Genomic DNA, 144,179 nt, shown 5'->3' on the forward strand with positions numbered 1-144,179 from the left:
TGTGCCTGTGCACAATACAAGAACCTTCCAAGACATGTGGGCATCAAAGAAACCTGAAGTAATCTCCCTTGGAGTAAAGGAGTCAGTCCCCTGCATTTGCAGGCACCACAATTAAGTTGACGGGTCTGCTGATTCTGAGCTCCTCTGAACTCCGAAAGCTTCTGCAACATAGGTGGTAGTTTCCACAACTCCCGAGGCCTGCCTTACCCTTTGACAAAGTTTGAGGCCAGTATCCCTTGTGGGGGCTGCAATAGCCAAACTCATGTGCACCACATGAACTTGCTGTTGCAAAGGCTTGTTGGCTTCCTTCCAAGTAGCCCCAACCTCGAGCATCTCCTGTGACCAGAATCTTCAGCCACACCACATCATGTGCATCGTGGCCTGAATCTTTTGGTGAGCTGCTTTAGGCCCTCTCGTGACTCCAGTGCCTGCGGCCTGTGGGTGCAAATGAGGGTCACCTTCACTTCTGTTGGGCTCCACTGATAGTTCAGGGCCTGCCCTGACTCCCCTTCTGGGGGTGAGTCCCCTGGACCTTTCAGCATCTTGACATTACCCCTTCTTTGACTTCTGCGTGGGTTGCAATTGCCAAGGCATGTTGGTGTTCCCACCGGACAGCGATCTCTCAGCAATCGACACCCAACATGAGGCACCTTGTGCATGGCTCCTGGTCTTCCCCAGAATCATCTGGTCCTCACAGCTGCAGAGTCAAGGTCCTCTTCAACTCTCCTGCATCTCCCGACAGGGGTGGGCATTCATCTTCCAGATCTTCTGGTCACTCCTGAGTGACATAGACTCTGTCCCCTCTGCTTGCAGGTACCTTTCAATAAGAATCCACCTTTGGATTTCAATGGACACTTTCTCCTCCTTCAGCAGCAGCACTTTCCTGAAGTCCTCCATTGGGTTTGATGGCTGTTTCTGACACCATTTTTCACCTATGCACTCAGCTTTCCTGGTGTAAGTAACATGGGTACTAGGGTATCCACGGGTAGGGTGGCTCTCCAACCTCCTGCCTTCCATGGGGTTTCTTCAGGGACCATTGGGAAGGGTTCGTAATCTTTAAAAATCCAACCTCAACTTGCATGTAGACTTATAAGGGGCAGACGGCGTGTTCCCACACTGCACACGCTCTCCCTGGGGTTCCTCGTCAGTCCCTTTGGGTGTTTCCTTGGGTCCCAGCACTCCTATGTCCTCTCAACAGTGTCTTGACCTGAGTTGTGGTTCTTATACCACTTTCTTAGTATATGGTTTGGTCCCCCACTGGGGGTCCACTTCGTATTATGTGCTATTTACTGTGTTTCTTTACAAAGTATTGTGTGCATTGTGCATATCTCCGGGTAGGAGATATTTGTATTTGTTAGAGAGTATTATATTATAAATACTTTGTGTGGTTCTTTTTCACTCAATCTATACTATAAGATGGTATTCTAGTAAAACAAGCTGCTTTACACTCCTTCTGAACTACGCCTGAAGGCTGCTCTCCACAGCTACCAATTAGTGAGCTTTCTTTTTTTTAAGTTCAAGTTTATTGAAACCAAGCATGAAAAACATACGGAAGCATTACATCGAAAATATATGAATATAAATCATAACAATATAATGCATAAGTATAATGAAGCAGAATCAATAAACACTTAGCTCTAAGGGCCAGATGTAGGTCGCCAATTACCGGTCGGTAACGGACGATTTCGGCCGTTACCGACCGGTAATTAGTTTTTGAGATGTAGGGGCCATTATTTTACAGAATCGGTAAATTTACCGAATCGGTAAATTTACCGATTCTGTAAAATACTGAATCGGTAATTTTACCGATTCTGTAAATCCCAGATGTAGGTAGCACTGTTTACAGTGCTACAGGCCTTCAGAATTCGGTATTTTATCACTCAATACAATTGGGTGGTAAAATACCGAATTCAGGTGTACATGCACATCTGTGCATGTACACCTGTGCCATGTGACACACAGACATGCCCTTCGGGCATATATGTGTGCCACATGGCACACAAGCCTGGAATTGGGGTGCTACAGGGTGTCAAAGTGACACCCCGTTCACCCTTGCAGGATTCGGTATTTACCGATTCGGTAAATACCGAATCAGTATTTCCCATTGATTCCTATGGGCTTCAAGGCCCATAGGAATCAATAGGAAATACCGATTCGGTATTTACTGAATCGGTAAATAACGAATCATACCGATTCGGTAATTCTAAAATAAGAATTACCTACATCTGCCCCCTTCCTATTTACCTACTCTTAAATACCGAATCGGTATGATTCGGTATTTAAGAGTAGGTAAATAGGAATTACCTACATCTGGCCCTAAATGAGGAAAAAAGAGAAAAAAGGGGCAGAAACGAAATCACTTGGGGCCCGATGTAGGTAGGCCGTTACCGATCGGTAACGGCCGAAAATACCGATTTTGGGCCCTTACCGATCGGTATACTGCCATCGAGATGTAGGGCAAAGAAAAACGTCCAAATCGGTACAAAAACCGAATCGGAATGACTACCGAATCGAAAATAATCCGATACGTACATACCGAAAATCGGAAATGTAACAAATCGGTTTAATCCATCACCGTTCTTTAGCCCACTCTGCCACCCCAGTTCAGACATGGCTATATGCAAATCAGTCTGACCCTGTGCCTCATGGGAACAGTCCAGCCCGAACTGCCAAGCCATGTCTTCCCTGGACCGGAAAAAAGCTTCCGAGGACCGGTTTCTGGCATTCCACAGCAAAGAAATCACCTTGTCTAGGCAAAATATGAGTTCAGAGGCGTTTCACATATTCAAATAGCCACATGCATTCAAAAACAATCAATTATTGCAAGCAATTAATTCAAATTATATAGATAATACATTAAATACTATATAAAGTCATGGTCACAAGGTCGGATGCAAAAAAAAAAAAAACTAGCTGCAAGCCCACCACGAATCTAAAATTGTCAGCACCCAGTGTTCAAATTATATGAACCATCACAAAGAATGGGAAGAACCTCTTGTCTGAAACAAACGTGATCATGAGAGGGTACATGTTTAAGGTAATATATAAACAAGTGATCTAACATGTCTGATGCATAGAAAATACATCAGAAATGTGCAGGACCGTGGTTATATATAACAACTTTCTGCAGATCCCGCACATCTCATACACATAAATGCCGTGTCTGGGTCTAGGAGCATGACATATGCTGGGTACAATAACGGTCTCGATCAAAATATATCAATCAACACGCCATTGGATCAAGTAAATAAACGATAAGAAAAGAATGCAGCCTAGCTGAGCACCACAAAACACCTCTTTGTACCATCCTTGGAGATTTACCTTCCCAGTGTATTATTTACACACAGACAAGCTATTTCTTTTTCGTTAAAATTGAGTTGTTTTCACGTTGATGTGCGTTTTTTCTTCTCTTATGTGTACATTAAGATTTTTCTGAGTTGTTTTATATTGTACATTTTGCTTGACGCTCCTAATCGTTTACAATTGTGTGCAATTTTGCTTGACGCTCCTAATCGTTTATAATTGTGTGCAATCAAGGTATTTGTTTCCTTTCGCTCGCTTCTTCTGTCCGAATGCCTCTTGTACGCTCAATACGCATTTTCCCTACATTATCATAATTAAGATTTTCCATTTAACATATTCTTTTGACATTCTTATTCCAAACCCCACTCCCCCTTCACTTCCCCCCTCAAATCGCTTTTTTTTTTTTACATCTCTATAATTTTCCTGTCTACTGTGGTGAAAGACACCCCTTTGTGCAGCTCACTGTCCCCCACGCAAAGCAACCCTTCTCCTAGTCAGTGGTGCTTTGTGCGTTCAGCACATTTTGCTGACACGCCCCCTTTGCATCGCCCCTTTAAATTGTCTGTGGGCCCGCGCAGCGCTGGCCCTTTTAAGAGGCTTTGCTTTAATCCGCAGCTGACAGCCTTGTGCTCTGACATCCCAGCTCCCGGAGCTCGGCCTTCTGATTGGCTGGCGTTGACGTCAGTGGCTCTACTTTCCTCTGGCATTAATATTATTCCTGGGGATGACCTCACTCCTCACCCTCCCTCCCTGGGGCAGTTTTATTTTTAACAATCCCGAGCCTGGCTTCCTGGATCCCCTCCGGACTCTCAGGCCTGCGTGTCGCGAGCGCGCTTGGCGTGTGCGCGTGCCCCCTCGGAACGGGCACCCCACGTCAGCCATTAATAGCAGAGGAGGGCACAGGCGCGTCACGACCGGGGCAACGGACCACCTCCGCCTTCCTGCATCACGCACCTGCCCAGGCAGCCGTCACTGGGGGGGCCCGAGTAGCAGTACCCCCTAGCGACAGGGGCACGCACCGATGCCAGGTAAGCCCAGAGGCTGCTGCTGTGACCCCGCTATCCCCCACCCCTCCCCCGAGCCCGCCAGAGGCCCACCACCTACAGCTCCTGGCCTTCAGCCCCACTAAGAGGCCACTACATCAACACCAGGGCATCCGTCCGTGGGAGGTAAATTCAGTGTCACTACTGGGACACTGTTGTGTCTTATATTACTAAATACAACAGACACCACCAGGCCGTACCCTTTGCCACCTACCGCTGCTAGCCATCATCCATAATACAGAAGCGCCAGGGCACGCCTGTGTGTTATGTAAGGCCGCTGTGGTCAGTGGAACACAACACTGCCACCCACAGCTCAGAGCTTCCAGCCACTAAGAGTGGCAGGGCAAGAGACAGATAACAATCAGTCCCCCACCACCATCCCTGCTGCCATGTGCACTCCGTGCTTGCCGCTAGGTAAGGAGCCCCTAACTAGTAGGGCATACCTGCCGCGTTTTTTCGCCAGGTGTGGCTTTGTCACCCCACCTGCTAAGAGTGACAAATAATCAATTCCCCAAAGAAGAACGCTGTTAGGTAGTGGTAAATCTATATTTTTTTAAAGGTAGGGTGAAAAGCAGGCATGATGAGACTGGAGGGTCTTTCACCGCATCGCAGTTTGTGAGTGGTTCGTAGAACCTCGTTGTGTTCCGGTCCTAAGGGGAGAGGGTCGTGACTTGTGAGAGTCACCCAGAGGCGTACACTTATACCCAATTCATGTGAGCCCGCCCAAATATAGCTGGACCCATCTAGAATCTCACACACCACTGGATATCCACGGGGTTCAGTGATGTAGTAGTACATTGAATATACAATGGAAACCCAGCCTATTGTGCCGTTGGGTGGGAGATTTGATTTGATTGATTTGATTTGCAGTTGGGTGGGAGGAGGTGCTAACGTTTTCTCCGTAAACCCCCTCCCTCTTTTTAACGTCCTCATCTCAACCTACATTTATTATCAATCAGTATATTTAATATTCATTTAGCCTTATTACTCGAATACATCGAGGAACGTTGTCCTTTAATTCACTATGTACACAAAACTCAAGTGATATCCCAGCAGTCCAAGACAATTTAGTTAAGCATAAGCCTAAACACAAAGCTTGCCCCCGTACTGGGCAGAGGTATCCCGAATGGGATCTTAGAGAGGTCGGATCAGGTCAACGGAGAGGAGCTGCGTAAGGTTTTTTTCCGGTGTGGCGACCTCGTACCCACCCCACCACAAGGACCTGGAATTAACCAGTTTAGCTATTTTCTGCCTTAGTTCTGCTCAGGCCAGAAGTTCTTAAAACTCATATATGCCCAGGGCTCTCACGGCCTTGAAAACCCCAGGGTTCAGGATTGTGGCTATTCCATCCCAATATTCTCTCACAATGTGTCACTCAATAAGATATCAAAACACCAGGCCAAAACTTAAAGAACATTGGTTTATTTAAAATAGGTCGTGAAACCAAAGAAAAGGCGTTGTGTTAGCACATACAGGGATAACGTTACAACACTGGAATTTCCAGACTATCCTGATCTGTCATCCTGCTCTCCTTCCCTCACAACTGAATGTCAGAGAAAGAGAGAAAGGACTAGGACTACCAGAATCATCATGGAGACACTTTACTTCACAGCTGGCAGATATCATAAGAGATTGATCTTATTACATCACACATGGGCAGGGTCGGATTGGGATCACAAATTGATCTGGGCCATGCCGAAAAAAGTGGCACACATTCGAGGTGAAGATGGTGTGAGTACACAACATCACCCGGCCCCCACAGCGAGACCCATTCTTCCTCGCCCACTATGCCCTCAATGAGAAGGGCTGTGGGCGAGGTGTCACATGCTAACACTGTTTCTGGGCTGCGTGGGCCCCAGGGGGGCAGAGGTGAAAATGGATCAATGGCCTGAGTAGAACCTGGCCCTCAGGGAGTCTGATTCTGGCACCCAATCACCCACTCCTCAGCCCACCATCAGCGTGATTACTTGGCAAGGCAGGGCGTCAAGGAGAGGCCACAGCTTATAATCGCTGAACTGCTATATCACATGGCCTCCCAGCGAGGCTGCTTTACTCTCCCTGTCCAGTGCCCTCTTTGGACTGGGAAGGGCAGAAAATCGGCCCACAGAGGGCACTGAGACACCGGGCCTTCGGCCAATGCCGAGTGCCCGCATTACCATTCCGTCCCTGCAAATGGGTTTTTAACTGATTGCATTACACTGTAAGGGTATGGTATGAGGGGACGTCACACACCAGTCTATTATGGTGAAACTCGTGCTGCTGCACATGCACATTATGAACAGATGCAGATGTAAAGTTACCAATTGTGGAGTTACTGTGCACTCTAGCCGCATTGGAGGCCGGTCTCCATCTGTATGGCAAGCCTCCACCCAGGCCATCATTTCAGATAACTTGGAATATGCAATTACCTTAATTGTGCTGATGCTATAGAATGTCCCAGACTACACACAATTGAGTCGCACTAACTGGCTAGCAATGTGTTTTGCACTAGGAGTCACCTACTGCATAGTTATGAAGTGTAGTACATAGTGTATATTTAGCAAATGCATGTAGTCAGGTGAAGTTCATAGTATGATATCTTGTGTTCCCATTTCCTGTATTTCTGAGCTGCTGTCTGGAATGTTGATATTGAATGATGTAATAGAAACTTGGTGTGTTGTGGAAGCTCAGAGATAGGGACGGTCCGTGCCCATGCCGTTGGCCGGTCCTATGTGCATTCTATATATTTTATGGCACAGAGTAACCAGAGGAGATGGCGCACCTCCGGCTGTCCTTGTGGTCAAGGGGTTGGATGGAGGTCTTGTGACAGTGTGCACCATGAGGTAAATTGCACATTCCTCTCTGGCGTAAGTCTGCCAGCAGTGGATGAAGAGACTGTGGCGCTTGGGGGCATTGCCTCACATCGTGCTCATGAGAGAGACTTGCCAGTGGCTTATATCCATACCTGGGTGTTGGAGTAGAGGCGCTGATTATGTAGACTTTGGCATTCTGAAGAAGGTTCAGCAAGCTGCTATTTGATCTGGACAGGTCTGGAGATATTAAAGAAAGTCTACCCATGGCCTACCAAGTTAGAAAGAGGAGTAGGACTAGGTCTGGAGGCATTAAAGCATGATTATCCACCAATATGTTTTTTTCAGAGTGCAATGTAAGCATTTTTCTTTACTCTATATGTTTTCGAATCTGCAGTCTTATCAGCTGTTTGTGGCCATCTGTGTGTTGTATAGATAGATACATGCTGATTATGCCTGTCAAAGTTTCATGGTTTAAGGGTAGAGTAGGGTCCTGTCGTGATAGAGTAGGGTGTAGTAAACTGGGGAAAGAGCAGATACCCTGTCGTTAGAGGTTGTATCGGGGAGTACCTTGTGGTATGCAAAGATAGGCACATTTGCCCTGTCACGAGTAATTTAATGGGGGAGTACTCAATGATGTGTTAAGATGGGGATGATTGGTAGGTAACTAGTCATAAGAAGTTGCATGAGAGTACCCAACTGCTGTGATGTGGGAGAAGTATCATGTTGCAAGGGAAAGCACCCCATGGATTAAAAATGTGGGGAAGTGTAGTGTAGATAGCCACAAGATTCACCTGAGTTGTAATTCTGTACAGATGGGAATATTTGACTGGTATGTTGAACATGAGACAAAGTAAGTTTGGGATTGTTTTACGGTGCGTTTTATTCAGTGTGAGTCTAATGGAGTCTGTCAGTGTTGTGCTTGAATGGTAGTGGTCAGTGTGGATCTAGTGTGTTGTAGGCGAGTAATTCATTAGCTTCTCATGTGGTGTCAATAGTGGGATTGCTGAACAGCTCCAGGTTTGATTGTTGTGTGTGTTAATTTATCAATATGCATTTACTGGAGATTGTCATTCTTGTGTTTGGAAGACGTCTCAACTTTTCCTAGTGCAGTTTTGAGTCGGGTACCTGTTATGCCGTCCTCAAGTGTAGTTTATAAAGCATGCAATAATTGGAGTAGTGCATTGTGTGTACTTCTCAAGAGTGACCCTCAGAACCTGTTCCTCATGGCAACATTCCAGCCCGAACTGTAAAGCCATGTTTTTCCTGGATTGGAATAAAGCATCCTGGGACCGGTTTCAAAATAAAGGCCAGCAACAAGAAGAAAGAGGTGAACTAGAAGTCAGCAATGAGCAGAAAGAGGCAAAATAAACATCCGCAATAGGCAGAAAGAGGCAAAATAAAGGTCAGAAGCGAGCAGAAAGAGGCAAAATAAAGGCCAGCAAAGAGCAGAAAGAGGCAAAATAAAGGTAAAAACAAGCAGAAAGATGCAAAAAAGGTCAGAAACGAGCAGAAGGGCCAAAATAAAGGCCTGCAATGAGCAGGAAGAGGCAAAATAGAGATCCGAAATGAGAAGAAGGAGGCAAAATTAAGGTCAGAAACGAGCAGAAAGAAGCAAAATAAAGGCCCGCAACAAGTAGAAAGAGGCAAAGTAAAGGCCAGCAACGAGCAGAAAGAGGCCAGATAGAGATCAGTATCTGGCAGAAAAAGGCGAAATAAAGGCCGGCAGAAAGAGGCAAAACAGAGATCAGGAAAGAGCAGAAAGAGGTACAATAGAGGTCAGAAACGAGTAGAAAGAGGCAAAATAAAGGTAAAAAATTAGCAAAAAGGGAAATATAAAGGGCAGAAATGAGGAGAAAGAGACATAATAAAGGTCCGCCACGAGCAGAAAGAGGCAAGATAAAGGTCATCAATGAGCAGAAAGAAGCAGAATAAAAGTCAGAAGTGGGCAGAAAAAGACAGAAAATAAGCAGAACCCACTCAGGCACTCATGCACCCACCCACAGAACTACTCAGACACTCTCACACCCACTCACAAACCCAGTCGGACATCCATATACCCACTTACACAATCACTCATACTCTCACCCACTCCCAAATCTACTCAGAGACTCATGTCCAACTCACACACCCACTCACAGACCCATTCAAAGACTCATGCATCCACTCACAGACCCACTCATGCACTCCCAGACTGGCTGACACATTCTATGAGGCACTCGCAAACCCACTCAGTGAGACACTCACACACCAATTTAGACACTTTGGCTTGCAGACTGACACACACACATGGAGGCATTCGCAAACCCACTCTGACACTCTCACACCCACTCACAGACCCACTCAGACACTCATGCACCAACTCAAACACCTAGTGAGACACTTATGCAGCCACTCCCAGGCCCACTCAGGCACTCACACACCCACTCATATACATTGAGGCACTCACCCATACCCACTGAAATGCTCATGCACTCAGTCACAAACTCACTCTAAAAGGTTACAGTTCTAAAATAAAATTTAAAAAACCTCAGAAATTCACTTAAAAAAACTAAGATTACAGGGACTTTATAGTTAGGAAATAGAATTAAAAAAACTTTAGATAATTCACGTTAGAAAACAAAGATTACCCGTACAAAATAATCAGTGAAAATACTCAGGCATAGTTATCTGAGCTATCTATAACTTATGCCCCACAAAGCACTGCTTATGACCTCACATATTACATCGCTCATGACATGGTCAGTGATGTCATTTGATGACATTTCAAATGACATCACTGATGACATCATCCACAGAACCCCTTACACCCCATAGAACCTTTTAAACACCCACTCCCAAACATCTCATCACATATTCATTCACAGACCCATAGCAGTACTCTCACAACCAATCACTCATTCATAAAGCCACTCACTCATACAGCCACACACACTCATGCACCAACTCACCAATATAGCACCTCACACACCCAGACATACAGACACACTCCACTCATACACCCTTACAGCCACTCACACATCCTCTCAATCACCCATACAGAAACTCACTCAGCCACTCACTTCCCCATTCAGGTAATCACACACCCACACAGCCGCTCACACCACCACTTACTCACCAATACAGCTACTCACACACCCACTCACTTACCCAAACAGCCACTGACAAAGCAACTTACTCACCTATGCAACCACTCAACCACCCACAGAACCATTTACATACCCACTCACACAAACTTTACAACCACTTACACACCCACTCACGAACCATTACATTCCCACTCACACAGACATTCACTCTCCAAAACAGCCATTCACACCCACTCATTTACCTATACACACACTCCAACAGCTACTCACCCACCCATACAGCCACCTGCACCCCATTCCTTTACCCATACATCCACTCACAGAGCCACTCAGTCACCCACACAGCCACTCACACACCTATGCAGCCACTCACATAGCCACTAACTCACCCATACAGCAACTCGCACACTAACCAATAGTCTCTAACCCATACAGCTACTTACGTATCTACTCACACACCCATACTGTCACTCAGACCCCACTCACATATTGATACAGACAGTCACACAGCCCCTCAGATGAGATATGTTAGAAATGGTGTAACTAATTACTAGTATAGAAAGAATAGTAATTTAGCTTATGATGTAGCTTAGTGTATATCTTCAAGTTTCAGATATGTTTACGAAACACACACACAGGATGATGTTATCACTGATGACATCTCAAATGACATCAGTGATGTCACTGACCATGTCATGAGTGATGTAATATGTGAGATCATAAGCAGTGCATTGCTGGGTCTAAGGTAAAGTTAGCTCATGTAACTATGCCTGCTGAATTTCTGTGGTTTTGTTTGAGTGAAATCTGAGCCTAACTATAACGTCCCTGTAACCGTTGTTTTTTCGAGTGAATATATATTATATACATACACACAAATAACAAGGTTTAGCATACCCTCATTAAATTTATTTTGAAATATATAGATATAGCAAAAAAAAAATCATAGGTTAGGGTAAAATGGGTAAGCTGTTCATTAATGTCCTTTTCAATCCTTAAGACACATATTGAAGCAGAGGACACTTTACTGCTAGATAAGCATGTTTTATCCAATTCGCATGTGATTTGTCACCTGAGACTGAATATGTGAAATTCCAGGGAGATGCAGACTTTGCGACTGTTCTTTGTGTGTGACCAGGATTGTCTGGTGCAACCCATATCAACGCACACCGGACGTTGTGCCTCATTTCCAGGGAGGTACGGAATTTACAACTCTTTGTGTGTGTGTGTGACCAGAAAGAACAGTCTGGTGCGACCCATATCATCACGTATCAGGCGCAGTGCCTCTTGTTCAGGGAGATACTGAGAGAGTGACTCTTCATTGTGAGGATCCAGAAGTGTCTGGTGCGACTCGTATAACCGGACACCAGACGTTGCGCCGGATGGCCTGGGCGTGACTCTGCTTTACGTGTACCTGACGGATGCCTCTGTCTTCCGAGAAGCTCCATTGCTTCATTCCCCATTCATCGATTGTTGCCTTTTTGGCCCTAAGTGCAGGGAACCAACTGCCCTCTCCTTACCCAGCCCTTGACGACATCATGTTGCCAGGTTGTATTGTCCGGTTTTGGCAGTGGAAGTGATTAACTGGGCTGAACAATTGCTTCTGGGAGCAATTTGAAGTGGGTCAAGAGACTGTGTGACCCGCCCCTCCCTCGTACCCCTGCTTCGCAGAACTGGCTTGATGTAGACAGGCCCTTGTGGAACCTTTCTTTGAGCAACCTCTGGTGGGGGGGGGGGACTTCTGCTCTACATCTAGCCCCCGCCTTTCCTGGTTTTGTGCTTTCTCGAGTTTATGTTGTACCTATAAGGAACAGGCTAGTTCTTCCAACCAAGCATTGGCAAAGCCAATTGGTCTCGCCCGCAAGACCTATCGGCTTTGCCAATGTTTTGTACCAATATTGGACAGCAGCTCGTCTGCTGTGCAACATAGCTAAGAGCTATTTCAAAAAAGCGCTGTGCCACGACCACTGCTGGCTGTGACATAGCACTTTATTTCATTGCACCTGCAAGGCAACACTGAGGGAGAGAGGGTGAGAGACACAGAGGCAGATGAGGGGGGGGGGGGGGGAGGAACAAAAAAGAAAGTGCTATGGCTCTTCCACTGCTGGCTACGCAATAGCCCTTTTTTTATTGCTACCAGAGGCAACACTGATGGAGGGAGTGAGGAAGGCAACACAGTGGGATGAAGGGAGAGACACAACATGAAGGGAAGGAAGCAAGGGAGCATTCTGACAACAGAAGGTGTGTAGGAGGGCTGGAGGCAAGCAGAAAGACAATGGAGGGAAGGTAGTAGGGAGGGGCTAAGGCATGCTGGTTGGCAACAAAGGGTCCCTGGGTAAGAGGGGCTGGATGAGGAACACGGAGGGGTGGAGTGGTACACTAAGGAGACAGTTGAACAACATGCATTCTTCTAGAGTGCTTAAACAAAAAAAAATGAGTACCTGAAAAATGCACAATGGAAGTACACAAGTAATCCATGATCCAGGGGAAGGACACACATGAAGAGGAAGGAAGCTATGAAAGCTGACCAATTAGAAGCAAGCAAATCAGAGTGAGAGTGAAGCCAACCAATGGAAAGCAATGGGAGGCATCTAAGCCCCTTGTAACAACAGAAGTTGGCACAAGAGACAGGGGATGTGGTGTCTTAGGTAAGATGTAAAAAGGAGGAGGATCCAGAGGATTGATCATGCCTGGAACATGTTTCTCGGTTCGGGAAAGCTCAGAACTGCTACTTCAACTGACTTCTTAGTTCATAGCATTTTTTGGAGGCATTCAGGAAATGGCAATATTTTAATGGACTCTGACATCCGTGTTGGACCTGGCCTCGTGGCGTGGTCACCCCTGAACTAGACAGCTTCCCAAGATCCTGAACCACCCGACCTTCCCGCCATGATACACATCCCCGACCCTGGGCTTCCTATCCTCGTCCCCCATTTTCCTGGCATCCGAGGCCGAGGCCCATGTCCCTGCACCTAAAATGGCCGCCCGGCCCCAGTCCGACCTCGGCCGACGGCGCCATCCCCAGCCAGGGGGTAGAGCGCTCCCTGTGAGCTAGAGAGGGAGGAGTAGCTTGGTCACACCTTCCACCTCCCCTCGAGAGATGAGTTTCGATCACCCATCCGGCCTCCCTGAGGGCTGGCTCCAGGCCTGCTGAGTGTCTGAGATCCCTCCAGACCCAACTTGAAAGGATGAAAGGAGCCGCCGAGGCGGAACCCCCAACAACCAGCCTCCAGGGGCTAAGACCTCCGCCTGCGAGGACTCCGGACATCAAAGGAATGGAGTCCTATATCAAGGGCGGAACAATCAGACAGTTGTATCCTGGACTACGAGAGCCCTGCTGACCGGGTCGCGGCTCCTTTGCAACCAACGAGACCCCCGAGCCCTGCTGATTCGTTCGCGGCTCCTCTGCAACCGAGAAGATCACCGAGCCCTGCTGACGCTGTCGCGGCTCCCCTGCTACCTTGAGACCTTGAGCCCTGCTGATTCGTTCGCGGCTCCGCTGTAACCGAGAAGATCACCGAGCCCTGCTGACGTTGTCGCGGCTCCCCTGCTACCTTGAGAACTTGAGCCCTGCTAATTCGTTCGCGGCTCCCCTGTAACCGAGAAGATCACCGAGCCCTGCTGACGCTGTCGCGGCTCCCCCGAAACCGTGAGAACTTGAGCCCTGCTGATTCGATTGCGGCTCGAGAAACTACTCTGGTCCGGCTGGACCCAAGATCACTCCGTATCCCCCAGCTCGAGGATTGAGAGCTGTGCGCCGGATACCTTGAACTTTGAGACTGTCCCGCTACCCTATCCCTACCAAGACCCTTCGAGCTCCAGCTCGCCTGTACTTGGGAATCTGCGGATCATAAAGATCCATTTTTATTTTGAAGAGATAAAGAATATGTTCTCTTAAAATCTCCAGTGTGGTGTCTCTCTGTGAAGTGGTGCTAGCGCAGCGCGTATGATTCTAGATTCGGGATCCTCAACCTGAGGGTCTCCCGCCAGTGCTCGGCTGTATTCCTAAGAGAGGTGGGTCCCAAGGTGGTCAGGTGCGAAATCTGTCCCCTCCTGAGATCGGGCCTCTAACATTGGTGGCAAGCGACGGGATCCGAGTCCATAAATCTAGACATTGTACAGTAAGCGGCTGACGCACTACCAAACAGAGATGGCAGAGATAAATACCAAGGGTGCCACGGAAACTGATGCAAGCACCACATTCATTCCGGAACGGTTAGAAGATTACACGCACAGAGAACTGAACGAATTTTGCAAGGAACGAGGAATCGCTACCACAGGCCTGAATACGAAAGAAGATATGCAGAAAGCTCTACAAACTTGGGTCGAGTCTGAAGAAAACCTTCCCCCGTCGGGAGGAGGAACAGAACAGCGAATCGACCCCGAACCCAAACCAAGAGGAGGCAGCAGCACTCCGGTACGGAGCAGCATCCCAGACGGGGGTCTCTTCCCCCGGGGAACTAGCGGACAGAGAAAGGACCCGCAAACATGAACTTGAATGGCCAAACTCAAAATTGAGTGTGAACTGAAGCTAGCAGAGAAGAGACTAGTGGTGGAACAACTACGAGTCCAAGGAGAATTGGAGGAAAAGAAGCTCCAACGAGAACATGAAGACAAGAGACTCCAGCTGGAGCACGAGCGCGACCTGAAGGAGATTGAGTTCAAGGCCCGGAGCGAAGAAAACCGAACCTTGGGGAGCCGAGAAGCGGTTCCCCCGCCAGAACCAAAGGTCCACATCCCCAAGGATGTGGTGAGAGAATACTAGAAAAACAATGATATCCAGCAATGGTTTAAAGCCTACGAAGTCTCCATGACCTCCCACCGAGCTCCGCAGAAAGATTGGGGAGCTGGGCTGTGGGGCCGATTCCTGAGCGAGCGGAGAGACACCCTGCTCGACCTACCATCTTCTATGTAGACTTCCTACAGCCACATGAAGGAGGCCCTCCTGACGAGATACGGCCTCACCCCAGAAATGTACCGCCAGCGGTTCCAGGACTGCAAAAAGATTCCTGGTACTACCTGGGTGGAGTACGTAAACTTTTTTAGCAGAGCATTCGACGGGTGGGTCAAGGGCAGCAAAGTGACCACCATGGAAGAGCTAACTGATCTCATGCTCTGGGAACATCTGTCCGTGAACTGTTTTGTGGAAATCCGTCAGCATCTCTTCGCCAGCAAGCTTGCCGACCCGAGGAAGTTGGCCGTGGAAGCTGATCGCTGGGTGAATACCCGGGTCCCCCGGGGCCCCGTAGTAGACTCCCCCAGAAACAGTCAGGGATCTCCCCGCCAGAGGGGTGGGGGGAACCAAGACAGACAGAGGGATTCCCAGTCAGGACCCCAGCGTAGTCCCCCAAGAGGCCAAACCCAGACCGCCCCAGCCATTCCCGCTCCCCCGGGCAACCATGGGCACCGGGTCACTATTTCCTGTTACCGATGCCAACAAACCGGGCATTACGCCAGTGACCCCCTGTGTCCCCTGGCCCCGCGACCCTCTGCAGCAGCTCCCCCAACCAGACAGGTAGCAAATGTAGCTCTGGGGGAGGAGATGGAGGACACCGAAGAGTGGGAACCAGCCGCCATGGCCCTAGTCTCCCTAGGAGACCGAGAGATGATCCCCGGGGCCCCCCTACCCGATAATACCAAGAAGTATCGACAACTAGTGATGGTGAACGGCCACCGGGTGGAGGCTCTTTGCGACACCGGGGCAAGTATCACAGGTATCCTCAGTCACCTAGTTAGGGAGGACCAGATCATTCCAAATGTCCTATGTCCCGTATTGTCCGCTGACAACACTGAGAGTCTATGCAAGATGGCCCTAGTACCGTTCAAATGGGGGGAGTGACAGGAGAGTTACGAGTCGCTGTCAGGGCCTCCCAACCCGTAGACTGTCTCCTGGGCAACGACCTGGAAAGTTCACCGTGGAGACAAGTAGAACGCAAGACACACCTGGGCATGATGAGCCTACCCGAGTGGGTGTGCGCCACCACCCGCTCCATGTCTGCCCGACTACCCCCCATCGGGGTGGTCGACGCCGAGCCTCTCAACCACCTCCCTGTAGAAGAAGATAGGGAAGACCGAGCTGAGCCCGTCCCCGGCAACAAGACCTTGCATCCCGAGGCCACACAGCTCCCTGAGTTAGATGACCTGCCCGAATTGGCACAGAGCCAGCACGAGGGGGGCCTCTCCCGAGAGGAGTTCTGCCGTTAGCAAGCCACTTGCCCGTCCCTGGTCGGACCCCGGCGACAGGCCGCAGCCCAAGCTGCGGGCGACCAGACTGGAACTCATTCCTTATACTGGGAGAATGGCCTCCTGTACAGTGAACAGAAGTCTGCGGAGCTAGGATCGGGCCGGGTGCTCATGGTACCCCTACGCTTCCGAAACTTCCTCCTGGGTCTGGCCCACGATGTACCCCTGGCGGGACACTTGGGCCAAGATAAGACCTACGATCGCCTAGTCACTCACTTTTATTGGCCCAAAATGCGAACAAATGTAGAGACCCGCTGCAAGTCCTGCTCCACGTGCCAGGCTAGTGGAAAAAGTGGAGGCGCGCGCAAGGTTCCCCTCCAACCCTTCTCGGTCGTCAGTACCCCCTTTGAGCGGGTCGGGATCGACATAGTAGGACCCCTGGACTCCAGAACCTCCCAAGGTCACCAATTCATCCTAGTCCTGGAGGGCCACGCCACCAGGTACCCCGAAGCCATTCCCCTCCCCACCGTGACGGCCCCGTGGTGGGCCGGGCGCTGATGGGGATTTTCTCCCGAGTAGGCTTCCCCCGCGAGGTCGTGAGTGACCGTGGCACAAACTTCATCTCAAAGTATATGATGTCCCTGTGGCAACAATGTGGAGTGTCCTACAAATTCACCACCCCGTATCATCCCCAGGGCAATGGCCTAGTGGAACGGTTTAACCGAACGTTGAAGGGGATGATCATGGGCCTAGAAGAACCCCTCCAGCGCAAATGGGATGTCCTTCTTCCCTGCCTCCTGTTCGCGTACCGAGCGGTCCCCCAGAAGTCCCTGGGGTTTAGCCCATTTGAGCTGCTGTACGGACATCCCGTTCGGGGGCCCCTTAGCCTGCTCAAGGAGGGATGGGAAACGGCCCCCCGGGAACCTCCCCCCGATGTGTTCCGCAACATTCTCACCCTCCGAAACCAGACACAGAAATTCCGAGCGCTGGCTGAAGCCAACCTCGAAGCAAGTCAAGAGGAAATGAAGCGCTGGTACGACCAGAATGCCACTCTGGTCGAGTTTCAACCGGACCAGCAGGTCTGGGTGATGTCCCCGGTGAAACCATGCACCCTCCAAGACAAATGGACAGGCCCCTTTAAGGTTATGGAGAAGAAGAGCCAAGTGACCTTCTTGGTGGACGTCCAGTCCCCTCGGAACCCCCATCGGGTCCTCCACATGAACCGCCTCAAGCCTCACTTCGTGCGGACGGAGTTGAGCTTGCTCTTGGCCACCGACGACGGAGCGGAAGAGGAAACGGAGCCTCTCCCGGACCTCCTGCGTGCCAAAGAGAAAGATGGCTCCGTAGACGGAGTGAACCTCTCTTCATCCCTCACGCCTCAGCAGCGTGAGGACTGCCGCCAGCTCTTGAGGCAGTTCTCAGATTTGTTCTCCCTAGTCCCCAGAATCACCGACTGGTGTGTCCACGACGTGGACACTGGAGACAGCCCGCCGGTGCGACACCGAGCCTATCGAGTGCCTGACCGAGTCCGGACCTGCATCCAGGCCGAAGTCTCGAAAATGCTCGCCCTAGGAGTGGTCGAGCCCTCCTACAGCCCATGGACCAGCCCAGTGGTGCTGGTCCCGAAAGCCGCGGCCCCTGGAGCTGTCCCTGAACTTCGGTTCTGCGTGGACTACCGGGGGCTCAACGCAGTCACCCGAGCCGACGCCCACCCCAATCCTCGTGCGGACGAGCTCATTGACCGACTGGGGCCTGCTCGCTACCTGAGTACCTTTGACCTGACCTGCGGCTACTGGCTAATTGCGCTCACAGAAGGAGCCAAGAAGCGGTCCGCCTTCTCCACCCCGGACGGTCACTATCGCTTCCGAGTGATGCCGTTCTGGATGAAAAACGCCCCGGCCACCTTTCAGAGGCTGGTGAATCGAGTCCTGGCCGGGCTAGAAGAGTTCAGCGCCGCATATCTGGACGATATTGCGGTGTTCAGTTCCCAATGGAGTGACCACCTCCGGCACCTCCGGAGGGTGTTGCTATCCCTGCGCCAGGCGGGCTTGACGGTGAAAGCCAGCAAGTGCCAGATTGGGCAGGGATCAGTGACTTACCTAGGCCACCAGGTCGGAAGGGGGCAGGTCGCCCCGCTTCAACCAAAGATCGACGCCATCTTGGCCTGGGAACCACCCACCACCCAAACCGAGGTCCGAGCCTTCCTGGGCCTCACCGGCTACTACCGGAGGTTCATAAAGAACTACGGCACCATAGTGGGTCCCCTCACAGAATTGACATCCAAGAGGCAGCCCAAGCGCGTGCACTGGACCCCCTCCTGCCAAAAGGCGTTCGACGCCTTGAAGACCGCAATGTGTACTGCCCCCATACTCCGAGCCCCTGACCACTCCAAAGAGTTTGTGGTCCAGATCGACGCCTCCGAACATGGCATCGGGGCCGTACTGTCCCAGCTCAATGAAGAAGGCATAGATCAGCCCGTAGTATTTATCAGCAGAAGGCTACTGCCCCGAGAACAGAGATGGAGCACCATCGAACGAGAAGCGTTTGCAGTAGTCTGGGCCCTCAAGAAACTCCGACCCTACCTATTCTGAACCCACTTCCTAGTGCAAACAGATCATCGACCCTTACGGTGGCTCATGCAGATGAGAGGAGAGAACCCCAAACTGCTGCGATGGTCGATCTCCCTCCAGGGGATGGACTTCACCGTAGAACACCGCCCTGGTGTCGACCACGCCAACGCTTACGGCCTCTCCAGGTTCTTCCGCCTCAGCGAGGAGAATCCCCAAGAGGATGGGTAGTTCTCCCCGACCTTCAGCTAGGGGGGACGCGTGTTGACCCGGCCTCGTGGCGTGGTCACCCCTGAACCAGACAGCTTCCCCAGATCCTGAACCACCCAACCTTCCCGCCATGATACACATCCCCAACCCTGGGCTTCCTATCCTCGTCCCCCATTTTCCTGGCATCCGAGGCCGAGGCCCATGTCCCTGCACCTAAAATGGCCACCCGGCCCCAGCCCGACCTCGGCCGACGGCGCCATCCCCAGCCAGGGGGTAGAGCACTCCCTGTGAGCGAGAGAGGGAGGAGTAGCTTGGTCACACTTTCCACCTCCCCTCGAGAGAAGAGTTTCGATCACCAATCTGGCCTCCCTGAGGGCTGGCTCCAGGCCTGCTGAGTGTCTGGGATCCCTCCAGAACCAACTTGAAAGGATGAAAGGAGCCGCCGAGGCGGAACCGCCAACAACCAGCCCCCAGGTGCTAAGACCTCCGCCTGCGAGGACTCCGGACATCAAAGGAATGGAGTCCTATATCAAGGGCGGCTCTGGAACGATCAGGCAGTTGTATCCTGGACTACGAGAGCCCTGCTGACCAGGTCGCGGCTCCTTTGCAACCAACGAGACCCCCGAGCCCTGCTGATTCGCTCTGCAACCGAGAAGATCACCGAGCCCTGCTGACGCTGTCGCGGCTCCCCTGCTACCTTGAGACCTTGAGCCCTGCTGATTCGTTTGCGGCTCCGCTGTAACCGAGAAGATCACCGAGTCCTGCTGACGCTGTCGCGGCTCCCCTGCTACCTTGAGAACTTGAGCCCTGCTGATTCGTTCGCGGCTCCCCTGTAACCGAGAAGATCACCGAGCCCTGCTGACGCTGTCGCGGCTCCCCCGAAACCTTGAGAGCTTGAGCCCTGCTGATTCGATCGCGGCTCGAGAAACTACTCTGGTCCGGCTGGACCCAAGATCACTCCGTATCCCCAGCTCGAGGATTGAGAGCTGTGCGCCGGATACCTCGAACTTTGAGACTGTCTCGCCACCCTATCCCTACCAAGACCCTTCGAGCTCCGGCTCGCCTGTACTTGGGAATCTGTGGATCATAAAGATCCATTTTTATTTTGAAGAGATAAAGAATATGTTCTCTTAAAATCTCCAGTGTGGTGTCTCTCTGTGAAGTGGTGCTAGCGCAGCGCGTACTATTCTAGATTCGGGATCCTCAAACTGAGGGTCTCCCGCCAGTGCTCGGCTGTATTCCTGAGAGAGGTGGGTCCAAAGGTGGTCAGGTGCGAAATCTGTCCCCTCCTGAGATCGGGCCTCTAACAATCCCTTTTAATTTTTCTGACTTTTCTCTTCTTAAATCGCACACCATACGATATGGTTTTGATCCCTGTCTTCAGTTGCCATCGTTAATGGCAAGTTTCTTTATGAAATGCTTTGAGTTTTAAAAAAAAAAAAATCATATGTTCAACCTGTTTGCTTTTAAAGTTGTAAACATGTATCGTTTTGGTCAACAGCCCTGAAGAAATTCCATGAAGAGGGAAGAAATAGGTCTTTTGGAAAAATCTAATAAAACACGTTTTTAAGAAAGTCACATTTATTTGAAAAAAATGAATAAACATCTGAAAATTTTAAGGGATAACTAAGGCTATAAACCACATAAAGAATGCCTGAGATATGTTGATTACTCTTGTTGACACTGCCTCTCCCATTATATGTTTATTTATTATTCACGAGTTTTTGTGGTGGCTGGCTTGTTGAGGTGAGCACAAGTTGATGTACATATGGTAGAAATATGAAATGTGGTAGAACAACCATAGCCATCTTTGTAAATTGTTACTATTAAACTTTAAAGTTATCATGTTTGCTGAATGGATAGACCATTGAGGACAAATGCTAGTACAGCATCTATCATGTAACCATGAGGGTTTCTTCAAAACGCGTTCCATGGCTTAATTATGATTATACAAGTATCCTGTATCCTACCTTGCTTAGGAAATTATATTTGCTGTGGAGGCACGGGTCCCTCCCCCTTCGAGCTTTCACAAGCAAGTGGAGTGAACAATCAGTCAGCTTGTGTCCAGCTTGCAGAATGTCCGATGAGTCTGAACTCCATATACTCTTTTTTTGCCCTGTCTATAGTAAGATTCGCAAGAAATGGATAGTTCCCCTATGCAGAAACCTGGGATTTGTAGAGTGTTTGGCTGCCTTCAGAGTTCTGAAATCAAATCTGTCGGACTATATTGTTTTTGCAGTGGCCAAATATTTGGGTGCCATTTGGTATCTGAGAAGAAAATGCCTCAAGGCTGGCCACTGACTCTAACGTACCAAGGACAGATACTGTTCCAAGAAACTCTGTTTTTATTGACAATGGATGATTTTATAAAGCACATATCCTTACTTTTTCAATAATTTTATGAATGTTATAAATGTCTTTTATGGTGAAAAATTTTACCGAAATAAAGATTTATGAAATGAAATGATTATACAAGAGAAGTTTCTTAAGGGAAGATTGTGGCCAAAAAGTCGCAAGTGCCCTTGGTATTAGGACATATACTTGTAATGTGCTCTCACATGTAACTGTGCTTGCTTTGGACATCCTGTTAAGCACACTAACCTTTGTCCTTACCAGCAATACTAAGGGTAGCTTGACCTTAATGATGATGATAAGACTCGATCTGCACACTTGTTTAGGGTGCTTTTGTGAGCAAAGAACTGTCTTCTCATCCTAAATGCACAATATTTTTCCTTTGACTTGCAGGGCTGACATGACAGGTTCCGGACATTAGAAGGTGGTAGTAGATTGGACTCACAGCTGTGCGTTTGTGTAGTGCTACATCAGACTCAGTGGTGTACCTTGGTGGCGCCAGATTGGACCTGCCACGGTGTCACCCGGCGGCCCTCCGGAGGGCTCTGCCATGGCCGGGGGGCTGCTGCCACCCAAGGAAATGGAGGCCCATGCCTTGGCATGTCTCCTGCGGAGCAGCCCAGCAGCAGCCCTGGTCATCGACTGCCGTACCTTCTCAGAGTACAACTCATGGCACGTTTTGGGCGCCATCAACATTGGCTGCTCAAAGCTGATGAAGAGGAGGCTGCAGCACGACAAGGTGGCAGTGGCAGATCTCCTGCAGGCTGGAATGCAGTGCAAGGTAAGGATGCCACCCTCTAGCTTTTGGTCAGTAATGTTATGCCTGTTCATGGTTGCCTCTTTGTGAAATAGTCAAGTATGATTGAATCTTATCGGTTCAGTGCCTATTCCAGGATGATACAGATTTTGTAACCAGTCAAGGGCCCCTATGTCTGTCTTTGTTTAATTGTCCTGAGATCACTGACTTTATACCTGAGCTATATTTGCATCTGATTGGTATTCGTATCCCTTATCAGTCTCTTTGCCTACATTAGGTGGCCGCTGGCCCCGCATCTGCTCTTATTTAATTACTTAAAGCCTAGGATTCGCCTGTGTTGGCCTGTTTAAGTAACAGTGCTGTGGTCATGGACTCTGTCATAGATGAATATTTACATGTATTGTGTATCTCAAGGTCTCTTTTTACTGCTTTCCTTTTCAACTCTATGTTCTAAAAGCATGTGTGTTTACTACATGCCTGCATTTGTGATTCTTCACTCTGAACACCTTTTCAGCTGATGTGTTCTGGCTACTGCATGCACAAACCGCTTTGTCTCAGCAATGGGCCGTGTGGAAGGTCCAGTGGCCTATCACTTTTCTGAGAAGAGGCAAAGTAGAGGCCCTTTTGTGCAGTAACTCTCCGTAGTCACAGACTTGTTGGTCAAATCATAAGGGTTACAAGTGTTTCCGAGAGGTTGACTGTAACTCAGTAATAAACAAACACGACAAAGCTAATAAGTGTTGAAAGCTTTTGAGCCAGTTAAGTTGCTTTGGAAAATGTTTGGGAAATGAGCGGAAAGTACCACCTTAAAGCTACAGTGCACTCTTACAAATATACATGGAAAATAAAAAAGCTTGGCAGATAAAAAAAAAGGATCCTCCGGCCAAAGCTCCTCAGCTGATGAAGTGCTCTACATTTCAAGAGGATGTGAAACAGTTGATCAGAAAACATGCCTTCACTCCCAGTGCAAACGAGACAGTGGCTGTAGAGAGCGGACCCATTGCCTCATACTATATGATGTGGTGGGTGGAAGAAAATGTGGCTAACAGGTGAACAGACCAATGGTTCAAGAAGGCTAGCCAATCACTCTTCTGTGTTTGTCTGTATGTATATTGATTACTCAAGGCTGGTGTGGCTCTAAACCAAACATCAGTAACCCTTGCAAGCACAGAATAATGCTTACCTTCCTTCTTTAGTAGAGTTAGTACAAATCCAGTAAAGCCATCACACAGCTTTACAGTTGAAGAAACAAACAATATTTCAATGCAGAGCTGCAGAAACGTTGTTGCAGAATTCCGCACTGAAGACACCCCATGTAACTAGGTTACCTTATTTTCCCCAGAGTATAGTCACAGTCCAGGGTGTTTTTTGCATCCTTACTGAGGCTGTTTACTAGCTTCCAGAATAGGTAGTAAGTGGTGTATGCGAAGAGAATAACTCTTCATTGGCTATTGCCCTCATTCTCACAAGGTTTCCCTCAAAATTGCTCCTTTCTATTTTGTCACTCCATTGTTGCCACGAGAAATACCTGTTACAGCTGAGATAGCTTAATCTAGCCTGTTCTTCACTGGGCCACAAGACACGAGTTTAAAAAAAAAAACGAGTGACATTTTTAAATATTGGGCCAAATTAACAGAAAGAAACTATATTCAAAGGTTTAAAGGCAAGAAATAGGCTGAAATCTCTCTTTTCAGCTCTGTGGGACTCTACACCCCAATTACTAATTGCTATCTTAAGACAACCACATTAGTAACACGTACCATACAGCTTTTTTTACGAGCTCCTAATTGATGTACAGACAAAATTATGTGAACCATTCTCGCTTTCGGCAGTTGGAACATCTGTGGCCAATCTCGAGGCTGCTCTCACCATTTGAGCAGTTTCGAGATTGAGCGGAGCAGGCTCGTTTTGCGCTCCATAGGGGGCTGGGAGCCTGCGCCTGCTAATCTCTCTGCCCAGCAACACAACTGGGTTGGAGAAATGTCAGTGTGGTTAATGGTTTGGCTGTCCTAAGACGGCTGGTCAAATCGTCATGCGCACTGCCAGCAGTACCTACCACTCCTCCTCCCCGTGCTTCAGTACTGTGGCCCCGCTGAACCCCAAGACTCAGCCACCGGACTCAAAAATAAATGTATCTGCATCAAGATCATTTTAGTTTTCGTTTGCCTCTGTGGCAGTGGGGCAGTAGGATGCTTTAAGTGTTTCAGGCTGTCCGTTCACCGGAGCCTGTTGTCAGCTTAACTTGAGCAAGCATTCGAGAATGGAGGAATTAGAACACCACAACTGTCTTCAGATAAAGTAGGTGCGTAGGTAGCTCCATGGGTTCATAGTTCGGGCAATGTGAACTGCTAGGGAGAGAGTAGGGGTGCGTATGGGCAGAAATAGAATTTGTTTGGCTGCTTGTAGGACTGGTGTTGCTGAACAGGTGGGTCCTAGAAGGGCAGAGTGGGTGACCCTTTTTCTTGTCAGACAGTCCCTTAACCCTTGTGGAACAGTGTTCTGTGACGTAACCAGGCTCTGGTCACACGAGGAAAGGAAACAGAGAGACTTTGTGGAACCTGGATGTCCTTCAGTCTTATTTTCAAAATGTCCACAAGAACAAAGAAATCAAACAGTTCAAGGAGTATTGTTGGTGCAAAAATAAAAAAAGGCAGCCTGCAAAACCAAGCAAGAGGCGTCCAATAGTGAAGTGGAGGTTCAAGAAAACCTATGACAAACAACATCATTTCGGTACATCAGTGACGGATCTAGGCCCTACAGTCAAGGATTTCAATACCAATTGTTATTTCCTGGCCGCAGATTGTGAAACAAAGTCATCAAATAAAGGACTAGCTAAGAAAAAAAGCATTCTGCAATAAAGTATCGCATTGGAGTATCCATGGTGGGAAGGCAGATGCCCTCTGCTTTGGGTGTTATAGATGGGCTATCACGCTGACTACATGGTTGCAAGCTGGGAAATATAGTCCAGGACGCATACTAGTTCACCTCCAACTGTGCCTTCTGAATTCTACCCCGCGCTCCATTGACCCGCATATCAAAGTGTGAAAAGAAGTGCAGGCAGCCACACACACAAATGCCTCCCACACACAAATGTAGACATTCAGAGTCCCAATTTCTATACCAGTAAGTATATAGGGAAGATTCGATTGTTTCCAAAATCACGTTTTGCCTGTTTAATTACTGTTATTGTTGGCTTCTGTGATTCTATGCGCATCTCAATATCGTCTTTGAGCAATCGGATTTAGATATACTCCTGAATCTACAACACATTGTTTGTCCCCAGCCCTCACCCTTTATTAATAAGCACCTTTTTATATAAAAAGAACTTTCTACGTTTTCTTGTTCCTCATTTTAGCCATTGGAAATCTGACACTTTTGCTTCTGTTTTTGGATAGTATTATTGTTACTGTGTACCTTTTGAAGCAGCACAGTAATTTTATAACGTTTAATGCTAGCACACCTAAGTATTCTTCCCTGGACTTGCGCTAAATTGTGATTTTGTTATTAAGTATTATAATGTTACAATCACAATATTAAAAGAAACTAAGGGCCACATGTACGACTCTCATTTTCCGTGTTCCTAATTGCGATTTTTTGCAAATCACGATTAAGAAGTCACAAAATGTGATTTACGAATGTGTCTCAGACACATTTAGCATTTTATATTGGGGGTTTAATTGACCTACCTAACCAATATTCATGAGGTAGGTCGAAATTTGCGACCCATAGGGAAATCGCAAAAAGCACAGTGATGGTGGCCTGCTGGGGACAGCAGACTACTATGTCTGTGTTTGCTTTTAAATTAGACAACTTTTTCTTTTTTTTGTGAAAGGCAGCCCAACGGTTTTCCTTAAAGTTAAATCGGGATGCGTTTGAAAAAGAAAAATGAAAAGTATGTTTTATTTTTTAAGAGTATGCAGTCCTCTTTGGGACTCCTGCTTGCTCTTAGAAACGTTTTTCGCAACCATTCACAAAAGGGGAAGGCATCCCATGGGGACCCCTTCCGATTTTAGCCTGGCTTATGACCTACTTGAATTGGGCAGTAAAATGCAAATGTTTTGCAACCCCATGCAGGTCACAAAACATTCATACATCCCCTTCCGACTCGCTATTAGGAAGGGACGCCCTTCAATCACGCGTTTGTTAAGTACTGCTACTCACCCGTGAGGGTCTCAAAGCGCTGGGTGAGGGGGGTTTCGCAGGTTCCAGTCCATCAAGGAGGGGGTCTTTCGAAGAGACAGGTTTTGAGGTTTCTTGTGAAGATGCGGAGAGATGTTGTCTGTCTGAGGTGGAGAGGGAGTGCATTCCAGACTCTGGCTACGAGAAAGGAGAATGAGCGGCCGCCTGATCTGGTCTTTCTGGTGCGGGGGACCATGGCGTAAGAGATCCTGGCTGATCGTAGGGTCCTTTGCGGTGCGTGAAATTTGAGTCGGCTGTTCAGGTATGCTAGTCCAGTGATGTGGAGGGCTTTGTGAGCGTGGGTGAGCATCTTGAAGGTGACTCTAGCTTTGATGGGGAGCAAGTGGAGTGTGCGCAGATGCTGGGAGACTTGGCAGTGTCTTGGCAGGTTGAGGACCAGTCTTGTGGCGGCGCTCTGGATGTTCTGTAGCTTGCATGTGAGGTTTTTGTTTATTCCGGCGTAGAGTGCGATGCCGTAGTCGAGTCTCTGGTGACCAGGGCGTGATTGACGGTCTTTCTGTGTTCGAGGGGGATCCATTTGAAGGTCTTGCGTGGGAGGCAGAGGGTGTGGAAGCAGGAGAATGAGACGGCGTTGATCTGGCGATCTATTTTGAGTTCGGAGTCCAGGATGATTCTGCCGGAGAGGAAGGAGCGGATTCAGTCGAGGGCCTTGTCTTGAATCTCTGCGTCATGGAGTCTCTGTATTAGGGTGCGGCGAGAGACTGTGTCGAACGCCGCTGGGAGGATGAGGGCTGCTGTTTCTCCTTTGTCCAGTAGAGTGTGGATGTCATCTGTTGTGCCGAGGATGGCGGTTTCTGTGCTGTGTTTTTTTCTAAAGCCGGATTGGGAGGATTTGAGGGTGTTGTGCTCTTCAATGAATGTTGCGAGTTGGCTGTTAATGGCTTTCTCGATGACTTTCGCTGGGAAGGGGAGCAGGGAGATGGGTCTTTGGTTTTTGAGGTCGGTGGGGTCTGCAGAGGGTTTCTTGAGGAGGGGGTTGATCTCAGTGTATTTACAATTGTCGGGGAATGATGCGGTTGCCAGGGAGCGTTTGATGGTGTGGCGGAGCATGGGTGCGATGGTGCCGGCGGCTCTGTTGAAAATGTAGTGAGGGCAGGGGTCCGTGGGGGCCCGCAGTGGATTGAGTTCATCTTCTTCACTGTGTCTTCGGTGGTGAGGGCTGTCAAGTTCTCGATCGTTGGCTTCATGGTGTCGGGGTAGTTGGTGAGGGTTCAGTGTGTTGGTTGTCTTCATCGAAGTTGCCGTAGATGCTCTTGATTTTGTGATGGAAAAATGTGCTCAGTTTGTCGCCGAGGTCTTGTGAGGGTCGGATGTCGGTGGACTCGCTGGTAGGTTGGGCGACCTCCTTGATGATGTTGAAGAGTTCTTTTCTGTTGTGTGCATGGGTGGAGATTCTGTTTCCGATCGCTTTTTTCCTCGTTTTTCTGATGAGTTGGTGGTGGACTTTGGCGGCGACTCTGAAGTTGTTGTGGGTTTCTGTGGATTTGGCGTTCCTCCAGACCTTTTCGAGGCGGCGGCAGGTGCGTCTGGACTCTCGAAGTTCGGGGGTAAACCATCTAGCTTTCTTGTCCCTAATACCGACTCGCAAACCCTATTTTGCGAGTCGGTAATAGGTTACCGACTTGCAAAATAGGGTTAATACATGTCAAAAGACTATTTAGCAGTCACAAACGGCTGACTCTCCTTATGCTCTCTCTAAAACCTTCAGTACGTGTGGCCCTAAATACAGATAAGTTTCTTAAGTTATTTAATGAGTACAATTGATCACAATATTTTGGTGAAGAAGTACAGTTATTGATCTCCAAACCTATTTCAAAATGATTTTAACTATCCTTCATTAAAAATATGATACATTATAGCTTTTCTCTAAAATAATACGCTAACGGGAAGAGAGTGATAACTAATAGAATTATATATGGAGGCAACGGTACCTTCTTTTGTCCTTCCCTATATAAACACAAGAGGTCTGGACGTCCTGGCCTGCTCTGCCGAGCATTGGTTCTTAATTGTGGTAGCAATTACGCCCAGTACCCACCACAACGCAAGGAGGACACAGCGGTTAGGAGGTATTCAAACCTCCTTCTTGGGCGACATGGATTCCTGTGCCGGCCCCCTCGATGGATTTCTGGTGGAAGGGTTGCGGCGGTCATAAGGGGGAACTGAGGAGGCACCGGATTGTTGGACTGCTCCACCTCCTACATTGCTTTTGATGCTTTGCCTGTCCTCGATTCCTACTCCTCAAGTGTCACCCCGCTTAGCATCTCCGGTCCTGAATGCACCACATTGCGGTATTCTGGGACTTGCAGTCCATCTACGAGGGATTGCACAGGAGAGCTCAATCACAACAAGGGGCGGAGCAAGGTGTTTACATCTACAGCGAGGCAGGACTGCCTACGCAGCAGCAGAGGAAGCACACTGAGAGGGGCGCTGAAGAAGGCTGACACCCCGAAATGCATTCGCCTGGGACTTTCCTGCAATAAAGTGCTTCCTTAACCTCCCCTATATATATATATATATATATATATATATATATATATATATATATCTCCTCATTTAAAACACGGCTGCTGTCTTCCCTCTAATCCAAATCCTATTCAGCATCCAGTCACACGTGATGTTGTGCTCCCTCGTCATTTTCATCCTGAAGGCCATGCCTTCCTCATTTAGTACATACCTGGTGCCATGTCCCCTCCGCCAAAACATTCCAGGAGGACAATACCACAGCGCTTCACCAAAGGAGGCCAATTAAATATCAAGCACAATCACAGTTATGTTATTTAGCCATACCCAGTAAACTTTTCACAAGGATTCCACAGTGCAAAAATGTAACATTTTAAAGGGCAAAATGTTAAGTGCAATAAAGAATAAAGTGCAGAATGTGTGAAGTCAGACAACCACAAACACACCAGTGTTATTCCTACATGAATAGACTTTGTCAAGGTCAAGTGACAACCATTGTCCAATAAAATTACCCATTTACCACATGAGACTGTCCACCAATCTTCAATTTAAATAAAATAAACACCTGCCTTATATAAGGCCCAATGACCCACTTGGTGAGTGGACTTTATTTCCTACTGCAACTACAGCAGACAATTCACAGTTTCCAATGTAGGTACAACATCACAGGGTAATTCCATACAATACATTTCACAGATGGAATAACATAATGTACGTCAAAGACGGGAGAATGACTTATCTACAGACACACATATGATGCTTCAAATAGCAGAAATCCGTAGAGTCAAACACACTGAACCACAATTATAAATACATACACACGATAATCAGGGACGTATGGTTAATTTGTGGTAAACAATAGTAGAGATTCAGTGCATTTACAACTATAAATCCACTCTCTATTTGTTTATTGAGAAAGTAAGATAATCCCTCTTCCAAGATTACAGTATTAGCTCCTATTGGTAGTGATAATGAGATTAAATCTCTTAGAATATGAGAATGCATACCATGGAGTGTCTTTTCAGCTAGCAAGTTTGAAGTTGGAGCAGTCCCTGTTGTGGTATTGTTTTATAACGTATCACTATAGAATAGTTTGGGTCTTCCCGTGTAATGGTGCTAATCTATTCCACAATACATATTCTGAGTTTAGGTAGTGTACTGCCTACGCTCAGCAGGCGACAAGGACACTAAAATGTGAAGATAATTAGGTTATACTACAATGAAAGAAATATCTAATATTGAATACGTCTCCATTATTATCAGTGATTTTACTACGTTTACTCAAAAAAACAAAAGTATTAATCACTGCTGTTTTGCTTCAATGCAGTGCATACTTTGTGTTTTGTTGTTCTCATACACAACATATCTGTGAACTACCTCTGTTCCAAAAACTACTCGCCCCGTATCCAAAACATACTAAATATCCTAATCTTAACATCATTAAAACATACGCTATGGCCAACCTATAATCCAAAACTCAGCCAGTGTCCTGCCTCATCATCCAAAGCCTTCCAAGTAAACTCCCCCTTTAACCAAAACATACCCACTGTCCTAATCAACGCCTATGAGTGAAATCAAAAACATACAAACTGACCTACCCTTCTTTCATACTCGGCGACCGGCCCCTTTATTTAAAACATATCAAGTAACTTAGCCCTGCACAGTAGACCTGTCACTCATTCAAAACTTACTCAGTGACCCACCTACTTTATCGTCTATACCCACCACCCAAGAACACACTCCCAGCCCAGCCTCTACCATCCAAAACATACATGCTGGCCAGTACCGGATCCAAAGCATATAATGTGCCACCCCCTTCATCCTTTGCATTGTCAGTGTTCCGAAACTCTCACCCAATATATTTTGCTGTGCTTCACTCTCCCACTTAATGTGACATCTGTTTTCCTCCCCCTTCCCTCGCATTCCAAACCGTCTCGAGTGTGCCTGCTATTTCAAACTAAACAGATTTATTTTTTTGTTTAAGTTTCTTATATAGCAGTAAAATACAGTAGTGTACCAGCTCCATGTTGGTGCGAGTGCAATACCGTGGGTATCTGTAATCCTGAACAAGCATTGGAAATGCAATAGGTCTCGCATTAGGAAAGTTTGAGCTATTGTTATTGTAAATGACACTTTTTTTATTTATGTGTTGGTTTTGAAAGTAGCAAAATTAATAGCTTTGTCAGTTACAATGTCAATAGTTTTAACTTTTGCAAATGTGACACCTATAGCATTTGTAATGCAATGTGTGTTGTATTTACGTGACTTAGATGTATTGATATTACAAATAACAATGGCTTTTAATTTTGTAAATAATTAATACTTAAATAAAAGTTATTGTAATTTATAATGGCAATAGCTTAAACGTTTGTAAATAACTTTTGTGAAGATTATGTTCAGTGTATTTTATTGTGACGAAAATCCAAGAACATTGCATTTGTACCTAAACACACACAGAGCCACACACATATAGATGTGGTGGTGGTGGATCTGGGGGATATGGTGGTGGTGGATGTGGTGGTGGTGGTGATGGTGGATGTGGTGGTGGTGGTGGAGGTGGTGGATGTGGTGGTGATGTGATGGATGTGGTGGTGGTGGATGTGGTGATGTGGTGGTTGTGGATGTGGTGAAAGTGGTGGTGGATGTGGTGGTGGTGGTTGTGGATGTGGTGAAAGTGGTGGTGGATGTGGTGGTGGAAGTGGTGGTGGTCGGTATGGTGGATGTGGTGGTGGTGGATGCGGTGGTGGATGAGGTGGTGGATGAGGTGGTGGATGAGGTGGTGGATGTGGTGGTGGATGTGGTGGTGGATGTGGTGATGTGGTGGTTGTGGATGTGGTGAAAGTGGTGGTGGATGTGGTGGTGGTGGTTGTGGATGTGGTGAAAGTGGTGGTGGTGGAAGTGGTGGTGGTGGGTATGGTGGATGTGGTGGTGGTGGATGCGGTGGTGGATGAGGTGGTGGATGAGGTGGTGGATGAGGTGGTGGATGTGGTGGTGGATGTGGCGGTGGATGTGGTGGTGGATGTGGTGGTGGTGGATGCGGTGGAAGTGGTGGATGTGGTGGTGGTGGATGCGGTGGAAGTGGTGGATGCAGTGGAAGTGGTGGATGTGGATGCGGTGGTGGATGTGGTGGTGGATGCAGTGGATGTGGTGGTGGTGGATGCGGTGGTGGTGGAAGTGGTGGTGGATGTGGTGGTGGTGGATGCGGTGGTGGTGGATGCGGTGGTGGTGGATGTGGTGGTGGTGGATGTGGTGGTGGTTGATGTGGTGGTGGTGGTGGATGTGGCGGTGGTGGTGGATGTGGCGGTGGTGGATGTGGTGGTGGTGGATGTGGTGGTGGATGTCATGGTGGATGTGGAGGTGATGGTGGATGTGGAGGTGGATGTGGTGGTGGTGGTGGAGCTGATGGTGGATGTGATGGTGGATGTGATGGTGGACGTGGTGGTGATGGTGGATGTGGTGGTGATGGTGGATGTGGTGGTGGATGCGGTGGATGTGGTGGTGGTGGATGTGGTGGATGCGGAGGTGGTGGTGGATGCGGTGGTGGTGGTAGTGGTGGACAGGGTGGTGGTTGTATTGGATGTGGTGGTGGAAGTAGTGGTGGTGGGTTTGGTGGTGGTGGTGGATGCGGTGGTGGTGGATGCGGTGGTGGTGGATGTGGTGGTGGTGGATGTCATGGTGGATGTGGAGGTGATGGTGGATGTGGTGGTGGAGGTGGTGGTGGTCTCTTGCATTTGTTTCAGTTCGGAGTCCTGTGGAAGTAAATTAGGCCCTAGAAAGCGTTTCCCTTTAAAATTTGATTGATAAACCGCGCCATTAATAAAGATTGAAAATATTTGATTCAGTGTACTGTTCTGCGGTACCTTAAGATGTCTGTCCCTCCAGTTTTTTTTTTCAGCAGTGTTTTACAAACTAAGAATGACAGATCCAATAGCAATAGCATGGCACTCACGTTAAAAAGGCGAGACCTGTTTGCTTTGTCAATGTTTGTTTCCCTAAGTGCATACCGGTCATTAATTTCAGCCCATCAGCAGACGTCGGTTTTGAGTCAATGACCTATAGCTGATTGTAGTACCCTTTTGTGTATTGTAAAATCTATGTTTTATTCATGTTTTCTCGACTATTGGTGTAATAAGCCAGGCAACCGCACTGAACCAAGTTTGCAAATGCTTAAAACCAAAAGTTTGCAGTTTATGGGACAGCGCAGGTATATGTAAATCATCTCCGGTAAAAAAATGATTTCTTAGCTCTGCCATAGACCCGCAGGCATATTACAGAAATCTGCACTGGAGCAGGGTAATTTTGTACCGCTCAACTGGTGCCCAAAAAAACAAGAGAAGCAACATCAAACCATTCAGAAACAACTTTCTCTGTTAAAACAAGGGTGCGGAGACTTACTGATTGTAAAGCCTGCCTCCCCCTTACACATCAATTTGTTTCATTTCGGGTTTCTCTTCTCCACTGCTTTTATTACTATGATCGTATGCAAAAACATACACTTACGATTTTTCCTCCCGATAAATTACTGCGGTTGGTATTCATTCCGTGAAAGGCATTTGAAAACCCGACTAAAAAAAATTAAAGAGCCTAGTGAAGTAAAAATAGATATAGTTGACCAAATGATGTCCTTACGGTGAATTTACAACATAAAGGATAGCATGTAATTGTACTTTTAAGTTGTAAAACAGTCTACCTAGCATTAAAGGCAAGTACTTCATAAGGGGTGGAATGGAACACCAGGTAACTACCATGAAATGAGAGGAAATCTCTGGCTGGAGCCAAAGCACCAACTATGTACTGTTAAAAGTAATAACAAAGAGTAAATACCGGACCTAAAAAAATAATAGGATTCTCACAGACGTTTTCCAGAAGTGTGTAAACATAACAAAATGTGTATAACAAAAACTCTCAGCACTTGAGCTAAAGAGATTACCGTAGTCTGAGAGAGGTCTTTGGCAATCTCTCAATTCAAGCGCGAGTCGATAGACATTACACATTAACAAGAGCAGGAGCCCAGACCGCGCAGCTACAGACTAACCGAAACCGGATGTGGTACGGAGACATCTGTTGCTGAGGGGGGTTGTTAAACACGAGGTTCCAAAGTGCAAGCCATGAAACATCAAGAGAAAGATGTTCGTATAGTATATTACACTAAATGCAAGGCGCGAAATTAGCAGTCGAAAACAACAAAAAATGCGACACGCGGGCAGGGGAGGGGGCGGAGCGGGTAAAACAATAAATAAACACGAAGGCCTAGCATTAAAGGCAAGTACTTCATAAGGGGTGGAATGGAACACCAGGTAACTAGCATGAAATGAGAGGAAATCTCTGGCTGGAGCCAAAGCACCAACTATGTACTGTTAAAAGTAATAACAAAGAGTAAATACCGGACCTAAAAAAATAATAGGATTCTCACAGACGTTTTCCAGAAGTGTGTAAACATAACAAAATGTGTATAACAAAAACTCTCAGCACTTGAGCTAAAGAGATTACCGTAGTCTGAGAGAGGTCTTTGGCAATCTCTCAATTCAAGCGCGAGTCGATAGACGTTACACATTAACAAGAGCAGGAGCCCAGACCGCGCAGCTACAGACTAACCGAAACCGGATGTGGTACGGAGACATCTGTTGCTGAGGGGGGTTGTTAAAGACGAGGTTCCAAAGTGCAAGCCATGAAACAGCAAGAGAAAGATGTTCGTATAGTATATTACACTAAATGCAAGGCGCGAAATTAGCAGTCGAAAAGAACAAAAAATGCGACACGGCGGGCAGGGGAGGGGGCGGAGCGGGTAAAACAATAAATAAACACGACGGCTGGGCGAGAGAGAAGGGGTGGGGGGAGGAGAAATGCGACACGGCGGGCAGGGGAGGAGGGGGCGGAGCTGGGGGAGGCTGTGAGATGTGCACGCGCTTTTAAGCTCAATGAGCATGCGCATTGAGCTTAAAAGTCACGGGCACGCAAGGAATCGCCACGATTCCTTGCAAGTTAGTTAAAGAGTGGTTAAGCCCCCATAGTCTCGCAAGCTCGATGCGCATGCGCATCGACAGGCGAGACCTAAAAAGCGGATTGTGCAGTGCAAAGGATGCTCGATTCACTAATGATGCATGACTACTAGCCAAGTGTACAATGTATTCAGTGCAAAATGGAAAATTATATAGCAGACCCTTTGTCTAAAGAGCCAGAACTTGGGGCCTGATGTACAAAGATTGTTTTGACTCGCAAACAATCCGATTTGCAGAATCGGACAGTTTGCAAATGAAAAAAAGCCTTTTTCAATTTACAAAGGCCCAATTTGCGATTTGGTAACCTATTACAGAATCACAAATTGGGTTTGCGATTTAGTATTTGGGGAGTTTTTATTGTGCCCCTTGCTAATACTGAATCGCAGTAGTATGTGTGAATGTTTTGCGGCCGAAATTTGGTCGCTAAACATTCGCATTTTACCACCTACTTCAAGCAGGTGGTACTGTAAAAATATTTTTTGAGTACGCACCACTGCTTGCTCTAAAAAACATGAAAGCCTTCCAGTCTCCCTTGGAGGAAAATGGTCTGCATTTAGATGGTGGTCTGCTGAGTCCAGCAGGACTCCATCGCTTTGATTTTTGGGATTCCCATAGGGTCCCGAACCAAGACTTACATCATGAATATTAATGAGGTAGGTCTATTTGCGATCCAGTGGGAATCGCTTAATGTGTCAAAGACAGATCTGTACATTGGTGTTTGCGATTACCAAATAGCGAATCGCATAAAATCGCTATTTGATAATTACAAAACATAAACTGTGTATGTCTGGCACTAGATGTCTAAAATGTCTAAATTATTGTTTGCTTATAGCTGGATTTGCAGGAAGGTTGGGATATGGTGGTGTACGATCAGAATACCCGGGATGTGAGCTGCCTGTCCTCCAACACCTTCCTCTCCATCCTTGTGGGCAAGCTGGACAGCTGCTACCAACGTGTCTACGTCCTCACAGGTAGGAAGTGCTTCTGATCATGTCTGTTCACTTTGAAATAGCGTTTTGTACCATGTGTATGCTTCGATCTTCCATTGCTGATCAAGACAGAATGCAGTGCCATTTGATGGTGCACGGACTTGCGAGTGTAGTTTCAGGTTGGTTAAAGGCAAGTAGCTTGGCAAGAGCAGGCAAGAACAGTTGAGTTTCCGTTACGTACTTATGGGCATGATTGCCTTGTGCAGTGGTGGCGGCTCTCTGTAAGAGGGGTATTACTAAGAGGGTGGAGATGAATGGGCTGCTCTTGTGGCCATCGCAAGATGGGACACAGATTTCTGCGATGTCTTTTCCTGCAGGAAGCAGCGACATAAGCGGGAGCGCAAAGCTTTCCTCTTGTCCTCAACAAAAACGAACCCCCCCATTAATATTGGTTTATTTATTCACATTATTATTATGTATTTACATTATTATGCGGATTTACATAATTTTCGGATCACCTTTATTACAGGAAAATTAGTGAATTGCAGTATAATGTGTTTTCTCAACCCTGGGTGTTTTGTTTTGATTTCACATCCTAGGACAGATGATATGGTAACTTCTCTAGATCTAGGAATTGCTGCCAGATTTCGACAAATAATTTTTGTATGTCTGTAAGATCTTGTGTGATTTAGTAATTTCGTCTGAATGCTTCCCTGGGAGAACACCCTTTTTCTGCAATTTAGTACATGGTCCTAGTTTGCAGTTGAGGCTTGCTTTAATGGACTGCCCACTGAGCACAGCCAATAATGTACCGCCTGTAGCAGACTGGAGCTACCACCACATATGTGTCACCTGGCCCTAGTTTCAGTGATGTTGTACATATGACCCACAAAAGACAAACCCAGCCTTGGTCTAAAATAGTTGCTACAGAAAAGAACAGCTTAGTCCAAAATGACTGCTACTAGTTTCTTCCAGTTCAGTGATCCCTCTTGGTCTGATGCCAATCAGGAGTCTCATCCCCTTCCATCTGTACTAATAGTAAAAAATATTAGGTAGCGAATGGTTTTGTTGAAATCTTTGCAAAGGTTTCCATATATTGAGTGAAAATTTGAGTTTCCTGTCCTGCCCCATTGTAGGAACTCTGAATTCCTAGAAAATGGGGCACCAGCAAAAGTGTTGATATCCCACTACATGAAGCATGTCCCATTGAATGCCAAACACCAGCAGACATTTCTACCAGACACTATGCCAATCCAAGACGGAGGATGAAAGGAGTTATAACTGAGATCTTCAATTTTGTAAATGGAAATCAGGTGCAACCTCCTGATTTACTGCACGTTTTAACATGTTCACGCCAACCCATTGTCCCTCAACGCGTGTTCCAGAGGAAGAGCATGAGCTAGGCATTCATCCCTTTAAGGGTGCAGAATCAACCCTCATTTCACCAATCCAGAAGTCCATATTTTTAATGCTTAACAGATCATGCATATATGAATTTAATGCCTGGAAAGCCATTGATGAATCTTTGTAACAAAAATGAGTAAGGAAGCAGCCTGGAGATCCTTGTATGCCAGAATTTCTCCTGCGTGGGTCAGGGGGTGGATATGCGGAAATTAGCGCCTCTCTAAGTGGCTAATCTCAATGCATGTTTTCACAAGTAGAGGTCAAGTGCTAGTGTGAAGAGTTCAAATAATTTCTCAACAGGTAGGTACCACAATAATAACTGTGCTCTTCTTGAGAAAAGGTGGGATTATCTCTTTGTGCAGTGCTTTTGGAAAAAGTGTAACAAAATCTGCCTCTGGAAGAATGGAGGAGAATTTGATTATATAACCTCATACTATGTCAGATGCTCTATTGCCCAAGATTGAATTCACTGTCGCCTGTAAAAAGAAATGATATTTCCATATCATCAGTATGCCTGGGTTGCGTCTTATTCTGAGATGTTCAGGACAGAGCCTGCTGCACAACAGGTGCGAAACACATTTCACTGACTAGGGCCTTCTTCAGAGCAACATTCCTGTCCTGGAACATCCCTCTTCTTGAGAAATGGGAAAAATAAGAAGGCATCTGCTGTTTTGCTGGAACATTTTATTCTTGCCCTAAACAGTAAGTTGTGATTTTAGGTAATAAATGTCGTGGCGTCAGACATAGAAATGGAATCCTCTACTCTAGATCATGTGCCCTCTACTAACTTATTGTTAGACGACAACAAGCCAGGACTCCTGAACCTACTGTGAGATTGGAAATGTCTATGTAGTGCTTACTTTCCACTGTGGCTCAGCAGATGAACCCAAAGTCCTTAACAGGCACCTGACTGGTATAATTTTGGGGATGAATGTCCTCTCATGGTGTGCCATCCTATGCCTGTTTGTTTTTATCAGGTCTAACCTGCATTCATCTTTCAGTGTGCTCAGCATTCTATGAGCCCACTAAGGGAGCTCCATGTTTTTTTTATTTTTCACTGTCAAAGCCAGCCTTACCCACAACCATACTACAGGGTGGCTAGTACCCCCTCAAAAGAAGCTCAGATGAGTTTTACTATGTGTGTGGTAGCTACAATTCTAGTGTTTGGCATATAATTTTCAACTGTGCCCAAGGCATAGATTCGGCACCCTTCATCAAAAAAATGACATCCGCTCATAACTGGTGCCTTTCATTTCCTCCTGCATAATTACGGTGGGTTGTGGCAAGGGTGTAGAGCATGTTGTATTTATTTTCAGTGATGTACATGGTGTATTTCATGGTGACAGTGAATAGACCTCAAGATGGAGGTTCCTTCCACATTGATATCTGGTCTTACATTCCCCATGTATGTTCATAAATGAGGCCTCAATTCTCACTGGCAGCCAGACCTACAATTGAGCAGGTTTTACAATGGCACGAGTAAAAAAAAAATACGTGAAGCCTTGGACGACAGTGGTGATTGGCTAAGCGAGTGGGTGTGGCTGTGTGTGGTGAGGATCGTAAGTGGATGGTTGGAACTGCAGGGGTGAAGGAAGTGTTTGAGGATATGATTGCGGTACCTTTGTGTGGGAAGGCCTGACGGATATTGATGTGGTAATGTCATGTCATGTACCGTGCTATGGCATCTCTCCCTATCAGTCTTCCTTGATGCGAGAAAAGGTGTTTTCGTGCTTTCTGTGAATCTGGTTGCCAACACCCACAAGCCTCAACGTCACTACTTCAGTCAAATTATTTGCTTCTTTACAGGCACGAAGTTCCCAGCCTTTCACTTTTCTAAATTTAGAGTCTTGGTTTGGGAAGGGATGTGTGATTGTCGTCAATGAGATTCCCTTCAGTAATACCCAACTCCCTCGGGGAATGTCATCACGCCCGACTCCCCAGTGCTGCTGAAGAGTTCCCAGGCTAAGGAACCTCTCATTGGCTGTACCTTTGTTCTTCATGTTGGTACCTTTATTTTGTATATCAGTACTTCTCTTTTCTAAGTTTTATAGTTTTATTTTGCATGTTTGTGCCTTTACAATCTGTTTGCCTTATTTTGCTTGTTTTTACCTATATTCTCCCTGTCTGTACCATTATTCTACATGTTCATACCTTTATGTTGTGTATTCGTAGATTGCATTTACCTTGTTCCCAACGTCATTTAGCATCTTCATTATTTTCTCCCCTGTGATTGATAATTTATTTGACCTTTTTCCTGCTTAATAACAACTCAATTTAACATGCGTTATTTCAGTGTTACAACCTGCATTCTCCATTCTTGCATCTGTATTATTTCTGCTCACACTGGTTTTCTGTTGTTGCATAGCATCCTTCTGCTTGTTTGTACTGACATTCACCGTGTACCTGCTTGAACTTCTGTTTTAGCTTTATTGTGTTAATTTGTATTTTTATTCAGCATTCTTACAGTTTTGTTTGTAGATTTATTTTTCTTGTTTATGTCTGTGTTCTACTTATGCTCACCTACATTTACATTATTTACACCATTTGTTGTATATTTAAACTGCTTATCTATTCCTCTTTGTGTGTGTGTTCATGCATCCTGGAAATCTGTCACTGGCACAATGTTCAAAATTATCTGAGAGCCCTCTCCCTCCCCTGAATTAGCCTTAGCCCGATCTGCTTTCACAATACACATGTAAAGGAGAAAGAACCACTATCTCCTCAACCCATGTTTTCGTACCACTACTAACTTCCACCCAGGGACCACATGACCCAGCTGGAACCAATTATGAGGTTCATAGAAAAAAAGTACCCTCTCCCACCCCATCCCTCTCCAAACCCCTACTATCATGCTGGTGATAAAGGGAGTCGGAGTTGAAAACACTTCCTGTTTCTTTTGTTTGATCTGTAGTACCACAGTAGGCCTTTAACCACATGGCTGCTGGGCGTTTTCCCCCCCTGTGCTGGAAAATGCCATTTTAGTGGCACCATGACGAGCTCAGCTCGTCATCAGCACACGACACCCGTGGGTGATGACGAGCTGAGCTCGTCATCAGCATCGAAAGGGTTAAAGCCTGTAAGACCCCTCTGCTGGTAAGCCCAGGGAGTCGGGGCTTCTTGGGGAATGGGGTGCCAGGCATCCCCTTATTTTACTCCTAATAATTGGATATTGTGCAAGGTACAGTATCAGGCGTTTGAGTGTGTTGAGTTTATGCTTCCATTATTTCTGTTTTAAATATAAAGGCAGGGCCTTCAGTATTACTTAACTTACAGGACTGCTTTTTAGATCTCGCCTAGGCAGCGCATGCCCTGTCTCTTTCAAGACATGCTGTATCTAGAATAGAAATGCAATACAGGCTTTAAGTACTGCCCATCTTTCTAATTGGCTCCTTTTACTGTCCTTCGTAAATGGTTGCTTTTCTTTTTGTTAATATGCTCAGTAGTCCCTCCCTTTCTACTTTTGTAACCTCCCAAGAGGACTGCCTCTGTTACATGTGCTCTTACTATTCATGTTATGTATTACTTTGTATGCACTCTTTTTAGTTTTGCTTCTTTAGGCTCAGGAACCCACTTGCGCCTACGCTCACTTCCCCTCCGCCGGGCTGCAGCTGCCTCCTCCCCCTCTCTCCTGCTTGTTTTTTGTGTTCCCCGAAGCATCTTGGGAAGCTGCCTGGTGCCTGGTTACTATTACTGGTGTACTTTGTGAAATCTGAGCGCAACCAACAAAACAATTGAGTTATTTTGCTAATTACTCCACTGCACCACTTGGCCAAATGATTCAATAAACTAAAGTAATCGAGTTGGACTCTTTATTTCTATGTTTAGTAAAAGTAACTGCGGAGATATGACCATCCATATCATTATTTGGAAGCGGGGGAACATTCAGGCCCTTTTCCACAGGCAAATCGCGCCACTCCACAATGCAAGGACATAGACTAGCAGTTGCCCGAAGGAATTGCAATGTTGTACATGAGCACTGGTTGCATTAAAGACTGACGTATTTTTCCTGGTGTTGGCCTTAGAACATCAATCCCAAAGCTATGATTTATTGCTTTTTAAAAGAGGAAGGATGCCGAAATCCTACTTTGCGGGCCGGGTATTCACCCCTCCCCCACACCTGCCCCTCCCTTCTGCACTTCGTAATGTTACGGTGAAGTGCAGGCGGGACATAGTCTCCAGTGCTATCACTAAATCAAGCCTATCGCCAACTGCCATCCCATGAATTTGTCTGACAGCCTTTCCTCTCTCCCACAGAAATTCAGCCTGTGTTCCTTCAAGTAGATCTTGTGCGAGGACTTAATTCTCTAGCTACTAGCCAATGTGCACTGGCTTCAAGCAGAGTGATGTGCGTTTAGTGAAGTCTGTTATAACCCCTAACTCTGTTTCGAGCCTGTTTCAAACTCTCATTCTACTCGCAGACAGCTACCTAAAATTCAGAAAAGTGCAGGGTAGGAAAGTACACGAAGGCTGGTCGAAATGGATGCCCATTGTGGTTGACTTTTCTGAAAGCGCCACTACTTTAGCAGTGTTCCTGGAAACAGTGCTGTGCCAAAGTACCACACACTTTCCGGATTTGACCATTCCACTAAAAGTCAGAAGCACTGTTTTTGAGAAGCTGGGTGCACTGGAAGACAGCTCAGACTTCTCTGGCTTCTGCTAACATAACGTTGATACATGCTATCTAAATGTCTCGTACACTGCACAAATGTGTGGTTTTGAATTCAAAGTAGTCATTTCCTGACCCATTCAGAATGGTAAACGCCGTGTCAACCTTGTAAACCTGTCGATCTTAAAATATCTGTTAAGAAGCATTCTTAAGGTTGTTTTCCCTGCTTCACAGGTCTCAGAAATGTTACTCAGGACTCTCCTATCAGGCTGCATTTCTGAAATAATTCTGCATACGCTTTTTTTTCACTATTATTTTTGTATTAACTGTGAATATGATATTATGGTCCCAGTTTCCCTATGATCTTGGGAGTAATCAAGTTATCGGTACGATATTAACAATTACACTTTGTTTTGGCTAAACCATATACGTTCAATACATATATTTTTAAAGCTGGATTTTGAAAAGAGAAAGCACTACAAGGACTGTTTTTTTCAGTGGGAAAGGCGCAGTTTTTCTGGTCCAAAAGGTCTCAGGAAAGTTAAGTTTGATAACCAACCTAAAGAGAATGATTGTGTTCCTCAAAAATACTTATTTCAAGATGGATACCTAAGGATAATTCCTCTTATATTTCCGGAGAGTGTATGGCAGCCATGGATTTAAGGGGTGCTCATCTTCATATTCAGATGTATCCTCTGCATCAACAATATCACAGCTTCTGTATGGTAGGTCATCATTGGCAATTCAAAATGATCCTTTCAGCTTCTCAACCTCTCTGAGAGTTTTCACCAAAGTTCTAGCTCCAGTAGTAGTCGATCTCCACAGGCTGGGTATTCTATTCCACCCTTATATGGACGGCTGGCTTTTTTATTCCCCATCACAAACTGTTCTTCGAGCTCAGATAAAACTTGTCTGCCAGGTTTCAGAGAACTTTAAGATTCTCATAAATTGGGAAACATCTAATCTCAAGCCCAATCAGGACCTAGAGTTCATTGGTGCCCATTTCCAGAAAGATTTTGCCATGGTCAGTCTACCTCAATCCCAAACACAGACTTTACGTAGTCTATTGCTTTCTCTGTGGCAACTGTCAGAAGATTCTGTAATAACAATTTGTGTCCCCTGTAGCCCCGGTCCTCCGCAAGCGCTAGGCTTGTTTGTGGGGAGGGTGCAGGGCGGTACCTTCTTACGGCTTCCAGGCTGGGGCAGGCACTGATTGGGCAAACGAATGTGTAGAGGCGGAGCTGAACAATAGCCCGTCCTCTACATAAGCCCTTTAACATTTAGCTTTCCTTCTGTTGACATTTGACGAACGAAGGTAACGCCTAAAGCTGAGCTGCGTGACTGATTGCAAGTGACGCCGCTTTTATTCTCAGAAACACAGAATACATACCGAGCAGCGCTGAAAATCGAACGCATGTTCGAGCGCTACACTTTTTAACTCACCGCACCGATTTGATTTAAAAAAATTGCACTGTGTGAAGTTAATTTTGTGAACCCGCCTTGTAAAACCTTCTGTAATAACAATTTGTGTCCCCTGTAGCCCCGGTCCTCCGCAAGCGCTAGGCTTGTTTGTGGGGAGGGTGCAGGGCGGTACCTTCTTCCGGCTTCCAGGCTGGGGCAGGCACTGATTGGGCAAACGGATGTGTAGAGGCGGAGCTGAACAATAGCCCGTCCTCTACATAAACCAGACACGCCCTATGACGCGCAGCGAATACGCGCAGCAACCGCGCCAAAGCCGCGCCAAAGACAAGCCTAAGACATGCCCGTCTGGGCCCGTCCGGGACAGTATGGGGCATGGGGTGGGGAATTTTTCATCGACAGCCTTCTAAACCTCAGGTATGAGCTCCACGAAATTAAAAGCCTTACGCCCTGCAGCAAATCGTGATTGCATAGTGCTCTCGCCATCTGGCGACACACACTGTACAAATTGCAATGTTCACATCACTAATATCCAACCACACCCTGATCCGGAAAGCCGGACACAAACTCCATTCAAACGCTCAAAGCACATCTCTTGCAATAACTCTTTTTTCAGCGTAAATTGCAGATCCCTGCCACAACATAAACTCGACATCCTCACCTTTCTACTAGACAAAGCACCTAGTGCTCTCTTCCTCACGGAAACATGGCTACATGAAAGCTCCGGCCCAGATGTAGCAACTGCCCTCCATCTCATTTCTCTGTCCTTCCGGATGGTGTCCCTCCAGGACATTTTGAAGCTAATCAGCCCGGGGATTACATGGCCACGCTCGATCTCGAGGATGCCTATTTCCACGTTCCGATTCACCCAGCGCACAGAAGGTTTCTGCGATTCACAGTAGCCAAGAGCCATTACCAATTCAGGGTTTTACCCTTTGGACTCCGCTCAGCCCCAAGAATATTCACGAAGGTGCTGGCGCCAGTAGCAGCTTTCCTGCGAAGGCACAAGTTTCAGGTCTTCCCCTATCTGGACGACTGGTTACTAAAAGCTCCGTCCAGAGAAGCAGCGCTACGGGCGGTCCAAGCATGTACCAATTTATTTCAGAACCTGGGTCTTACTCAACGACGAGAAATCTTGCCAGATCCCGTCCAGAAGAGCTCGGTTTCTGGGAGCCATCTTGGACTCAAAGCTTTCACGAGCTTTTCCTACTCTGGAAAGGAGGCAGAAATTACAAACCATGGCACAAGACTTACAAACAAGAAAGTCTCTTTCAGTACGCCGCTACAAGTCTCTGCTGGGAGTAATATCATCGTGTATTCCACTAATCCCCCATTGCAGACTGAGGATGCGTCCCTTGCAGGAACAACTGGACAATCAATGGCAGCAAGTCCACGGTTCGTTCGACGACAGAGTGGCTATCACTCCGGAGATGAGGACCGCGGCCTTATGGTGGACAGACCAAAACAACTTGCCCCAAGGCCTATCCTTCGCAAGCGACCCGTCTCCACAGGTGATAATGACGGACGCGTCATTGGAGGGTTGGGGAGCAGTGCTGCAGGACCTACATGTCAGTGGTCATTGGTCACCCCAGGAAAAACGCCTCCACATCAACCTGTTAGAACTCAGGGCGATACGACTGGCTCTGCAGGCGTTTCTTCCTCGCCTGGAAGGTTCACAAGTGCTTATCAGGATGGACAACACCACGGCCATGCACTATGTGAACAAGGAAGGGGGGACCAGATCGCGCCCATTGTCACGAGAAGCCCAGCAGGTCTGGGAATGGGCGATCCAACAAAAGATGTCTCTGCTGGCAGAACACTTGCCTGGCGTCCTAAACGAAAATGCCAACAGACTGAGCAGGTCATCCTCGGTCAGCCACGAATGGGAGTTGAATCAGGAAGTCTTGGAACAAGTCTTCAGCCGGTGGGGAAGGCCGGACATCGATCTCTTTGCCACTCCGACCAACAAGAAATGCCGGTCTTACGCAAGCAGGCTTCCCCATCAAAATTCACTGGGAAATGCCCTTTCGATAGCCTGGTCGAAGACATTTGTCTACGCTTTTCCTCCCATTCCTCTGATACCACGACTAATCAAGAAACTCAAGGTGGAACCGTGCAGGATGATCCTGATAGCCCCGGCCTGGCCGAGGCAGTTCTGGTTCACGGAGCTCCACCTGTTGTCGATAGCTCCACCCTTGCCTCTACGGATTCTGCCGGATCTTCTCATGATGTCCGAAGGACAGATTTTGCATCCAGACCCTCAGTCGTTACACCTGACTGCATGGCTCCTGAACAGCGAGAATTTATGAACCTGCCATTGTCAAAGGAGGTTAGGGAAGTTCTGTCCCAGGCAAGGGTTCCTTCAACTAACAAAACTTACCGCCTTAAGTGGAAAAGATTCTGTTGTTGGTGTCGAAAGCAACACATTGATCCATTCAATTCCAAGCCTCATCAGATCCTACCTTACCTGTTGTCTTTGGCCAAGTCTGGTCTGGCCCATTCATCAATTAAGGTCCATTTGGCTGCTTTGTCACGATTCAGAAGGACAGACTCTGGGCCTTCATTATGGTCTTCCAGAATAATCAAGCAATTTCTTAAGGGCCTGTTCAGGGTCTATCCACCGGTGAGACCGCCTCCTCCAACATGGCATTTGAATCTGGTCCTTTCCCAACTCATGAAGAGTCCATTTGAACCAGTCCATCGTTCTGACATCAAATATCTTTCGTGGAAATTGGCTCTTCTCCTTGCTCTCACGTCGGCTCAGCGTGTAGGGAAATTACAGGCTTTGACCATTCAAGAACCTTTCCTTCAATTCAAGAGGAACACTGTCATCATGAGGACTAACCCTAGGTTCATGCCAAAGGTTCCCTCGGATTTCCACTTGAACGAACCGGTCATTCTGGAAACATTCTTCCCTCAGCCTTCCACGCCAGCGGAAAAAGCATTACATTCGTTGGATGTGCAGCGATGCTTAACATTTTATTTGCAACGTACTAAAGACTTTCGAAAATCTTCTCAACTGTTTGTGGCCTTCGGGGGACCGAGTAAAGGCCTTCCACTATCCAAACAGGGTGTTTCAAGGTGGATCACAAGCGCTATATTACATTGTCACAAGGCTGCTGGTAAACCTCTGACTGGAAAGATACGAGCGCATTCCACAAGATCTGTGGCTTCTTCAACAGCCCTCTTCGTGGGGGTGCAAATTAAGGATATCTGCAGAGCTGTTACTTGGAGCAGCGTCCACACCTTCACCAAGCATTACTGCTTGGAATCTCTGCAACAGGATGATGCAGCAGTAGGACAGGCTGTCCTGAGGAACTTCTTCCACTGATGGTGAGCTTTCCTTTCTTCCCACCTTCCATTTTTTCACATTTTGTATCTAATGTCATGTTGTCTACTGCTATTATTTACAATGCAAAATGTGATTATCTTGCCAACTGCTTACTACTCTGATACAAAGCATGGGAATCCATGAAAGTTACAATACTGGGGTAAGAAAACAAGTTACTTACCTGTAACTTTAGTTCCCCAGTGTTGGTAACTTTCATAGATTCCCATGCGCCCACCCACCTCCCCGGGGAAAGCTCAGCCTACTACAGATATGGTGTCTAAGTACACAACGGCTACGAAAATCTGAGGCTCTGAGGTTCCTTCAGGAAGGTTCTAAGTGGTGAGGCACTTCTGATTGACTGAGGCCAGAGTTTGGTCTCTTTTACACAAAGAGGGTGATATGCTACAAAAGGGAATGAGGCCTAGGCCTTTTTCCATTGTCTTTTGTACCTACAGCTATGGTATTTTTGTTACCGAGACTCCCATTCCGACGACGGGGAATGATACAAAGCATGGGAATCTATGAAAGTTACCAATACTGGGGAACTAAAGTTACAGGTAAGTAACTTGTTTTCTTGACCCACATACCCAGGGCTCCAAGAGTAGCACAGTCTGGAGTGGGCCCTGCCTTGCTTTCCTCGGTCACCAACAGTCAACCCTTCACGCCATTTCCGAATTACTTTGGTTGTTTGCCTTGTGATGAGCAATGTTCTTCTTACCATCATTTGAACTTTTCCAACTGCACCCTCCTGTCTGAATAATAAATAGAAACACCCATCACTTTCATTCACGAGCTATACTCCGCAACTGTATGTATTTATTTCCTAGTCCCCAAAAAGGTATTATTGAACTCTCTTACTGACTTAATTCTACTTCTTCATCACAAATTGGTTGCATTTAATTGACTTTCAATGTTTGACTTCTCACTCCCCATTGCCCAACAAGAAAACTCAAAGACGGTTGCGCTTCACAGAAGTGATATCCAGAAAACATGGAGGGGACTAGACCCCCACATTCTTCTGTTAACATGTTGGAATTCACTCTAAACAAGGCTTCTCCAATGGGTAACTTGGGAGCTACTATTAGCTCTTCAGCTACCCGGCAGTAGCTCTCCTTGTCTAGCCCAGCCTACTAAGTTGGAAGCTTTTGTTTGGTTGAATTACTATATGCATCCCAACATTGAAAAGAGTGTATTCAAGATAAAATTGTGTGTATTTTCAGAACTCATAAGCTGATGTTTTAGAAAAACAAATTTCCAAAATATATGTAATGCTTATATTTGAGTGACAAATCATGCATCTTATTACCTTGGTTCCAGGGACATTCAGCTATTACTGTCATTCCAAGTTGAAAATGACTGCTGGCAGCCTGGCCTAATGCACTAAAATGATCACTGCTGGTAGCCTTACATAAGGTGGCTGCTAATGTAATCTGGTCTGACACCCTCACCATTACACCAATAAGATTAGTAGCTTAGGACAAGTTTCATTTAACATGAATAGCTCTTATTTCTTAAAGGGTTTGAGACCCATCCCTAGGTACTCTCATGAGAGTGTTGACCTCTATCAAAACAGTCCAAGGATCTGTCGGAAAAGATACCCCGGTGCTGTGGGCCCCAATGGCCTCCTATCAATTGTAACTTGAGGCAACAGACAGATTGATGATGGCATTGAAAAGTCATGCAGAGTAGATGGGCAAAGGGTTGGACTTGTATCCGGTGACTTGGACATCTTCATAGGAAATCAGTTGGAATTGAGGATTGCAGCAGAAGGAACAATGTTTGTTCTATGGAGGTGCCTGAAGAAAAGGATAAATGTGATATGCTTGCCTTTCTGTAAAATTACCTATGCTGAGGTAGTACGGTGAAATTATGCAGGGTTTAATATGGGGGCACAACTTGTAATTGGCAAACATGGTCTACATGTTGGTTAGAAACTTAGATGGCCTGATAAGGGTAGACCAGCTGAAAGAGATGGAGGACCACCATGCTAAATTCTGTTTGCCATGGATTCAAAGTTGGAGATATAGGCAATTATCACATCGTATTTCGAGTAGATTTGTGCCCGAACCAAAAAAATGTTTCTAAAATGATGTAGGGCCAATGTTTAAAATCTGCTGACACATTACGCTCTAGGTTGGTTGGTGGAATGCAATTTTCCTGTCTCTCTTCTTTCCCCTTGTACGACAGATGCTACTCCGTCTTCTTTCCCCTTCCCAGCGATTGTTCTAGTTGTAGTAGCCAGCCCCATTCACTCGTCCTCTCTGAAGCTCCTCGCCTTTCTAATCCTTGTTTTGAGCATGCTTACTCTGGTGTTGCATTTGATTTGTCATCATACTGTTTCCCAAGAAGGAAATATATTTCTTGTTTATTTTGTTTTTTGTGCCTGACTCGTGGGACTGTTTCTCATCCATTTTATTTTTATGTAATGTATAGCCTATTTCTATATTTGGGTTTTGTGAGTTTACCCCTTTAGGCTCTGATTTTGTTCTGAACAATACTATACTATATTGTATCTTGTTTATAAAAACAAAACACAGATAAAGAATGAATCCAATAAAAAGGAGGACAGATTTAAAGGATGGCCCAAAAAAGTGTTGATTTAACTTTGAACTGTTTGAAGGGCCAGCATGTCACTTGAGATAAACTGGCCTTAATCTGCCTAATTTCAGGCACGATCCCCAAACGGCATCAAAGTTGTTAGCAAACATTACTCAGCGTGTTTGGATGAGATGGGTGTAAACCAGGCCAGCCTTGGCCCCTGCAGGTAAGAGCAGTGGGGCTGGCTGAGGATGGATTTCGAGAGACGATCACAAGGGAAAATGAAATAAATTATACATTTTTCCTCGTGGTCTATCTCGAAATTCCCCCAGCCGGCCCAGCCATCCTACCGCTATTTCCAGCAGCGGGCGCTGCTGAGCCAGGCCCTTCGGCCAGAGGCTACTGCTAATGAAGGAAAGCTGTACTCAATTGGTTTAGGTGGGATGGGGAGTCGCAGCGCTAGGCGGTAGTCTATGCCCAACTGGTTTGGGTTTAAAGTGGGCTGGGAGCATTCACCTAGGGCCATAGTGCATGGGGCAATGCCATAACCACTTGTTTGGGTGAAATTGGGCTTTGTGCGTTATATCATTAAAAAGACAATGTTTAGTGAAAAAAACTCTGTTGAAGGATAGTTACGGCTAAGTACTGAAAAGACAAACAACTATTGTTAAAAAATTTAGAAATTCCCTTGAAAAATACAAGTATAATTCATACTCTAAAAGCCCCTGGAATTCAACAGTTATTGTTAGGAGCACAACTATCTCTTGTCTCCAGCGCAATGCTCATGATCTGACGCATGATGTCAGACATAACACCAAAAAAGACGTCATTGATTACATCACTTTGGGGGACCTAAGCAGTAAACTTTGTACCAATTAAAGAAAAGGTAATACAAACTACAACATCTCCAGGCCCAGAAATGTTAATTTAGGCAGTCTCTATGCCAAAGATGAAAAGATTATTAAATTAGAAATCACTGTTGCTGTATCGAATGGACTAAGAATTCAACGTCTGTTTTTGAACATGCCAGTGTACTGGGAGAAGCTAATGCAATTTTGAAAGCCTTCTGTAGTTATTGTTCATGGGGCCCGGATCTAACAAGGGGCCCGACCCAGGGCTTTCCCAAAAGCAAGTGGGTGTGGACATGGCTTGACCAATGGCTCCTGCTGCACTTTGTCAATGGCCATATGCAGTGGTTTATTTTCACAGAAAGGCATGGTGCAGGATGAAGTGCTATCTGATGTCATCGGTGACGTAATCAGTTATGGCATTTGTGGTGTTACCCGTGACACCATGTGTGAGGTCTTGAGCAGTGCATCGGAGGAGAAGGTATGAGCATCCCTTAAAGTGAGAAAATATATATATATATATATATATATATATATATATATATATATATATATATATATATATATATATATATATATATATATATATATATATATATATATATATATATATCCCCATGCATTTTCTATAGACTTCTTTTAGAAAGGCTACAGCGAATACTGCCTGGACAGAAGTGTACCGAATTTGGCAGGTAGATATTCACCTAACTATAATGTTACTTTAACTTTAGTTTTTTTTCTGTGAATATTTATATAGTTAGGACCATATTTCTTTTGGAAATTGATTTTTAGGCGTAGTTTGAATCTTCACGAAACATTCCAAAAATAAGTCACATCCTCCTCTCCACCCTGTGATGTCTTGGCTTATCTTAGTCGTTACATGGGTGTAAGGATAAGCATTAAGGATGGGGGGCTGCTTTGATCATTTACAAGTCTCTCAGAGTATAAAATATAGCACTCCTTGTGGTAAAACTCTGCAATAATTTACACTGTAAGCCTGATCAAGGCATTATAGAAGTACAAATATGCATACGGCGGACGAGGCTACTTTGAGATAATATACAGGGTGTTACCGGGCACTGAGGGCGGGAAACTCTGCTTCTCGCCGGATGAATGCGTTGGTTGTTTCAGACCTCCTGTGAGGTAATGTACTTCCAGTCGCCAGGCTTTAGATGGTTATAGCTGGGCAGCTGTTGTTGGGCGAGGCCTGCTTTGGTTATGTCTCACCTTTTGAAACGGCAGTCCAGCAAGGACTCTGATGCAAAGGCGCCCAGAGCGCTCAAGGCTGCAGGTCTATGACTGCGAGAATGTGTATTTTTAGCACAGGGGATAAATAAACTAGAGACTAATGGATTATTTTGCAAGTAATGAAGCTGACCTGGATAAGGGAGTTTGATGGTACACGGTTTCCATTTTAAAGTATTGTCAGTGACGCAGGACCACACGATTACTTGGGTGACGTTTGCATTGTTTACGCTCAGGGAGTTGTTTGGATGTGTTTTTTGTAGCTGATCTACATTTCACTTAGTGTATTAGTTCTTAATTATCATTCTACCATCCCGTGTCCAGTAAAATCCCTTCTTTTGCTGCAGGCATGCAGTCGGAGAAGCAGTGGCTTTGACAGCAGAGTTTTTAAAATCATTTTTCTCCATTGAGGCGATGGCGCTATGTATGGGAGCTTCCGAGGAACCATTCAGATGCCTCCCACTCCCCCAACTTCTCGAAGGCTGTACTAGCCAATGCTGTCAGAACGTGGGTGGCCCTGGGGTATGATGACCAGACGTCCTGGATTACCGTGGACAGTCCCGGTTTTCAGTGGGCTGTCATTGTGTCCCGATACTTTTCTTGATTTTAAATACATGTCCCGGTTTTGGGGACAAAAGGTCAGGTCATCCTGAAAAGCAGAATTGAAAGAGATGCTCCCTTTTCCCATGCGCCTCTGAAGGCGGAAAAATGTAGCTAATGTATCTGTTTCTATCAGGCTGTATAGGAGGGGGTCGGCTGCAGGCCTCCAGCAGGGGGGAGACAGGGTGGGGAGGAGGAGAGGAGGGCTCAGGGTGGAGGTCCTGCCATAGATAATGTTAAGTAAATGTAGCCATGTAAACGTGTGTGTATGTGTGTCTGTGTGTGTGTGTGTCTATATATGTATGTATGGGTGTGTGTGTGTGTGTGTGTGTGTGTGTATATATATATATATTCAAGATAGGATATCTACTGCACTTTCGAAGGAAATCATCCGGCTCTCTCATGCAGGTATCGTTGGTTTCAGGCTTATTTTTATTAAAATACATCAACGCGTTTCGGGAGTCAAGCTCCCTTGATCACGAAGTTATATATATATATATATATATATATATATATATATATATATATATATATATATATATATTTATATATATATATATATATTTATATATATATATATATCCAACAAAGAGCTCGGTGTGAAGCTCTAATGGCCACTTGCAGCGCGGGCCAACGTACTCCATCACACTCGTTCACCTTTTCAAAAGAACGATGTCCAGGACAGCAATTGCGTTCAAAACTGGTGTTTAATCACAGCCCACTCAGAGTGGGCTGTGATTAAACACCAGTTTTGAACGCAATTGCTGTCCTGGACATCGTTCTTTTGAAAAGGTGAACGAGTGTGGTGGAATATATATATATATATATTCGCCAATATATATATAGTATATATAGTATGTGTGTGCACATATTTATAAATCTACGCAAAAAAGAACACACCAGATATAGAAGTAATACTGAAGGTTTTAATCTTGCTTTTATGTCTGGCCTGTCCGCTTTTTTGCTTTTAAAAATCTGGTCACCGGACCCTGGGGTGCTTTTTATGGGGATCTTTTGTCCATGCACGGGCATTACCATTGAAAAGCTTTAGATAGGATTAGTCACACCTCAGATATGCCTGACATATGACTGACTCTGCCCAAGCACCATCTGCCTTTAATTTGTGCCAGCCTACCTTGTGACTGACTTCAGATAGTCCTTACAGGCTGCCCTTCTCCCCAACCGCCCCCACCCCCACACACACACCCTTTTAAGGGATGAAGCCAGGAGGAGAGTGAGGCACAAGGGAGGTTTGAGCGAGTGGGAAATTAAGACCCCTCCCTGCACGCAGAAATATGTGAAATATGAAAGAAAACCACCAAGGCCAAATAATGAAAAGCACACACAGAGTGGGACATTCCAGCAATGTGTGGGGCGCTCGCCGCCCAGACACACAAAGCAGCCCTTCTCTCAGACCTGGGGAGGGTCTTCGAGCGCTGATCACTGGGGACATGCGGTGTACAGCACTCAGCTTAGGGAAGGAGAGGCAGAGATGGATGCAGGGTGAGCTACAAGTGATGAGTATGAGGGGCACGTGCTACGCTGGGAGTTCATGGAGAGCTGAGGCACACTTTGAAGAGTGTCTGTCCGCAACTCGAGCAGATCGGAGGATCGTCCCCTCTTATAGTGAGGTGTCCTGGTACCCTCTCACAGTCAGGGGCTCGGGTTCACTTTCATAAGATGTAAAACTTGGATTTCCTTCTCATATGCGTAGGTTGAGTTGCTCGGATCACTCTCTTAGAGTGAGGTGCTCAGATCGCTCGCTTAGAATTAGATGCTCTTTCTGGGTCCCAGGCAATCAAGCAATCACTCTTTAATTTATTATTAGCATGCATGTGTGCCATAACATATAAAAACCATATCAGTACAATACATTTAAAAATATTAAAAGCAGACCTAGTGTATTCTTTAAAATCAATTACTTCTATTACAATTCGGGGGCAGGAAGGGGTATTCACTGTGATCTTCTTGTTACAAGCCAAGCTCCCATGGTATAGTTTGCCACAGTTTTATAAATAGCGTGACACTCAGATCTAGAACAACGTGCTAGTACTTCTACATAAGTTGTGGCCAAGAACTGCTTGAACACTGGCACAAGCCAGTTAGCGCATAGGTGTTTGGGTTTTGTGCAAAATAGCATAAAATACATTACTGTGTCCCGGCCACCAGTTTCACAGTCACAAAGGTAGCACCAAGAAACCGCCCAGGTGTACGTTGCACTTGATAAATATTTTAAACTTAAACTTAAGGTTGGAGTTAGAACATTTGTCTGCAACTTTGGGGAGATCCAATTTAACAGGTTAAGTGCTTAGGTAAAATGTTAAATATAAGGTGCAACATGCGTTGGGTAATGTAATTCAGCTATTGTTCCATTACCGGCATTAGATTAATTTGCTAGTAGTCGCAAGTCAGTTAGTTTGTAGAAGTGTGCAAGATCGATGCGTGCCTTGAGCTTTGCATTTTAGAAAAGTTTCTTTGACCATGGTAGCTGTGAAGCCAGCAAAAAGAGTTGGGTCCGACAAAATATGAACAAGGCCAATTTCCTTTAAAATGTTTCTCACATTATGTGACCAGGGATTGTATTGAATTCTTCCCGGGGCTGATGCTTAGAGTACTGCTCTCAAATTTGACTCCCCATAGTAATTTCATATTAGACGTTGGCAGTTCAAGAACGGAGCAAGGGCAGTGGTGTCAGACATAGGGACCTGACCTAGTTCCAGAAATAGAGGGAGACGAGGTGTGCCCGGCCTACGTTCAATAATGATCTAAAAAAATATTTTTTTATCTTTTAGAGATCTTTACAGTTACTATATCCTCATAGCTCTGCACCACAAATCGCTGCTGCCACTGCTTTTGACACGGTCAATGACTAACAGACATTTTTTAGGTCTCGCCTGGCATTAGCAGCACGCATGCACTCTTCTCACCATGCGAGGGCCTCTTGGAATCAATATGGATTCCGATGGGGACTTGGCGCCCCGCCCCTTCTTTCCATTGGCTTGTGCCATAGCTTATGCTAAACGCAGCCTTTCTATTGTGAAGAAGGCTTTTTAATCCCTCCTTGTTGCCGTTCTTTCCACTTTTAGCCTCGCCCACCGGGACTGGATGCTTTACTTGCGGCGTGAGACGGTCTTCTTCATTAGCCGGGACTCACTATATTTTTCACAATGGCGACAGCTTGTTCCTACTGCAGGCACGAAGTGTTTTCCTCACCATGCCTGCTTTCACTTTCCATCTACTTCACTTTAGCTCCTGTGCCTTCCCCCAACAGCACTTCATGCCATCGTAAAATAGCTGCAGGCTTGCCCAGCTCTCATCGCTGCACCCTGCGGTGTACTCCTTAAATATAGTGGCCGGTCTTGCTTTTGTTCTGTGCGTTGCGGCTCGCTTTGATCATCAGGGCGCTCATGAAACAGACGCCACGCTTTATTTTAATTATTACAACTTGGCATGCCAATGAGTATCTTTAAACAAAGTGTCACAGCGCACTTAAATTCATACTTTCACTTTCAGCGTGACGCTCCTAAACATGCGCCATGCCTTATCTTGTTTCTTTTTAACCCCTTCGATGCTGATGACGAGCTCAGCTCGTCATCAGCCACGGGGGCGTGTGCGGATGACGAGCTGAGCTCGTCATCTTACGCGGCTTTTAGAAAAAAGCCGCGTAGGGGAAAAATAACCGCCGCAGCGATGCGGTTAAAGTCTGGGGTCTCCCTCCCCCGCTCTATCTGGCTCCCTTGGTGCTTCCCCTCGCGTCCTCTCCTTGAGCTGTGACTGCCTCCTGCTTGTCCGGCTCTTTCTTCTCCGGCAGGCTACGCTGTGATTGCTTTGAACACAAAGCATTAGCGCTCATATTGTGTTTCCGTGCACCTCCCTCTCTCTAACAACAGCACTTTCTGTAGCTATCTGTACCTATCCCCCCCATGATTTCTGTGTGCACCTTGTCCATGCTCACTAAGCGCTCAAGCCTTACCTTTTGTTCAGTGTGCGCCGCTTCATTTTTATAATGCCACCCCAGGAGCCCAACTAGTAGCATCAAAGTTGGCCGCTCTCATAAAATTTTGCTTTCACCCTCCCGATTTGCATTGAGCCTTCCCCACACTTTCGGAGCACAAACGCAGCATTTCCCTCCCCCACCCTTTCCACATAAATCGAGTGAGGCACGATCTGTGCAATTATGTCACAGAGTGGTACCATTTCAGCCCTTTTGTACAGGTGGATCGCTGGGGCATAACTTTAACAAATGTCATCACCTCGTCGGCTCATTTTGGCTATTTTATAGGCTAGCTGAACTGGGGCGGCCTAATAGCACATCACTGACATCAAGCTTGTCTGTGCTGCGGTGTGTGTGTCTCTGCTTCGCCTTCTAGTGCATCTAAACCTGAGCTCCATTCAGCGGCAGTCTCATGTGCTGAGCTGCTCACCGAGCAAACATGGTGATGAGTTTCTTGGCTGGCTGTGCATTAGGTAAGGGGTTTGTTGAAGAGCTGTTTATGCATCTTACATAATACATACCGTCCATTTTTACACAATCCTAATTATAATATTGAGAAAAAAAATTTAATAGTAAGAGGCAAACTGCTGAGCTTGTTATTCATGTTTGTCCTCAGTTGCCTGTCTTGCCTGTGAGTTGTGCTCTACTAACAAAAACATATTTTTAAAAAGATGCAGGGGCAATTCTATTTCCTGGAATCTAGGAGGTTTGTACATGGAGAATTCTTGTGTGAATGAATGTGAAACTATAATGTGAAAAACACCGCTTGTCCAGTAGTTCAGTCAGCCATTGATAACACCAGCGCTGCTTAAATCATGGCTGGCGTGCACCATATAACTTAGTCAGCCTGGCAGTGGAACTCCATGGCAAGCACTCCTTGTGAGGTCGGCAGCTGTCAACAGGCCATTACCACACAGTGACAGCAGTGTGAGGTGGCCAGAGTGGTGCAATATCAGACAGAATCCATAAAAGGGATAAGAAAGGTAGTTTTTCCATCCCACTTCATGCAAAACAAGCATTTGCAATGGAACTGGTCTCGCATTTACGCAAGTTTGAGCTATTGACATTGCAAATAACAATGTCTTTTATTTCGGTTTTTGATTTTAAAACATAAATAAAAGGCATTGTCATTTACAATGCCAATAGCTTAAACTCGGGTAAATGCAAGACCTATTGCATTGCAAATGTTTGTTTTATTTGACCCTCAAAATGGCATTGGCTGACCGCCGCAAAGTACTGGCTGCCCTATTGACGTAGTCTTGCCAAGTCAATTTACTACTGAAGGAAATTCCCAGGTATTCCTATTTCTTTACAGCACCTATGTGTTTTTTTCAGGGCTGGGGATGTCCACATTGGCATTATTGCCATTTATTGAGTGTTGATACATAGTTCTTTACGGCAGAAGAAACTCTCGAAGCTTTCAAGCCTCCTGTGCAATTCGTTTTGTGTGCAAGACCGTATTGCAACATTGTCTGCAAACAGGAGGATGACTATCTTTTTGATACACAGCTTTGACATGTCCGAGTTCCCCTTATAGAGAGATTCTTCAGAATCATTCAGGGAGAGGGAAAAAAATAAAGGGGGCAAGAACACATCCCTGCTCCACCCACGAACAGATATTAAAATAAGAAGTGCATTCCCCTCTACTTCCATAGCGGGCACAGGCACACGTACTTCCATGTAGAATTTTAACAGCTTGCAAAAGAGGCTTTTTCACTCCCAGTTCATCTAGCTATTGCCAAAGCTAGGATCATCGGGTCGAATGCTGATTTAAGGTCTATGAAGGACAAGTATAGCGGAGACTTTAGCACTTTTACATTACTTGACGCATACCGTATATAGTGTTACTGCTTGGCCAATAGTACTAATGCCCTCACGAAAACCCATGTGTACATCTCTCAGGACCATATTTTTGTCTGCCCAGGCCTGCAACCCATTTAGGAAAATACAGCCAAATATTTTCCCGGTACTGTCCGATAGTGATAGTGGCCTGTAATTGCTGGGAAGTAACTTGCTTCCCTTGTGTGCAGTGGTACTATAATGGCAGATCGCCAGGAGCGGGGGACGAGATGTTTTCCCCCAAGACAGAGACCTACCACAAGCTCGTAGTGGAACTCCCTCGCCTGCTACCTTTTCAATGGGGGATATTCTGCCTAGAGACCGCCACTGGCAATCCTATAATCAAGAGCGGGCACAGAGCAGGGTCCCATTAATGCATATTTGACTGGGCCGCAGAGAGGATGGGTTTTGAACAGGACATTGAGCCTGGACTGCTGAGCCTTTGCTTGCGGGAGTCGTAACTGCTGCTGGCATACGGTGCCGCAGAAAAGAGGACACACAGATGTTCAGCGAGAACCAAGGAAGAGGAAGGACCTCTGCTGAGGCTTGCCTGGCAGCAATATGAGGCCTATAACCCATGGGGCAGGGCAGCCAAAGTGAGTGGATGACCCCACTGGGCCTTAGCGGGTAGGGTGAGGTTCAAGACGCTTAAGGAGGGTAAGGGGATCCCTGGTGCCTGATTCACACTGCTTTGAGCACTGCAGGGGCCGCACTTGCCTTTAGAGAAAAAAGGGGGCTCATGGTTTCTCCCCGCATGAAATACTGCAGTGGGCGGGGTAGCATCTGGATCTTTTTTAGACCCTCCATGTTTGAAGTGGTGCTCCTAGTCGCTTACTGCCGCCACCAAATGCTGGAGGCGGAAGTCTCCTACCCCTCGCTTCGACTTTAGGCTGAGTGAGGACACCGTCTGAGCTAGCCCTGCTCACCCCCTTAGTAGCTTGGCACGAGCAGCCAGGCTTATCTCCAAGGCACAAGTGTACAGTATGTGCAACCACGCTCACAGTAACCCAATGACGTCACCACAAATAGACTCCACACAAGTTTTTATAAAATGAGTATAAACTTTATATAAGAAGTTATACGATATGACCACACAATACAAAATCAACATGCAAGCATGGGTAGTATTCTTTCCGGTGGGTTGGTGGGTTCTAATCCCAACCACCACTTCTAAGCAACAGTTCAGTTCACTTCCAACCGTTTCCAAAAGTTTAGGCCAGTCGTATCGCTAGAATCACACATGTTGCAAAAGAAAACAAATACTGCAATGCGAAACGATATTCTCTTGTACTGTGCATCAGAGAAACAATTCCATCCGTAGCGCCACAGTCAAGTACTTTGCAATAGAAGGACTAATGCAATGCGTATGACTACCAGCATGCCCTGTACCAGGAAGAAACAAAGCAATGCCTCATGCTACAATCCTGTACTGTGCAAATGAAGAAATAATGAACTGTGCTACGTTATTATCAGATACTGTGCAATGAAGAATTAATGCAATGCGCCACGTTACAATCAGGTAATTTGCGAGGGAAAAATAACGCAGTGCGTAGCGCACCAAGCATGTAGTTCATCAGGCACAAATGATGTCAGGCGTCATACGACAGTTTCATAGTTTGTTAGCAGCAATAATTCAAAGTGTAATACAATAGTTTAGGTGCTTCGTTAACAGTCCCCCGCTATGGATCAATGTTGACACAAAAGTACTGCTTCCCACTCCGGCCTCAGTACTGCCCCTCCCTAGGTCAGCACAGGCCGGGATCTGAGCCGAATCAACAGGCTCGCACAGCTGACAGAAGCGAGAGGCTGAGAGTGTGTTCCTCCAGGCCCGTTTGACAAAAAATTACTGCTTCTCTCTCCGGCCTCAGTACTGCCCCTCCTTAGGTCAGCACGGGCCGGATCCGAGCCGAAGCAACAGGCTCGCGCAGCTGACAGAAGCGAGAGGCTGGGAGTGTGTCCCACCAGGCCTGCATCCCACCCCAGGTGGTGATCCACGTTACCTCTCTGACATCAGTGACTTGGGCCTTGACCCGGGGCAAGCTCGGGCTGGCGGCTCAGCTCCTCCGGACTGCCGGTCTGGGCCGCTGCTGATCTACTCCGAGGGCCCAATGACTTGGTCCTCCTTCCGGCGGTCTCAGGGAACACCGGGACCCACCCTAATCACTGCAGAGACTTTACTTCAATTCGGTGCACACCCTACCCAGGCACTCCTCACCAGCGGCTCAGGTTGCCCCTCGACACGCACACTGCGCATCCGAGACTCTCCTCTTCTCCCGTGCTCACGAACACCCGGTACACTTCACCAGAGCCACTACTTGCACCTCGACACGCACCACCCTGCGCTTCTGAGCCTTTCCTCTTCTCCGGTGCACACAATGTCCAGGTGCTCTTCACCAATGCCCTGGCTGCACTAGGACACGCACTCTGCGCGTCCGAGTCTCACCTCTTCTCCCGGTGCACACGATGTCCAGGTGCTCATCGCCAATGCCCTGGCTGCACCACGATATGCACTCTGCCCGTCCGAGTCTCACCTCTTCTCCCTGTGCGCACAATGACCAGGCGCTCCTCACGAGCGCCCTGGCCTGCACTACGACATGCAGGCTGCGTGTCTGAGACTCACTTCTTTGGGTGCACACAACGACCAGGTGCTCCTCACCAACGCCCTGGCCTGCACCATGACACGCACCCAGCACGTCCGAGTCTCGCTTTGTCTCCCTGTGCACACCACAACCAGGCGCTCCTGCCCCAGCTTCTTCCTGCACCAGGACACACACGCTGCGCGGCTAAGACTCGGCTTACTCCTGCGTGCCCACCATCACAAGGCACAACTTCTGAGGGTCTCAAGTTGCAAAAGCAGGCACACACCGCATTGCTTGGGACTTCTCCGGAAACTTTAATGATCCTGTATTTCCAAACAGGAAGCCAGCTCACCTCGGGCCCTTGGGGTTACAATAAACAGGACAAAGCACAGTCTTCTTCAAGCAGGGGGACCCAGCACCTCCAAGCACAGTCCCAAGAGTCACTTCCTTAGTTAGAACAGCAAACTGCAGATCAGCCCCAGATCACGAAGCTAGGATTGGTCTTTCCACAGCAGTCTCTTCAGTTGCTCCTTCTTTAGCAGAGGTTCCTCTTGACCACAGAATGAGTCCAAGCCTTTTCAGTTTCAATCCAGCTCTGTTTCATTGCAACTTTCAGTGGTTTCAGTTCTTAGTTATACCCCTTAATGTCTTTGAAGTTTCTTTGTGTTCAGGGGTCCCTGACCCCTCCCTAAAACGGTTCTGGGTCTATCCCTTCCAGTGTCACCTCTCTCTTTGATACTGGTGGTCTGGATCCTTAATCACTCAGCAGGAGACTGGTCAATTGGTTTATAGCCAGTAGCGGTCGGCAGTAGGTGTTTCTATAGGGCGGTGACGTGGGCAGGAGGAGGGGCAGGGTGGGGGGAAATAATGTATGGATTACGGAGTTTTACAGGTAAGTAAACATTTAAATACATAAAACGAATTTCGTTGCGCACACTGCATCACATTTGGTGATGCAGTGTGCGCAACGAAATTCGTTTTATGTATTTAAAAGAGTGGTTTCTGAACACATAGTGATAAAACCACCTTCACAGAAAGATGTGTTTTGACACTGTGAGTTCATACATTCTAAACTTCACCTCTCCATTATACACTGACAGGAAACTAGGCTAACAAACACCTCCCCAGCCTCCCCCATTCTGTCCTATGGGCAGGATGGCCTTTCAGCAGTGAAAAACGAAATGGAGTGTTTTTTACTGTCAGGACATAACACACCTTAGTATATGTCCTGCCTTTTACCAACACTGCACCTTGCTCAGGGATTACAGGGGACTTACCACAGGGGTGCGTGCCCATTGTGTATGGAAAAGGGAAAGTCAGGCCTGACAATTGGTTGCATTTGTCAAGACAACATGCTAACTTAGCATTCTGCGTGCAGTCCCTACACTGCAGGCCTGAGGTCCCTTTTCCACGTGCCTTTGCATTACCAGCCCTGGCACACACAGTGCACATCACTAGGGACTTTACTACTAAGGCAAACATACCAATCATGGCCAACCAATCACCATTACATTTTACATAGGGAACACTTGTACTTTGACACTGATCATCTGTGGCAAAGTACCCAAAGCATCTAAAAGCAAAGGAGGCAAAGGCAAAAAGTCCAGGGTAATCACGCCAAGATGTTCTAGGTCTAACACTCCTCAAGAAGGGGATGGCTGGATCAAGAAGGAACCCACCTACGGCTGCCCTGCTGCCACGGACATAGTCACCCATGTGGGGGAGAACATATGCAACCCTACCCCTACGATGGTCGCATTAGAAAAAAAAAGGACGCTACAATAACCAAAATGCCCACCAGATAGGGGGCTCACCACTCAAACACTCACCAACCTGTGGGTGAAGAGGCATTGAGGTCCCCATGGGAAATGGAGACCAGATCACCAGATCGTTCTTGGAGGAGCAATGCAGGGGCAGCTGAGATGATATAACCCACTTCCATGAGGTTGTCTCAAAAGACTTGCAGGAGATTTAACTAGATGTCACAGCTTTTGGACACAGGGTAGAATCCCTGGAAGACTCCAAAGATGCCTAACAGAGTGAGCTGGAGGCTCTGGGCAAACAAATAATCTTGCTGCGTGAGCAAAACCTTGATTTACAAATGCACCTGGAGGATCTGTAAAATCATTCCAGAGGGTAGAACATAGGGAAGGCTCCAGGGGGGGGGGTGGACCCACCACGGGCGGAGTAAGACAATATTCAATTGTTCATCAAGCATCTCTTAACGCACATACTGCCAGAAGGGTACGAGTCCAACATAATTCTTTACGGGACACATATGATGGGACCTACTATCAGGCAATATAAATTTCCCCCGGATATCCTCACTTGTCTATGTTACTACTGACAGAAAGAGACCGTTGTGACTGTGGCTTGCAAGAAAGGCCTGATACTTTTTGAAGGGGACACAGTTCATATCTACCAGAACTTATTGCCGATTACTCTTCAGAAGCAACATTTTCTAAAACAGGTTACTTCCTTTCTGAGACCCAAAGACATCAAATATCGGTGAGGCTACCAATTTTGTCTCATTTTAAAATGTGAGAAATCTCTGCACTGATTGCATACCATCACAAACACTTGAGGGATTCTGGGACTGAAAAAGGAGGAGGCAGAACTGGGCATTCCACAGCCTCAGACCCGGAATGAGGCTGCCAGAGGCCTAGAATAAACCAGTGGTGCACTGTAAAACGCTGTTGCAATAGAGCCAAGTCATCAGCAGATGTAATCGCCTTGAAGAGGAAGGTTTTCCTGTTCACAATCATGGACACCCACTTTTGAAAACTGAGACTTTCCCTTCTCTTCGCATTTGGCAAGTGGGAATCAGCAGTGAAGGGGAGCTCCGAGACCAGGAGACTGGGTGGAGGCCATTGTGGGCTGCCTGGGGGCCGTTTATCAATGCATGGCCTGGGATGGAGAGTGAGGGTATCATGGGTGAATATTGATTTTGTGTACTAAAGATTGACGCAGGTTGGATCAAAGGGGCCCCAGACCTTGGTCAGGGAAGGGAGGAGGTGTTCATTGTTTTGTCCAATGAACTGAAAAAAAGCCAATAATTTGGAATTAAACAGATCATTAAACAAAGTAATAAAGCACATAATTTATCAGACTTAGAGACTCTGGCCAAATAAAGTTGAGCAGCGCGAAAGAGTATTTTAAGGAAGACCCTTTTTAGTGGTTAGGTAGAAAAACCTAGCCTCACAAAAAGAAAATATATGGATTTAGTTTATAAATCTTATTTATAGTTGCATCAGGAATATATTAACTCAGTTTGCAAGGAATGATACAAGAGAAATATCTAAGATTCAGATTTTTTATATACATATATATTTATCAAGTTTTGTATAGCGTGAACTTGACCCAAGGGTAACAGAGCGCTTTACAGAGGTAGCACAGAAAGCAAGCACATGAGGTACATGTTATGTTATGTTATGTTAAAAGGGACTTTTATAGCGCAACGGCTACTCCAAAGGAGTGTCCCGGCGCTTTGTGCTCCAGACCTTAAGAAAGAACTGGAAAACATAACATTAAAAAGACAGAGGCCAAAGAAGAGAAACGCTCTAACCAGAAAACAGCCAAGTTTTTAAGCCTTTCCTGAAGGCAAGCAGATTTGATGTGGTCCGCAAGGATAACGGTAGGGAGTTCCATAGCTGGGGGGCAAGATATCTAAAGGACCGACCGCCCTGTCGGGCCCTTTTTATACGTGGCACCACTGCCAGAGCTAATGATTCCGATCTTAGGGATCGTGTAGGCCGATAGAAATCCAATCTCTTCTGGAGATGTTTCGCACCATTGGCATGCAGGGCTTTGTGGGCTAAGGTCATGGTTTTAAACATTATCCTCTTCCGTACAGGAAGCCAATGGAGGGATAGAAGAAGGCTTGAAGCACTAGAACGGCGATGCAGGCCAAAAATCGCTCACGCTGCAGCGTTCTGGGTCACCTGCATACGCTGTAAAAGATATTCTGGCAGACCCAGATATAGAACATTTGCATAATCCAATCTGGATCCTATAAGTGCCTGGACAGTTATCTTATCTTATCTTATCTTATTGTTTTGGTAAAGCGCTACAGCTGCCCCGGCAATGAGGCGTCCCGGCGCTGGAACACAGATCCGATCCTGAGCGTGGAGAGTCCATGGACAAAGGAAGGTTTACAGGCAAGGGAATAGAAAAGTTTTCACTGCTTTCCGGAAAGCAGATAGGCTGTCTATCGATCGAATGTGCTGTGGTAGTTCGTTCCACATCTTGGCTCCCAGGAACCTAAAGGAGCGGCCGCCCATGCGGCAAAGTTTTATGCGTGGGACGCAAAGAAGGTTTTGGTTGGAAGATCTTAGGTTCCGTGACGGCGCATAGGGAGTGAGAAGGGGTTGAAGCAGAGGGGGGGTGTTAAGTTTGAGAATTTTGAAGGTCATGATGAGGGTTTTGAACTTGATTCTGGAGTCAACAGGGAGCCAGTGCAGTTTTCTGATGGTTGCTCTGGCTGAGCATCTGCGGGGAAGGCCGACCAAAGTTCTAGCGGCCGAGTTCTGCACGCGTTGGAGTCGTGCTAACTCACATTTGTTGGCGCCAAGAAGGAGTACATTGGCATAGTCTAGACGCGAGAGGATGGTGGCTTGGATGATGAGTTGGCGGGTCTTTGCGTCGAAGAAGCCTAGTATGTGGCTAAGGCTTCTCAGTAAGCCAATGCAGGTGCCGGCAACTTTCTTGGTGTGAGCTCGAAAGTTGAGTGAGTCGTCCATCCAGACACCCAAGTTTTTCACTAGGGTTTTGGGGGGAGGGATGGTACCAAGGGAGGATGGCCACCAGTGCTCATTCCAAAGGCTGGTGTTTTTGCCAAGGAGAAGCACCTCTGTTTTTCCGACATTGAGTTGTAAACAGTTCGTGGTCATCCATTGGGCGACCGCAGAGAGTCCGTTTTTGAAATTAGAGGAAAAGTTGGAAGGACCGTCTGAGAGGGCGATGGCCAGTTGTGTATCGTCAGCGTACGATACCAATGTCAAGCCCCATTCTTTGGCCACTGCCGCCAGAGGCTGGACATAGAGATTAAAAAGAGAGGGGCTTAACGCAGAGCCCTGCGGGACTCCCTGTTCAATAGGGTGGGGTTTAGATAAAAAGGGGGGGGCAGAAACTCGAAAGGACCTGTTCTCGAGGAAGGATCTGAGCCACTCCAAGGCATGACCAGTTACTCCAAAGGTCTCCAGGCGTTTAAGAAGGATGACATGGGATACCGTGTCAAATGCCGCGCTGAGATCCAGAAGGATCAACGCAGCACTTTGACCGGCATCCAAGATCGTCCGGAGGTGCTCTGTGGTGGCTAAGAGAGCAGACTCAGTGCTATGGCCTGGTCTGAACCCATTTTGTGATGGGTCCAGAATGTTGTTTTTGACCATATGCTGGGATAGAGTGCTGTTGACATGCGCTTCAGCGAGTTTGGAAAGCCATGGAAGCAGGGAGATTGGACGAAAATTCTCCAGTTTAGATGGATCTAGGATATCCGATGTTCCTCGGATAGAAGAGGAAAGAATTTGCGCAACATCCTGAGAATCCCGAAGCACGTTCCCGTAAGAGTGGACACCTGGGATTTGAGCGAGAGCTCATTGTCAATTTTGACTCCCAGGTTCTTAAGCCCATTTAGATGACTGAGCTGGGGGGAACATGTCTGCGGGCCACCAGCCATGCCAATCTGGTTCCGATGGGCATCCGAAGAATAGTATCTCGGATTTGTCCGAGTTGCACTTGAGGCTGTTGAGTTGGAACCAATTAAAAACAGCCCCAAGGCACTCACGGATACTTTCTCCATCAAAATCTTCGCTCTTGCGGCAGGTAAACAGAAGCTGGGTGTCGTCAGCATAAGAGACGATCCGGGCCCCATAGGACTCTGCCAATGTCGCCAGAGGGGTCATGAGGATGTTAAATAGAGTGGGGCTCAATACGGAGCCCTGAGGGACTCCGACTCCCAATGGCGGCATTTTGGCAGATCCAGGTGGGACCCAGACCGTCTGTCGGCGGTTGGCTAAGAAGGAACGAAACCAGTTGAGCACCGTCCCCCCTAGACCGATGTCATGTAGCCTAGTGAGGAGATCCTCATGGGGGACGGTGTCGAACGCCGCCGACAGGTCTAGCATAACTAACATCACCCTGCCTCCGGTGTCCAGCACCTCCTTCACAATCTCGGTGACTTCCAAGAGCGCCGTCTCGGTGCTTAGGTTAGATCGAAAGCCCGATTGGGACTCATGGAGTAGCTCGTTTGACTCCAGGAAGTTAGATAACACGCTATGCACGTGTTTCTCTAAGATTTTGGTGAGTGCTGGAAGGAGCGAGATTGGCCTGTAATTGGATGGCACTACTGGGTTCAGGTTGGGCTTCTTGATGAGGGGGATGACCATGGCCTGTTTCCAAGATTGAGGCAGAGACCCCTGGCACATATGGAGTACATAAGAGGAATACAAAATACTTAGTGACCGTAGCTAAATGAGGAATAAGGTAAACAGTAGGATATGTGAATTATATAGATCAGAGGTAGATAAGGTAGCACAGCAGCAGTTTCATGAGCTGCATCAGGAGTAAGCATAAAGAAATTAAATACAAAAATACATAGTGACAGTATATAAAAGAAGAATAAAATAGGCAGTAAGATATGTGTACAGTTCAAATCGGAGGTACATTTGGCAGCATGTTTTAGGCCTGGGGTGGGGGAGGGCTGGGGGGGTGAAGGCACAATTTCTTTCCGAAATAGAGGTGTTAAGATTCATTGGGGGTTGTGAGGGAGGAGCAACAAGCACAGTAATTGGCTCTGGGGAGAGGGTTTAGGTATTTGTTGAGAAGAAGTAGTTCACGTTTCTTGAAGTGTAGGAATGAATCAATGTCACCTAAATCCTGAGGTAGCAAATTACAGATTCTCTGGCATTCCCAGAGAAGGACAGTTGCATGATTTTTTCTCTCTTAAATTTAATTTGGTCGGAATCAGGAGTGGAGTATTCGAGCTACGAAGAGGTCTCTTTTGGCTAGCTTTTGATAGTTTGTTAGCGAAGTAGATTGTTTTTTCATTAAAGAGGGCTTTGTGGGTTATGCAGGCAGTTTTGAATATACATCTTGCTTCGATGTGTTGCCAGTTGTGTCTCTTGAGTGTGGGAGTGACGTGATTGAAGTGACTCTCTAAAGAAAGTAGTATGGCCACTGCATTGAGTTTAGTTTTTATAGGGATGAGGTGTTATTTAGGGGAGCCTGTGATTGTTGCGTTACCGTTGTCCAGCTTGGAGAGGACTAAGGATTGCACCACAGTCTTTAAGTCTTCACAGGGGATGAATGGTTTGATTTTATTATTTTAAGGCTTTTCAATGAGTAGAGAGTACTTTTAGCAGACGCATTAAAATGTTCTTTCATGTTTAAGTTTCTGTCAACTGTGATAGCTAGGGATTTTGACAGAGTTTGAGATGGATAGTTTTCAGTCCATTGCAGTGAGGTTGTCAAGTCAGATATAGTCAAGATAAGACTTTACTTTTGGTTGGAGGAAGAGGAGTTTGTTTTTTTTGGAGTTGAGCTTAAGGTGGTTGCTGGTCAACTAAGCTTGTACTTTTGTTTAAGTGCTGTATGTTATGTTATGTTATGCTATTTATTTTTGTAGAGCGCACGGTTACCCGAGGGTGTCCTGGCGCTAGGTGCTGACTACCTAGGAATCAGAATAATTTATTAAGAAAAGAGCATCGTTTTCAAACCCTTACGAAAGGACAAGAGGTCCGGGGCATTCCTAATCATGAACGGCAAGTTATTCAAAACTCTAGATGCACAGACAATGAAACCTCGGCCTCCCCAGTTGTGTTTTTTTAAAGGAGGCCACTCGTACTTGTTTAGCACTTGAGGATCTTAGGTTCCTGCCTGGAATATACCATTGCAGCTTACGTCTAAGGAACTCTGGACCTATTCCGTTGACCGCTTTAAAGACAGTGCAGAGAGCTTTAAAGCGAGTTCTGAGTCTCACTGGAAGCCAGTGGAGTTTTCACAATTCACTTCTAAGAGAAACAAACTTGGGAGTCTCCGTCAGCAGTCTTGCCGTTGCATTCTGGACCAATTGAAGCCTATTCAGATGTTGTTCTTGAACATTAAGGTATAGGCAGTTACAATAGTGCAGACGTGACAGTATAAGAGCTGTCACTACTGTCCTCAGATTATTCTTAGTAAGAAAAGACTTGATTTTCCTAATTACCCTTAGAACCATAAAGCAGGCTGAGGACACTATACTTACCTTGTCTCCCATAATAAGCCCAGTGTCCACCAAGACCCCCAGATTCTTAGCTTTCCTAACGGGTTCAGGGCATTTGGCAAGGTCCTCAGGCCGCCACTCTGGGGTCCAGACCCGAGGATTATTCCCAAATTTTAAAACCTTGATCTTGGAGGAGTTTAATTTTAGGCAGTTAGAAGACATCCAGGTTAATACTGCACTCGTGTAATCATGAAAGCGGGACCCAGTCTCCTTTTCAGCTCCCTCTGTCAGCGATAACAAATCTGAGTGTCATCTGTGTAGGAGGTGAGCTGAAAACCAAAGGACCTAATTACCTCCGCCAGTGGTGCCACATAAATATTAAATAAAGTTGGACTAAGTGATGAACCTTGTGGCAACCCACATGGAAGCATGAAAGGCTCTAAGGCCATCCCATCAAGAACAACGGTTTGCAACCTATTGGATAGGAAGGATTGTATAAGCTTCCATGCCGACCCTTTGACACCAATTTCCGACAACCGGTCCATCAGTATTTCGTGATGGACCGTGTTGAAAGCCGCAGATAGGTCCAACAGAACGAGAACCGCCTGTCCTCCTCTATCCACCGCTTCTCGAATTTCCTCCGTAGACTTTAACAGAGCCAACTCGGTGCTATGGTAGGCTCTGAAGCCATATTGTGATATATCCAGATAATTATTGAGATGAATAAAATCACTGAGGTGGGAGTTGATGACCTTTTCCAATATCTTGGCCGGGAAAGGGAGCCTAGAAATTGGTCTATAATTATTAGGGTCCTTAGGGTCCAAATTGTTCTTCTTTAGAAGCAGAAGAACAGATGCTTTTTTCCATGCATCATTTGGGAATACACCTACGGTCATAATAGCATTCAGCAGTGGAGTTAATGCTGTGCTTATGGTTTCAGGAATTTGTTTTATTATTCGTACCGGACAAGGGTCGCTGGGTGCTCCGGATTTAATCATGTTAAGTGTTTTAAGCGTATCTTTCCTCTCAAGAGGAGTAAACATATTAAAAGACAATAGGGCTACAGTTTCCCGTATCCATTACTTTCGTGCTGGTTTGCTTTTTTGTGGTCACCTCGGAGAAAGATGAGAAAATATTATCAACTTTTTGTTTAAAAAAGCCTGCTATTTCATTGCAAAATTCAGAGTGGGCGTGACTTTTAGCAGTGGTAGGGGTAGATAGTTTTATAATCGTTTTTAAAAATTCCTTAACATTGGATTTAGCCAACTCAATTTGCCTTGAGTAATAATCCTTCTTTACTGCTCGCAATAGATGTTTGTATTCTATGATGCAGATTTTATATTTTATCTTGGCCTCTTCGTTATAATATTTACGCCATGCCCTTTCAAATTGTTTACAAGCCAACTTCTTGGCTTTAAGTTCATCCGAGTACCAAGGAGCGGTGGGTAAGGCTCGTTTGGAGATCCTTTTTTTATAGGAATTAGTGCATCACTGGCCTTAATTAGCCAATCATTGTACATCTCCGTTGCCTCATCCACATCAGAGGGAGGATTCACCAATTAATTTAGGAGATAGTTTTCAAAATTTGCGATGTCTAATATCGCCCAGGCCCTGGTGACGATCTCTTGAATTGGTTTTATAGTAATTGGGTGAGCCCAATAATTATTCAATTCGAACTGAATGGCGCAATGATCTGACCATGGAACCGGGAAAACTGAAATGTTCCCTATGGGATTTTGGTCTACTGCCCCCCGAACTCCCCTCAGCCTGCCATTTCTGAACTATTGGCAATCACGGCGGATCTCTCCATCAAACAACCCCACTTCATGGTACTGGGAGACTTCAACCATCATGTTGACGTAAGTGGCTGCAATCGCGCCACCTATCTCCTAGAATCCATGGAACACCTAAATCTGACACAAAGGGTTAAGGGCCCCACTCATATTGCAGGTCACACCCTTGACCTTATGTTTTCAATCTGCGAGAAGCTTAAAATTCTTCAATCCCTACCTCTGACATGGTCTGACCATTCTTTAATTCCATTCGAGATATGTTCTACTCTTAATGTCAAGAAGGAGTCGGCCATCAGAACACAAGGCAGAAGATGGCACAAAATCTCCTGTATGGGCCTAGAGCAACACTACTACAACAATCTTACTCCTTGCCCTGAGGATCTCAACGAAGCGGTGCTTATCTTTAACAATGATCTGATGACCGCCATTGAGAAAGTAGCCCCTCTGCAAACTCTCACCTCTCGCAGACAAAACCCTTCGGCTCCTTGGTTTACTCAGGAACTAAAGGATCATAGAAGTAAGTGTAAAAAGATGGAGCGTCAATGGCGGCAGTCCTATGACCCAGAAGCCAAGGCTCGTTACAGACTAATCCTCAAGGAGTTCCGCAAACACAAACGGAACTCCATGAGTACCTACTTTGCAGACACTATTGCTAAGGCCAAAAACTCCACTAAAGCTCTCTTTAATATTGTTAAGGATTTCACTAATCCCAGTGCTCTGTCTGTCCCAATTCCACCTTCCCAAGCACTGAGCGATAACTTATCTGATTTCTTTGAGGAAAAAATCGCAAGCATTACGGCTACTATCCTTCAGAATGGCACCGATAACGCAGAAGTCCCTGTCATCGACTGCAAACACACCTTTATGTCCTTCCAACCACTTACCATGGAATACGCCCTAAAGCTATTCCTGAAATGTAAATCGGGCTCTCCACTGGATCCAGCCACAGCCTCAATCATGAATGAAATCGCCCCTTTAGTCATAAACCCCCTCCTTGAAATTTGGAATTCCTCCTTAGCCTCTGGCGTGGTCCCCTCCGCTTGGAAGCACGCAATGCTAATTCCTATCCAAAAAAAAGCAGGCATTGACCCTACCTGCTTAAGTAATTATCGACCAATCTCTCTCCTGCCCAAACCCGCCAAAGTGCTTGAAAAAGCGGTACAAGAGCAGCTATCTACTTACCTTGAATCAAACGCTTTGTTCCATGATACTCAATCAGGTATTAGACCAGACTTCAGTACGGAGTCAGCTCTGCTTGAGGTATCCGAGTCAATTCGGGAATGCACGGATAGGGGGGTGGAGGCCATGTTGGTCCTCCTCGACCTACCCGCTGCATTTGACACGATCTCCCATGACATATTACTTGCCCGTCTGCAAGAGGTAGGGGTTAGCGGAACTCCCCTCACCTGGGTTAAATCTTTCCTGACGAACAGATTCCAACAGGTGATGCTAGGCCCCTTTCTGTCTCCCAAGAAATCATTGATTTGGGGCGTTCCACAAGGTTCCGCCCTGAGTCCGCTCTTGTTCAACGTGTATCTTAAACCACTGGCAAAAGTTGTTGAATCATGGGGCGTCAAAGTAACGTTCTACGCTGACGACACCCAACTAGTTTTCTCCTTCAAAGACCACTCCGAAACATCATTTCACAACTTTCGACACTGCATGACGAACATCGCGGCATGGATGTCTGCCAATAGCCTAAAACTTAATACTGATAAGACAGAAGTCTTATTTTTTAACCAGAAATCCCCCATTCCTTCTACTCTCTGATGGCCTACTGAACTTAACCCGCCCCCGGAACCAGTCCAAGCAGCCCGTAACTTAGGCTTCAAATTTAACTCTGCCCTCTCCTGCAAGACTCAAATAAATAAAGTCACCTCATCTTGCTTCGGAAAGCTCTGCATGCTAAAAAAAATCATCCCCTACCTACCATTAGATTCTCGTAAGACAGTAGTCCATGCCCTCATCACCGCTCATTTGGACTACGCAAACAGTCTTTATGTAGGTGCACCGGCGTACCTCATAAACCAACTACAGAGAATCCAGAATGCAGCGGCTAGGCTGATCTGCAACATCCCCTATCGCCACTCTATCACACCCCATCTGATTAAACTCCATTGGCTACCAATAAAACTCCGTATTCACTTTAAAGCCCTAATCTTGGCCTTTAGAGCACTTAATGATCGAGGCCCCATCTACCTGCGTCATAGAATGAAGCTCTCACATGCACCCCGAAACCTTAGATCCAACTACCTCCGCCTTATGATTTGTCCCCGTTATCGTCTGGCACGCATGGGAGGAAGGGCCTTTGCAGTGGTCACTTCCAAGCTGTGGAATCAGCTTCCGATAGAGCTAAGATTCATGACGTCTGAACCCCTTTTCCGTAAAAAACTTAAGACCTGGCTGTTTTCCCTCATTTAACCTTCCCCTTCCTTCTTTATCCCTCTGTTCCTCTTGAGAGAAAAGTCTTCAGCGCCGGGACACCTCCGTCGGAGGTAGCTGTGCGCTCTATAAACTTCTAAAAATAAATAAATATGTCCTTGTTGTTATAAAAAATACCATCCAGTGTATGGCCTTTCTCATGCGTGGAAGGCTCCACACCAGTTGTGTGAGGCCTCCAACCTCCATGACTTGTTCTAACCGAATCGTGTCGGGATTAATGGAATCTTCAAGGTAGAAGTTGAAATCGCCCAACACAAAATAGGATTCTAAACTCATTCCTTCTTCTATTAGTGACCCCACCGAGTCTAAAAACCCACCTTTAGACCCTGGAGGGCGATATACTAATATGCCCCTAAGAGTTCTGAGTTTATCAGCGTAGATATTAAACGCTAAGGCCACACAGCTCTGATTGGAAACAGGAACTGAGGTCAATGAGAGCGATTCATGGTAGATAATTTCAAGTCCTCCCCCTTTTTTCGCAGGCCGATCAAGGGTAAGGCATTGAAACCCAGGTGGAGTAGCCTTGACCAGGTCCGGACCGGAAGTATTATCAGTCCATGTCTCTGTGAGAAAAGCCACTTCAGCTTTGGAGTCCTCCAGTAATAATGCACACTCTGTACTGTGCTTAACCAGGGATCTTGTGTTCAGCAAGATACATTTTAGAGAATCCATATCAGAATCAGCCACGTTTTTAGTTTCAGATATAGCTTCCTGTAATATAGGAAGGTTCAAAATGACCAGGAGGTATGTGTGACAGCTGCCACAAAAAGAGCTCTCTCTTGAATGGCAGACAGTGTCAGGGGACAGTTGAAAGCAACATACTGTATTCTTACCAGGGTCTAGGTTAAGAAGTTCATTCCTTGAGTAGCAGACAGCACTAAAAGGTACCGGACCAGGGGGACAGGCCCTGCGCCCGGCCAGAGTGCCGACGGGCGCAGACGGGCTTGCCTTAGGCGGGCCTTCAGCACGCGCGCGGTCACGTCAGCGTATGATTTATGTTGGCCAGCGTCACAAACACTAGACCGCACCGCTAATGGACCGCTAACCGGAAGAGTAGCTCCCTTCCCCCTGTATCGGACCCCGTGCTCCTCAGTAAGTCTGTGCAAGTCTGTGCAAATAGGCAAAGTCAATTAAAAATAGTTAAAACAGTTTTAAAAAGCCGATACTCTCTCCTCTTCAAGCTATCACCTGGCGAGCATTAAACACAGCTTTGCCCAGGGAGTCAGTGCTGCGCGGGTGCGACAGCGTTCGATTTATGTTGGTCAGTGTCACAAACACTAGACTGCACCGCTACTGGACCGCTAACCAGAAGAGTAGCTCCCTCCCCTCTGTATCGGACCCCGTGCTCCTCAGTAAGTCTGTGCAAGTCTGTACAAATAGGCAAAGTCAATTACAAATAGTTAAAACAGTTTAGCTAATGATTTTTATGTAGAGTTGGGTGTCATCTGCATAAAGGGGGTAGGCCGTTTGGTCTTGTAAGGGTTCCATATGGAGGTTTAGGCTGGAGATAAGATTGATCCTTGGGGAACTCCTTGAGATGCATTGCTGTTGAGGTGGAGTTGTCTAGTTTAATTAGCTGAGTGCGTTGGTTAAAAAAAAAAAGCAAACCACTGAAAGACTGCCATTGACTGACACCTGCACGTTGGGAGAGGGTATTTAGGAGAATATCATGGTTAACTGTATCATAGGCCACTGAGAGGCCCAGGAGGACTAGGAGGCAGGCCTGGCCATCATCTAGTGAACTGTGGAGTTCGGCTGTGATGTTCAGTATTGCAGTCTCTATACTGCAGCCTTTCCTGAACCCAGAATGAATGGTGATGTGCAGGTTGTATTTTTCAATGTGGTTGTTGAGTTGTGCAAGCACACATTTTCCTATAGTTTTGGTGCGGCGAAGGAGGTTGGTTATAGGTCTGTAGTTGTTAAGGTCATGGTGGTCAGCTACAGGCTTTTTGATGAGGGGGTGACTTGACTGAGTTTGTGGGAGGCCGGCATGGAGCCACTGGATAAAGATAAGGATTATTTTAGTCCATGCAGGAGAGATGATGTGCTTGTGATTTTTGACAAGCGCGGAGGGTAGGGGTTGGAGAGATGGGAAGCTGGCTTCATGCAAGCAAGTATTCTGATGACTTCTTCTTCAGGGATAATGTTGAATTTGGTCCAGGCAGCCTTGTTTTTAATTTGCAAGCAGTTGAGGTTGGTGCTCTGGATTGCTGAGTAACTGAATGTGGGAGGGCCGTTAGTAGTTGGCGGTGGCATTGGATAGGTCTTGTTAGCGGGGGGCACCTGTGGTACCGGGTGGGGAGGAGGACGGGTTTCGTGAGAAATTGATGTTAGTTATTTTTTGGAGAAGAGTGGGGTCAACTCTTCGCAGCACTTAGTAGAGGTATGAATTTAAGGGGCTTTGGAGTGTGCTCCTACAAAGGAAGAGTACATGCTGACTGTGACTACAAAGAGGAAACCCTTTGTCGTTTATTACGCGTTTGTCCAAACTGTTACCTCAAAGGAGATTTTATTTGGGAGTCTTTTTAATTATGTGAATATAAGATCGATTTCAGAGATGATTATATCGTGTTTTACTATTGAAAATCATTATTCTCTTATTAAATTAAGTTTTTTTAATTTAATTTATGAAATATTCAGAAACTGCAATTGATATGTCAGTAAACTTTTTTTATAATTCTGTTTTTAGAAGTTCAGTATGAAGGTTGCGAAACGCCTATTTTTGTTGTAATCCACGTGATTATGACAATACATGTTCTGTACTACTGCTACTTCTAAGAATTGAGGGTCTGCTGTTCTCAGCAGTGGTAATCTCAGGGTTGTGCATCCGGTGTAGTGCCAGATTGAGGTAGTGGTGTGAAGGCACTGGGGTGCACCGCAAGAAGACACATTCCCTGTCTGAATTGCAGCTCGAAAGACTCGACGCGTTTTCCCCAGTAACTGTCAGTGAATGAGGAAAATCTTGAAGAATGTTCCTGGATTGAGAGGCGCTGGTTGGTGCTGGAGGCTGGAGCCGCCGTGGTGTGCGCGAGAGCGGAAGGGCTCGTTATCTGCCCGCGTTCCCTCCTTGTGCCGCGGGACTTCGGCCTCCTGTCGCTGGAGACGCACTTTGTCCCTGGGGGGGGGGGGGGGGGGGGGGGGGCATGGAGAGGAATGGTCTCGGAGAGCAGCTGGGAGGGAGGGGGCGCAGGTGCCCCGGGCGGGTCCGCCTTTAAGTAGCCCGCCTGCGTCACGGGCCAGGAATGTCGCTGCGTGCCTGGCCCATGACACGAGCCTCCGAGAGCTGCTGCGCTGAGCTCATTCATGCCAGCGGCGGGCGTGGAGGCGCAGCGCAGGCAGGGGAGGAGGAACAACACTGGCTGCTGAGGAGCGGAGACACGCTGCCTGCTGAACACGAGCAGCAAGGCACAGGAGAACAGCTCAGCATTCGGTGCGCAGGCACAGCAGCAGACCACGAGACACGAAGAGGGGGCACTGCACGGGCACTGACTAGCATTGGAAGCCGATGGTCCACGTCACAAGCGTCGGAGGCACGGCATAGGCTGTAGCCCCCGTAGCAGACGCGGAGGGTCTAGGTGCAAGGATAACCGGTGCACAGTGAAATATGCAGCAGCCTCACCTCTGACAGCGCCTAGAGGTGGATGTGCCGTGTGACCCTCTGACTTGGAGACTTGGAGACTGCGAGTTCTTCCACCGTGGGCAACTCGACCCACTCACAATGCCCTCGGAGCTGGCCCTCGACCCGGCGGCTGACGCGGGGCTATGGCGGGGGCCCCACCGGGTGCCTATGAAGCTGAAGGTCCGGACACAGAGGATGAAGGGCACCAGAAGGGTCGTGCGAGGTTGGTAGATGCAGGAGGGGTGCTGGAGAGCGGCAGCACATGAAATTTATCTCAGTTCTCGGAATGAGCCTTATTAAGTGTGAAGGAAGCTAGTTCTATATTCTCGGTGCGAGGGAAGCTTGCAGTGCTGCTGCCGTTGTTTATGTACCTGAGTGAAGCATGGCTTGCACTGCTACAGTCCATGCTGTAGCTGCACCTGGTTTGGTAAGAGGTGCATACACCGCTCCTGTCCAGTTGGTGTCCTGCTTGAAATAAATCCGTCTCTGCGTGGAGGCTTCTGAACGAAGCTTGCTCTGCCGCTGTTGCAGCGGCACGTTTTTGTGAATGAAGCTTGCACTGCGGCTGCACATCTAATCGTGTTTATACTAGGCTTGCCTCGTTTGCCTAATCTGAGATTATGTGAGTTTGCCCCTTCCAGTCTGTGCTTGTTTCGTATGTAAAGGAAGATTTGCTAGAAACAGAAATATAGAAGTTCAAGTACCCATGTCACTGTCCCAGATTAGAAGTTTTCTGCAGAGAAGTGCTGGTACTGACCTTTCCATTTTGAAGAGGTGTAGGTACTGCGAACAGACAGTATCTACCCATTCAAAGCACTGATTACATTGCTGCACGTGCTGCGTTTGCTCTGTAAATGAAGGATGCTATGTTTGTGTTCCTGTTGCCTTTCTAGCACACGTTCTGTGCTTGAGGGAAGCGTGCTGTGCAGCCTCGGTGCTGTGAAGTCTGTGATGTCAGTGGTGCTTGCTTTGCTAATGCTCGTGGTGCTTATCCTCTATGTGAGAAAGCTTGTTGTTGTATATGAAGATTATTTTGGTCACGGTGAAAGCTTACACTAATATTGCCATTGATGCGGGTGTTGTGTGTGTGTGTGTTCAGAAAGCCTGCTCTGCCTGACCTGTTCCTGAGTGAACTTTGCACCTAGTCGCCGAAGGTCTCCCCTTTTGTGTGGGTGAGGAGGGAGGAGCGTTTGCCGTGCTCATCACTGGTGAGTGAGTTGTAGTCTGTCGCTGCTGTATCTCTTCTGTCTGAGGGAAATGTCTGTGTGCTTGCAAGTGTCTATTCCTTATGTGTTCGCTGTGCTATGTATCAATTTGCGCCGCTGTCGCCGGTTCAGTGAGCGTGTATGTGTGTCGCCAATGCATTGGCTTTCTGCCTTTGGTTTTGCGTGTCGGTATACCAGCTTTCTCCACTGCTGGCACTGTGGTGCGTGTCTGTTGCAGCGTCTTTGTGGGCGCGTGTGTGTTTGTGTGCCCACTCAAAGGGACCGGCCGGGTCAGTCAGCGTATTGATAGTAAAACCTGACTGGGCCAGACTAACACTGTATCGTGTCAGAAATTGGGCATTGCGGTTCGGTCTCCTACTACTCAGTGTGTCATTAAACTGTTCAGTGTGTCATTAAACTGTTCTGACGTAGACTAGAAATATGTATTTTAGTCTTCTGCCCAACACCGGCAACTTACCTCAACATCCAAGTCGAAATCGAGGTAAAATAGCGAATACCGGCCGGTCCCAGTAAAGATCGATGTATGGAGAGACTGTTTATGCTGTCGCAAGATCGATGTATGGATATGACTGTTTATGCTGTCGCAGCTTTATCTATTGATTTGTGCGAGGGACGCTTGCACTGAAATTCCATGCAGTACCTCTCCTGTGTATGTGGGACGCTTGCACGTCTGCTTCCCATACTCTATCTGTTCTGTGAGTTAGTGAAGTTTGTGTGTCAGCTCGCTGTGCTTTACCTGAAGGAAGCTTGGACTGCGGTTGGAAGTGCTCTGCCACTACCCGACCTGCATTTGCTATATATATATATAGCACGAATGCACTGTTCAGGGCGCTACTTTTCTGTACAGCTGTACATGTTTTGTACTGCACGTGCTGTACCGTCTTTTATGAGAGAAACGTGCGTCACCCAGCGCTGTGTACACTGGAGCGTGGCCACAGCTCTCCGAGACGAGTGCCCTTTTAGTTTTAGCATATGAAGTCATCTTGCCCTGAGGGTAAGGGGCTCTTAGGGCCCGGCTGAGTGCAGGGTGGGCAGACATTCGCCATGAGGTGTCTGGGGGTGCTGGCGGCGAGCCTTCATGACGCTGTGTACCCAAGCAGAAGGGTATGATGTCAGCTTCACCACGAGGGCCGCCCTGTGAGTTCAGCAGTGCTCACTGACCAAGACTTCCCCTTTCCTCAAAACCGGGTGGAACTGATGTCATGTGTGGAGCTGTGCCCGAGGTGCTCGCCCCTTCCATGAAGCACCTCTGTTATTTCAGTGTTGTTGGGCACACACAGCTCTGACAGGCCTGTCCTACAGCTCCTTCTATTCCTTTACTAAGACAGACACTCACTTCGCCTACTGCACGTCATTTCCGACGTACTACGCCCTTGCATTGTATTCCAGTATTGACAACAGCACACAAATATATCTGCCAGTGAACTAAACTTACCAAAAGCTCCATGTCACACGGATGTCGTGCAAACTGTTGTTCCACGTCTGTCAGTTCAGTTGGATGAAACAGGACTACAACTTCCAGAATGCCCCATTTTTAATCAGTAGCACAGGAAAGGAACGCGACGTGGTGATTTAGTAATCTGGTAACTTTACTATATACTTTGTTCTAAGAATATGCCCTCCATTCCCTGCAAGAGAGCCTTCCCTACGCATTTCGGCTATTGTCAAGGACTCAGCACTCGTATTCACCAGTTGTGGGGTTCCTGTCTGTGGCTAAGTGTTGGCCTTACTCCCCCTACCCCGCATTGAGTCACCTGTGAAGGCCCCGTGTCTTCATTTCCGTGTGAAGGGGGTGATGTCACGGGGAAGCACAGAGGAAGCCACTGATGAGCTGGAGTACCTCGGGCATTCCAGTGAGCTGTTAGCCCTCCCCTTCGTTTCTACCAGCGTACAGCACGTGACGCGTGCTCTAAATAGAAGCTGCAGTCAGGCACGTCGGGGCGAAGGGAGGGGGCACGTGGTGTCACGAACATTGCATTTGAGGGAGATTAATCCAGTGCACGCAGATAAGGTATCCATTGGAGGGGAAATACCGAAATGACCACACTCCTTATGCCCCTTAGCCGAATAATTCTGCAGTGCCTCATTCTACCATAAACCAGCAATAACATCCAACATGTGTTGTGAAGCAGAGTTTGCGGCAATGCCCATTGCGCGTCCCGTTTCAGCTTCCACTAAGAAAATTCTCTTCTCTTCTTGTGTAAGAAAAAGTCCATTCTCATGCTGTTATGTTGTCACGGCAGGGGGGTTCTGTTCTCTTGGTTCCTGAAGGGTAGGCGAGCTGTTTCTCACAGTCAGCCTCTTGTCTTCCCGTCACTACAGGGTGGTCTCTGCCGTTTACTTTCTCACTGGTTCTCCGTTTATTTATTGACTGCCATTGCACCTTGTTAACCCAGTTTATCACGTCACTTTGATATTTGCATAACCAGTCTGTGGAAGACATTTCCCATTTTGCGTAAACAATAATACATGACGTCGGACAGCCTCCATTTGCATAAACAAACAGCCTCACGACGGTGCAGGATCCATTTTGAGTAAACATAGGCATAAGTTATGGGGCTGCCCATTTTCCCCCACAGCGCGTCGAGGAGAGAAGTTGAATATACTGCGATGTGAACATACTTACATATCGGGTATATTGGCACAGGAATAGGTTGAGGTATGTAACTGAAAAAAAGTATTTCGGTGAAGTACTGCTCTTCTCAGAGGCTGGCCCACATTCGTTTCCTAGTGACATGCAGAAGACCACCTTTTCTTTTTCCGTCATTCATTCCGTCCTAGTCCAGGTCACCTCCACTGTCTGCTGATCCACAGCTGTGGACAGATGCTGTGGCAGCAGACTTAACTGGTGACAGTTCTATATATTACACAATGTTCAAAAACCCACATTCTGCAGGTAGGAACAATTGATAACTGTTATGCTTCAATTTATTTCTTCGTGACGAAGTATCCACCCTCTCTAAGTGTCACCCCTCTGAGTAAATGTCTGTTCTTGTTTGAATGGTTGGTTGAAAAAATCCTACCTAGAATTTGATTCTGGATAGACATTCTGTGCCTCCTTCATAATTATGGTTACCCTGTGACTATCTCACCATGGGCACTATATTCAAGGGTTGTGCTTCTATGTTATGAATATTTGCAATCTGCTACATTAGCCCTTGGTGTCCACTGTAAGTCCAGATGGGCTGGATCCCTGCCACATTTTCAGCAAACTACTATGCATTGGAGTTCATTGTTTATGAATTTATCTTATGTGGATATTCTGAAAGCATGCATAGATCTGATCCACCTGTGTGATTCCATTTAGTTTAATTCGGTTTAACAAATACTGCAGTTGCCAGAATAGACTCGTTGTTATACAAAAGGCTGGGGCCAAGACATGGTGTCCTGTGTGAAATGGAATCTTTTGGTCTGTATGCTCTTAAACAAGCTCTCATCTGCCTCATAGAACTGAACATATCCTCCCTAAAGAACCAATAAAAAAACTGCAATAGGTTTTCTCTACCTGGTTCCCTAAATGCCCATGGCCAAGTGTGAAATAGCTATTCAACTTAGAGAGCTGAAAGGCTCACTTATCCTAATGCTGAGCTGGCAAAGATCTGTAGCAATGTAGAGGACTGAGCCTCGATCGTGACATGCTAAGCAAATCTTTCTCTTTAAGTGCCTAGAGACAGTATGACATTCAGAGAGTGCTACATATCCGCACTCCTTATCTACTAAGCTTTCTGCTCCCATGTCATCAGAACGATAAACTTGCCCCAGGAAACAAGACCTATTGTTATAATCCAGCACTCACAATTTTCTCAGGTATCGTGCTCTTTTTCCAAAGTACAGTTGTAGTTTACCTCATCATAATAAGGCACACTTTCAGGAGAATGGGGTTCCATAATTATTTTTCCTTTTGTTTGAAACTGATTTTGTCTGAACACCACAGAACATAAATAGGTATCATGCATTTTTTGTGGAGATGCTCCGTAAAAAGTAAAAGACCAGGAGGCAGCAAGTTGTGACTCTCCTCCCCTTTTAGAATTCTACCATATACTCATTTTTGCTTGGAGAGAAATGGTGTTGTTATTTATTACCCAACAAGAATTTTCCTTAAATGCAGAAAGGAAAAATCTCTGCTGTTGGTTGTAGATAACCATCAAATCATAAGCATACCCTCTCACAATATCTTGTCATCCCTTAGTCACCTTTTTGGGGGATTATTGTGGGAAATCCCCAGAGTTCAAGCTCTGGCTGAGATTCTCTTCCCATCCACTATGCAGGCAATAGGCATAAATCCTGAGGGCTAGTAAAAACAGCAATTAGTCTCAAAGACTAAACTCGGGCCCAAGCCTAAAAAACATTTGTAAGTTATTATATACTTTTTCAATTCTCCAACCTGACAGCTACAGATAAAGAACTATTTGACACCCTCTCTGACCACTGCCACAGCAAAATTGCTACCATCTTTAACTTCGACCAACAACCCGCCACTCTCAACCTCAACCTACCAGCGAACACCAGCTAGTTGATGACCACCTGCTCTCCGTTCACCACTCAGACAACCACAGCCATCGTGTAATCCATCCACTCTGGGGCACACACTGACCCCGGCCCCCACCATCTGTTCAGTCTCAGAACTAACCCAATCAGCATGGTACTCAACAGCATCTTCAATACCTCCACCGCAACATTCCCAGACATATTGAAACACTCATAGATCAGACCTCTCCTGAAGAAACCCTCTCCCGACCCTAGCAACCTAATAAACTACTGACCGATCTCCCTGCTCCTCTTCCCCAACAAACATCTCACTGAGTACCTGGAACAAAACCACCTACTAGACAGCTCACAATCAGGATTCCAGGCCAACCACAGCGACCTCGTTGATCACCACCACAGAAGCCATCAGAACTCTCCTCAACATCAAAGAAACTGTAGCCCTGATCCTCCTCGACCTCTCTGCTCCATTTGACACGGTCTCTCACCACACCCTTACCGACAAACTCTACAGCATTGGCGTACAGCAAAGCTCTCTCAAATGGATGACATCCTTACTCACAGGACGCACACAGACCATCAGACTTCCCCATTTCACCACCGCACACAAGGACATCAAGTGCATCGTACTCCAAGGTTCATCCCACAGCCCCACCCTGTTCAACATTTACATGACCCCCCTCGCAGACGTCTTCAAATTCCACAGACTCAACATAGTCTTCTGTGCAGATGACACTCAACTCCTACTCTCGGTCACTGAGGACCCAGCTAATGCCAAAACCAACTTCTGCTGCTCCATGACCAGCATAGCTAACCGATGAGGGACAACTGCCTCAAATTCAACTCCAACAAAACTGAAGTACTGATCTTCTGGAAGACCACCGCTGGTAGCCGGCAGAACTCGGAGCAACACCCACACCAACAGTCCAATGCATGCAACCTCAGCATCATCCTTGACAGCCAACTGACCATAAAACGGCAAGTCAACACAGGTACCTCCTCCTGCTTCTACACCCTCTGCATGCTCCACAGAATTTTCAGATGGATCGCAATCAACACCAGAAAAACTGTCACAGAGGCACTCTTCACCAGGCACCTCGACTACTGCGACACCCTCTATGCTGGGATCCCCCCCAGCACCTCAGAAGACTACAGACCATACAGAACACCACAACCAGACCCATCCTGGATCTCCCCAAATGGACCAACATCACCTCAAAACCTCCACCGGCTCCCCATCCAGAAGAGATGCCAGTTCAAGATCCCCACACACGTATACAAAGCCCTATACAATCAAGGACTATCCTACATTAATCATTGACCTTCACACACACACCCCCCCCTCATCCGCCTCAGCAGTGGCAGCTCCTTCTCCTACATTGTTGCCAAGTCTTGGAATGACCTGCCCCTCCACCTCGTGCGGCACCCTCCCTGGCAGACTTCAGAAAGAAACTCAAGACCTGGCTTTTTGATGGAGACACATCACCCTCAGCACTAGTAGTGACAGTGGGCTCTATACAAATGTTGATTGATTCCCTTACTACAACTCCAGTAATAGCAACTGTTAAACATTCTTGGGGAATGAGCAAAGGCAAAGGTAGACAAAAACCCTTCCCTTAACGAAAAGAGCTCCACTAGCCACTATACACAAGCAGTTACTGAGTATGAGGTATTTGTAACCTGGAAACCACAACAAAGCGACCCAGAGGACTTCAAGTGTCAGGTGTTTGACATCGTAGTGCTTCCTAGTCTGCTTAGAGCTAAAGAGAGCATCTGACACTTAAGGTTGCTAGTGTGGTTACCCAATAGCCCTGGAATGTACAATTTATGCATTTAAATATTGCCTTGGTGACACCTCCACCTTCCCCAGCCTGTGTGTGTTGGTCTTCATGCAGTACCATCAGGGTGTTTAATTCCCCTTTTATGGGCTGTTTGAACAGCACTGTTTCGGGGCCCTTAGCTTTATCCAGATTAATTTTTCGATGAAATGTACTTGCTGCTAGGTGAAACTGGTCTTGGCCTCTTGCTTTTGCCTGCATCACACCATCCAACATTGACATATTCTTTAAAGTGATTTTCTGTCTACTAAAGTTTGAAAGTTTCTGTCGATTTATATCAAAACATGTTTTTTTTGTTTGCTTAGTTTTATTATTCATAGAAAGTCACACAGTGAGGGGGTAAGGTATTCTGCAGCTCTCCCACAATATGGAGGTGGAAAGGAGCTCAAGGTCCCCTCCCTCATAATCTCTAATCTTTGGTGTTCCTGGTTGCTGTGGAGTGTACTGACATGCATCTCTCCTTGTGCTCTGCAGGTGGATTTGCTACTTTCTCATCCTGCTTTCCAGGCCTCTGTGAAGGGAAACCAGCTGCCATCTTGCCCGTCAGCATCTCGCAGCCTTGTTTGCCAGTGGCCAGCGTGGGACCCACTCGCATCTTGCCACACCTCTACTTGGGCTCCCAGAAAGACGTCCTAAATAAGGTATGGGCTTGTTGTGTTCCATGAGGGAGGGAGACACATCACCACAAAGCACCAATGGGTTGAGTCGGCTGGTGTGTCTCAGGAATTTTTGTATGTGGTTACTATTTTAGATACTGATACAATTTGGCCACCTTTTAGCAGTTCTAGATGTGTACTATGGGTAATGTTGGTTCTATTGCATAATGTGTTTCCTGTGTTCATTAGTAGTATTTGAAATAGTTCTGACGCCAGGCCGGCTCCTCAGACTTTTTTTATGATTTCATATTGCCAGGAAAGTGTACTGGGGAAAACCAAGCGCAGGTGTTCTTGTGGGCTGAAGGCGAAATATGAGAAGGTACTCTGTGCAGGGAAATTGGTCCTAAAACGTGTCCAATTCATGATTCCACCACTCATAGCTAATGCACGCTTCTTTTGGTTATAATGTGGGGCCTTTTCGGCAAAATAATCATACGGGTTGAACTTTGGATACTCTGTGAAGTCTTTTGGTTTTCAACTCTTTATTTACTCCCAGTCAGTTATTGAGGCAGAGGTGGCAGACAGATTGCAATAGTGGATCAAGTTTGGTATGGCCCATCTGCCCTAGTTTCCTAGTAGCCCTAGTTGCATTAAGCAACAGTTTGGATGGTTTGCGCCTGTGTGGCCAAGTTTAATTGAACAACTCTTTGAAATGAGTACACTTTAATGCTAAACCGGGAGAGGGAACCACCAAGACCAAATATAGAAAGGATGCTTAAGGCAAGTTCACATAAAATGCTTGGGGTGAGGTTCAACTGGGCTTCTAAACTTCTGGCAGTCAGTGGTTAGGTACACATGGCACAGTCACTGGAATAGAACACTTGTGTGCGCAAAACTAGCTCTAATCCATTGCAGGATGACTGACCAAATGTAATGGGCACCCACACCGTAACCTCCCTGGTGTACCAACTTCAGCAGCCAACCCCACGGAACAAGGGCTGGCTGTTATTCCTATAGGGGTTAAGGCAGCCTGCAGGAGGGCCACATATTTTTTAGAAGAGTTGCAAACTAGCTCCTGGGGATGGACTTTACCCATTATGCTGTCTGTACACGGTATGTTGGTCAAATACACACCATCACACGTTAACGGCAACACACTGCATATGCAGAGTGCAAGGATCTCTTAATGGGGACTGCACACACAGTTTCTCCATAGCCTGGTATGAGGTGCTGTAGCCACCAACCAATACAATATTATACATCATAGGTGATTCCCTGGATAGGAGTTTCACCTCATGTGGATACCTTGACATAGGTCTAGCCCTCCTGGGTGGATACCCTTCCACTACCAAGATCATGGGAAACTTTAGATGCACCACGCATTGTTTAGTCCTATGAAGGCAAAAAAATACACACACTAGGTCAGAAAATAGTAGATGAAGGCATGGTGGCAAACTTTTCCAATCTATAAACGGAAGAGGAATGTGAGAGCATCAGTTTTCTACCCTGCTCGCATCATTTCCAGTCCCAAAATGTTTGTGTCCCAAGCCGTTGATTGTCATCGTGGAAAAGAGCAGGCCAGTGAAGCCACATGTTCATAGGAACATACGAGAAACAAATAGACATTGGACCAGCTGCAAACAGGCCTTGGGTAGATCATATCACGCCCTTTACAGAGTTAAATAGCCCTGTGGGTCCATTCTTAGGGTGCGAGAAGCAGCAAGAAACTGTGCTCCAGGGATTCATGATTAGCCTTTGGGTCCCTGGCCAGTACCTCGGTGATCAGTGTTCTGATGTTTTGTGATATACAAATGTCAGTGGAAACAGTTGGTTTGGGGCAGTGTGGTGGGTGTTAGCACCCCGGATACATTGGGCGACAGGCGATCAGATTGAGTAATCTAGATTTTGTTGAGAGAGTGGTATTGATGTAGACTCTTTATAACTACCACTTGCCCTGCCAGTAAGGATTCCTAAAATGAGGGTTTTAGTCCAGTGATTCAGAAACATCTAATGCAATCTCCGGGTGATCATTTTTTAAAATTGCTTAACGCAGCCAGTAGAACGCCTCTACTAAAGCTTTGAACAACACCATATATTTATTTTGGGCTTTTTTTAAACCCTGAAGATTTTGACATGTTGTGTCAGTATGGTGTTGTTTAATGGTGTAGAATGAGACACGAAGAAAACCGAGCCCAGTGGGGTCTTTACCCAATCCCGAGGAACAGATATAAAGAAGGGCTGTATAACAACTTATTAGCTCACAGGAAGGAGGACAAGACACAAGTGGCAGGAGGTTCTAGACTTGTTGTGTTTGGATGTGAAGAATTGTTACTAACCTGACTTTTTCCCACCCAGGACCTGATGGCTCAGAATGGCATTGCTTATGTGCTCAACGCCAGCAACAATTGCCCAAAGCCGGACTTCGTCTGTGACCGCCACTTCCTGCGCATCCCTGTTAATGACAACTACTGCGAGAAGTTGCTGCCCTGGCTGGACGAGAGCGTGGACTTCATCGGTAAGAAGGAGATGTGTATGTGGAGTGGGTTGGAAAGAGAGATCTGTGACGAGGCAGCTCAAATGCATGATACTTCTTTCCCACAGAGGCGGTCTTACCTTTGTTAGGAAGTTTCTAGCAAGTAAACGGGCCTTGTGGACATTTGTGTAGCAGAACACAGCTACTCTCAGCCCCATTTTTTTGGTCTCATACAGATAAGGCTGTTCGTCTGCTTCTGTTTAAACTTTATATGCAATTTTGAATTCTGAAGAGAAGACTTCATTATCTCATTGCTTCTCATATAGAGTTCCTTGTTTCCCAGGCTCTCATTTCTCCATGAGTCTTCCGTGGAAAATAATGGGAGTTCCCTTCCCCCTCAAGAGCACTCTGACTTTTTCTTTCATTATTTCAGAACCTTGATGTTTCCCTGTTCCTCACAGACTTTCACTTGCCTGTCTCCTTCAGAGATGCCAGGCTGTTCTCTCCTCCCCAGAACCAGTCCTACTTTGAATTTCTTTCAGAGACTGTCTATCTGTTCCCTGCTTCCCAGAGACATACTGACTTTAACTTCTTGCTGAGAAGGCCAGTCTATTCTTCAGCTGCTTCTTTTTTTCTGCATCTGCTGCAGAGAATGACCTATTTCCAGAGGTCCATCTAGTCCTTTGTCTGTCTGTGTGTCTCCTGCAATGTGTTCCCTAGTTCAGACATCGCTTTCACATGTCTGTGCGTCTGCTGCAGCGAATGCCAGGCTGTCTCCTGAACCTCGTGGACCTCAGTACTCACCTTTCATTTCTTTGCAGAGAAGGCCAGGCTGTCGAGCTCTCGAGTGATTGTGCACTGCCTGGCTGGGATTTCCAGGTCTGCTACCATTGCGATTGCATACGTCATGAAGACCATGGGGATGTCCTCTGATGAGGCCTACAGGTACGTGAAGGCAACCTTGCATTTGCAGGAAATCATGAGAAAATGTGACACCGATCCTAGAGACATCTGTGGAGTTGCAGCAGGAAGGTGTCCCTTACTGTTCAGAGTTAATAGTTGAGTGAAACCTCCTAGGTAGGGCTGTCTGCTGTAAATGAGAACCGAGGCTGGGGAGGATATGGATTCCTGCAGTGATGTTGTATGAGAGATATACTTCTTTCCACGCAGAGTGACATAGAGGGACAGAACACTAGAATGTGATTTATTCCTTAAAGTGATACTGAAAGCTAAAAGAATACCAGTTCCGTGAGATGTTATGCTGTTGGCATTGACACATTCAGCTCCAAGCAATAGTAGTGCTGTCTATACAATGATATAATGTCATGACATAGAAGACAAAGAAACGGCTTGGTTGTTCTGTGCTTCATTCAGAGAATTGCATTGTCCATGCATCTCACTGTGATATGCTTCACATAGTGCAAAAGCGATGCTGTTTCATTCAGTGATGTATACTGCTCATATACTCAGGTTCACCCACAGCCTCAGCACCAGTTCGAAGTGTTTGATCTGCACACTTGCGTGTGAAAGTCCAGGTCACACTGATAGAAGAATTGCAGTCATGTTTCAAGACAAAGGCACAATGACTATACATTCAAATCAATAAAATAATTTCTATTAACTATGATTAGTACTTATGAAATAATACAGGCACAAATATGTACACAGAGTATCAAAAATATGTTAATGAAATGGGGGTTACAATATCTGAACTAACAATCAGTTATTGCAAATCTGCTGAATGCTTCCATGCAACATTTAACCGCGCAGAGTCACTCAGCTTTTAATTAATCTGGGATGGGGCACGCTTACTGAGGAACACAATTCTCCAAAAAGTGGGCTGGTCCCTTCGGGTTTCAAAAAGACAGAACTTCCTTTCTCATTGGTGTATATTTCTAATTTCCCAGTTGCTGGTCCCTTCCAGGTTACTGACTAGTTCACAAAAGGGTTGTGGTGATGTCATGAAAGCCCTGCCCTAGGTGGCCATCTTAGCTTACACTTTTATAAATGATGAGAGCTCCTTCCAGCCACTAAACCCTTCAAGGTACTGGTACAGCGCTGAAGCTCAATGGGGTCTGCATGACCAAAGGCAGTTGGAGGTAGAGATCCACAAGCCTAGAGAATTGTGCTATGAAATTATATTGTGATTGTGGATAGAACGTACTTCTGTCAACAAGCTATATGCACACTGTTTCTTTTTCCTCCAGAATACTGCTGAGCTGAAAGCTTCAGGGACTACATGATCCTATAGCCCGGAAGCCCCATATGCTGCGAAAGCTCTCACCATCTACTATTAGTAGTCCGCTACACATATTGTAATATATGGCAGCATGCTGGCACATCTAAGTGCTTTTAAGAAGTTTGGAAATTTGTACAGCATGTTCCTGAGTTGTACCAGCTCGGATTGAAATTGTGAAACAAAACATACACTTTTACAGAAGGCAATGGTCGGGGATGCCGGTGGTCAGGAAACCCTAGCAGCAATCCCTACCTTGCAAAAAGGCTCAGGTGTTCAATTTGCCCATGTGATATATTTAAACAGAAGGCAGTACTCCTTGTTCTACCCATTGATCTCTGTGCTCCATACAGTGATGAAGTGAGATAGAAGCTGATATTCCGTGCAGTGTTACAGAGCAATGGGATGAGGGCTCCTTGTTATAGGCAGTGATACGTAATTGAAGAGGTCTTCTTTGCTCTCCACAGTTATAAGCAAGATGTAATGCAGTGTTTGTTCCTTGTAATGATTTTCCTTTATGTGCTGTTCTTTGTTTCTTCCAGTGTGTTCATTAAACTATTTATTTGACTTCTCAGATTCGTGAAGGAGAGACGCCCATCAATATCTCCGAACTTTAACTTCCTGGGCCAGCTTCTGGAATATGAGCAGAGTCTCAGTGTTCACAAGGCCTGGTCTGCAGGAGTACTGAAGACCTCCGTCGAGCACCTTCCTCCGCCAGACCTGGTGGAACCCCCTGATGGCACTGTTGCAACTGCAACATCTACCTCAGAAATGTCCGAGGGGGGAATTCACAGCACAAGAGCGGAGTTGGAAAGGCGGCACCCTGGAAATCCCAATCTTATTTCTCCCAGCACTCTGCAGCAAGGCCTCCGAGGCCTGCACCTGTCATCTGAGCAGGTTCTGGATACCAACCGCCTGAAGCGCTCCTTCTCCTTGGACATCAAATCAGCCTACACGCCTGGTGCGGAGGAGACCCCCAAGTTGAGCAGGTTGGAATCTGGTGGCTTGTCGCCATTCTCTCCATTGCCGGACTGCCCAGAGTGGCCTAGTGGGCCTGATCTGCTGCTGGAGGCAAATGTATGTCAGAGAAGAAAGCACCAACAACCACTGGTATCACCAGTGCATGGCCTGAATCTGAACTTTAGTGCATTGTGTGCTGGACACAAGAGTGCCAGCTCTCAGGACAACCTTACACAGAAACTTCGGCTTAGCCTGTCTGGGACACCACAGCCGGCAGTTCCCACCGAACCCTCATGCCTCAGCGGTTGGAGTGCACAAGTGGAGTCACCTAGCGAACCATGCGCTACTGATACACCTTGGTACTTTGGCACTGAGCCTACATTGACTTCGGGAACCCTTTTCAGCACTTCCTACAGTACATTCGGCCACAGTACCCTCCAGACAAGCTGTGAGATAAGGTTGAGGGAAAAGCCTCGGCCAGAGCTCAGAGACAGCCGGCGGAGCTGGCACGAGGAGGGTGCAGCTGAAATACAGTTCAAAAGGAGGAGCTGTCAGATGGAGTTTGAGGGGGGCATGTCAGAGTCCCACTCACGGGAAGATCTGGTCAAGCAGTCCAGTTTCTCTGGTAGTATGGAGGTAATTGAGGTGTCCTGACGCTGACCAGATGGAGGAGGTATGGGATTCACTAGGGGGATATTATTTGTACACTTATATACTCAAGAGAGCAAGATATCTAAACATGTCACCATTATATAGTAGGTGTTAATAGGGAGTCCCCAAAAAACTACAAAGCATTTTAATTTCTCCAATCTCAAAAGCCTCACCTCTGCTACTATTGCCTCAAGTGTGTTGAGGAAATGCTCCTGTCTCTCAGTCTCATTTTAATTGAGTAGAACTCCCCAAAAGTTTGATGAGTTCGTGTTGTGACAGTAGTGGGATCCACGTGGGAGTGGCTAGCGACAGCTGTGTTCAAGCTTCCACGGCTGTAAATGCACTGCAAGCTTCTCCTGGTTCAGCATGATATGCATCAGCAGAATCTACTGTAGGCACTGGTACTAAGAAGCGGGGAAATCTTCTGCTAGTTGAGACTGAGCTGGGCTTGACAGGGGTCCTCTTGCTAAATTATAAATGGAAGACTGGATGGAGCTCATGTGCTTCAGTAGAACTGGGATCCTGTGGTTCCTGTTCACCTCAGCTGTCAGCCCCTGGGAGGGCTGCTTGTGTAAGGAGCCTAACCTCTAATTGACGTGGGGCAGGAAGAATCAAAGTGGTTGGAGTTAAAGGGATGATGGTATTAGTCTGGCTTTACTACTATCAGGAGCCCCAAACATGCGTCTACCCCAAATTGGCAGCAACCATTTTTTTTTTCATCAGGGTTAAAAATATCAAACAGAAGATGGAAAATTGAAGGACTATCCTGGGTGTTCCCGGAAAATGAGACTTTGTGTTCTGTTCTGTTGTGTTTAATTTGTTATTTATTGCGTGCTCTTCATTCAGGCAATGAACCGGAAGGTGGCACCGATGGGACTGTCCAGCATGTAGTGTTACCACGCTATTTATTCAGAGCTTTTTATTTTGGCAATGAACAGGAAGGTGGCACCGATCAGAGACTGTCCAGCCTGCGGTGCCACCCTGCTATTTATTGAACTCTTCATTCTGGCAATGAGGATCAAGATGGCGCCGTCGAGACTGTCCAATCTGAGGAGCCACCATGCTATTTAATGAACTCTTCATTCTGGCAGCGGGCGGCTGGTCGGTGCCTGCGGTGTCACAGTGCTATTTATTAAACTCTTCATTCAGGCAATGAACGGGAGGGCTGCCCCCGCGGGATTCTCTCGACGCTCTTTGCACTGTACAGTATTTAAAGGCGGGAATGCTGCTCACTAAAGCAATACCAGACGTTAACTTGGACTTGTCTTTTGTAGCACTTGACCTGCATCAGCTCTTGTTCTTTCTCCTTTCTCTTCTTGTCTGTCTTTTCCAGTCTCACTCTACCTTTTCCATTGTGTGTTTCTCTTTTATTTTGTCTCACTTATCCGCCTCTTAATCCACTCCCTAAATGTGTCTTCTCCTAAGGTTTCTTTCAGCTCCAGTCCTCTCAATTATTTTTCTCAGTGTTCCGCTGTCTGTTCCTACTTTGGTTTCTCAATCGTCATAAGTGTGTGGCCATTACAAAAAGGACAAATATTAATTTGCATTATGCCGGAGTTGGTGACCAATGATGAGGAACATTTTTGCGTCCATGTGCTTAGAGGTGTTAGCATTCGGTTCGAATGGGCTCCCTCTCAGGAGAAAATCTCTGATTGGAGCAATGCCTCTCCCCGTAATCCCAAAGGTTTCTTGTGTTGGCAGGAACTACCTGACACTAGCATCAACACCCAAATTATTATTGCTTTAATAAACCAAAAAAATGGAGCTGGAGTCAGAGGTAAAGGGAACTGCTGTAACCAACAGTGTTTGTTTTTTATCAAGGAGTAGAAGGGTCTATCTTTTTGGTGATTTCCCAATCAAGCAGTTTTAGAATGAGCGGTGTCTTTAAAACAGCACTAAATGATTTTGTCACCAGGCCCATTATCCCAGAACAAAGGGCACACTTTTACTTAGCTGACACCACCCACTGATGGGTTTTTTTTGGCCACTAAATGTACAAAATCATATGAAGTCCCATGCCGCTGCTCTCCCTTACTGCAGAGGGGAGGATTTATTTAGCCATGTCAATGTTTTCAAAAGGGAGACATCAGAGAACAGGAGCAAACTCTCCATTCCATATTTTGTTCTTTGATGAATTTCTTTCAAGGGATTCATCACATTTGAAGGTATTATTATTCATTATTGATAGTGTGTTTGTGAATGACAGAAGTGTGTGATTTCTACCCTTTGCTGTCACAAAGAACCCTTTATGCTCCTGAGCGCTCCCAAGCCCAATAAGCTGCAATTCCCCCTGGTTTTCGAATATCTGACCTTTTGGATTGGGGGAATGATAGCGGTTCTTATATCAGTACCACTAACAGGCTTTGGTAACTTAAAAACGAATACTGAAAGTATCCTTAGAATCTAGAGGGCATGGTTGTGGAATACACTTTTCCGTTCTGGAAGTGGGAGCTGTGCAGATTACAGTGAAAAGTAGTTGGGAATGACCCTGGAGAAGTCACCAAGGTGGTTGGCATGAAGAGGTGTTTGTGGTATGGCGGTTATACTTAAAGTGTTTACAAAAAAGGCGACTCTCCCTTAAAATGAAACCTTGGTGGGGATAACAGCAGAAAGCAATCAACCAAAGAGAGAGGAGTCCGGCTTTCCTGGTGGCAAGAGAAGGTGCCAGTTGCACTCATGGTCAAGCTTGCTAGAGGTTTTCGTGGGGCGTAGGTGACAAACATTATGCGGGACCCTTCCCTGATTTTATGGTGTCCGTGGCAGCTATGGTTACCTGCCTATTAGAGAATACATTACAACAGTGGGCTATGTCGACTTTTATAAATCCATAAATACATTTAGCAGTAGCATCACGAGACCTCGAAAAGAACGAGGTTGGGGCAATTATTTCGGCTGCTCCCTCCGTGTGATGGCCCTGCTCAGGGTTCAACTACGCCATGGGTGTCGAGCATAGTCCAAGAGGGTGTTTCCATGCCTGATTTCCAGGATGGGTACTAATTAAGCCAATAGTTTTCAGTATGAATCATTGTATGTAAATATATCATAAACGGCTATCCTGAAAACGTGGCATGTGTTCACCTTCCTCTCCTGGACCTGTCGTTTGCACTCATCTTATGTATTGTTAGAAGTGTAGTACATAGGAATTCTCAGAATTTTAAACATTGCTACTAACCACCCTGACATCCCTTGTCATGATTAACTATGCATGGACATTACAGGACAAACTCATCATTTCAAATAATGAAATGTATGTGATCTACAGGATCACGTCCACCTGAAGTAGTTAACTGGGACTTCCTGCACGCTATTCTCTAGCCCAGCACACCACCTTCTCTCCGCTGATTGCCCAACATCCTAGCCAGGCTTTATATTCTCTGAGTGGAGTGAAAAATAGCTTTGTAAGAATCTCAGGACTGCTAAAAAACACAAGTGCATGTTCACTCACTGATAGAGAGGTGAAGACAGCTTGTTTCAGCACTAGAAGGCGAGAATGGTCACCAAACTCGGACCTTTGGTTCAGTGAGGTACCCTTACAAGATAGAGACTTTATCGACCCGGGTTGCGCCGGATCGGGGCAGTGGAAATAAATAGTGCATGAAGAGTGCCCAAGTCTCAAAAGAGATGCATTTTGGATATGATACACAGAGTTAGGGAAGTCCGATTTTGGACTGGAGGCTGACCTCACCTTACAGTTGGTAAAAATGAATCGTACCACGCCACTGCGTGTCTCTCTAAAATTACACCTTCCCTGATATGTATTTTCAAAATATGTATGTCAAAAGTTGTTACTTGATCTCCTTAAAGGGCAAGACAACCCCACATTGCAGAGCTGAAACACGTCGACTCCACCAATTTATGAGCGAGTGAAAATGCACTTATTTTTGTATAGCAACCCCTCGCAAGATTAAAAATGAACATTGCTAATATATGTTGCCGTACACTGATTCAGTTTTGATTTTATGACCTCTCTTGAGACGTGTAGCATTATATAGACTGTCACCTACCCTCATAGCCTAAATAAGGGTAATGATAGTGAGGGAACAAATGGACAGGAAACATTAGAGTCAGACTGGTTAGTCTCTCATCCCCATTGTCATCATTGGTACCTCATAGTGTCAGCTACCTGATGGATACGGCTACTTCAATAATTACCCATGATACACCTTACATATTGTAGGGGTGCACCCATGTTTTCCAGTGGGACTCTAATTACAGTTCGACTTAACACTTTTCTTATCCCAACATCATTTGGTGCTAGTAAGAGCACTCAAAATATATAACAATTGGTGATCACATTTTGAATTGTTAATATGGGTTTCACTTGTAACTGAAGTCAGAGTCTAGCCCTACATTCTGTTCCATCGCCCTCCCCTCCAATTTCAAGATGGATTTAGGACAGGTGGTCATTCATCGACATCTGGGGTTTGCTCCTTAAGCAACACCACCCAACAGACGTGGGGATATGAGATTCCAAGCAGCAAGTGGGAACGAAAAAATTATTGTTTGAAGTCTTACTTTTTGAATGTTAAACTGGCAGAACACTTCCTCCTTTTGTTACCTAGTCACACTGCCCAAAACCACCCAGTCCATCTGCAGTCCATACCCAGTCATACTGCCATAAACACACAGTCACACTATGCTGACTATAGCCAGTCAGACTTTCCGAGCTTCAACCAGTCATACAGCTTCGTCGCACCCTGTCAGACTGCCTCAACTTTATCATCATCATAAAATAGTTTATTTTGGTCCAAAGAATCCTAAAAACAAACATACATACATAAATAGATCTTGGAAAGACCTACAGTTAAATATAATAATGAAATGCAAATCATCACATAATTAGAGGGCTAGTTTCAGGCATTCTCTTATTCTGAGTACAGCATTAGAGATCTCCAAACCCATAAAGACAGGAATGTAGCAGTTTAGAGAAATTAATGCAGCTCAACAGTTTTGAATCTCCCCATCCTTTCATCCTGGATGTAAAAGTTTCCTTTTCGGGGATCCTATAAAAATAGCAGAGGAATGTATCATATAGCATAGCCCGGTTGGGTATTTTATCGCACAGGCATAAAGGAGCGTGCTCCTGGATGTCCTACATTCTGTGAAACCAACTTTCTAATGAAGAGGCTCAATCAAAATCAAGTCGCAATTGCTTTATTGTAGTGATAATACACATGCATCCAATAATAGTTCCTACTACTTATAGTAGCTAAGGGTAAGAAAGCCTTTGCTTTGGGTTTTGTGAGCTCACTTGATTCTTCAAACTTTAATACCTAAACAGGTAGCCCTCAAGATGCTTCCATTCTAAAAGTAGTTTATCTGGGGACACTAAAATGCTTAAGCAGCCTATTTTATTAAAACAGCTAATCTGGTCACACCAAGGAATGGTCTACACGTAATCCAGGGCAAAAACGTCCCTTTAAAAGATCTAATCAGAGTAGCAGTTGGACTCCTTCAAACTGATTGAAATAGGTAGAGGGAAGCAGTGCTGGATCTAATTTTAATGTTTGTCCCAGTTTCGGTTAGATAATGTTTGCAGTGGAGTTATCGACCTCTAAGATTCTCTTTATATGTCTGTTCGCTGCCATTTGGATTCGGTCAGCTTTATTAATAACCCCAAACTCCTTTGCTAGAACTTAAAATTAAAGATATTTCCCATCGATGGTACTTTAGTTAAGCCATTTCTTTTGGGGAAGGCTAAGGTACAACCAGGGTGCAAATTTCATCGTAGCTAGATTAATATGGATCCTCCAGGACAGTTTGCAATCTGACTAGAGTCATAAATAAGTAAATGCTGATACTTTAGACTTCGTAATTATCAGACTATAATTACTTTTTTTTAACTTCAGCTCGCTTATGCTCATAATTTAAGATCTATTGAAATTTGTTTTGAGAGCTAATTCACTCCAAATGAGCTCAGTGCTTCAACCTGTCCTGCGCCAATATCCTAGCCTCATCCTGTCACATTGCTACAGCACCAACTGTGTCGCACTGCACTAATTCTATTAAGTCGCTTTCCCCCCCAATGTACTAGACCTCATTATGTTCTTGCTTGACAGCACAGCTGTCGCCTGACAAAAATTTAAGAACCGCAAAGAGAGGGGCTTTGGCTCGCCCCACATGTTGGGAGCCTGGAGTACATATTTCGATTGGGCAGAAGTTGTGTGCTTCCACATAAAAGGGCTTGCCCTCCACACAGTTATGATAATACTGTTTATTTATCCAGCCGCATAAATCTTTATCTTTCAGGGGCACACACATGCTATTGTAATGCTACTAAAGCATCTAGATAACTTGATAATTTATTATGTTTTTCTCTGGCATAGGCAGAGACGGGAGGAGGCAGTTGTTAAGGTACATGGCCTTTAGGACTGGCTTGACAGTGCAGTCATAAGCTGACCAATTGGCATTGTCAATGCTTGTTTTTGTTCTTTTGGAAGGTAGCTGCCAGCCCACCCGGTCAGCAAAGGATTTGACCTCCGCTCCTTTGGGGGAGGACCACACGCCATAGAGACCCTCGCCTGCCCGGCTTCAGTGCTTCCACCGACAGATGCACAGCAGAGGAGAATTTGGAGCCTCCGCCATGTTTCTTTGGCCTTGCTCAGCATAACTGTTTCTTTTTCTGAAACAACCTCCAAAAGCGGACTTTGTTTCAGAAAAACAAAGCACAACTACCGTGACGTACAGGATGTTTTCTCCCAATGCTGTTTGTTTTCCCTGCCCAGTCCGCCATGGCGGTTTCGAGCAGGGAAATCCACACTGCCTCATTGTTGTCCTATCACATGCCCGCTTGTGTTACCAGTGACACTAACTTGATAATGATGGGGATGTGCTACTGAATAGCATTTGGCACAGTGCCCTCATGACGCCTGCTACTGTGTGTGAGCATCTGGTGCAGCTCAGGTTTTTAAATTAACACATCAATTCAATAAGGGATGGCTTGACCAGTTTATGAATGATTCCAGTAAGTTCCCAATCCAATAATGCATTCTGATGATCTCAGATACTGCAGTGCCTATGTTAATGTCACCTAAGCAATCTGATTTGTAGAAGAGCAGTTTGAATACCAGGATCAGCAGCTCGCTGGGCTCAGGAGCGTCCCCATGATGAGCATGATACCATAGCATAGCCCTAGACCTCGCCCGCTGAGCTTGGTTGAGAGGGGGCACCCCAGCGTGCAGTTGAAACCCTCGCATGTACGCCAGATACCTAACTTGTGGAGCGAGGTGACAGCAGCAGTGAACGACAGCTCCAGCCTTTTCCCTTTAGCATCCAAAAAGACGAAGCACATTTTTATGTTTTATTGTCATTCTATGAACTTTAATTATTTATTGTTAATTATTGATGCCTGTGATGTGAAATGCCTATTTGTAAGGTTTTTGTTGTTGTTTTGTTTGCTGCACGCTCCCCTCATTCCTTTGGTGATCTTTTACCCAGGTCCCTGGTGCAAACCCCTGAACCTTTGTACAGGCCGGCTGCAAGGCACTGGAGTCCTCATGGGATTGTGGACAAAAGCTCAAAGGCTGGTTCTCAGTGTGAACTATTGAACGTTAACTCGCCCTCCCTCAAAAAGAAAGACACCTATGGAAACATCACAAGCTAATTTCAGCAAAATAAGCACAGCTTGGACAAGCCTTGCAGTTCCATCACTACACGGTGGGGTTTCTAGTGCTTCTATGGCTGTAACGATGCACTGGACTAGAACACCATTAGTATCTTATGGGCACAGCAGTTTTTTTACACGAGAAGACGTGTCCACATCCCTGGTGAAGTGCTAACCACACCGAACCCGAGCCCCGCACTAAAACTGAGAAACTGCAGCCATGCTTCTTAAAATGCCCCCCAATTATTGGAATGTTTATCCATGTTAGGGGAACGGCAGTGCATGATTAGAATCCCTTTCTCTGTTTGAAATGTGTTCTCGCTCTTCAGAATTCTCTACCGCACTGGCACTCGGCACTCGGTCACCACTAAAATCCTGTGCCGTGCGAACAACCCCTCAGTAAGGTACTCGCCTGTGTTCAGGACACTCTATTTGCTCACTTCAAGTGCTGGTTCTGCCAGTCAGTCAGTGTCTTTGAGAGCCTACTCTAAGTCCTTAAAAGGTGTGTTTCAAGTAACACATCCCAAGACGGTGAATCCAGCCTCCTGCAGCCAGCCAAGCCTTGATTAACATCTTGCCCCAGTTTGTTCCTCATTATAAATTGTGTCGACCCAATCATATCAGTACTGATTTCTTACCACATCTTTATAATTCTCTCTGAACCTCCGGAATCTTTAGATTTGTACCTTCCTATTATCTGTCAAAATGAACCATTGGAGCTACCCTATCCTATTGAATCCATTGGTTTTTATCCTTGCACCCTTCCCCTCCAATAAAACCACCTGCATCCTATGGAATCCATAGGTTTTTAGCCTTGCTTAACCTTTCTACCTCCCTTAGAACAATTTGCCTCCTATGGAATCCATAGGCTTTTATCCTGAATTTCCTCCTTTCTCCCACTAGAACTTCCTGCATCCTATGGAATCCATAGATTTTTCTCTTTTAGCATCATTTGTTCCAGCATTAGAACCAAATTCATCCTATGGAATCCATAGGTGTTTACCCTTGTTTAATCTCCTCCCCTTAGAATCAGCTGTATCCTATGGAATCCATAGGCCTTTATCCCTTCTTCACCCTCTCCTTTTGAATTTCAGACCAAGGTGTTGTAAACAAATAAAAATGACCCGCACCAGTTTCAACGTGTGCTGTCTCTGTGTTTTCCTACTTCTCTTTGAATTGACTGTGTGACTTTAATTTTCTGACAGGGGGCTACCTTTCAAACTTTTTAAGACAAGCATCACCCTGCTGTAACTGGGCAGGAATTAGGACTGCCATTCTTGTAACCCTCGATGGCGTAGCTTCGAAGGGCATCTCTTCTCTTGTTTGGGTCATAACTGGTTTACAGTGAGTTTACTTCCTCAAGCAGGAGAAACATTTTAGTCTACCACTCCCCATGTTATGTAGGATCCATAAATGATCACCTACCTAAAATACATCCCTATATGTTACCAAGATCCTCTTGGAAAACCTATACAGAGAAACTACAGGGAAGGAGGTTGTGATGTTTTGACTCTAATCTTCAGGCGGTACATGGAGCCCCTTGAGGCTAAACTCCTTGAAAATAGCATAACAAGTATTTGCAATGCAATAGGTCTTGCATTTGCGAGAGTTTGAGCTATTGGTATTGTAAATGACAAAGCTTTTTATTTATGTGGTTTGAAACTCTGCAATGAGTGATTATACACACATTTTGTACTTTTAGTAGTATTTGCTTAGGAGAAGCAAGGCTGTTAGTAACTGAGCCTGTTTTACTGTCAGCTGTGCATTCCACAAGCAAGGACTATAAGTACAAAGTGCATATTTACATGCTCTTGCTGGTTTTTAAAATGCATAAATAAAAGGCCTTTTTTCATTTATAATGCCTATAGGTGAAACTCTCACAAACGTGAAACCTATTGCATTGAAAATTCTTGTTCATTTCCTTTCTAGCAAATTGTAGTATTGTTTTATCATTATAAATATGGCACTACAAGTCCTAGAATGCAAAGAGAAATTGAAGTGCATGTGTTGCTCAATCATGATGATGGAAACCCTAAAGTTTCAGTTCTTTCCTTTTGGGCAGTCAAAACTGAATGAAATGGAAACAAGTTCACAGCCCCTGGCATGCTGGTCTTTTTTTTAATTATTTTTTTTAATAGGTTTGTAGCAGTGTAGAGTCCTATGCTGTTGGGTGCTGGATTAAAATCATGCAGTGTTCTTGGCTGGTACCCATCCCAGCCAAGTACCATGCAGCAGGGGTTAGACTAGAATGCATTAGTCACGTATTACCACCCTAACCACCCCATGAGCTGCACTAACAAGGAACTACATTTTAGCAGCAAGTGCTATGGCTATGAGTGTGATGTGCTGTGTGAGCCTGCTGTGTAGAAATACACTGTGGTCCTTTATTCTTCAGAATACAACATAGAAAACTCATAATGAACTCTGTTCAGTGGGTTAGGGATTTAAGCCAGCCTAGCCGGGCAACTTCTGTGTACCATGTGACCTTTAATATACAAACAATCCATAAAAGCCACATGTCGCAAAACGATAGTAAAGCCTTTCAGCAGTGAGTGTACAAAAGAGGAGTGGCACTCTTAATGTGTGTCAAGAATGGTCTTACGTGTATGGCCATTAAGGGAAAAATGACGATAGTTAAATGCTGATGCAGGAGAAACCAGAGACAGAAAAATAGTGGAAACCGATTATTTAACCAGAGACAGAATAGAAGAGGCAAGTCCTCAAAATACGCCAGAACTTCTATCAGTTTGACTCCTCCTCCTCTAATATTTCTTTGCATGCATTTCATTGCTTGCTTTCACTCGGGAGAAAGGGTCACTCCACGTGTCATACATTTGGTCTGTGAATGTCACTCAAAAGTAAACTGAAGCCATGGAAATGTCACACACAAGCATTCTGTACTGAAAACTTGTCAGCTATGGGTACCAACAGTTAGTACAACAACTGTGTTTGGGCCCGTCCTGGGTTTTGATTCTAAAGATAAAGTCATCCTAAAATGAGGAGGCATTTGGACTTCAAATTGAAGTTAATTGGCAATAACAGAGCCCATGACCTGAGAAAAGGTCAGACCATGCAGCCCAGAAGACGCATAGCAACTACCAGAAATGTGATTTGGACCCTAACCTCCAGTACAAAAACAAGGAAAGTAATGATAAGAGAAGTGAGTGTACAATGAACGCCAGCCACCGTTCACTAACCTATCAACTTTGCTTCTCTAAAAAGACATATTGCAAAATCCTCTGTCAGCATTGCACCCACCCATAATGATTGGCGGCTGCCTCTGGCTGGATGTTAAGGAGGCGCTCCCCTCTCCTGCCACGGTGCCTGGAGAGGAGGCAGGGGCCAGGTCTGCACCTCTCTCCACTCCCATCCAGCCCTCGCTGCACACAGATATCTCGCACAGGGCAGGAAGAAGCAGAGATGGAGGAGCGCATCAACGCTGCGGCCTCGCCCCAGATGCCGCCCGCTCCCTGGGCACCGTGGCCTGTGTGCTGACGGGTGCCTCGCAGGGTCTGGGCCGCAGCCTAGCCCTGGCGCTCGCCCCACGGGAGCGGGGCCCCGGCTCATGCTTCCTTCTGCTTGCCCGCTCAGAGGATACTGTTATGTTTTGAGCAGTCTAGTAGCTGGGCGTGGGCGGAGTAATGGGGTGGAGGAAGGGGCGCGGCACGAACAGGAAAGGAGCAGTTAGAGTAGGGACAGGGACGAGGAAGGAGTGTGTTAATAAAGCTCCTTGAATATCAAGTAGTGTCTGTCATTATTGCACGCACAACACTACAGCTGGCGACGAGGGTGGGATGAAGTAACCTGCCATCCCCACAGTGAGGAAACGAGCGCCCTGTCCCTGGGCAGCACGAGAAGTAGTCGCTGTCGCGACACGTGTGCCCCCAGGGAAGATCGTCGCATGAGGACCCAGGCCAGCGACAGCTGTGACGGCTCCACGATCCGTCGATCGTGTGGAGCGCTGCCGAGTGAGTGCTGAAATAAGTTTGCTGCCGAGAAGTCACTTCGCGCCAAAACGGGAGCTCACCCCGGATGCGTGCAACTTGGCAAGGCGTCGGAAGTGGCAGAGAGTGAAGCGACAGAATCGCGAGCCTACCGTGACCCCTTCGTGAAGAAGCTCCAGGAAAAGCGAGTGGAGCGCGGCTGCTACAGTGCTGCTGACAAGCTCAGCGATCCGGTGAGTCTCAGTAACTGGATCGGAGCGAGGAGAATGAATGAAGTTGAAATCTCGCGGGAGCCGAGATTTCACTAGCGGCAGCCATCTTGAAGTCAGGCAGCCCACAGGACAATCCCTATGTGTAAATGGGAGGCGGCCATTTTGAAGTCAGGTGGCTCATGGTTTCAGCAAACAAGCATTGGTGAATGTGAAACAAGCACTGGTAAATGCAAAAAAATACAAGCACTGGCAGATGCAAACAAGCATTGGTGAATGTGAAACAAGCACTGGTAAATGCATAGATAATCACTGGCGAATGCAAAATAAGCCTTGGTAACTGCAAAACAAGCACTGGTAAATGCAAAAACAAGCTTTGGCAAACACAAACAAGCATTGGTAAATGCAAAACAAGCAGTGGTACCTTACAACGAGTCTTGACAAAACGACTGGCACCAGTAAAATAAAAGGTGATGTAACCAATCACGCTCAAGGATGTCGAATCCACCGCCAGAGAATGGCAATGCTGCAGTGGCTACCTCGACTAAACCTCGAATATCACATTTGCGTCCCCCTGAACCACTAATGTTGGTGGCTGATGGAAGCATGGGCCCTCGATGGCAGGAGTGGCTAGAAGATTTCAAGGACTATCTTGAAGGTTCAAAGGTCACTGTGGATAGAGAGAACCTCATTGCACTGCGTAATTTAGTTGGCAAAGAAGTCGGCAAAGTGATTAAAGAGCTGCCAGAAGATGACAAAGGGACTTATGCCAAAGCAAAAAAAGCGCTGAACAAGAAATTCATACATAAAAGGAATGTGGACTATGAAAGATATGTCTTTCATCAAGCTCGTCAAGACAAAGAAGAAATGATGAGCACCTTCATCTCCAGGTTACGACGGCTGTCTCAGTACTGCAACTTTGATGCGTTCTCAACGTAAGATGCTATTCGACTGCGAGTGATTGAAGGCTGTCACTCCGAAACACTCCGAAGGAGGTTGCTCAGAAAAAGCCACAACCTTGACGATATAGAGGAAATGACAAGGGTACATGATCAGGCGGAGGAACACGCCAAGTGGATGGAGACAGGAAGAAGTGAGAGAAAGGAACAGGCCTTCTGGACGCACAGCACCAAGACTCGCAGGAGGTCAGGTGAACAGCAAAGAAGGTCCAGACCAGCCTCTCGTCATCAACACAAAGGACGCAGACGCTATGAGTCTAGCCGGAGAGCCAAGAAGGCCGAACCTCCTAAGAAATCAGACAGGTCTAGAAAGTGCTATCGATGTGGATACGATTATCCGCATTCAGACGTCTGTCCAGCTATGGGTCAACAGTGTCACCAGTGTGGGCGCAAGAACCACTTTGAAGCAATGTGTGGAACATATAACAAAGAAAGGAGTGGTGAAACGAACAGGCGACTGTTTGACCCCAGAAGACACCACGCCAAAGCGGTACAAGATCGGGCGATATCATCCTCTGGATCGTCCCGCTCCAGCCGAGACTCTCGTGAATCTCAGTGGAACAGAAGGTCACCGAAACGATCACCGTCGAGAGAGTCCAGATCAACGTCTGCAGAGTCTAATTATACTGATGAATATGTTTGCATGGTATCAGACCCTGATCAACTAAAAAGGCATCCTCCTCTGGACATAAAAGTGGGGACTCATGCGACACAGTTCATGTGGGGAGATAGGCTATCCTAAACTCAATGTGTTCAGATGTTCCTATCAACTCCTATCGTCAACATGTTTCGTGCATACCCCAAGCACTTCTTCAGGACTACACAGGGACCAGCCCTGTGTTCGCCACTCCTTAACTTTCCAATTAGGATTTACCAGAATTAATTTCTAAATGCAGCAAACTATATTAAGTTCATGCATACAATATCTACGTATTTTGTTTCCAGAAAACACGTGGTTCTTTTTCAAGAGACCTAACTGGGCCTCATGGAGTCGGAGGGGTATCGATATCCTAGCAACTTTGTGCACCGGATACCGCCCGCATTCAGGCACCTACTTGTGTCCCTCCGGTCCGGACCGGAGGGACACAAGTAGGTGCCTGAACACATTGAGTTTAGGATAGCCTATCTCCCCACCCCGTTTTTAATATTACCACCTAGAGGCCAGAATAAAGTTTATTGACAACCTACTGGGCAGGTATTTTTAATCTTACAACACCTAGTCCACTCCCCACAATAACACATGCACCACACATAGTCCTTAAAAGTGCTCCTACGTAACTCCGCAAGTCGTAGCACGCCCCAGCCCGTAGAGGACTGGGATGGCCCCAATGATGAAGCATGTCACCGTGGGGCAACCCCGGTGAGTGAGGGGACACCTAAAAAAGGAGCAATTCTCCTTTTTTACACACATTAACATATACCGCACGGTCAACCCCATTGTGTGCTGACTGTACTATTTTTCTTTGAGCTTGGTTCTTCTGGTATCTGGAAACAGAAACCTTTTTGTTTAACATCATGGCCTACGCCAGTCGCAGTTTGACTGAAACAGAAAAGGCCTATTCTCAACCAGAGAAGGAGAGTCTTGCAGTTGTCTGGGCTTGTGAGCAAGTCTTCATCTATGGTAAGCATTTCACCATGATGACAGATCATCAGGCGTTGGTCACCATATTTGGCAACCCCAATGCCAAAATGCCACCTAGGATAGAACGTTGGGGCCTGCGCCTACAGGAATACACATACACAATCATCCACAAGCCGGGGAAAGGGGAGAATCCTGCGGACTACATGTCCCGACACCCTCGGGAATCCCAGGCCTCGCCTCCGTCAATTGCTGAAGAATACATCCATTTTGTAGTAGGATCAGCCCGACCTCCGGCCATTCCCTTAGAGGCAATCCAGGAAGCCACTGCCCAAGATGGCATTCTTCAGAAAGTCATGCGTCGACTGCACACCCATCGATGGAGACACGACAGTGAGGAAGAGAAGACCGATCCTCAGGTCCGCCAAGAAATGCAGGCGTTCAGACACATCTGCGAAGAGCTATCTGCCACCTTGGAGGGGCTCCTCCTGAGAGACCATCGGATTGTCATCCCGAGGCAGTTACGACAAGGAGTCATCAACCTGGCTCATGAAGGTCACTGGGGAGTGGTTGCAACCAAAAGAAATCTCCGTGAACGAGTCTGGTTCCCGCTGTTCGAGCAGTAACGGCACCCCCCTCCCCCCAGCGCCTTGAGACCCTACGGGTAAGTAGTGCGCCCTATAAATGTCTTTGATTGATTGATTGATTGATTCCATGGTGGAGGCCACCCTCAAAGACTGCCCCCAGTGTCAACTAGTCAGCCATGGAACACCCCCGGCCCTGCTTCAAATGACTAAACTACCAAATGGAATCTGGCAAGAACTAGCCATGGACTTTTACGGACCCCTTCAATTGGGCAAGTATGTGGTGGCTATCATGGATGAGTACTCAAGGTTTCCGATAGCCCAATTCGTGCCCTCCAATAATGCCTCCTGCACCATCGCAGTACTTGATGAGGTGTTTGCAGCCTGGGGTGTCCCAAAGGAACTCAAAACGGATAATGGTCCTCCGTTCAATGGCCAGGAGTTTAGGGAGTTTGCACGACACCTTAATTTTAGACAGCGAAAGGTCACACCTCTGTGGCCATAGGCTAATGGCACTATTGAGAGGTTCATGGCAACTCTGAAGAAAACATTCAAACAAGCCACGCTTGAAAGGAAGGACTTGCAAGTTGCCCTCAACGAAGTCTTGCGAGCTTATCGGACTACCCCACATGCCACCACAGGAAAGTGCCCGGCCACTCTCATGCTGGGGCGACCCATCAGAACCAGAATCCCGACGTGGGAAGGTGCTCTGCGACCAGTGTCTCCGACACATGTCCACCAAGAGGTGGCTCTTGCTGATCGCACCAATAAGAACAAGATGAAATCATATGCGAACGATCGACAGCGAGCCAAGTCTCCTTCCTTACAGATGGGGGACTGTGTGGTGGTCAAACAAGAGCAATCCCGAAAGACAGACTGCATGTTCAAAGATGAGCCGTTGGTTATCACCCAAAAAAAGGGCACCATGGTTACAGCGGCATCTGAAAGGAGAAAGATTACCAGAAATGTGTCTCACTTTCAAAAATGCACGCCGGGCCTGAAAGAGGCTCTTGAACAGGATGAACACATACCGGACACACAGGGACCCAGTCAAGTGGGCACAATCCAAAGACTTGATCAGCGGGCTGAGACTGAATCGGATGCTGGCGGTATGAGTCTGCGACCGAGAAGAAACATTCACAGACCTCAAAGACTGATTGAAGAACTTGAATAAAGTTAGTTCTTTTGTTAACAAAGGGGGAGATGTTATGTTTTGAGCAGTCTAGTAGCTGGGCGTGGGCGGAGCCATGGGGTGGAGGAAGAGGCGGGGCACGAACAGGAAAGGGGCAGTTAGAGTAGGGACAGGGACGAGGAAGGAGTGTGTTAAAGCTCCTTGAATATCAAATTGTGTCTGTCATTGTTGCATGCACGACACTACAGATACCCTGGCCGGGCTGGTGGGGGTGCTGTGGGCACTCCTCATCGGTCTGGAGGTGAGGTGGGAGGCGGCCGACCTGGGCACTGAGGAGGGCATGCGAAGGCGGCCGTGCGGGAGCTGCCCAGGGGGCAGGAGCCGCTTCTGCTCATCAACAATGCAGGTATAAAGACGATCGGAAACTGGGCCACGGATGCACCTGCTGCGTCACGGCGTTCACTTCATGTTCAGTGCTGGCCTCCGAGAGGGCAAGGGCGCTGACAATCTTAAATACATGCCTCTGCCCCTTTGTTCTGGCCCCAGGCAGATGGTGTGCTAAAAAAAATGTCCATCCTTGTATTAGGGTTGTCAACAATGACGTCTACGCCCCTGGCAGAGGTAAAGTGCACATTCCAAGGTCTTGTATCTTTAAAACCAGTTATTTTGACCTTGGTACAAATCACAGTGCCGCAATGCATTTATGACTCACTAATTCCCAGACTGGTCAGAGCAATTTAACAAAAACACGTTTCCGGGGTTTACCATTAAAAACAACACGTGCAGCGGTTAAGAGAGAATGCAATTGAGAGCTGGTCACCAGCTGCCGTATATCAACTCGTCACTCTGAAACTATTTTAACCTTTCAAGCCAATGCTAACTTGGATCCCCCCCAAAAAATCGCTGAATTTCATTGCAGGGCATTTTATTTATGTGTGCCTTTACTAAAGAAATCATTTAGAGATAGTCAGTGCTGTTATAGTCTGGCATCCTATCCTGAACCGTAAGGCAATCAGTAAACATTTACCAATGTTTAAAATTGTAAACAAAGCTTTTCGGAAGAAAAAAGCAAGACTTTTTTTCAGTGTTGAATGTAGGAAAAACAAGCGGCACTGGAAAAAACAAACCACGGCAGCGAGTGGCGCGCCACAGCGAGCCATATGGTTTCAATTATCGCATCAGTGTCTGGGCACGATAATTGAAACCACATGGGCTTTGGTGCGCGTAACAGACACCAATAGGCTGGGGGCGCCCACCTTTGGCCTATTGCGTGGTCTGTTAAAAAAAAAACGCGCGCAAAGGCCAATAGCGAAACCCAAAAGAAAAAGCACACGCACGAGCGTGTGTGATTCCAGAGCCCGTTTCTAAACCCCCTACAAAACGGCTTGCGTGCGCGAGCAGTGCTGCACACTGCATCGCGAGGGGTGAGCCCTGAAAATGATGGGTAAGCAGTTAACTGCTCCACCAGCGGACTTTGCAGAGTTTTAGAACTCCGCACTCCATTTGGAGGTCGAAGTTTGCAAAAAGTCTGCACTCCGAGTGAAGTTTACCAGTTACACAGACTAGGAGTCTAGGACGTACCTCCCAAATGATGGCTATCCACGGCGGTGCAGCCCAGCCACCAGCCTCTATCAGCCGCTAGTGTCTTCCTGCTGGCGGCACAAACTCCGCTGAATAGGTTAGCCTGAGACTCTAGTGGTCCGGTTTGGATTCAATGTGGGAGCCAGCTTGGTGCAGCAGCTAAACCCCAACTCAAAGGACAGCAAGAACTGCAGTGTGCATGTCATATTGCGTGAAGGTGATCCTTTCCCAATGAAATCCCACGATAGGGTCAGGCATGCCTTCAAGCAATACGACATGTGCACTGCAGTTCTTGCTGTCCTCTAAGTTGGGGTTAGCTGCTGCACTAAGCTGGTTGAGGCTCCCCCATAGAATCCGAGCCAGAGCAGCTGAGGCTCGGCTTCTCCCTATATGCAGCGGAGTGTGCAGCCAGCAGGATCATGAAAGCAGTGGTGGCTAGGAGAGACTGGCGGCCGGGCTGCACTACAGTGGATAGCCGCCAATACCCACTAAGTGAAGGAGGTAAGGTCAGGAGGCCTTACAGCACAGCGGGATGCACGCACAAAGAGATCAAGCAAGAAAGGTCTCAATTGGTGTCAGTTACTCTGCCAGGGCTTGGACCTCTGCCGAATTTCACTGAGTTTTCCAGTAACTCCCTGCAATTTCGGAGCATACAACTCTGCGAGCTCCACCTTGGCTTAATCAAAATTAATTTGTATGCCGATGACATTCAACTGTACTTGAAAGTTTCCTCTACTCCAGACTTCCAGTGCCTCAACACCGCCTCAACTGCCTGCTCCTCCTCCAGACCTGGATGTCCTGCACCTACCTTTTACCAAATTGCAAGTCACCAAGGTTCATGCTAGACACTGACATTACCCTAATGGGACACTGGTAAGCCATTCTAAACAGCCAGGCTCCACCTCTCTCTACTAAAGAAAGTAAAACTGTTTCTACCAGAATTAAACTTCAGTCATGCTGTTTAATCGCAGGTACTGTGGATAGTGGCAACACCCTTCTCCACAACCTCCAAGACTTCACAGTGGCACTCTAAGGGCATCCTATATGTTCATCACCACCCCCTTTTCTGAATCGTTTTTTGGCCACTATAGGTGTGGCAGGGTCTACTCAGACATGAGTCCCTTGCTCACTGCACCATCAGGATTCAAGCCGGGCCGACGACGGCTGAAATGCCAGAAACCAGTCCCCGGAAGCTTGTCTCCTTTCTGGTGAAGAATTGGCTTAGTAGTTTAGTCTGCCCTGTTCCCATGATGCACTGGGCCAGGGACAGACTGATTTGCATATAGCCAGGTTCTGAGCTGGGATGGTGCAGTGAGCTAAATAACGGTGATGGATCAAGCCCTGATCTTTGGACTGGGTAAGAGTGGTCTGCTTAATTCAGACACTCTGTTCATCACCACCCCCTTTTCTGAATCGTTTTTGGCCACTATAGGTGTGGCAGGGTATACTCAGACATGAGTCCCTTGCTCACTGCACCATCAGGATTCAAGCAAGCCGGGCCGACGACGGCTGAAATGCCAGAAACCGGTCCCCGGAAGCTTGTCTCCTTTCTGGTGAAGAATTGGCTTGGTAGTTTAGTCTGCCCTGTTCCCATGATGCACTGGGCCAGGGACAGACTGATTTGCATATAGCTAGGTTCTGAGCTGGGATGGTGCAGTGAGCTAAATAACGGTGATGGATCAAGCCCTGATCTTTGGACTGGGTAAGAGTGGTCTGCTTAATTCAGACACTCTGTTCATCACCACCCCCTTTTCTGAATCATCTTTGGCCACTATAGGTGTGGCAGGGTATACTCAGACATGAGTCCCTTGCTCACTGCACCATCAGGATTCAAGCAAGCCGGGCCGACGACGGCTGAAATGCCAGAAACCGGTCCCCGGAAGCTTGTCTCCTTTCTGGTGAAGAATTGGCTTGGTAGTTTAGTCTGCCCTGTTCCCATGATGCACTGGGCCAGGGACAGACTGATTTGCATATAGCCAGGTTCTGAGCTGGGATGGTGCAGTGAGCTAAATAACGGTGATGGATCAAGCCCTGATCTTTGGACTGGGTAAGAGTGGTCTGCTTAATTCAGACACTCTCTTCATCACCACCCCCTTTTCTGAATCGTTTTTGGCCACTATAGGTGTGGCAGGGTATACTCAGACATGAGTCCCTTGCTCACTGCACCATCAGGATTCAAGCAAGCCGGGCCGACGACGGCTGAAATGCCAGAAACCGGTCCCCGGAAGCTTGTCTCCTTTCTGGTGAAGAATTGGCTTGGTAGTTTAGTCTGCCCTGTTCCCATGATGCACTGGGCCAGGGACAGACTGATTTGCATATAGCCAGGTCCTGAGCTGGGATGGTGCAGTGAGCTAAATAACGGTGATGGATCAAGCCCTGATCTTTGGACTGGGTAAGAGCGGTCTGCTTAATTCAGACACTCTGTTCATCACCACCCCCTTTCTGAATCGTTTTTGGCCACTATAGGTGTGGCAGGGTATACTCAGACATGAGTCCCTTGCTCACTGCACCATCAGGATTCAAGCAAGCCGGGCCGACGACGGCTGAAATGCCAGAAACCGGTCCCCGGAAGCTTGTCTCCTTTCTGGTGAAGAATTGGCTTGGTAGTTTAGTCTGCCCTGTTCCCATGATGCACTGGGCCAGGGACAGACTGATTTGCATATAGCCAGTTTTTGAGCTGGGATGGTGCAGTGAGCTAAATAACGGTGATGGATCAAGCTCTGATCTTTGGACTGGGTAAGAGTGGTCTGCTTAATTCAGACACTCTGTTCATCACCACCCCCTTTTCTGAATCATCCTATATGTCACAGCATAATATCTTCAAGGGCTTGGCGAAATATAAATACACCATTCCACCCTGATGGAATGACACTTGTTACACTGGACAGTCACCAAAATCAGTTGCATCATCTACAAAGTCCTCACAACCTGCATACCCACTTATCTGACAAGCTAACGTGCAGCAAGAACACCATCAGACAAGAAACAAAGAACTGCAAAAAGAAACAAAACAGCTAACAGGCCTTTTTCTTTTATGTACACAGGACACATAACCATCAGGAACACTATCCCTTGTTTTATTTTAGGAAAGCTGAATTACCAATTTATATTATTGTGCATCACAATTAATAGTCAATTTCCACTGTCACAGACCAGATAACCAGCCAATCAATGTTCTTTGCTTTTGCCTTTAAATACCACCCTGCTGCATTTCCACCCATTTTGCACTGCACAAATACCACATACTATGTACATAGTGAGAGATCCAAACTAATGGAGATTGTCAGTAATAAAGACATTGCCTCCCTATTAATAAGTGACCCATAGTTCAGTGCAGAATGAGAACTAGAATGAAAAACACATGAGACAACGTTCAACAGTAGAGAGAACCCTTGATTGAGAATGTGGTTTGTCGTGGGCATAGGGTCAAGATGGCAGGTGCCATAGAATACCTTTTTACCATCATATAGGTGCTAGTTATATGAAATATATCAACCACCTGAAAAACTCCGGAAAAAGCCATCTTATCCCAGCTTCTTATGGTCAACGTGGCAGGATGATCTACCCGAGCTTTGCTTCAAAATTGAAAAAAAGGATATCAGAGCACCTGAAATTCACTGCTGTAGCCTCTGTAAGCATCCTCAGAAATTGTTCTGGGAGTAAAGGTATTTGGACAGAATTTGATCATAGCATCTTCCAACTGACATGAAATGCAAATGGCCCCTTCACAGCTATTTGTATCAAACAGGTATGCAGTTCCTTCGGACACAAATGAAGAGAATATGTGACTGATCGGTCTAATATTCACAGGATGGAACAGGAGCCGGCTCCTTTTGGAACTGGGGCCCTCACACACCCAATTGGGTGTCATGCTTCATCATTGGGCTTGCTCCTCATCGGGCGGCACTGCAATGCCCAACGGGCATCCGTAAAGAGCCTCTTTTTCTGAGTTCTTTTGTTTCAAAGCCATAATGTAAAGTGGGGGTGTAGGGCCGTGAGGTGTAGATGAATGCGTTGATATAGAAAGTGAGTGGGGTAGTGTAGTTCAATTTAAATATGAAAATGGCTAACCTCTGAGAGAATGCTATCTGCTTGCTCTACAACAAGGTCAATATGTTTCTTGCCTGATCTGTCACAAACGTGATCAGTTGGCAATTTTTCAGGACCAAAAAATGTTTTTTATCATCTACACAGTGGTTGGAATGCTGATAAGTAGCAGGGTTAAACCAATCACTAATAAAACCGATATGTGGTGTACATTTAGGAACCTGTTATACAAGTATCAGTATACATTAGTCACATTCTCAGTGTTGTCCACGATGAGATAAATTCCTCAACATGCTGTTAACAATAGTGTGCTTTTTGGCGCAGTGAAAAAGAAGACGACGGTGACAGGCATGTGACACATCTAAGTGCATAAGCAGGCAGATACATTTCATACACTGTTGTGGGAGGGGCATGGAAACCCACCCAAGTAGGGTGGCACTCAGGCCTCCTCATGTAATGGCAGAGGGAAAGCTAATTTAGTCCTTAAAAGAGGAAAAAAATAGATAGTGTATTGCAAAAATTATCCAAACATTAGAAAAAAACAATGTAATCTGAGGAGATGTTAAAATTATGTTATATACTTCGTCAACGTGACAATAACACCAAATAACCTATCCTCTCCCACCTGGGGAGAGTGGCAACAGGGGTGAGGCAGGTTTTATGCATGCTCCCCTCACAGGTGTTTCAAATCCCATCTCAAGCGAGGTCAAAGTCTCAGTGAAGCCTGGGCGCCATATTGGATGTTCCTATCCAGTGAAATAACATTAAACAGTTCCATAGATCAATGGACAGCGAATTATCTAGGCAGTTTCCCCAGGGCCGGCAGAGATAAATAGGCAAATATAATGCTACTGGCAATGTAGTGTAGTTCCTAGTTTCCCACTAGGCCCTGCGCATTGGAATAACATAAACAGTAGTATCGACGTGGAACTGCGGATATTCCAGGCCTCCACTGACTATGCTAAACTTAATTGGGTTGTGTTACCAACTAGCTCAGAGGTCACTGGAAACTTTCTTCTCTGCATAGGAAGTGATCAGCTTCCTTGGCACAGACAAGAAGGGATTCAGTTTTCCAACAACCGTGCAACATGACAACTTTGCTCCTCAGATCAAGAGTCGATCTCTAGGGTCGTGTGAAACAATAGACATAGATTTCACTCAGTCAGTCTAGTGCAGTTTACTTTCACGAGATGTAGAGAATAGAGAGACGGGCGTGTATCAATAAAGGTTAACATTTATTGAACAGTCTTTCTTCTCGTACAAGAGAAATGTATTGCCACAATTGCAATAACTGTTATTATAAAAAGTACGTACAGTAAGATAAGTATTGCGAAATAGAACTGTAAAAGCATTGATATGGTTTCTTAGCCATACAATGGTTTAAAAGTAATAAAACATATATACAGTCATATATACATTAGGCTAACATACTCAACTGGTGCTTCTAACTAAGCCTACCCCAGTGTGCCTGACCTAAGCCTAACACGTGAAAGGGGAGTAAGTAAGTAGCTTTAAGTTAAGTTGGTTTTGCCAAGGTTTGTTTCAAGAATTCTCGTCTAAGGGTTTAGTCAACGCCATACCTCTGAATAGAATGATGGAGGATTGGTATCTCCTTCAGGGGTCTCTCTCGATATCCCAGTCACCCGCGAGGGTAAACTGGAAGCGCCGGGACTGGATTTCTCTGCACGAGAAAGGCAGCGGCTCTCTTCAGCGCGTCGAGGAAGGAGGGGGGACAGCGTCCGCGGGCAGCTGGAATCTGCTGGATGTCTTCGCAGAGGACGGCTGTTCAGCTCCTTAAGCGTACTGCACCATAGGTCGCGCTTTAGCGGCGATAATGGTAATCAGCAGCTTCACCACCACAGGATAGCAGGCTGCAGCGACAGAGTGCTAGATTTACCAACACAGGGTCATGCAGGCAGCCGGCATCAGCAACAGGCAACGAACTCACATTGCTTAAGGCAACGTTGGTAATATTTATACCTGACAGGTGCCGGGTTTGACGCAAGTTTGCTGGACATAAGACGTCAATTAAAGATGTCACTAGGAAGTGACAGTTATCAGTTGCTCATTAGAGTTCCATTACTAATCAAAACATAGCAAGCTGCTATTGACAGAGACCTGGCTCACTCCGGACTCACTACCGGACATTTTAGCTGCCCTACCCGCAGATTACTACATTCTATCAGCACTCCGCCCTGGCGGAAAAACTGGGGGAGGAGCAGCTATAATCGTCAATAAAAAATTCCAACTTAGACAGCTCCCCTCTCTGCCTCTACCTAACACTGAAAACTTAGTCGCCAAAATAGACACTCCCAATGGCTCACTTGTACTGGTCTTACTATATCGTCCTCCCCAAACCATGGCCACATTCCCTTCCACTCTAGCTCAGCTACTGGCACCGTTGGTCACAAACCATCCTAAACTACTTCTGGTTGGGGATTTAAACTTCTGGTTTGACAACTTATCATTGGATCCCCAGGCGGCAGAGATGAGTGAACTTCTCTGTGATCTCAACCTGACACAACACATCCACACTGAGACTCACCAGAAGGGCCATAGCCTCGACCAAATCTGGTCTCTGAACTTGCCACTATCCGCAATAGACATAAAACCCTGCTGTTGGTCTGATCACCACAGCATAAGTTTCTCCTTCCAGTTAGATAAGACTACCCACTTTAAGCTACAAACCAGCAAAACCATTAGGAAATGGACCTCTATGGATATGCCAGCCTTTCTTAACTTTTTGGGTGACTCCCCTCCCCTCGACAGCTCTAATGTGGAGGAGGCTGATGGCCGGTTCAACGAATGGCTTACTGCAGCGATCAACATCTTTGCCCCTCCTACGCATCTCAGCAGTTCTAGGGGACCGGACGCACACAAATGGTTCACACCTGAACTAAAAAAATTGAAACTGGAAGTGAGGCAAAAGGAAAGATCCTGGCGCTCCCAGTACTGCCCTCTGGCCAGGGCCACATACTGCTCAGCCAGGAAGACTTACCAAAAAACCCTACTAAACCATAAAACTACCTATTACTCATCCAAAATCCTACACTCCACCAATAAGTCAAAAGAAATCTTCAGGATAGTGAACGACCTTTGCAATGACGACAGAACTTCCCCCCGGTAGTCCCCACACAAGCGCTATGCAATTCCCTGAACGACTTCTTCCGCGACAAGATCTTAATGATTAAACAGAACATTTCCACACTTCCAGCCTGCGCCCCAGTGGATGACATCTATTTCAATCCCTCAACTTTTCATTCTTTTCCCCTTATCGATTTGAAAACTTTCTCGGTACTACTGTCTAGAGTCAAATCAGGCTCCCCTATGGATGTCTGCCCCCCCCAAATCATGAAAGAAATTGGTCGAGCCTTGCCCAACAGCATGATACCCTTGCTCAACGACTCTCTCACTTCAGGGATAGTGCCGAGTAGCTTCAAGTAGGCCCTATTGATTCCCCTCACCAAGAAACCTGGTATTGACCCGCTGGACCTCACGAACTATCGGCCTATATCCTTGCTGCCCTTCCTATCAAAAATGCTGGAGGCGCATGTTACCAACTGCCTCTCTAACTTTGTGGAAGAAACGGAATATCTCCAACCCAACCAAGCAGGTTTCCGGCCTGGTCACTCCACTGAGGCAGTAATATTGGCCGTCCAGAACACCTTGAGGTCCAACGCTGACAATAATCTTCATCAAGCCCTAGTACTTCTTGACCTGTCCGCCGCATTCGACACGGTTGACTATTCCATTCTGGTCAACCGTGTAGAACAGGCGGGTCTCAGAGACTCTGCCCTAGCCTGGCTGAAGTCGTTCATCTCCGAGCGTACTCAGTCTGTCTGCTTAGGCTCCTTCTCTGCTGCCAAAGTCAAGTCTTTCTGTGGGGTGCCCCAAGGTTCTTCATTATCCCCCTTGTTATTCAACTTGTATATGCGGCCCCTTCTTTTCGCCCTGAGAAAGCACAAAGTCACTGTATATAACTATGCAGATGACTTGCAGCTCGTTTTCGTTCTTAACTCCCCTAATGCGGTGGAGGACTTCCAAGCCACTATGACTCTAATCCAGAGTTGGATGTCCTCAAATCACCTTAAATTAAATCCAGGGAAAACTGAGTTGATCCTGCCCGGCAAGAGCGAAATCAGTTGGAGCCCTAACTTCTGGCCTACTGATATGGGCCTCCCCCCTAAGAAATCTCTGACTGTAAAAAGTCTGGGGATAACCATCAATGAGGACCTCTCGCTAAGATCCCAAATTGGAACTGTGGTTTCTTCTGGATTTTTCCAATTGAGGAAAATCAGGAAAATCGCTCATTTCCTCACTCCCTCCGCCTTAATTCAGGTGGTCATGGCCTTAGTTCTCTCCCACATCGACTTCTCAAACAGCCTATACCTAGGCCTACCCGTAGGACAACTCAGAAGACTGCAGTACTTACAGAATCAGGCCGCCAGGCTGATCTGCAAAGTACCCAAATGGGAATCGATCAAACCAGGCCTAGAGAGCCTGCACTGGTTACCTGTGGCTCAAAGAGCCGAATTCAAAGCCGGATGCATCATCTTTAAGGCTCTACAAGGCAAGGGACCTCTATTCATCAGACAGCTGATTGGAAGATACGTTCCCTCACAGAACCTAAGATCAGCCCACAAAGACCTTCTTGAAGTACCTCGCTTTAAGAAAAAACGACAAGGCGGCAGCGGTTTTCACTTCCTAGCAGCTACCCTATGGAATTCTCTGCCACTAGCCCTCAGACAGAGTAAAGACCTCCTAGCCTTTAGAAAGGCATTCAAGACTCACCTGTTCACAAAAGCCTACTTGAAATAACGCTCCCTCACCCTCTGTTATGTTTTTTATCTTTCCAGCGCCAAGAAGCCCTTGGGCGTATGCGCGCTTTATACATTTTTAATAACATAACATAACATAACAAGCGGGGATTTCCAGGTTTGCTAAGTTTTTATCTTGTTGAAGAACTCGGAGTGTTATCTACGAATATCAGATAGTGACTGCTGCTCTGTCATTGCACTAATTGGTCGCAAAGGAAGTAGCAAAGAGTCATGCTGGAATGTGGCTCTGTTCGTGTGAGGCCAGAGATGACTTTTCAGAAAATCGCACTTGAACGGTTATGCCAATATAGGGAATAAATGGATTTATAGCCGAATAGGGGCATAAGGTCACAGTATCGATCAGGAACCTAGATAAGCACGCAACAGCAATTCACATACCAACCAGTAATGTGCTAGCAGCGTTTCAATGTTAATGCTATCAAATGCCGTTTCGTTCATGTGTCCATGATACAGACGTGCATGGCCGGCGCTGTAATATTACTGCCTGATGAAGGCGAAGGTGGCAATGGTATGTGGGGAGAGCCGCTCGCAGAGAGGAGCACTTCCTGATATCTACCGTTCACGCATTAGGTCATATGGGTCCCGGTTTGGAGTACGACTGGGTAGAACTACAGAATTCCCACTGGGTCATGGAAAGTGTCTTTTGCAATGAAGAGTAGAGTCAGGAACTACTAAGTTCAGCAGGAACTCATGGGATATGTAGTTGCTGATGTATGCAAACTTATGGTAAACAAATTACTGAGTTCTGCAGAGACTCTAGGAACTCATGGGAGTTGTAGTTGCTGATGTGTGTAAATTTATGTTAAACAAAGCACTGTGGATAAGAAGAGACATGAGGTGTGGGTGTCTGACCTATCCCCGGATTTCCCCGGTGGGTCAGAGTTTACGGGCTCCTACAGTAGTGTAGCCATTAATAAAATTTGCTATATGTTCATGAGGTAGATGGGGTATGGTTGTTTATCCGTTCAATTCATTGCATGCACTGGTTTCATTTAACCCCCATCTATATGTGGAACGGTGAAAATCCAGTTTTGTGCTCTTCTAAAGAGGGCAATCTTACTCGTGTGTGGGTGCGCCTTAAGGATGGTCCACAGTACATCAGCTGTTGAGTGTCCTTGGTTTGTTAAGTGTGTGCACATCTTGGTCTTTATTCTGTGGCACTGAATGTTACTGCGGTGTTCCATGATGCGTATTTTTACCGGCCTGTTGGTCATGGCGATATACCTTTTGTTGTAAGAACATGCCAATGTATATATGCAGGTGGTGGTATTACAGTTAGTGTGTCTCTTCTGTATCCAGTTGAATGAATTTGGCAGTTTAATTTCCTTTGTCGTATTAGTCAGTGCACATAACATATGGTACAAGATCTGCAAGAGAAGTGCCCCATTACTGGAGATTGGTCCCAGAGGGATCTCTGGTCAGACTTGGGTGGTATTCGTGGTCTTGTATGTATGAGCATGTCTTACATATTCATGGTACGTTTAAAGGCGAACCAAGGTTGAGGTATAGCAGGTTCGCCTGTTTGTAAGATACCCCAGTGCTTTCTGATAATCTTACAAATTCTGTTTGAGTGTGGTGTATATGTTGTTACGCATATCAGTGTGTCTGCCTGCTCTCTTGTATTATGTTCCAAGAGTGCCTCTCTATTGTTATTATTGGCCCGTTTTTGACACTGTGTGCTAGGTACTCTCATTTTTCCAGATTGTCTGATAGTTGTTGTGCCTCAGTATTGTAGTCCTGTATGGTGCTACAGTTACTCCATAAAAATTGTCTGTATGGTAAATTGTCCCTGAGAGCTTTTCGGTGGTGACTGTTGTATAGGAGTAAACTATTACAGTCAGTTGGTTTTCTGAATATAGTAGTAGTCAACCTCCCGTCGGTCAAGGTGATCATCAGGTCCAAACAAGAAACCTTTTCATTTGAGATGGTGCTCGAAAAGCTAAGATATGGATTCAAGGTGTTGATCCAGTGGTAAAAGGCCTTCACATGTCACTCTTTGGCCTTTCCAAAAAATCAAAATATCATCAATGTACCTGCGCCTTAGTTATATGTTTGAGTTATAGAAATTGGAGTCTTGAAAAAGCATAATCCTTTCAAAGGCTACCATATATAGACATGCCAGGCTAGGTGCAAATGTGCTTCCCATTGACTTCCCCTGGGTCTGGTGGTATAGCTGTTTATCAAATTGGAAAAAGTTCTCTGTGAGGTCTATAGTTGCACAATCCACGATAAAGCTGACTGGATATGGTGAAGTCCATTCTTCAGCTAGTAGGGCACTTACCACCACATCAAGTGTATCTGTTTGGGGTATTTTTGTGTAAAAGGCCTCTACGTTCAATGGAATCAAGACAATCCCATGTGTCATTGATGTTCTCAATCAACTGCAGCATATCTCTAGTGTCTGGTAAAAATGACGTTTTTTGAACCACTGGTTGTAGAAAGTGGTCACAAAAGCGGGATACGGGCTCCAATAAGGAGTTGATTCCTGATACAATTGATCGTCACGGTGGGGGGTGCTGTCCCTTAAGGATTTTTAGCAAGACATAAAAGTAGGGACTCCTGGGTTGTTGTTAGGCAGGAAATCATCCTCATTTCTGCTTATCCAGCCCTGAGTTTCAGCAGAGGATACCAGTGCTGTGATCTGTGTAGTCAAATGTCCGGTAGGGTCAGTTCAAATGCGGTTGTAGTAAGTTAGATTGGTCAACTTACGGATACATTTCACATTGGACTCAGTGGTTGACATGATCACTCTTGGTCCCCCTTTTTTTGCTTGTTTTATAGTAATCTCAGTGCCATTGGCTCTTTTGAGATGTCATTAGTAATGTCACTGACCATGTCATGAGTGATGTAATATGTGAGGTCGTACCCAGTGCGTTGCGGGGGCGTAAGTTAGTTAGCTCAGGTAAATATAACTGCTGAATTTTACTGGTTTTGTACGAGGGAAGTCTAAGCCTAATTATAACATCCCTGAAACCTTTAGTTTTTTCAGTAAATTTATAAGTTTAAAAAAAATGTTATCTCCTAATTATGATGTCATTGTAACCTTTGTTTTTTTCAGTGAATGTCTAAGGTTTTTCAAATCCCTGTAACCTTTTTAAAGTTTTTTAAGTGAATCTCTATGGTTTTTTAACTGGTAGTCACATTTGTCGAATGGTGGTGAAAGGTGGCTAGGTGGGGCCTCTTACCAGCTCTCAGGAATCCCTCTGTAAGGGACTTACTGGCGGTAAAATAAGGGTTTCTTGGTCGCAAGGTCCCTCAGAATCCAAGAGGAATTCAACCCCCAGCCAGTAGAAAACCAGGAGGTGCATTGTAGAGTGGGGTTGAAAGGAGACATGGCCTCCAAAGTCCTCACACCAATTGCGCTCTGTGGAACTTACTGGAGATAACAGGAGGGGTAGTTGGCCCCCAAGGACCCTCTGGAGCCAAGGGGACTTCATCCCCATACTAGTAGTGTGCCAGGAGGAGCGTTTGCAGAGTGGTGGAGAAAAAGGGCGTCGCCTCCGAAGTCCTCTCAGTAATCAGGCTGTGTGGTACTTATTGGAGGTAACAGGAGAGCTTGGTGGCCCTCCAGGACCATCTTCATCTAAAGGGACTTCATTCCCCAACCAGCTGTGTGCCAGGAGGCATGTTTACAGAGTGATGGAGAAAGGGGGTGTAGCCTCTGAAGACCTCTCAGCAATCTTACTGTGTGGGACTTACTGGAGGTAACAGGATTAAGCATGGGCGGAAAATCCGTTACGCTCGCAGATTTTGCGGATTTTCGGTAAATTCGCAATCTGCGAACGCTCGCGAATTTACCGAAAATCCGCAAATTCGCACGCAGCGGATTTTTTTTTCTTGGTGATACAATTTTGCGGCGTGCGGTGTGGCGGGCAGCAACAATCTCGCACTCGCGAAATTACAAAAATTGCAATTCTGCACAAGAAATCCACTAGCAAGCAGCTTAGAACTTCTGAAAATGATGATTTTTATCAGAATAACTCCTCAGGTTGACATTAGCCTGCACTTTTTTGGATTTGAGGCCTTTTGACTTTCTTTGGATCACTTTTGGATTAGAAATCAACTTTCACAAGTAAGCTTGTTTGGGGCATTACAGTTGCTGTAATGCTGTTCTGCAGAAAAACGAGTTTTGCAAAAGTGAAAGCATTCAGCAGGTGCAAAAGTTCAAACTCATCATTAGTAACCATTCCCTGTAGTGCTTCCTGACTGGGGCCCCTCCAGAGTTCAGTTGCTAGTTGCAACAATTGTATGACCCTGCTCTGACCCTCACAGCAGGCTCATAGAATAGCTACAAGTAGGCCACAAAGGTCCTGGAAAAAAAAATTGCACTGCAACAGAAAGCAGATTACAGATAAGGAAGCAGGTGCCATACTGGAATTTTAAAACAGTGACACATTAATAAATCAACCCCACATTAATTCATGTCAGTTGAAGCAGAGCAGGTGTGCTTGCTTTTCCCCCCCATAATCTACAGTGATGATGAACCAGAGGGTGGCATTGATGTAACAGAGGGTGGCATGGGTGAAACAGAGGGTGGCAGGGGTGAAACAGAGGGTGCTGGGAACCTGTGATGATGAACCAGACGTAGAAACAACATAATCGCGACCGTTGCGAGCCGACATGTAAGTTCGCAATTGCGAACTGGTACAAAACCCTCGCGAACTGGCAGAAATCCTTGCGAACACACAAAAAAAATTCCGCAAATTCCCAGTTCATTTGCTAGTTGCAACAATTGTATGACCCTGCTCTGACCCTTACAGCAGGCTCATAGAATAGCTACAAGTAGGCCACAAAGGTCCTGGAAAAAAAATTGCACTGCAACAGAAAGCAAATTACAGATAAGGAAGCAGGTGCCAGACTGGAATTTTAAAACAGTGGCACATTAATAAATCAACCCCAAATTACTTCATGTCAGTTGAAGCAGGGCAGGTGTGCTTGCTTTTTCCCCCCATAATCTACAGTGATGATGCACCAGAGGGTGGCATTGATGTAACAGAGGGTGGCATGGGTGAAACAGAGGGTGGCAGGGGTGAAACAGAGGGTGCTGGGAACCTGTGATGATGAACCAGACGTAGAAACAACATAATCGCGACCGTTGCGAGCCGACATGTAAGTTCGCAATTGCGAACTGGTACAAAACCCTCGCGAACTGGCAAAAATCCTTGTGAACACAAAAAAAAAAAATCCGCAAATTCGCGAGAATTCACGGATTTTGCGGATTGCGAGTTCGCAAATTCGCAACATTCGCGAACGCCAGATTCGCAAAATTCGCCCATGCTTAAACAGGATGGCTTGTTGGCACCCATGGACCCTCTGGGCCTAAGGAAGCTTCATCCCCCAACCGATTCAGAAAAAGGGGTGGTGATGGACAGAGTATCTGAATTAAGCAGAACACTTGTACCCAGTCAACAGATCAGGGCTTGATCCATCACCGTTTTTTAGCTCACTGCACCATCCCAGCTCAGAACCTGGCTACATGCAAATTAGTCTGTCCCTGGCCCAGTACATCATGGGAACAGGGCAGACCAAACTACCAAGCCAATTCTTTAACTGGAAAGGAAACAAGCTTCCGGGGACCGGTTTCTGGCATTACAGCCGTCATCGGCCCGGCTTGCTTGAATCCTGATGGTGCAGTGAGCAAGGGACTCATGTCTGAGCATACCCTACCACTCTTATGGTGGTCAAAACGATTCAGAAAAGGGGGTGGTGATGGACAGAGTATCTGAATTAAGCAGAACACTCGTACCCAGTCAACAGATCAGGGCTTTATCCATCCCCCAACCAGCAGCACAGCACGTGGCACATTTGCAGAGTGGTGAAGAAAGAGGGCGAGACTCCGGTGACTTCCCGTTCTCTAAAAAATATAGATTTTTTCGAGGAGGGGCCATGTGCCTTCCTTCCCTGGGCCCATTTTTGCACTGGGGACAACATCCCCAGGGCCGGGCCTCAATCGTGGGTAACCTGGTCTCAAACCAGAGCACCACTGCTATGGGAGCAGGCATTGCTTTTACACATAGAAAGCTGCTAAAATGCAGCATAATTCTCTGCTAACATGCAGCATAATTCTCTTGCTTGCTCAAAACGGAGCACAGTTTGCTATGGCTTGGCAGGAGCGGTAAAGCTCCTGCCAAGCCATATAATACAGCTATGTCTCTGGACTTAGCAGGAGCCGGCCCTGGGGGTTGGTGGTCCCCAATACCATAATTTGCAACAGGAGGGGGGCCGCATCCCCCCCTTTGTTTCATTTTGCCACGGGGAGGTGGTGGTCCCCGGAGCTGCAAGGGGGGCTGGGGAGGACCCTCGCATGGTTATTATTGTTTCCCCCAGGGAGGTGGCGGTGCCGGGTTCTGTGGGGGGTACATGCAGCCCCCCACACTCATTTCAATTAAAGCCCTAGGGAGGTAGTCGTCCCCGGGCAGGGGGGGCCAGGTGGCCTCCCCCCATAGAAATGATTGTTTGTCCCGAGGAGGTGGCAGGCCCCGGGGCTGCAGGGAGCCAGATGGGCTCCCCCGCATAGATATTATTGTTTGTTCCAGGTAGTCAGCTGTCCCTGGTGCTGCTGGGAGGGGCCAGGTGACCCCCTGCTCTTATTTCTATTAAAGTCCCAGGGAGGTGGCGGTCCCCGTGGCTGCTATAAATCCTAGGAGGGGAGGGTGGAGCTCTCGGGAGGAATGGCTGTAGAGATCCCAGCCTCCGCTTAGCTACAGGTGACCGCTGCTCCTCCACCCGGCAATGGGGCACGCGGGTTACTGTACCTGGGCGTTTGTGGTCCGGAGCTGAATGCTGCTGGCGCACAGAAGGATCCTACGATTTTCTTCATGGCTTCTAGGAGTTTGTTTAGCTGGGCCATTGGATTGTTGGGGTACCCTAGGGAAGTAAGGGAGCTAATACTCTCCAATTGACTGAATCATTTATTAAACAACGGTCTTACCTGAATTTACTGTAAACATAATGATAACAAGGCCACACCGTGTTGCCTCACCCTCTACCCAATCCCAAGTTTCAACATACCATCTTGACTAACTCTGCAGACTACCGCATTAAAGAGAAAATTCTGGCTAAGGCAATGCAGCAGAGACAGTTTTCTATCAATGAGGGTTCAAAATGATGGATTTTGTGGATATGTCTGGTAGCCGCACACAGGCGCAAAGAGTTTGTGAAACAATTATATCTCTTTAAAGCCCAAGGTGCGCAGGCTACAATTGCCCAGCAATCTAAGCTCAGAGTTCTTGTGAGAGGGAAATTCCATATGTTCTCAAGTATAGAAGAAGCCCAGGAATTATTTAAAGATCTCTTCTTCAAAATTAATTTGTGTTTTATTTGATGTTTAGGGTCTCCATCAATGAGTGTGGGGGGGGGGAGGGTGCAGGTCACCCAGGGTGCAGGTCCATGACACCCCACAGTGTAGAAGGGGGGCGAGATGTGGTTAGTGGGGCTCAACACATTTCTTGGGGTTGGGATTTCACAGGCATGTGGGTGGTAGGGTTTGGGTTTATGGCATTGAAAAGAGCAGCAGCAAAAGGGACTTAGACGAGGGGAATAGGGGTTTGAACCCAAATGATCATTGTGACTACCTGAAACATAAATATGGCTAGAAGATTTCGTATTATGTCGGAAAATTTAAATGGTATGTTAAATAGACAAAAATATACAGGGCTTATAAGATGGTTGGCTACTTTTACGCCTCAAGTCCTCTTTCTCCTAGAAACCCACCTAAAAACAAATTCACCGAAGCTTTTTATCCCTGGGGCTTTATCTAATGCTTTTTTTGCCTCAGCCGGGGTGGCAATGAGAGGTGTAGCTATTTATTTTTGTAAAAGCATGGCCTGGTAATTTGTCCAAGTCCAGAGAGATCCTCATGGAAGATGGTTAAGAGTTATGGTTAAGATAAAAGGGAATATATTGAATTTCATTATCTATTATGGTTCAATTATGGATGATCCCTCAGTGTTGGTCGACGATACATGAACTTTTCAGAGGGGTCCCCTGTCAGATTATTCTGGGAGGGGATTTCAACTACATGCAAGATCTGAGAGAGGACACCTCTAATAAAACAAGAAACAACTGAAGCCAAAGACTAAAGGTCTTTGAGGCCTTAATACAAGATTTTCAGCTGATCGATTCATGGTGAAAAGTCAATTGGGGAACTCGCGACTGTACCTATTTCTCTCGCCAATTTCAGACAGCATCACGTATAGATTTTTTTTTCACATCGCGATCCCTGAACCTTGTAGAGGCAGAAATTGGGGCTAATGCATTCTCAGGCCACTCTTTTGTCAGGCTGGATTTAGAAATTGAGGATGGGAGGAGGACGAGATCCAGGTGGCAGATGGCCCTCCTCCTTCTCCAGGATCTTCAATGGGTATAAGGACTAAGAGAGTGGATACTTGAGTATTTTAAAATAAATGTGGGGACGGTAGAACCATTTTCAGTATGGGGTGGATTTAAGGCAGCTGTTTGTGAACAAATGATTGCCTTTTCAGCTGCACAGTCGAAAACTCGACGCATGAAAATAGCTGAACTACAACAAGCAGTCGAAAGTGCTGTAAGCCTGAGAAATTCCCCTTTATGGGGTCAGCTTGAAAAGGCTAAGAAGGCGCTAAGGAATTATTTAATAGTAGAAGAAATCAATAGCTCACGGACCTATTAACAACGTGTTTATGTGGAAAGCTAAATGGTTAGTAAATTACTAGCTGGATCTACTAAGACGTGTCAGGAAGTGGCTCTAATTACATAGGTCATATATCCTAAGACCAGATCAGCAGTGAGGGATAGGGAGGCGATTGTCCACATTTTTGTGGAACATTACCAACAGCTTTACACTACTAAATATGTGGTTAGCCAGGCTGTGATATAAATCTACTTTGAAGGGGTAGAACTCATGAGGCTATCCAATACCCTTTTATACCAGGTACAACAAGACCTATCAAGTGCAGAGATTTTGGCAGTCCTATATTCAATTGCAGGAGCGAAAGCTTGCAGTGACGATGGGCTGCCCATAGAATTTTATAAAACATTTGCTAAGGAGCTGAATCCTTTCTTGACTAAGCTTTTTAATTATGTTAAAGCCGTAGGCGCTGTCCCCTCAGCTTTCAAGAAGGCCATTGTTGTCAATTTTGTGAAGAAGGGTAAGAACCCTAAGGACGTTAACTCTTACAGACCAATCAGTCTTCTCAATGCTGATTATAAGATTTGAATGAAAACTTGGGCACAGAGTTTCACCCCATTAGCCCGGGAAATGATCCACAGAGACCAGTCGGGGTTGTTGCCGGGAGGTCGATGTAATCTAACACACGGTTCTTTATAAAGGCTCTTTTTTCTTTAGTATTTACAAGACTCCAGCATGCTTAATGATAGTGGACGCTGAAAAGGTGTTCAACCTGGTCAACTGGGATGCTCTTTTCTATGTTCTCGGTAGGGTTGGTGTTCCCTCTCATGTCACACTAATGCTCAGGAATATCTATCAGGGGGCCCAGGCTCAGTTGGTGATAAATGCAAATCAAGTAGGGTTAGTAAATATAAACCGCTGGACCAGACAAGGGTGCCCGCTTTCCTCCTTATTATTTACTTTTTTATCGAACCCCTGGCTATTAAAATTTAGAGTAATGTAGCAATTAACTCCCGATCCCGGGCATGTCAAAGTTAAAGTTGTTCGCAGATGATATTATTTTATATCTCAGTCCTGGGAGTCAGAATATGAACTGGGTCTTAACTGAATTTAGTTAATTCGAATTGATTGGGGGCTATAAAATTAACCAAAACAAAACTGAGATTTTAATTTTGAACACCGACACAAATTTTCTCCCGGCAAATCTTAAACAGCAGACCCTTAAATTGGATCCTGTATGGTATCTGGGGATGTATGTTTCAAATCAATATGGGCAGTTATTAAAATTGAATTATGAGGCAACGCAGAGCAAAATTAAGAAATTGTTGGAAAACTGGTTGCGTCTGCCGCTAACCTTGATAGGTCTGGTAGCCCTTATCAAGATGTCCATTCTCCCTCTACTAATTTTCTTGTTTATTAATATACCTATAAAAATCAATATTAGCCAATTCAAAGTGCTTGAATCTATGTTCAGAGAGTTTGTATGGAGCAAGAAAGCTCCCAGGGTTAAACTCTAGCTGTTACAACTTGATACTAATCAAGGTGGGCTAGCATTATTGCATATAGGTACATATTACGAATCCCGATTTTAGATTTAACAGCGTGTTTATTGTCTTCCAATGGGTTATCAGATAACATTTTCTAGATAAAATGGTAAAAGAATCTGGCTCGCAGACCCCGACATTTCTTAAAACTTCAAAACTCCCCAAAAGGACCAGATATAAAAGTCTTCTGAAATACTCTGTTATACTTCAGTTTTTTTTAATTAAGCAAATTGGTTTTACCGGGTTTCACTATCTGAAATTAAGTAAAGGTAAAAGCTTGGGTCTCCAAATTCATTTTAGTCATCTCAATAATTGGAAGTATGGTGGTCTAGAAGAACTGGCGCACTTTTTAATTCAGAATAGAGTTATTACCTGGCAAGAGGTTCAGGATAGATGCGGTGACCGGAATAAGCCTGTTGTTTTAAATGTATACAAATTGTATATTCTTTCAATAGATGTAATCATTCATCTAGTTGTGCCCCAACAAAATTGTCGACCACTCTATTTGGAGTAAAAGTTAGAGGGGTGGGCAACTGGTACTGTCTTTTGGGTACCAAAAACGAGTCTCTATTGGTCGAGAAATTCCTAGAGAGAGTAACCCAGCAAACCCAATGTACTTTTTCTAGCCAGGATTCTCAGGCCTTATCTCTGCTAAGGAGTAATTCTTTAAGAGCTGCCAACTTTAAATAAAGTCTTTCTATCTTTAGGCAGCCGTCATTGTTGCAGTGCATAAGAATCTTGACACCATTGTACGGGGACTTTTGGAATATAAACGCACACCTTTTTATTTAAAGAGGTGAGTATTAAGACATCTTTAGAGCATCGTCCGGTTAAGTCTATGACCTAGTCCACTCCTTATCAAGAAGTGAACCCATACAATGTAGTCAGAACCTCATGCTGAATATTCTTTATTCTACAGGATAAGACCTAGCCACGAAAGGACATCTTTCTAAGAACACGTTTAGGACCCCCTATATTGGGAAAGCCTCGGTAGGGACATGAAGCAGTATCGCAAAGCAGTGCTCTTGATGTTGTCCAATGTTGTCCAAAAAACTGTATAATATGCGTCACTTATTTTTCCTTTTTCCTTTTTCTTTGTTTCATTTGTCATAGATAATTTATAAGGCCCTGAAGAGAATCCCCAACGATTGCAGTGGGATTCAAAATGCGTAGGCCCCGCTCCAACCGGTCTGCGTGAGCATCTGGGCATCCAAGTAGCTGAACTCGGAGCTCTATTTCGTACATTACCTTGCAGCATTAATTTTTAATGAATTCTAATTAATTCTCCAGAGATATAGGAATGTACTATGATAAAATAGCTTGTTGTATTGTTCTTGGAAAATATTCGTAGACCGTGGTCGGTTTTTGTTTTCTGTTTTGCTCATTTTATTCCCTCCCCTATCTTGGGGTTTCCCTCAATTACTTATAAATTGTACAATATCTTTTTCTTCCCTTGAGTGTGTGAATGCGATATGGTTGTTTGTGATATGTTTGAAATTCCGAATGAAAAATTGAGTGTATGGTTAATGCTTTAATGTCCCACGTGTTTGTTATATAAATCCTTTTTGTACTATGAGTTGAATTTTGAAATATATCCTTTGAAATACATTTTTGAATAAAATGCTATTGAGTAGCATTTCCCACTCTTGAATTTCTTTTCTGGATTTGGATGGATATTGGTTCACTTGAATTATTTATATCAGTATTGGCATTGTTGTTCTGTTAAACAATTATCCGGCTCAGCCTTACTGATTAGAGCCAGCCCCAAGTTGTTTCTAACTTTGAAAGAATGGCCTTTTTGTCCAGATGGATGGCGTACTTCACTCCCAACGCCCTCAACAACAAATATCCATAGGAGGAGAATAGATATTTTCATTGCCAGGTAGAAGGGGAATGGGGATGGATACATATATATTCTTCACTTTTCAAAGGCTAGGGGTATTCTGGGGCAGGATTTTTGCGGCCATGAGCTGGGCAATCCAGAAGTGGATAGATCCACTGGCGGAGGCTGCCCTCTTTAGTATTACGAGCTCTGGGACAAATTTGACAAAAGTGGAGGAGACTTTTCTAGCTATTTCCTCCCTTGTTGCTCGCTCCTTAATTTTTCAAAATTGTAGGTCGGCGGAAGCACCTTCATATACAAGATGGCTAAACAAGATGAAGCGAACCAGGATGTTTGAAGAAGCATATTTAAAGCGGGTGGGGGCAATAAAAAAGTTCACAGCGACTTGGAAATACTTCGTCAATCTTGAAAATTATGACGATATAGAAGCCAGGTCGACTGTAGCACTTTAGCACTTCAGCACTTTAGAAAGTTAGAAAAAAAAATATTTGTAAAATGTAGGGATAGTAATTTAAATCTATGTGGGAAGCGTGCTGTTAGCCAGACTATGGTAGTAATTTGTTCTCTATGTACGTATTCTTCACTCTGCACCAGATCAATCGTATGACGGGATTATGTTGATCAATTGTTGCCTTTTTTAAAAAAAAAATGTATTTGATGAAAAATTGGGATTCTGGCATTTGTTGGGGGTTAGCTGTTCTTTTGCACTTATCCACATCTTCAAGTATGGTTTTATTTTGGATTTGTATGTCTTGATCAAAGGCGTTTTTTAAACTCCCTTAAAACTTTGTAATTGTAATGTCCCTGATGCTCTGCTCAATAAAAAAAATTATGAAAAAAAATAGGATAACCATAACGGAGAGCATTTCCCCGGAAAGCCCAATATTGTCTACCTGCAAAAAGAGAAACATAAAGGAATTTAGAAATCTTAAGGAATATTATAAAGCATGTAGATTATGTAAAAGAAATTCAGCAAAATACTTCAATTAAAAACATTGATTACAATATCAAATATAATATTTTTAACGCACAATTATTTTCTGTGGTGCATGAAAATATTTCAGTTTTGAAGACTCAAACACGAATCAAACGCAAATGTGGACATTTACCATACAAGTGATGTCTTTTGGAATTGGGTGCTATATGGTGAATTTTAATTAAGATCAAACAACAGTATTGTGGTATAGACAGTGGATTATAAAAACTCACCTTTGCTGATTACTGATGGTCCAAAAATGTATTTAAAATCACTACGCCCACAGCTTGATTTAAATATTTACCTTTGAATAAAGCCACCAAATTATTAAAAAAAAGCAGCCCGTCCCGACGTTGTCCGGGAGCAATTAGGCTTCAGGGCCCCCGCCCACCCCGACGTTGTCCGTGGGGCCCCCGGAGCCTTCCTCCATATATTGCAGTATTAAACCTCTATGTTTACTTTGTACGCTTTTGTAACCTGCACACGTCACTTTTTCCTCCTGTAATGCAGTATTATACCTCTATGTTTACTTTGTACGCTTTTGTAACATGAACACGTAACTTTTTCCTCTTGTAATGCACCGTTTGGCTCACTTTTGTGATGCTCCGTTTGCTTCCTCTTGCTCACGATGTACGCTTTTGTAACCTGCACACGTAACTTTTTCCTCCTGTAATGCCCCGTTTGGCTCACTTTTGTAATGCTCCGTTTGCTTCCTCTTGCTCACGATTGTCATTTTTGCTTCATTTTCCCGCTGCTCACCGCTACTAAATAAATAAATAAATAACCTACCTCATCCGCCGCTCACCGCCCCTCCCCGCCTGTCTGCCGCTCCTCACCGCCTGTCCGCCGCTCCTCACCACCTGTCTACCGCTCCTCACCGCCTGTCCGCCGCTCCTCCCCGCGCCATGTCCGCCGGTCCTCCTCGCGCTCCTGGACGCCGTTCCTCCCCGCGCACCTCATGTCAGCACGCACGTCGCGGCCGGCGCTTCTTCCAAGGGACTACTTTTTTTTCAGTGAATTTTTTAAATAACGTATATTTATTACATTTATATAGCCTATGTCCATCTGCACACCCTCACGATTACAACGATGTATCGGGTGTGTGGATTGGCGCTGTGGTTCCCGAGTTTACCCGCCTCAAAGGTTCAAAGTTCTTCCTTTATAATAGTAGTATAGATAATTAGAATAAAAATAAGAAAGAAAAAACAGAAAAAAACTAGGAGGGGAGAGGAGCCCGTGTGACCCCCTCATTTTCCAGTCCCCAAAGTCCCCGGGACCTGGCCCACTTGGGAGCAAAATTAATTGAAAGTGCAGGATTTTCTGAGATTCTTTTTTTTTTTAATGATTTTTTGCTGAGGTGTGGTCTCTGGGAGACCCCAGCACCATGGCAAGGGGCTCAGATGTCCCTACCCTGATCACTTTTCTTTCTTAAAAAATCTTTTTTTGGGGTACTCTCCTTCAAGCCAAGTCTCAAGATTGCTGCCAAAACTTCCTGGATAAAGTGTTGGCATCCAATCATATTTCTACAGGATCCGCCCACTGCAAGGACTCACGTCCCCAGGTATCTATATTGATCTCTGAAATTAGTGAACAGATTTACACCAAATCACAAAAAGCCCACTTTCTGGACCAACATAGCTTTCTGCCAAACTTGGTATAATCCCGTTCAGCGTTTCGGGCAGTGGTGTTCTCCTCCAGGAACCCTTGATGGCCCTGGGGACCACCACCCCTCAGGGCTGGCTCCTGCAGTGCCCCTAGGTGCCCACCCCCCGGACACTGCTGTTTGCTATGGCAGGGCGGGAGACATGCGGCTCCCACCCTGTCATAGCAAACTTGCTTTGGATTTTGGAAGCAACTCTTCCAAAATGCAAAGCAGATTGCTTTTCCATACGGGGAGCTGCATGTCAGCAGCTCCCTGTGTGGAAAAGCAATGCCGGCTCCTGCAGGAGGCGGGGGCCAGCATGGACCGTGGGGGCATTGGGGCTTCCGCAACGGTCCCCAAGGGATAGGGCCGGCCCAGGGATGGGGTCCCCAGGGCTAAAAGTGTCCCGGGAGGGGGCCACGCGGCCCCCCTCCCCAAAAATGAAAGAAATTAAATAATAAAAATAAAGGCCTGCCCCGGGGTATTGGGTCCCAGGGGCCAATACAAGCCTCAGGAGTGGGGCCACGCAGCTCCCTCCGTTAACTCTTACAGGCCAATCAGTCCTCTCAATGCTGATTATAAGATTTGAATGAAAACTTGGGCACAGCGTTTCACCCCATTAGCCCGGGAAATGATCCACAGAGACCAGTCGGGGTTGTTGCCGGGAGGTCGATGTAATCTAGCACACGGTTCTTTATACAGGCTCTTTTTTCTTTAGTATTTACAAGACTCCAGCATGCTTAATGATAGTGGACGCTGAAAAGGTGTTCAACCTGGTCAACTGGGATGCTCTTTTCTATGTTCTCGGTAGGGTTGGCGTTCCCTCTCATGTCACACTAATGCTCAGGAATATCTATCAGGGGGCCCAGGCTCAGTTGGTGATAAATGCAAATCAAGTAGGGTTAGTAAATATAAACCGCTGGACCAGACAAGGGTGCCCGCTTTCCTCCTTATTATTTACTTTTTTATCGAACCCCTGGCTATTAAAATTTAGAGTAATGTAGCAATTAACTCCCGATCCCGGGCATGTCAAAGTTAAAGTTGTTCGCAGACGATATTATTTTATATCTCAGTCCTGGGAGTCAGAATATGAACTGGGTCTTAACTGAATTTAGTTAATTCGAATTGATTGGGGGCTATAAAATTAACCAAAACAAAACTGAGATTTCAATTTTGAACACCGACACAAATTTTCTCCCGGAAAATCTTAAACAGCAGACCCTTAAATTGGATCCTGTATGGTATCTGGGGATGTATGTTTCAAATCAATATGGGCAGTTATTAAAATTGAATTATGAGGCAACGCAGAGCAAAATTAAGAAATTGTTGGAAAACTGGTTGAGTCTGCCGCTAACCCTGATAGGTCTGGTAGCCCTTATCAAGATGTCCATTCTCCCTCTACTAATTTTCTTGTTTATTAATATACCTATAAAAATCAATATTAACCAATTTAAAGTGCTTGAATCTATGTTCAGAGAGTTTGTATGGAGCAAGAAAGCTCCCAGGGTTAAACTCTAGCTGTTACAACTTGATACTAATCAAGGTGGGCTAGCATTACAGCATATAGGTACATATTACGAATCGCGATTTTTGATTTAACAGCATGTTTATTGTCTTCCAATGGGTTATCAGATAACATTTTCTAGATAAAATGTTAAAAGAATCTGGCTCGCAGACCCTGACATTTCTTAAAACTTCAAAACTCCCCAAAAGGACCAGATATAAAAGTCTTCTGAAATACTCTGTTATACTACAGTTTTTTTTAATTAAGCAAATTGGTGCTACCGGGTTTCACTATCTGAAATTAAGTAAAGGTAAAAGCTTGGGTCTCCAAATTCATTTTAGTCATCTCAATAATTGGAAGTATGGTGGTCTAGAAGAACTGGCACACTTTTTAATTCAGAATAGAGTTATTACCTGGCAAGAGGTTCAGGATAGATGCAGTGACCGGAATAAGCCTGTTGTTTTAAATGTATACAAATTGTATATTTCAATAGATGTAATCATTCATCTAGTTGTGCCCCAACCAAATTGTCGACCACTCTATTTGGAGTAAAAGTTAGAGGGGTGGGCAACTGGTACTGTCTTTTGGGTACCAAAAACGAGTCTCTATTGGTCGAGAAATTCCTAGAGAGAGTAACCCAGCAAACCCAATGTACTTTTTCTAGCCAGGATTCTCAGGCCTTATCTCTGCTAAGGAGTAATTCTTTAAGAGCTGCCAACTTTAAATAAAGTCTTTCTATCTCTAGGCAGCCGTCATTGTTGCAGTGCATAAGAATCTTGACACCATTGTACGGGGACTTTTGGAATATAAACGCACACCTTTTTATTTAAAGAGGTGAGTATTAAAACATCTTTAGAGCATCGTCCGGTTACGTCTATGACCTAGTCCATTCCTTATCAAGAAGTGAACTCATACAATGTAGTCAGAACCTCATGCTGAATATTCTTTATTCTACAGGATAAGACCTAGCCACGAAAGGACATCTTTCTAAGTACACGTTTAGGACCCCCTATATTGGGTAAGCCTCGGTAGGGACTGGAAGCAGTATCGCAAAGTAGTGCTCTTGATGTTGTCCAATGTTGTCCAGAAAACTGTATAATATGCGTCACTTATTTTTCCTTTTTCCTTTTTCTTTGTTTCATTTGTCATAGATAATTTATAAGGCCCTGAAGAGAATCCCCAACGATTGCAGTGGGATTCGAAACGCGTAGGCCCCACTCCAACCGGTCTGCGTGAGCATCTGGGCATCCAAGTAGCTGAACCCGGAGCTCTATTTCGTACATTACGTTGCAGCATTAATTTTTAATGAATTCTAATTAATTCTCCAGAGATATAGGAATGTGCTATGATAAAATAGCTTGTTGTATTGTTCTTGAAAAATATTCGTAGACCGTGGTTGGTTTTTGTTTTCTGTTTTGCTCACTTTATTCCCTCCCCCTATCTCGGGGTTTCCCTCAATTACTTATAAATTGTACAATATCTTTTTCTTCCCTTGAGTGTGTGAATGCGATATGGTTGTTTGTGATATGTTTGAAATTCCGAATGAAAAATTGAGTGTATGGTTAATGCTTTAATGTCCCACGTGTTTGTTATATAAATCCTTTTTGTACTATGAATTACATTTTGAAATATATCCTTTGAAATACATTTTTGAATAAAATGCTATTGAGTAGCATTTCCCACTCTTGAATTTCTTTTCTGGATTTGGATGGATATTGGTTCACTTGAATTATTTATATCAGTATTGGCATTGTTGTTCTGTTAGACAATTATCCGGCTCAGCCTTACTGATTAGAGCCAGCCCCCAGTTGTTTCTAACTTTGAAAGAATGGCCTTTTTGTCCAGATGGATGGCGTACTTCACTCCCAAAGCCCTCAACAAGAAATATCCATAGGTGGAGAATAGATATTTTTCATTGCCAGGTAGAAGGGGAATGGGGATGGATACATATATATTCTTCACTTTTCAAAGGCTAGGGGTATTCTGGGGCAGGATTTTTGAGGCCATGAGCTGGGCAATCCAGAAGTGGATAGATCCACTGGCGGAGGCTGCCCTCTTTAGTATTACGAGCTCTGGGACAAATTTGAAAAAAGTGGAGGAGACTTTTCTAGCTATTTCCTCCCTTGTTGCTCGCTCCTTAATTTTTCTAAATTGTAGGTCGGCGGAAGCACCTTCATATACAAGATGGCTAAACAAGATGAAGCGAACCAGGATGTTTGAAGAAGCATATTGAAAGCAGGTGGGGGCAATAAAAAAGTTCACACCGACTTGGAAATACTTCGTCAATCTTGAAAATTATGACGGTATAGAAGCCAGGTCGACTGTAGCACTTTAGCACTTCAGCACTTTAGAAAGTTAGAAAAAAAAATATTTGTAAAATGTAGGGATAGTAATTTAAATCTATGTGGGAAGCGTGCTGTTAGCCAGACTATGGTAGTAATTTGTTCTCTATGTACGTATTCTTCACTCAGCACCAGATCAATCGTATGACGGGATTATGTTAATCAATTGTTGCCTTTTTTAAAAAAAAAATGTATTTGATGAAAAATTGAGATTCTGGCATTTGTTGGGGGTTAGCTGTTCTTTTGCACTTATTCACATCTTCAAGTATGGTTTTATCTCGGATTTGTATGTCTTGATCAAAGGCGTTTTTTAAACTCCCTTAAAACTTTGTAATTGTAATGTCCCTGATGCTCTGCTCAATAAAAAAATGTATGAAAAAAAAATAGGATAACCATAACGGAGAGCATTTTCCCGGAAAGCCCAATATTGTCTACCTGCAAAAAGAGAAACATACAGGAATTTAGAAATCTTAAGGAATATTATAAAGCATGTAGATTATGTAAAAGAAATTCAGCAAAATACTTCAATTAAAAACATTGATTACAATATCAAATATAATATTTTTAACGCACAATTATTTTCTGTGGTGCATGAAAATATTTCAGTTTTGAAGACTCAAACACGAATCAAACGCAAATCTGGACATTTATCCTACAAGTGATGTCTTTTGGAATTGGGTGCTATATGGTGAATTTTAATTAAGATCAAACAACAGTATTGTGGTATAGACAGTGGATTATAAAAACTCACCTTCGATGATTACTGATGGTCCAAAAATGTATTTAAACTCACTACGCCCACAGCTTGATTTAAATATTTACCTTTGAATAAAGCCACCAAATTATAAAAAAATTAGCAGCCCGTCCCGATGTTGTCCGGGAGCAATTAGGCTTCAGGGCCCTTCCCGCCCCGACGTTGTCCGTGGGGCCCCCGGAGCCTTCCTCCATATATTGCAGTATTAAACCTCTATGTTTACTTTGTACGCTTTTGTAACCTGCACACGTCACTTTTTCCTCCTGTAATGCAGTATTATACCTCTATGTTTACTTTGTATGCTTTTGTAACATGCACACATAACTTTTTCCTCTTGTAATGCACAGTTTGGCTCACTTTTGTGATGCTGCGTTTGCTTCCTCTTGCTCACGATGTACGCTTTTGTAACCTGCACACGTAACTTTTTCCTCCTGTAATGCACCGTTTGGCTCACTTTTGTAATGCTCCGTTTGCTTCCTCTTGCTCACGATTGTCATTTTTGCTTCATTTTCCCGCTGCTCACCGCTACTAAATAAATAAATAAATAACCTACCTCATCTGCCGCTCATCGCCCCTCCCCGCCTGTCTGCCGCTCCTCACCGCCTGTCCGCCGCTCCTCACCACCTGTCTACCGCTCCTCACCGCCTGTCCGCCGCTCTTCACCGCTCCTCCCCGCGCAATGTCCGCTGGTCCTCCTCGCGCTCCTGGACGCCGTTCCTCCCCGCGCACCTCATGTCAGCACGCACGTCGCGGCCGGCGCTTCTTCCAAGGGACTAATTTTTTTAGTGAATTTTTTAAATAACGTATATTTATTACATTTATATAGCCTATGTCCATCTGCACACCCTCACGATTACAACGATGTATCGGGTGTGTGGATTGGCGCTGTGGTTCCCGAGTTTACCCGCCTCAAAGGTTCAAAGTTCTTCCTTTATAATAGTAGTATAGATAATTAGAATAAAAATAAGAAAGAAAAAAAAAGAAAAAAACTAGGAGGGGAGAGGAGCCCGTGTGACCTACTCATTTTCCAGTCCCCAATGTCCCCGGGACCTGGCCCACTTGGGAGCAAAATTAATTGAAAGTGCAGGATTTTCTGAGATTCTTTTTTTTTTAAATGCTTTTCTGCTGAGGTGTGGTCTCTGGGAGACCCCAGCACCATGGCAAGGGGCTCAGATGTCCCTACCCTGATCACTTTTCTTTCTTAAAAAATCTTTTTTTGGGGTACTCTCCTTCAAGCCAAGTCTCAAGATTGCTGCCAAAACTTCCTGGATAAAGTGTTGGCAGCCAATCATATTTCTACAGGATCCGCCCACTGCAAGGACTCACGTCCCCAGGTATCTATATTGATCTCTGAAATTAGTGAACAGATTTACACCAAATCACAAAAAGCCCACTTTCTGGACCAACATAGCTTTCTGCCAAACTTGGTATAATCCCGTTCAGCGTTTCGGGCAGTGGTGTTCTCCTCCAGGAACCCTTGATGGCCCTGGGGACCACCACCCCTCAGGGCTGGCTCCTGCAGTGCCCCTAGGTGCCCACCCCCGGGACACTGCTGTTTGCTATGGCAGGGCGGGAGACATGCAGCTCCCACCCTGTCATAGCAAACTTGCTTTGGATTTTGGAAGCAACTCTTCCAAAATCCAAAGCAGATTGATTTTCCATACGGGGAGCTGCATGTCAGCAGCTCCCTGTGTGGAAAAGCAATGCCGGCTCCTGCAGGAGGCGGGGGCCAGCATGGACTGTGGGGGCATTGGGGCTTCCCCCACGGTCCCCAAGGGATAGGGCCGGCCCGGGGATGAGGTCCCCAGGGCTAAAAGTGTCCCGGGAGGGGGCCACGCGGCCCCCCTCCCCAAAAATAAAAAATAATAAAAATAAAGGCCTGCCTCGGGGTATTGGGTCCCAGGGGCCAATACAAGCCTCAGGAGTGGGGCCACGCAGCTCCCTCTGTTAACTCTTACAGACCAATCAGTCTTCTCAATGCTGATTATAAGATTTGAATGAAAACTTGGGCACAGCGTTTCACCCCATTAGCCCGGGAAATGATCCACAGAGACCAGCCGGGGTTGTTGCCGGGAGGTCGATGTAATCTAACACACGGTTCTTTATACAGGCTCTTTTTTCTTTAGTATTTACAAGACTCCAGCATGCTTAATGATAGTGGACGCTGAAAAGGTGTTCAACCTGGTCAACTGGGATGCTCTTTTCTATGTTCTCGGTAGGGTTGGCGTTCCCTCTCATGTCACACTAATGCTCAGGAATATCTATCAGGGGGCCCAGGCTCAGTTGGTGATAAATGCAAATCAAGTAGGGTTAGTAAATATAAACCGCTGGACCAGACAAGGGTGCCCGCTTTCCTCCTTATTGTAGCAATTAACTCCCGATCCCGGGCATGTCAAAGTTAAAGTTGTTTGCAGACGATATTATTTTATATCTCAGTCCTGAGAGTCAGAATATGAACTGGGTCTTAACTGAATTTAGTTAATTCGAATTGATTGGGGGCTATAAAATTAACCAAAACAAAACTGAGATTTTAATTTTGAACACCAACACAAATTTTCTCCCGGCAAATCTTAAACAGCGGACCCTTAAATTGGATCCTGTATGGTATCTGGGGATGTATGTTTCAAATGAATATGGGCAGTTATTAAAATTAAATTATGAGGCAACGCAGAGCAAAATTAAGAAATTGTTGGAAAACTGGTTGCGTCTGCCGCTAACCTTGATAGGTCTGGTAGCCCTTATCAAGATGTCCATTCTCCCTCTACTAATTTTCTTGTTTATTAATATACCTATAAAAATCAATATTAACCAATTCAAAGTGCTTGAATCTATGTTCAGAGAGTTTGTATGGAGCAACAAAGGCTCCCAGGGTTAAACTCTAGCTGTTACAACTTGATACTAATCAAGGTGGGCTAGCATTACCGCATATAGGTACATATTACGAATCGCAATTTTAGATTTAACAGCGTGTTTATTGTCTTCCAATGGGTTATCAGATAACATTTTCTAGACGTCGCCTTCCTCACGGAGACCTGGATGAACGCCTCTTCAGCTCCCGACATCGCCATCGCTATCCCAGAGGGCTACAAGATCGTCCGGAGGGACCGAAACGCCAACCAGATGGGAGGAGGCATCGCCATCATCCACAGGAACACCATCCGTCTCACGACCAGCACCGACAACACCCTGACCAGCGCCGAACACCTGCATTTCCAGATCCACACCAACCCGAACACCACCCTCAGAGGCACCCTGATCTACCGACCCCCTGGACCACGCACACAATTCAGCGAGGACATCGCCGACTTCGTCAGCCCGCATGCCCTCCCCTCCGCTGACTACATCCTCCTGGGAGACCTCAACTTCCACCTAGAGAACAACAACGACCGCAACACCAGCACCCTGCTCGACAACCTCGCCAACTTGGGACTCAAGCAACTGGTGTCCACCCCCACCCACCTCGCAGGACACACTCTTGACGCAGTCTTCTCTTCCAGCACAGACATCGACTTCAGCCACGCCACAGAGCTCCAATGGACGGACCACAGCTGCGTCCACTTCACCTTCAAGAGAACGACGACCGACCACCACCAACAACAGGCCGCCCGCAGAAGCTGGAACAAGATCACAGCAGACCAGCTCGCCACCTCCCTGAGCCAGCACCCTCCTGCCAGCTCAGCGAACCCCAGCCAGGCCGCCGACAACCTCACGAAGTGGATCAGCAACTGCGCGGACGAACTCGCCCCACTGAGGACCCCGCCTAGCAGACCCGGCAGCAAGAAGGCGCCATGGTTCACCGACGAACTCAAGAGCTCCAAGAAGAACTGCCGAGCCCTCGAGAAAGTCTGGAGAAAGGAACCGACACCGGACAACAGGACCTCCTTCAAACTTGCCACCCGGAAACACCACCAGCTGATCCGCGCCGCCAAGAAAACAGCATTCAAGGACCGGTTGGACAACAACGCACACAACTGCAAGGAACTCTTCAACATCGTGAAAGAGCTCTCCAACCCTAGTGCAGGAAACAACGACATCACCCCATCGCAAGACCTCTGCAACTCCCTCGCTTCATACTTCCACAACAAGATCGCGGACATACACAACAGTTTCTGCAACCAACCAACGCACACCATGACCGACCTACCACCCCCCACCACCACCCTCCACGCCTGGACCCCGATCAGCACCGAAGACACCATCCGCACGATGAACTCCATCCACTCCGGATCACCGACCGACCCCTGCCCTCACCACGTCTTCAACAAGGCCGACGCTGTCATCGCACCCCACCTGCGAGACATCATCAACACATCCTTCGACACCACCATCTTCCCTGAGAGCTGGAAACACGCCGAACTCAGCGCTCTACTCAAGAAACCAACAGCGGACCCCACCGACCTCAAGAACTACCGCCCCATCTCGCTCCTCCCGTTTCCAGCCAAAGTCATCGAGAAGACCGTCAACAAGCAGATGGCCGCCTTCCTCGAGACGAATGGATCCCTCGACCCCTCACAGTCCGGCTTCCGAGCAAATCACAGCACCGAGACCGCCCTCATCGCCGCCACCGATGACATCCGAGCCCTGTTGGACAATGGAGAAACAGCGGCCCTCATCCTCCTAGACCTCTCCGCGGCATTCGACACGGTCTGCCACCGCACCCTAGTACGGCGCCTCAGCAACATCGGAATCCAGGACAAGGCCCTGGAATGGATCATCTCCTTCCTCAACGGAAGAACACAGAGAGTCCGACTACCACCGTTCAAGTCAGAGGCCTCCGAAGTCATCTGCGGCGTCCCTCAAGGATCATCTCTGAGCCCCACCCTCTTCAACGTCTACATGAGCCCCCTCGCGGCCATCGTACGCAAACACCACCTCAGCATAATCTCCTACGCCGACGACACCCAGCTGATCCTCTCCCTGACCAACGACCCCGCCGCCGCCAGAGCCAACCTGCACGAAGGGATGAAAGAGGTAGCCGAGTGGATGACGACCAGCCGCCTGAAACTGAACTCGGACAAGACGGAGGTCCTCATCCTGGGCCCCTCACCCTCCGCCTGGGACGACTCCTGGTGGCCTCCCGCCCTGGGCACCGCACCCAAATCGACAGACCATGCACGCAACCTGGGCTTCATCCTGGACTCCTCCCTCTCCATGACCAGGCAAGTCAACAACGTCTCCTCGGCGTGCTTCAACATCCTACGCATGCTACGGAAGATCTTCTGGTGGATCCCCACCGAGACCAGGAAGACCGTCACCCAGGCCCTCGTCACCAGCCGACTGGACTACGGCAACGCCCTCTACGCCGGCACCACCGCCAAGCTCCAGAAGAGACTCCAGCGGATCCAGAACGCCTCAGCCAGACTCATCCTCGACATCCCACGAACCAGCCACATCTCCGGACATCTGAGAGACCTTCACTGGCTCCCCGTCAACAAAAGAATCACCTTCCGCCTCCTCACCCACGCACACAAAGCCCTACACGACCAAGGCCCGAGCTACCTCAACAGCCGGATCAACTTCTACGCTCCCAAACGCCACCTCCGATCAGCCAACCACGCCCTCGCCACCGTCCCCCGCATCCGAAGAGCGACTACAGGAGGAAGGTCCTTCTCCTACCTGGCCGCCAAGACCTGGAACTCCCTCCCGACCGACCTGCGCCTGACCCAAGACCACCTCTCCTTCAGGAAGAAGCTGAAGACCTGGCTGTTCGAGCAGTAGCGGCACCTCCCCCCCCCCCCAGCGCCTTGAGACCCTACCGGTATGTAGCGCGCTTTATAAGTGTCACTGATTGATTGATTGATTGATAAAATGTTAAAAGAATCTGGCTCGCAGACCCCAACATTTCTTAAAACTTCAAAACTCCCCAAAAGGACCAGATATAAAAGTCTTCTGAAATACTCTGTTATACTACAGTTTTTTTTAATTAAGCACATTGGTTTTACCGGGTTTCACTATCTGAAATTAAGTAAAGGTAAAAGCTTGGGTCTCCAAATTCATTTTAGTCATCTCAATAATTGGAAGTATGGTGGTCTAGAAGAACTGGCGCACTTTTTAATTCAGAATAGAGTTATTACCTGGCAAGAGGTTCAGGATAGATGCGGTGACCGGAATAAGTCTGTTGTTTTAAATGTATACAAATTGTATATTCTTTCAATAGATGTAATCATTCATCTAGTTGTGCCCCAACCAAATTGTCGACCACTCTATTTGGAGTAAAAATTAGAGGGGTGGGCAACTGGTACTGTCTTTTGGGTACCAAAAACGAGTCTCTATTGGTCGAGAAATTCCTAGAGAGAGTAACCCAGAAAACCCAATGTACTTTTTCTAGCCAGGATTCTCAGGCCTTATCTCTGCTAAGGAGTAATTCTTTAAGAGCTGCCAACTTTAAATAAAGTCTTTCTATCTTTAGGCAGCCGTCATTGTTGCAGTGCATAAGAATCTTGACACCATTGTACGGGGACTTTTGGAATATAAACGCACACCTTTTTATTTAAAGAGGTGAGTATTAAAACATCTTTAGAGCATCGTCCGGTTAAGTCTATCACCTAGTCCACTCCTTATCAAGAAGTGAACCCATACAATGTAGTCAGAACCTCATGCTGAATATTCTTTATTTTACAGGATAAGACCTAGCCACGAAAGGACATCTTTCTAAGTACACGTTTAGGACCCCCTATATTGGGTAAGCCTCGGTAGGGACTGGAAGCAGTATCGCAAAGCAGTGCTCTTGATGTTGTCCAATGTTGTCCAAAAAACTGTATAATATGCGTCACTTATTTTTCCTTTTTCCTTTTTCTTTGTTTCATTTGTCATAGATAATTTATAAGGCCCTGAAGAGAATCCCCAACGATTGCAGTGGGATTCGAAACGCGTAGGCCCCCCTCCAACCGATCTACGTGAGCACCTGGGCATCCAAGTAGCTGAACCCGGAGCTCTATTTCGTACATTACCTTGCAGCATTAATTTTTAATGAATTCTAATTAATTCTCCAGAGATATAGGAATGTACTATGATAAAATAGCTTGTTGTATTGTTCTTGGAAAATATTCGTAGACCGTGGTTGGTTTTTGTTTTCTGTTTTGCTCACTTTATTCCCTCCCCCTATCTTGGGGTTTCCCTCAATTACTTATAAATTGTACAATATCTTTTTCTTCCCTTGAGTGTGTGAATGCGATATGATTGTTTGTGATATGTTTGAAATTCCGAATGAAAAATTGAGTGTATGGTTAATGCTTTAATGTCCCACGTGTTTGTTATATAAATCCTTTTTGTACTATGAATTACATTTTGAAATATATCCTTTGAAATACATTTTTGAATAAAATGCTATTGAGTAGCATTTCCCACTCTTGAATTTCTTTTCTGGATTTGGATGGATATTGGTTCACTTGAATTATTTATATCAGTATTGGCATTGTTGTTCTGTTAGACAATTATCCGGCTCAGCCTTACTGATTTGAGCCAGCCCCCAGTTGTTTCTAACTCTGAAAGAATGGCCTTTTTGTCCAGATGGATGGCGTACTTCACTCCCAAAGCCCTCAACAAGAAATATCCATAGGTGGAGAATAGATATTTTCATTGCCAGGTAGAAGGGGAATGGGGATGGATACATATATATTCTTCACTTTTCAAAGGCTAGAGGTATTCTGGGGCAGGATTTTTGCGGCCATGAGCTGGGCAATCCAGAAGT

General features: G+C 46.1%; 1 protein-coding gene across 1 annotated transcript; it reads left to right on the forward strand.

Annotated features, from left to right (window-relative positions):
* Nucleotides 1-4,054: 4,054 nt before the first annotated feature.
* Nucleotides 4,055-92,054, forward strand: DUSP8 (dual specificity phosphatase 8). The gene is made up of 7 exons (XM_086957724.1): nucleotides 4,055-4,331; nucleotides 21,927-22,314; nucleotides 35,782-35,920; nucleotides 84,359-84,525; nucleotides 86,836-86,995; nucleotides 87,775-87,898; nucleotides 89,765-92,054. Exons 2-7 carry the CDS (start codon nucleotides 22,084-22,086, stop codon nucleotides 90,801-90,803), a joined length of 1,860 nt encoding a protein of 619 aa, XP_086813850.1. The 5' UTR covers nucleotides 4,055-4,331; nucleotides 21,927-22,083; the 3' UTR covers nucleotides 90,804-92,054.
* Nucleotides 92,055-144,179: the final 52,125 nt, after the last annotated feature.

The sequence above is a fragment of the Lissotriton vulgaris genome, chromosome 2_1 (assembly GCF_964263255.1).
Source record: "Lissotriton vulgaris chromosome 2_1, aLisVul1.2, whole genome shotgun sequence".
Lineage (NCBI taxonomy): Eukaryota > Metazoa > Chordata > Amphibia > Caudata > Salamandridae > Lissotriton > Lissotriton vulgaris.

Excerpts from the sequence above, each read along its gene's own strand:
- DUSP8 (XM_086957724.1), top strand. The coding sequence starts at position 22,084 with ATGGCCGGGGGGCTGCTGCCACCCAAGGAAATGGAGGCCCATGCCTTG. Across the intron at positions 35,921-84,358 it reads ACGTGTCTACGTCCTCACAG|GTGGATTTGCTACTTTCTCA; the intron begins GTAGGAAGTGCT and ends TGTGCTCTGCAG. Across the intron at positions 84,526-86,835 it reads AGAAAGACGTCCTAAATAAG|GACCTGATGGCTCAGAATGG; the intron begins GTATGGGCTTGT and ends TTTCCCACCCAG.